This window comes from Bubalus bubalis, chromosome 13 (genome assembly GCF_019923935.1).
Source record: "Bubalus bubalis isolate 160015118507 breed Murrah chromosome 13, NDDB_SH_1, whole genome shotgun sequence".
In the NCBI taxonomy this organism is placed as follows: domain Eukaryota; kingdom Metazoa; phylum Chordata; class Mammalia; order Artiodactyla; family Bovidae; genus Bubalus; species Bubalus bubalis.
This window is the reverse complement of record NC_059169.1, coordinates 155,837-276,164: the sequence shown is the minus strand read 5'-3', so window position 1 is coordinate 276,164 and position 120,328 is coordinate 155,837. Positions and strand designations below refer to the sequence as shown.

Here is a 120,328-nt window from a genome sequence, read left to right as displayed (position 1 = left end):
GAATTACAGACGTGAGTTTTCACTCTGGCTCATTCATCTGTGGTCTGAGCTACACGTTTCCTCTTCTAAAAAATGGGATTATTGACTAGATGAAGTGAACGTTGGCTTTAACCTTGTAAGTCAATAAAAAAGATAATTTTATTTTATTATGAAAATATTGAAAGACACAGTGTCGCTTACTTTTTAAAACCAGCCTTACCTATTTTGGGTTCTCCTTGTTTCTCGCACACTTAGCCACATATGCACACACATCTACACAATTTCAGTCTTGCTCGCACACTAGTGCTCCGACTTTCTTCAGATTATTATATTTCTTCAGGTATTCTGGGCACATCTTCACAAATGTACATGTTACCAGTTGTCAGTGATGAAATAATGAGCTTTGAACTGCCTGTTGCTGGACGTTTTGGGCGGTTTTGTGTTTGCAAACGCATAGCTTTAGCATCTGTCCTCTTGTCACTTCTTTATGGGGTTGGATGTGTTGAGAGGCATGGAATTTTCACATCCCTCCTCACATCTTGCCAGCTTGCCTTCCCAGAGCGGGAAGGAGGCCCACAGTCCCAGCGTCTCCTGCCACACGCTGCACCTCAGGTCCTGGCCCCAAGTCCTCGCTTTAAACTGTTGACCGGAAGTAGAGCAGCGCCCGGTTTCCTGTGCATTTCCGGGGTCGCTGGCAGCAATCCCGAGCTCATCATGGGGTTCCTCTGTAGGACCTGGTCCTCCCTGCACAGGCTGCTGCGTGTCCCCGGAATTTTGCACGTCAGCCCTTCGTGGTCGGGATGACCCAGCAGCCTCCCCTCATGCAGGCTCGCCAGGCTGGGGTGAGACCTGCCTTCTGGGTGAGACACCACTGATGGGGAACCGGAAGTGTTACATTGTCTTTTGTGACCCAAGTATCTCATTAGTGCGCTAGTTATTCACTGGCGTCAGGCTCTGTGAGACCCCATGGACTAGCCCGCCAGGCTCCTCTGTCCATGGGATTCTCCAGGCAAGAACACTGGAGTGGGTAACCATTTTCTTCTCCAGGGGATCTTCCCAACCCAGGGATCAAACCTGGGTCTCCCACAGGACAGGCAGATTCTTCACTATTTGAGCCACCAGGAAAACACAATTATCTCACTACGTTTTTAGCTAAAATAGTCGTATACACATGCCACACCACAGTGCAAATACAACAGGACCAGGAAGCTCACTTGGAACTGCTCGCCTGTTTTCTTTCACTCATTCCTGGATGAGGTTTTGCGTCACTTCTCACGGCTGGTCCTGCTGGCCTCTGGTTGGGGGACGTCAGCCAGGGCAGGTGCCGGTCCCGCACCTGGGTGCTGTGCCCAGCCCTTGCGGAGATGGCTCTGGGCTCGTGTTTGAGCTGCTCTGTGTCACTTTCATACACAGAGCTGTGCCCAGCAAATCTCCTTCTAGAGGTCTTAAAATGGGCTTACAGACTTTTCTTAAGATTTGTCTGGAAACAAGTATGTAATTTCAGCCTATGTTATGCAGTCAGGTTCGGAACATCTTATCAAACTTGCTCTGAGGGTCGGTAGCTGGCTTCTCCGGAGGCGAGTCACTAGCCTGCAGGAACAGGTGGCTTCTTTCACGGCCCCATGTGGCCACCCCTGTGGGCAGCGAAGGGCTAATTCCCAGGTGGATGTGGCAGGATTAGGCCTCCTAATTCCCTCGGGACACTGGCCCTTTGTTCCTGTGGCTGCACGGCCGTCCTGAGCCACACACCCTGACCCACCATTTACCCTGGAGCGCACCTCCATCCGCTGGGCTGCCCGCCTGCTATGCAGGAGGCGCGGCCAGGCCGGGAGGCCAGGGCGCACTGCCCTCCCGCAGCTGGGCCGGGCTGGGGGCACCAAGGTGGGCCGGGGTCCACCCCGGCGCCACTGATTGGGAACCGAGGAGGCAGCAGCCGGCTGTCCAGGGAGAGGCGGGACGGGCTCCGTGTTGGTGGAGAGGACGCTGCCAGCAGTGACCGTCCTGACCACGGCCCTGGTGCCTCAAGACCCGAGCAAGCGGCAATGCTTCCGGTGAAGCCGCTGTCACCAGGGAGCCCGCGGTCATCAGGACGTGCTCCTTCTGCGTGTTCTCGTCCTCTCCTCCGGGAGATGTGACTAACCCAGGAACAGAGGGGAACAGCAGGCCTTAGCAAAGCTCCCTGTCCCCTGAGCTTCCCTTCAGCTGCACAGCTGCCCTCCATCCTCGACGTCAGCTCAGGGCCAGCTCTCAGCTGAATCTGCTCCCGACCATAAGGGATCCCTTCTTGGGTTTGAAAGATCCTTAAACTTGCAGTGCTGGTCACTGGTGCGTCTCACAACCCTTAGGACCTTGTGCCTTGTGGTACGGCTGCTGGCGGACAGGTCATCTCTACTGACTGGCCTGAGCCATAGGCCATCTGTTTTTGTATTTCCTGCACACTGTATTGTGGGCAACAGGCATTGTTCCATAGATGAATCGATAGTTGCTCTCTGAATGTTGCATTGACCATACATCTGACTCACTGTGAGTTCAGTTACTGAATTGATAACTGTTTGATGAACAAACATTTGTTAACTAGATGAAGAGTATTATTCACTTTCAATAATAGAAGGAACACTGGAAAGAGGATCAAGAAAGAAACAGAGGACTTTGACCGCACTTTCAACCAGCTGGACCAGACCACAGGAGCCCTCAGAGAACCAGCAGACACACAGGCCGCATGTGAGATAGTCCCCAGGACAGACACTTGTCAGGCCCCAAGACGATTCTCAGGACATTTAAAAAGATTGAACTCATACACACTATCTTCTCTGGTCACAATGGAATGAAACTGTAAATCAACAACAGAAGGAAAACAGGAATATTTGCAAACACATAGAAAGCAAATAACGTAAAGAGTCAATGGATCAAAGAAGAAATCATGAGGGAAACTGGAAAACTTCTCTGAGAAGACACTTGTTGTTCAGTCACTCAGTTGTGTCAGACCATTTGCAACCCCATGGACTGCAGCATGCCAAGCTTCCCTGTCCTTCATCATCTCCTGGAGTTTCTCAAACTCATGTCCACTGAGTCAGTGATGCTATTCAACCATCTCATCCTCTTTCGCCCCCTTCTCCTCCTGCCCTCAGCCTTTCCCAGCATCAGGGTCTTTTCCAAGGAGTCAGCTCTTTGCATCAGGTGGCCGAAGTATTGGAAAGGAAATACTTAGAGAAGATGGAAAAGGAGACGCAATACAGCAGAACTTAAGGGGCGCAGCGATAATAGTGCTCAGAGGGAAACGTATTAGCTGTAAACTCCTACATTGAAAAAGTAAAGTTAATTCAAAAGAAACCCCATGTTCATTGAAATGTATTTAAAATACCCAACACATGAAAACAATTTAAATGCTTTTCATTAGATGAATGGATAAAGGAATGCAGTGTATGTGTGTGTGTGTGTATTTAGATACACACAGCTGTTCCTTGACTTAGAGTGGGGATTGTGTCCCAGTAAATCTATCGTGAGTGAAAGTATTTAAGTCAAAAATACATTTAATACACCTAACCTACTTGGTGGCTTGGCCTGGCCTACCTCAAACATGCTCAGGACACTAAAGTCTATTTCATAATAAAGTGTTGAAGAGTTCATGTGATTTATTGAACACTGCACTGAAAGTGAAAATCAGAGTGGCCATCTGTACAGAGTGCCTGCAAGTGTGTGGGCCATTTGCCCTTGTGACCTTGGGGAAATGGGGCATCCACCCCTGCCCAGCCTCAAGAGCACGTCATCACCAGCCCAGAGAAGGTCAAAATTCAAAACTCAAAGTACAGTTTCCATTGAATATACAAACAGTGCAGCTGTATGAACCCCGAGAACATTATGCTCAGTGAGAGGATTTAGACATGAGCGTTTACAAGGTGTAAGCTTCCTTTTACATGAAATGTCCAGAGATGGAAAGACCTTAGAGACGGACACAGCCCGGTGGTGCCTGGGGCTGACAAGTGGGAGGGGCAGGGGTTACTTTATGGTTTGGGGGTATTTTTCTGGGGTGAACGTTTTGAAAAATTTTTAGAACTAGAGAGGAGTGGAGAGAAGTAGTGGTTATAGACATTGGAAATGCACTAAATGCCACCGGTGGACTGCAAGGACATTCAACCCGTCCACCCTAAAGGAGACCAGCCCTGGGTGTTCATTGGAAGGACTGAGGCTAAAGCTGAATCTCCAGTACTTTGGCCACCTCATGCAAAGAGCTGACTCATTGGAAAAGACCCTGATGCTGGGAGGCTTTGGGGGCAGGAGGAGAAGGGGACGACAGAGGATGAGATGGCTGAGTGGAAGCACTGACTCGATAGACATGAGTTTGAGTGAACTCTGGGAGTTGGTGATGGACAGGGAGGCCTGGCGTGCTGGGATTCATGGGGTCGCAAAGAGTCGGATACGGCTGAACGACTGAACTGAACTGAGCTGATACACTTTAAAGTAGTTAATTGTGTGCTCGGTACATTTTACATCAATAAAATACACGTAAAAGAAAGAGCTGTGTTTCTGGGTGAGCCCGTCCTCACACGGGCAGTTCCTGAGGTCTTCAGTTAGCAGATGGGATCTGGTTTGGCCCTCGCTCTTGTTTTGCTGCCATGTCAGGGTCTTTGGGGACCAGATCGGCCCAGAGGCTGAGGCTCTTGCAGACGCTGCCTGTGGAATCTGCTCCTCCAAGTCTGAAGACCACCTGGAGTCTCCCCAGGAGTTGCCTCTGAGCCTCCGGCCTCCTGGGACACGATCAGAGCAAGGTCAGAGCTCGCTCTGCTTCACCTGGCCATCCTGGCCGATGACTGCGGCACCCTGCACCTGTGAGGCGAGTGTCCCTGGGGCTTCACTCAAGAAGGGCCTTGAGTCCGTGAGTGGGCAGGCATCACGGGCACCTGCCATCCAGGCCCAAGGGTGGAGCGAGGGCTCTGGCTGACCAGAGGCTCGGCAGGAAGCCACCAAGCTCTCTCCAGACCCCAGTCCCTCCACCCCACCGGCCTACGCCCTTCCCTTCCTTTCCCTTCCCTTCCCGAGGTTGGGTTTCTTGAATCTGGACTTAAGCTCCAGGACAAGGGATGGGCATTCTCCCCAGACCCCCTCCTACTCCACCTCCAGGAGTCCAGCTTGGAGAAAGCCCTCCATCCTGCTACAGGTGGCCCTCCTGTGCAGGGTGGTCACCTGCTCGTTGGGGGCGCACTCAGCCGGGGAGCACTCATGGGGGGGGGAAGCACTCATTTGGGGAGCACTCATGCTGGGGAGCACTCATGCCGGGGAGCACTCATTGGGGGGAGCACTCATTGGGGCGCACTCATTGGGGGAGCACTCTTACTGGGCTGTACTCGTTGGGGAGCACTCGTGCTGGGGAGTACTCGTGCTTGGGAGCAGTCATGCTGGGGAGCACTTGTTGGGGGAGTACTCGTGCTGGGCTGCACTCATTGGCGGAGCACTCATGCTGGGCTGCACTCGGGGAGCACTCGGGGAGGACGCGTTGGGGGGAGCACTTATTGGGGGAGCACTCCTGCTTGGGAGCAGTTATGCTGGGAAGCACTTGTTGGGGGAGCACTAGTGCCCGGTGGCCGTCCCTGCTCCAGCGAGACAGCAGCAACCATGGGATGACTAAGGAGATTCAGTCACATCTGTGTTTGCCAGAGTTTCCAGTCCCTGAGGCCAAGCTCAGCACCACATGCAGACCCCAGCCAAGCAGACCTGGGCGCCAGCCCTCAGCCCTCTGTCCTCATTTCTGGTGGGCAGCGGCCTTCCACACCCAACACGCGGCCACTTCCAAGCCCAGCTCTGTCAGCATCCCAGGCCAGGTCCCCAGCGAGCATCCCTGAGCCCGAGCCCTGGCCTGGGCGGCCCCTGGCATGTCCACACAGACCCCCTCTTCCTGGTAAAAGGATGTCTGACTGCGGTAAAAGCCACAAGACCCTGGAGGTCCCGGAACAGGAGGCACTGCATTCCTCCAGCTGTTGTGAAACCCTTGCTCCAAATGTGGCCCATCAGCGAGAGCAAAAGTGGAATTTCTGTGTGCCCTCTTACTCGCTGACCACGTGTCTCATCTTCCCGGCCAGAAGGCCTCATGGAGCGGCATCCTGGCAGACCACAGGGAGGAAGAGCACATCCCTGAACTGTGTGTGGGGCTTCTATGGGCTTGCTCAGGGACTGAGCCGGGGAAAGGGGGTCTTCATGCAGGGGGAGTGGCCTGGGCCAGGGTGCCGTCCATTGGGGGGTGGCCTGGGGGGCATCCATCACGGGGTGGGGGTCCAGCTGAGTGAGAACAGAGGCTGGAGCTGAGGGTGGAGCCTGGAGCTGAGTCCCCAGGAGAAGGGGGACGGTGGGGGCCGAGGCCAGGGAGACCGGGCAGGCTCTGGGCCTCCTCACCTGTGATGGACACAGAGGGCATGTGCACCCCCATGGGTCGTGACCCCAGGATGCGATTATGAGCTTCCCTGCAGCCTTCCTCAGGAGCCCCAACGCCCAGCTGCCCCTCAAGGGTCCCAGGTCCACTTTGCTCTGGGACCTCTGGTGCTGGTGCTGACTGTCGCCCCCGGGTCACCATGCCCCACTGTTCTGTCCAGGAAGGAAAAGGGCCCGAGGCCAAGGGGACGGCTGTGTTTGATTAGGGAGACGTCCAGAGCCCTACCTTGGGAGGCTGGGGTTTGGGCCAAGGTCAGAAGAATCTAAGCCCTGGCCACACTAGTGGGGTGGAGGGGCTCCAGCAGGCAGGGCCAGCAGCAGCGTCTCAGCCAAGAGAGAAGTTCAGTCCTCCTCTGGGACCGCAGAGATGCTTGGGACCCTGGAATGCAGGCCCTGCTCCCCTAATCAGTGGTCAATCTAAAAAAGAAGTGGAAAATTTTATCTGAGCCACCCTGAGGACTGTAACTCAGCAGACAGTCTTTCAGAATCTCTGAGGACATTCTGCCCCTCAGAGGTCAGAGTACAGCTGGATAAGCGAGACAAAGGGTCTTGCCTCAAAGTCGCTATTGACGGTTCACATGGTCCAGCACAGCGAGTGGTGGGGATTGCGACTCCTTACGGGATTGGGAAAGGAGTGTCGTCTCCTAAAGAGTCACCTCGCGAGTGCCCGGAGGAGACCAGCTTTCTTTCCTGGGAGCAGGCAGGGAATCCTGCATCTCCACCTCGCTGTCCGCCTCCCTCATCCGCCTCTCCGTCCTCCTCCCCCGTCCGCCCCGCCGTCCTCCTCCCCGTCCGCCTCCCCCGTCCGCCTCGCTGTCCGCATCCCGTCCTCCTCCCTCGCCCGCCTCCCTCGTCCACCTCCCTCGTCTGCCTCTCCGTCCTCCTCCCCCGTCCGCCTCGCCGTCCGCCCGGCCGTCCGCCTCCCTCGTCCTCCTTCGCGTCCGCCTACCCCGTCCGCTTCTCCGTCCTCCTCCCCCGTCCGCCTCGCTGTCCGCATCCCGTCCGCCTCCCTCGTCCGCCTTCCCGTCCGCCTCCCCGTCCGCCGCCCCCGTCCGCCTCGCCATCCGCTACCCCGTCCGCCTCCTCGTCCTCCTCCCCCGTCCGCCTCCCGGTCCTCCTCCCCCGTCCTCCTCCCCCGTCCGCCTCCCCCGTCCGCCTCACCGTCCTCCTCCCTCGTCCGCCTCCTCGTCCTCCTCGCCTGTCCGCCTCCCCGTCCTTCTCCCCCGTCCGCCTCCCTCGTCCACCTCCCCCATCCACCTCGCCGTCCGCCTCCCCCGTCCACCTCGCCGTCCGCCTCCCTCGTCCGCCTCCGTCGTCCGCCTCCCCCGTCCGCCTCCGTCGTCCGCCTCCCCCGTCCGCCTCCCCCGTCCTCCTCGCCGTCCGCCTCCCCCGTCCGCCTCCCCGTCCTCCTTGCCGTCCGCCTCCTCGTCCTCCTCCCCCTTCCGCCTCCCTCGTCCTCCTCCCCCGTCCGCCTCTCTGTCCTCCTCCTCGTCCTCCTCCCCTGTCTGCCCCACCGTCCGCCTCCCCGTCCACCTCCCCCTTCTGCCTCCCCGTCCTCCTCCCCCTCCCGCCTCCCTCATCCACCTCCCTCCTCCGCCTCTTCGTCTTCCTCCCCGGTCCGCCTCGCCGTCCGCCCCGCCGTCCTCCTCCCCCGTCCACCTCGCCGTCCGCCCTGCTGTCCGCCTCTTCATCCTCCTCCCCGTCCTCCTCCCCTGTCTGCCCCGCCGTCCGCCTCCCCCGTCCGCTTCCCCCTCCCCCACCCCCACTCCATCCACCCCGCCATCCCCTCTAGGAGATTTATTGATTTCATGTGAATTTTTGTATTATATTTTTTTGGAATGAGGCAAGAGTTTTAAGGGATTTTCTTTGTTTTGTTGCAGATGAACATCCAGGTGACTCAGAGTCATTTCTGGAAAGATAATTTTTTTCCCCTTGAATTGCATCGGCACCTTTGTCAAGTCAGCTGACTGCATCTGAGCAGGTCCGTTTCTGGAATCTGCTCTATCCAGTTCATCTGTTGGTCTGTTATAACCATGATATATCACTCTTGATCAGCGTTCCTTAAAATAATCTTGAAATCATGCAATATAAATTCTCCATCCTTGTTCGTTTATCATGCTTGCTCTGGTCCTATACATTTCTATACAAATTTTAGAATTAGCTTGAATGTTAATTTCTACTAAAAACATGTTAGGGCTTTGATTGGGACTGTGCTGATTCTGCAGATTAATCTGGGGAGATTGGCCTCTTGATGATTCTGACAATATTGAATCTTCCACTCCATGACCTCAACGTTTCTTTATTTAGGTCTTATTTAATTTCTCTCAGCAATGTTTTTACATTCTAACCCTATGGGTCTTGTGTATAACTTTTGTCACATTTATTTCTAAGTGTTTATATTTCTAGTTTTGTCTTTTGAATGAATCACCACTTCATAAGAAGTTGCACAATGGTACATAGAGGTCCCACATACCCACTGCTGGGTTTCCACAGATGGTGGAAACTTACATGACAAGACTAAATGTTCAAAACCAGGAGCTTTATGTAGTAAACATGGTTAACTAGACTAGTTAGTACAGGTAACACCAGTAACTATACTAGTTAGCGCAATTAACCAGACTAGTTAGCACAGGTAGCACCATTAACTGGACTAGTTAGCACAGGCAACACCATTAAATAGACTAGTCAACACTGTTACTAGGCTATTTAGGACAGTTAACACCATTAACTAGACTAGCTAGCACAGTTAACATGGCTACTAGTCTAAGGAGCTCACAGGGTTGCCAGTCTTTGCAGGTTTGTGCGTTCCTTTGGGGTGTCTTGTGCAGGGGGCTCACGACGTGTAGACCCTGAAGCCGTGTTCAGGACGTGAAACTTCCATCCCCGCAGAGGACTCCTTCATGTTGTTCCTCCCCAGCCCTTGGCTTCTTCTCCATCACAATAATTTGTCATTTCAGGAGCATAATGTAATTGCAATACACTGCTTCCAGGATGGGCCAGGGCTTGTTTAACCATGGAAGGACACGTAGGTGTTTCTAGGCTTTAGCTGTCACAGGTAAGGCTGCTGTGAACATCTGAGTATAGACTTTTTTGTGAATGCAAATTTCTGTTACTCCAGGATAACCCCGGAGAGCAGTTGTGGGCTGTATGGTAGATATATATTTAACTTTTTAAGGGAAGTTTGAGACAAACAGGATGGATGGAGGTGAGTCAAATGTGGCGGGGGTGTGGGGGGTGGGGGGAGGATGTAGGACCAAATTTAGAAAAAAGAGTCTTGGAATTTTCCTTTCAAAAATCCATTTTAAAAAAGAAATAGACCTACTATATATGGTAAATCAATTTTCAACAAAGGTGCCAAGACAATGCAAAGGGAAAAGAAAGCTTTTTCAACAAATAGTGTTGGATCCACTGAATGTCCTTATAGGGAGAAAAACATGTCCTTTGTCTCATACAACACACACACACACAAAACTCAAATGGGTTATACATAAATGTAAGTTCTAAAACCATGAAACTTCTGCAAGGAAACACCGGAGACAGTCTTTCGCTTGGGGCAGGCAAAGATTTCTTAGAACACAGAAAACATGAAATAATCTTAAAAATTGATCAATTGGACTTCGTTGCAATTAAAAACTCCTCCTATTAAGAAAAAGACAAATGACAGAAACCTACACAGCTGCCACCCAACCATCTCACCCTTTGCTGTTTACTCAGGAAACAAAACATGTTTTCCACACCAAGGTGTGAACAAGAAGCTTCCTTTGGAATCACTGAAGCCATGAACAGACCACATGTCTGTCATCTGGTGACATGTCTGCCTCACGGAGCACAGGGCTGCTCAGAATTAAAAAGGGAAGAAACACGTGTAAGGACAGGAGAGTCTCAAAGTCACAAAGCCGAGTGAAAGAGGCCAGGCCAAAAAAAGCCCACCTGTGTGGTTCTGATCATACAAAATTTGTAGCCACAGGCAGACAGCTGGCTTCTGGGACGTCCTGGAGAGTGTGTGATGGACACAGTGAGGTTTCTGGGTTCAAACGCACACCCAAACCTAATTACACACTTCAGGTGCATTCAGTTTATTGCTCTTTAATTCAATAATCTTACACCAATGAAAAAAATACTTTAAAAATGTGAGTGCTACTGCTAAGTCGCTTCAGTCGTGTCCAACTCTGTGCAACCCCATAGATGGCAGCCCACCAGGCTCCCCCGTCCCTGGGATTCTCCAGGCAAGAACACTGGATTGGGTTGCCATTTCCTTCTCCAATGCATGAAAGTGAAAAGTGAAAGTGAAGTCGCTCGGTCGTGTCCGACTCCTAGCGACCCCATGGACTGCAGCCCACCAGGCTCCTCCATCCATGGGATTTTCCAGGCAAGAGTACTGGAGTGGGGTGCCATCGCCTTCTCCGAAAAAAATGTGAGTAGGTACCGACAAATGTCTGTACAGTCAAACTGGTTTTTCTAGTAGTTGTACGAATGTGAGAGTTGGACCATAAAGAAGGCCGCGTGCTGAAGAACTGATGCTTTCCAACTGTGGTGCTGGAGGAGACTCTTGAGAGTCGCTTGGACGGCAAGGAGATCAAAGTAGTCAACCCAAAAGGAAATCAACCCTGAATATTCGCTGGAAGGACTGATGCTGAAGCTGAAGCTCCAATACTTTGGCCACCTGATGCAAAGAGCCAAATCATTCTAAAAGACCTTGATGCTGTGAAAGAACCCAGGTAGAAAAGAGGGTGACAGAGGATGAGATGGTTGGATGGCATCACTGACTCAATGGACGTGAGTTTGAGCAAGCTCCGGGAATTGGTGAAGGACAGGGAAGCCTGGCGTGCTGCAGTCCACGGGGTCGCAAGGAGGTGGACACGACTGAGCGACTGGACAACAACAGATGGCTCAGGGCCAGACCCGCCTGCCCATCTTGTTCTGCGGGGTCTGCCTGGACAGGCAGTGTCCCCACAGGGCTGTGGGTGGCTGCCTGGACGTGTGCTGGGCTCCATCCTCAGACGTCCGCACGCCACCCACTCCACCCACCCACCCCCACGCAGTGTGGGGAGGCTCGCTCTTGCTTGTCTGGAACCTGGGGCCAACCTGGCCTTTCAGCCCAATCTTTTCAGCTCCCTGGGGTCTCGGCCCAGCCACGTCTGGCTGCAGTGCCCAGGCCTGGTGCCGGGGTCCAGCCCCGGTGGATCCAGGGAATTTGAAGCGGGGACGGCGTCGGCGAGGATCAGGAAACAACTGCTTAATTAAACGTTAATTAAGTGCCGGGAGCAGGAGCTCCGCCCATGGCAGCCTGGGTCCTCCCCCGTCACAACACCTGGGCAGCCCTCACAAGACCCTGGGGACCAGGGCCTGTGCCTCTGTGTGGCGCCCCTGCCTCAGACGGCCTGGTCAAGCTCACGTTCTGATAGGCCACTCGTGAAGTGCTGACTGCTTAGTGCCATGGTGCCCCTGGCCAGGCACCTTGGTGGAGGGTCTCCTGCAGCCATCCGGAGCGAAGGTATGAGAAGAGACCCACCCTCTGCTGCGGGATGGGGCCGCTGGGCCTGGGCAGGTGAGGGCCATGGAGGAGAATCCCAGGAGGGCCTGGCGCCCAGCTCCCCTCTCCACCTGCTCGCAGAAGTCAGCAGGCCTCCCTCTCCCCTAACCCCAACCCCCAGTCTTGCCCAGGGTCCTAGTACGGGAAGGCCTGTCCTTGCTTCCCTGGGGCCTCAACTCCAGGTCAGGACCCAGTCCTCAGGCATGATGCTGCCGGGAGCCTCCGCCCCAGGACCTCCAGCTGCTTGGAGGGAAAGTGGAAAACAGCTCCCAAAAGCCGCCTTTGGCCCCGGGCCACTGTTTTCTCTCCTAGCAAACTTGGCCCCCATGTGCTGTTTGACCAGTAAAGGTTTGGCCTCTGTCTGCCTGCTGCAAAGCGCAGCCTGGCCGAGGCCAGAACAAACAAAGCCTAGGGGGGCTGGCTTCTGGCCCAGCAGCCCGCCTCTTTCCGCAGCCCTTGCTTTTGTTGGATTTCAGACTGTCCTCTTAAATCTCTCCCAGAAGATCCAGCTTCTTCCCCTTTAGCGAGGGAAGGGTTGGTAGCCTGATCTCCCAGACATCTGTCTCTCAGCAGCCAAACTGGGGGTGCTGTTGGCCCCACCGCCTGCTTTCTGTTGCCGTGGCAACTGCTGTTTGCGGTAAACTGCACTCAGGAGGCTCGGGGCTCCTGTTGGCTGTGAGCTGCTGGAGGCCTGGACGCGCGTTTGTTTTCACATCTTCTCTTTGCTCCCCCGGAGAAGTACCTGGCACGGAGGGGCTACGCCTCGGCTGCACAAGCATGCACACAGCCGTGGAGCGCCCTCTCCACGCCAGGCCTGGCGCCAAAGGCCAGCTGAAACTCAGCAACTTTGCGAACTGTGATCACAATCGGAAAAGCCCCTTGCTGCATGGAATTTGCACAAATGACTAGCTTCCTAAAACCCAGCAGGGCTGTGCAGGAGGAGCTGGTGAAGGCAGGACTGCAACCCGCGTGAAGCTCCTTAGTGCTTGCGGAAAAGACATTCACCCGCAATAGGTTTACACCAGGTTCTGAGGGTTTTTCAAGAGCTCAGAGTTGGAAAACACAGACACAAGTGCCAGGAAGTGTGGGTCCGGCAGGGACAAGCCCTCAGCAGGGGGTGGGGAGTTGGGGCTGGGGGGTGGGGAGTGGGGGTGGGGTGGTGAGTGGGAAGGGAAGCAGGATTCATGGTAGGGACTCCCTGTCCTGCGCTCAGCCCCTGCTGCTTGCAGAGCCCATGTTTGTCCAGGCCAGAGTCCAGCATGTCTCAGCCCTGAGCCGCCAGGCAGGCTCCAGGGTCCTGGCTTGGACTGCGGCCCTGGACTCTGCATTCTCCTCGTAGCCGGCCAGGCCCCAGGGTGACGGCTCAGCCCCAAGGGAGCAGCTCTGGCTGATCACAGGCTTCACAGCTCAAGACTCTGTCGACTCAGTGCCTCCCCGTCAGTAGCTGGGGGTCAGTCGAGGCTGTGCTGGGCTCCAAGAGCTGCAAGGCCACCTTCGGGGATCCTCCCTTCCCAGCACGGGTGGCCTGACCTCAGGGGCCAAACCCAACAGCACAGCATCTCTGGCCCCGCCTGCCTCCGGGCCCAGCCTTCCCTTGTCTTCCTTTGACCCAGCTGGTGCAGTGGCCCACTTCTACAGACAGGAGCCCCGCCTTAATCCCACCACCAAGTCCTTGTCCCCGGTGAGGTGATGTCCCCCTCGGTCCAAGGGTTCAGATACAGGTGCCTCGGGGGAGGGGTCTCCACGCAGCCCACCTTGATGCTTGCTCCAGGAATGCAGTCTCCTCTCCTATCTCCACTCTGGCTCAGCCAGCCCCTTGGCCAGCACCTTCCTGGTGGCCCTCCCTGTGGCCAGCACCTTCCTGGTGGCCCTCACCTGCCACCCCATCCCTTCTGGATGCTCAGCTGCCCTACAGCGGAGCCTTCCTGAACACAGCACCAGCCTCAGCCTTGCGCCTGTGTGCTCAAGATGGGGCAACCTCCCAGAGTGGGGCAGGGACACCCCTGAGGGAGGTGGGACCAGGGTCTTTGCAGGCCCTGGTGAGAGGCCTGGAGGCTGCCTCAGTTTCCCGAGCTGTGAACGGCATGAGCACAGGAGGCAGGGTCAGGCCCCAACCGACCTCACAGCTGCTGGCCAGCTCGTGTGCTGCGTGGCCCTGGCCAGTGTGCTGACCTCTCCACGGCCCCAGCCATGGACAGCACAGAGCGAATGGCAGTGCCTGTTCCAGAAGTGTCACACAAGCACCGAATGGGTCATCCACTGAGTGCTGGTGAGTGTTGGGTGAGAGTCACTGTGGGGGAGGGGCCAGGGTCTCAAGGAGCAGGTGTCAGGTGGGGAGGCCAGGCAGGGGAGGCCAGGTGTGGGGGGCCAGGTGTGGGAGGCCAGACAGGGGAGGCCAGGTATAGGAGGCCAGGTGTGGGCGGCTAGGTGTGGGAGGTCAGGTGGGAGAGGCCAGGCGTGGGAGGCCAGGTATGGGAGGCTGGCCTGAGTTTCTCAGGAAGAACGTTTTCAGGCTCTGGGGGGAGGGCTGCCTTCCAGGCAAGTAGCTGTATGTTTTGGACTCTCCCAGGGCACCCATGAGCTGAGGATGCCGCAGACTTGGGGTACAGGGCCTGCTGCCCACCTGCTCCCTGTGTGAGGGGAAGACTGAGCTGGAGCCTCAGGCCCCTGGAAGCTTGCCTGCCCTTCCTTCCTTCCTTCCTTGGGGTCACAGTGGTGTCCCCAACCTGGACCCACAGCTGCCCTGCTGGCTGGCCTGGAGGCCCCACGTCCTCCCTGGGGAGAGGGAGCCCTTGCTCTCGCCATGAGGTCAGTGTCCCTGTGGAGCCTTTGCAGCTTTCTCAGCGATGCCTGGAATCTCCCCTGTGAGCTTTCAGTCTGAACGGGTGCCCCACCTGTCCCACTCCCCACTGGGTCAGGGAAAACACAAGCTGAGCCTGGAATATCTTGTGGGGCCAGAAAGCCAGGAAATCTTCCCCAATTTAATTAATTAGGAAAGTAAGAGCCCGTAGCAGACGCAGGGCACGCCCTGGGGGTGCTGCCAGCAGCCACAGACAGACGCCCTGAGCAGCAGACTCGGGCTGCGTATTGTCGCCTGGAGTGGCGCGTGTGTGCGAGCCGGGCCAGTGGAAACAGCTGCCTGTGTAAACAAGCAAACAGGGACGAGGACAGCGCCGCTTTCAGGAAACCTTCCCTAGACAAGTGACAGGGAAAGAGGGAAAGAGAAGGTCGTCTGGGTGAGCGCACTCCAGCTGCGGAGGCTCACAGAGCAAGAGGGCAGACGTCCGCAGGCACGCAGAGCCTTGCACGCCCCTCTGGAGTCACCTCATGGTGTCGGTGTGGCTCCCACGGCTGTCTTCATATCCACAATGCAGCCAGTTGTTCTCCACGGCGGTGGGTGGGTGGTGTCTGAGCGTGCTGGGGGCTGCCCAGGGACTCCCTGTGACAAGCAGAACCCTCACCCAGGGAGCCAGCCGCTGGTCTAGAGGGACTGGGCAGATGGTCAGCTGGGCAGGTGGCGAGCTGGATCGGTAGTCAGCTGGGTTAAGTAGTTAGAAGGGCTAGGTAGTCGGTATCGAACATGGTCAGCTGGGTAGGCGGTCAGCTGGATTGAGAAGTAAGGTGGGTTAGGTTATTAGCGGGGTCAGGTAGTCAGCTGAGTCAGCTCCAGGTTAAGTGAGCACCCCTGCAGGGGCTGCGGTGTCTGAGCTGCCCTGCTTCATCCTGTCCTGTCCTGTCGGGGCAGAGGTGTGACTGGGGCCAGGATCACGTGTGTCAGCAGCTGGGCTGCAGGCTGTCCTGGGACTTGTCAGACCCACACCCAGTGCCCCTCCCCGCCCGCCACTCAGTGGCCTGGGTGACGCTGGAGCCGCCCCGGCAGGACCCTCAACTATTCTGGTGAAAACAGAGGAGCCAGGGCTGGCGTTCCAGACCAGGGAAGTCCCTGGTTTGGGGGGCACAGACCAGGCTGGAGGTCCCCAGGCCGGTGGACACTGACTGGGGCACACATCCCCAGAAGCCCTGGGAAATGAGGTCAGAGCTCCACACTTGGAGGAGGGTCTGGGTGAGACCCTTTCGTTCCGGGAGAGCTGGGAGGCAGGCCTGCGTCTAGGGCTGGGGCCAGTGGTCGTGGACCCCGAGCAGGGCTCACACACGGGATGGGGTGGGGACCAGCGGAGCAGCGCTGGGATGGCGGGCAGTACTGGTCACTGAAGAAGCCGGAGTCTTACTCCTGGCCCACGTGGTCGCCTGGCTCCTCGGGAAGCAGGGGCCCAGGTCTGAAGGCCCTGTTCGCTCTCCGAAGGGCATGGAGTCGAGGACGAGCGAGTATGAGGACTGAGGCGAGGACAGCTGCCTGTAGCCAGGGAGGGCCTGGGAGGAGCCGGCAGGGGCCAGGCCCGGACAAGCTGGAGGCCGCAGCTCTCTGCCCCAGCGCCCCGCACCTGTGGGCCCAGGACGTACCACGTCTCCGGCTGCCCATGACCCTGGCCCATGAACGAGGCTCTGGCTCCCACATCTTGGGCCCGTGGAGGGTGTTTGTGGCTGAGAGGAGCAGCCCCTGACACACGGCCGGGCAGATGGGCAGGTGGGTGCTGCTGTTGCCCTGGGGGGGTCTCAGGTTTGTCTTCCCCTGCCCTGGACAGCCCCTTGGGGACCGCGCTTTTCCTGCTTTCTGCCTGAGGAGGGGCAGGCGGGGACACTTGGTGTTTTCCTGGCCCGCTCCCTGGACCGCGATTCTGGCTGTCAGCACTGACCGCTCTCCTGCCCTGTCCAGGAACCCACGTCAGGCCTTGGGACCCAGGACGCCCCAGAGAGCGGCACCAGCCCTGGGCTTGGGGTGCTCCATGGGAGGCCTCGGTGGAGTCCTCGGGCTGTGCTCAGGGAAGGACAACTCATGGGCAGAAGGAGCTCTTCCCCTCGCATGGCCTGGGCTGTTCCTCCCCACCACCTCTGAGGGTTGCTCCTGGGGGCTCGTTGGCCCTGGCAAGCCCCTCACCTCCCAAGGCCTCAGCAGCACCCACTGTGGCCAAGCTGGCCTTTCTCAGCTCCAAGCTCGTCCCAGATGGGCCCTCCAGCCTGGACAGCAGGGTGTCTGGAGCTATGGCCCCAGGCTCAGGGCACCTGGGGGCACCGCGGGGACACTGGGGACATGGGATATGGGGGCACCTGGGGGCACCTGGGGGCACGGGGGCACCTGGGGGCACGGGGGCACCTGGGGGCACCATGGGGACACTGGGGACATGGGATATGGGGGCACCTGGGGACACTGCGGGGACACTGGGGGGCACCTGGGGGCACAGGGCACCTGGGGGCACTGCGGGGGCATCTAGGGGCACCATGGGGACACTGGGGACATGGGATATGGGGGCACCTGGGGACATGGGGGCACCTGGGGGCACTGTGGGGACACTGGGGATGTGGGGGCACCTGGGGGCACGGGGGCACCTGGGGGCGCCGTGGGGACACTGGGCACGGGGCTCTAAGCGTGGCGCCCTGTGAGTCAGCTCTGCATTTTGTCGTGTCACGTGAAGTGTGTCAGAACATCACAGGGAGCCTCTCTTTGGGGCCTGGGTTCCACACGGGCCAAGTGTCGTCCACCCACCCCTGGAGGTGCGCAGGACTCTAGACAGAGGGCAGGTCTGTCTGTCCATCCTCCATAGCTCCCGGGACTGTGGGTCTCGAGGTCATGGCACAGGGAGGGCCGGGGTCCAGGACCCTTGACCTCTGCGCCCTGGATGCAAAAGCAGGGCAGCTCCGCACAGGTGGCCTGGGTCAGGCCCCTCAGTCTGCCCTCCGCTGGCCACCAACACAGCCTCCTTCCGGCTGCTTGTTAGTGAGTAAAGGAGAGTTCACGTCTGTAAGGTGAGGAGATGTCAGGCCACCGTCTCCTGGTGGAAGGTCTGGGAGCGTGACTTCGGCTGGACGTCAGCGGGAGGCCGGAGGGCCGGCTCGCCACCAGGGGGCGCTCCAGTCAAGCGCAGCCGCCGGTCCCGGCGGGAGCTCAGAGAACCGGCCGCGGACACGGCCCTTGCACATCCATTTCCTTGGAGCGGCAGGAAGAGCCAGCTGATGCTCGGGCACTGTGGCTCCCGAGGGCAGCTGCCTGGGTGCGGGGTGCCCTGCTAGTGACCCCTCACTTCCACCTGCCACCCGCCTTCCTGATGCAAAAGCAGGGGGAATAACAGGGCCCGCAGTGTGGACGTGAAAGATGCTAGTCCGTGCAGGGCAGGTCGCGGGGTGCAGAGCAAGCACCGCCCTTGAGGGTCCGCCGCCGTGGCCAGGAGCGCCACCCTCAGCTCTCCCTCCCCTGGCCCCTTCCCCGCCCAGCCCACCACCTGCGTTTCCTCCTAATCTGTCAGCCTGACGGCAGGTGCCTGCCCTGGTGGAGGAGCCATGGAGCACCACTTTCCAGGGGATGCAGCTGACCGTCTGTTAGGCAACGAGCAGTGGGCATCCACGCTTCTCTCCCCCCAGACTGGAGGCTTGGGAGGCCAGGGTTTGTTCAACCACCATGTGTCCCCTGAGTATCACCTGGCACAAGGCAGGTTTTCAGCAAACCCTCACCGGCGATAGTGGGAAAGGGTTTATGAGGATAAAAGGAAAAACTGTAAACAAAACAAAACAAAAAGTAAAACACGCCCCAAAACTAGTGCAATGTGGTGTCAATTTTGTAAAAAAGCTGTGTTTACCTATCTCCATAAACAGCTCGCTCTACGTATTTGAAGCAGAAACAGAAATCCTGCCAGCGGTGGTATGAAGGTCGCAAGGGGACAGGTTACACGCTTTCTGCCAGTTCCCACATTGCCCACAATGAAAGAGCATGTGCGATTTGGGAGAGACTAACAATGCTGGGAAGAACAGGCTGGCGGCAGGGACAGGCCTGGGGGGGTGCTGTGTCCACCAGAGCCATTGGGCTGGGCCCGCCCTGGGGGCCCTGCGGCCTCGAATTCACTGATCTGAGCAGCTGTGGGCCTGCAGGTGCTGGGGAGGGAGCCGGGTCAGGCCGGGGGGCAAGCCTCGCAGGCTAAGTTGGGGGCCCTGAGGACTGGGGCCCTCCCAGGGGTATATGCCCCCCTCCCGCCTGCAGTCCGTGAGGGCTGGGCTCCAAGCACCGAGATGGACAGACAGCTCCACGGCCCCCGGGGCGGCAAGGGTGGGGGCTCGGTCTCCCTCCTGCTTCGGGGCGAGCGATCTTGCCATCAGCGGTGACCTTAGGGCTCCACTCTCCTTAAGGCTGTCAGCTCTTCATACCCTGCAGGTCCAGCTCACAGTGTAATCTCCGCTGGCTGTGGCCCAGCTTCCCAGGTAGGGGTCTCTCTGTGGCCTCAGCAGGCCTGGGGACCAGATCGAAGGCTCCCAGGCTGATTCCGCCTGCCTTTCTAGAGCCTGGCCCGTGGGCTCCACCACTTCCACCACCGCACCGTCCTGCCGGTTCTCACGGGCCGCCCTGACTGGCTCCCTGCAGGCGCCCCAGCTGACCCAGGAGGTGAAGGTCACCCGCAGCCAGACATGCACGTATGTGGGGCTGCCCTGCACTGGACTCTTCCATGGGTCTGAACAAGGCCAGCTGTCCGTGGTGGCCAGGGATGGACAGGGAGAGTATTGGCTGAGGACCAGTCACACTCCTGGCCTGTGGCCTCCTCTGGCCAATTCTCTGGAAGCTTCTCTCAGTGGCCATCTAGGTGGCCAGGTGCCAGGGCTGGGAGCTGCCACCCAGGGGCAGGGAAGAGGGGGTGCTTGCTTGGGAGGCTGTGCCTACTGGTGGAGGCCGTGGATGCGTCCTCATGAGGCGCTGTGATGCTGCGTCCTCAGTCTTGGGCTGAGTCAGACACATGGCCGGAGGTGGGCTGCCAAGCCCCCAGCTGGTTGGACAAAGGAGCCACAGACCTCGCGGGGTCTCCCTGGTGAGGCTTCCCTCCTGGTCCTGCCTCCCTCCCCCTGCAGGCGGCATCTCCCTGTGGCTGCATTTCCTCCGTGTGGTCCTCAGGGCTCCCAGTCCAGCTGTAGGAACGCCTGCCCCTTGGCCTTTAGGGACCAATGCCCAGGTCCCTCAGTGCCCTGGTGGCAGCTGTGGTTGAGGCCAGGCCCCTGGGCGTCTGGGGCTAAGTGAGGTGCTGCATGACCTCATGACCTGGGAGGGGAGATGTGACCACGTGACCTGGGAGGGGAGGTGTGACCACATGCCCTGGGAGGTGTGACCACGTGACCTGGGAGGGGAGATGTGACCACGTGACCTGGGAGGGGAGGTATGACCACGTGACCTGGGAGGGGAGGTGTGACCACGTGACCTGGGAGGGGAGGTGTGACCACGTGACCTGGGAGGGGAGGTGTGACCACATGCCCTGGGAGGTGTGACCACGTGACCTGGGAGGGGAGATGTGACCACGTGACCTGGGAGGGGAGGTATGACCACATGACCTGGGAGGGGAGGTGTGACCACGTGACCTGGGAGGGGAGGTGTGACCACATGCCCTGGGAGGTGTGACCACATGACCTGGGAGGGGAGATGTGACCATGTGACCTGGGAGGGGAGGTATGACCACGTGACCTGGGAGGGGAGATGTGACCACGTGACCTGGGAGGGGAGGTGTGACCACGTGACCTGGGAGGGGAAGTGTGACCACGTGACCTGGGAGGGGAGATGTGACCACGTGACCTGGGAGGGGAGATGTGACCACATGACCTGGGAGGTGTGACCACGTGACCTGGGAGGGCAGATGTGACCACGTGACCTGGGAGGGGAAGTGTGACCACGTGACCTGGGAGGGGAAGTGTGACCACGTGATCTGGGAGGGGAGATGTGACCACGTGACCTGGGAGGGGAGGTGTGACCTCATGACCTGGGAGGGGAGGTGTGACCACGTGACCTGGGAGGGGAGGTGTGACCTCATGACCTGGGAGGGGAGGTGTGACCACGTGACCTGGGAGGGGAGGTGTGACCACGTGACCTGGGAGGGGAGATGTGACCACGTGACCTGGGAGGGGAGATGTGACCACGTGACCTGGGAGGGGAGATGTGACCACGTGACCTGGGAGGGGAGGTGTGACCACGTGACCTGGGAGGTGTGACCACGTGACCTGGGAGGTGTGACCAAGTGACCTGTGAGGTGTGACCACAAGACCTGGAGGTATTACCACATGACCTGGGAGATAAGTCCCTGAGCTGCTTCTCTTCCCTGATGTACATTTTGTGGGACAAGATTTGTGGCAAGAAGGGATGGGGCCCTTGAGAAGTACAACATCTTTCATTCACTTTTTATTGCGTGTTTAAAGGATGGTCTCATCGCTTCCCAGTGGTGGAGCATCATGTGTGGAGCAGCCATGGCGCCTCTGAAGCAGGCTCCTTTGGTGTCTCAGGACAGCTGTCTGCATCCTCGCTCCTCCCGGTCTGGCTGGTCCAGGAGCCATGTGGAGGCCCAGTTACTGGCCAGAGGGGCAGGTCTGGGGTAGGACCCGGGAGGCAGCCTGCCCTCCGCCCGCCCCACGCCATGCTCTGCCCCTCCCTCAGCTCGGCCCCTCCCCGAGCCTGAATTACCTTCTCCAGGCTACGCGCTTTGCTTCACCTTTTTTCTGGTGGAGTACGGGATGCAGCACACCCAGCTGGTCCTGGACCTGGAGGCCAAGGGAAGGGGGTGAGAGGCACCCTACCCCCTCCCACTAGTTCCGCGTGGATAAGCTCGCCAGCCAGAGACAGCTCCCAGGCCCCTCTGGGGCCCTCCCCTCTTCTGCCTCGACATCTCCATTCCAACAGGAGCCCCTTGAGCCCGAGAGGTCTTGAGGGCCCGCTGAGCCTGATGCCCCGTCCATCCACAGCCCAGCATGAAGAGGCGTCACAGGTGGACAGCCAGTGTTTCCAGAGCACTGCGGCCTGTGCCTAGTCCTGTTAGGGGGGACTCTGGGGGTTCCACTTCCAACCAAGGCTGTCTCTGGGGTCAGATGGCACTCCTTTTCATAGGGACCTCCATGGCTCTGGGCCAAAGTGCCCAATGGGCCCCTAACAGGCACCTGGGTGCCCAAGGGGGCTGACTGGACGGACTGAGGCTGCAAGTGAGCAGGCAGGTGACCCCGCCTCCCTGGTGTGTATCTAGGCACCCCCCATGAGCAGACCCTGTCCTGTCCGTCAAGCAGTTGCCAGCTGCCGAGGCCTGATTCCTAGGCATGGCCCATCCACAGGTTCTCTGGGGCAGCTGAGCAGAGTGTGGGAGCCAGACCCAGAGGCTGAGAGGTGGGCCTGGGCCAGCCTGGCCTGGGGCAGAAAAGGAGCTGCCAGGCTGTCCAGGGTGACCAAGTCCATCACCACGTCCAGTAAGAAATGAGAAAAGCAGACATTAGCTTACAGAAGACTTTCCTGGCAAGCCTAGATCTGAGGCTATGCCAGGCAGTCCTGACACCTTGGTAAAGCTGTGTGCCTGGCCATGTGAGCAGAGGTCAGCGCAGACTTGGGGGTGACAGTTCCTCACAGGACACTGTCCCCCTGGAGCCCAGCCCGGGGAGAGGCAGCAACAGCCACTGCCAAGTCGCAAAGGGCCTGGGTGCTGCGGCCAAGCACGTCTGGAAGCGCAGGAGCGTGGCCGGGGCCCCCTGCCCCCGCTCACCCGTGCTCCAGCCTCTGCTCTGGCCCCTCGGGGCCCAGGCGCCCACACGCCCCACTGTTTCTAGTTGGTGGCACATGGGTGTTTTAAACCTTTCCTCTCTGTTTTGCTACTTCATGTCGCTTCATTTATTTTAAATGACTATCAGTTTTACAAGGTGAATAGAGAAATTTTCCTTTTTAAAACTGTGCAAGCAAATCATCCAAGATATTAATACAGTTGATTCAGGTGAAAAGTGGATGAACTGCTATTTTCTTCTTTGCGCTTCTCTGTATCGTTTAAAATACCACCAACCCAAAGCCCTTGGGCAAGCGTTGCACATCGTCCTGGCTTCAGAGCCTCACGATCTCTACCCGGGAGGGTGGAGGCATTGGCACAAACACCCCCCTGCCCCCCAGGCCCCCCTGAGTGGACGCCTCACTCACTCGTCCTCTGACACATCCCCCATGTCCCTCTGGGACCGCTTCTCTTCTTTCATGATGCACGTGACCACCTGTGGGGTGGGAGGCATTAGGGACTGAGGCTGGACCTGCTGGGCCCGCCGAGAACAAGAGGGGGTATGGAGACGGCCCCGAGCGTCCTCCCACGCTGCGGGGCTCCGTCAGGCGGGGGTTTCTAACTAGGGGACCCAGACCAAGGAGCCGTGCCCTTGACCCTGGAATGCAAGTCAGAAGGCCTGGTCCCTCAGTCCCAGCTCTGCCCTGGCTGAACCTTCTTGAGTCCCTGAACCCTGTCCCCTCGGTAACCTTGGGGTGAGTCAGTAACCAACTCTCTTCACCATGCATCATGTTCTGAGGGCAAAGAGCTAGGAAGTACCATCTGGAAAGGAGCAGCCCCGAGGCAGGGGCTTACTTTTGCCAAGAGAGAATTAGAGAAAGCTTCCAAAGAGATGGCTACTCACAACAAGAGAAACAGAGACTATTTGTGTTGGAAAGGCCCAATCAGGCCACTGGGTCAACCACTTCCGTTTACAGAGAGTGGTGCTGAAACGGTGGTGTCGGAGGTGGTGACGGTGGCCGTGGTGCTGATGGCGATGCTGACGCTTATGGAGACAGTGAGTGGGGTGGTGGTTGATGATGGTGGAGACAGGGGTGATGGTGGTGGTGAAGATGGTACCTGATACTGGGGCTCCCTGGGCGCCAGGCAGTGTTCTGAGGGCACTGTAGAACAACGCTGGGCTGCGGCATTAAGATTCCCATTTTGCAGATGATAAAACTGAGGCATTGAAGGGCATGGTGACTTGTGTGAGCCTTCCCTGCATGTGGAGACTAAGTCTTCCTGCTCCTGGCTTGGACCCGCTCACCACCCCAGCACAATCCCACAAGAGGTTCTTGAGGCCCCTGGGCACCTTGAGGGTTGACCCAGGCCCTGGGGCCTCTGGTGGTGCAGGAATGCGTGTGGGTTGGTGTGAGGGACTGAGAAAGAGGCCAGGTGCCTTCTGGTCCCCAGGCCAGTCCTCCAACCCCGGGCCCCGTCTCTCCTCAGGGGCCAGCACACCCTGCTTGGGCATGGTCCCGGGACCGCTGCGGGCCCCGAGCAGGCTGCCTCCTGAGGGTGGCCGGGCTTTCTTGGCTCTGGCACTTTACCTCCTCGGCACGGTCTCCCAGGTCAATCTCCACAAACACAGATGGTTTCTGTGGAGGGAAATCAGAGACGCATGGATGACGGGCGTGGCTGAGCCGGGGGAGCGTAGCTTCCTGGGAGGGGCGTGGGCTCAAGCCCCGCGGTGCTCAGGTCTGGGCATTCGTCGCCCCGGGGTCTCCGTCCCTGGCTGTGGGTGGTGGGAGCTGCTGGCAGTGGGGCTGGTGAGGCCTCCACGGCAGCCCTGGCAGAGGGCGGGGAGGTCTGGCCCCCCCTCCCCGCAGCCTCAGACACCTTGTATCGGGCCCCTGAGGACCCAGAAGGGCCCCCACCTTTACCTGCTGAGAACCAGAGCCTGGGTGAGCAGGCGCACCTAGAGCTGGGCGGTCACTGCAGGCCCACACGCGCCCCCGGGCCCCGCTGAAGGCGCCCCTACACCCGGTGCACAGACGCACACCCAGGGGCTGTGTGGTGGCTGCCCCGTCTCTGCCCCTCAGGCACCTTGGCTCAGCCCTGAAAGTGCTTTCTCTGGTAGTGCCTTGGTTGACACTGGGAGTGGAGGGAACCCCAGAACCCCCGGACGCAGGCCCAGGGCCTCCGGCGTAAACCCTGGCATAACCGCCCAGCTCCTCTCCACCGCCATGAGCATGGGGGGGAAGGAAAGCCCCTCCTGGGGGGAGGGCGGTGTCCAGGGAGGGCTGTACCCCAGGCTGCGGGCCAGACTGGGTCTCCCCGACAAGGCTGAGCTGAGGGTGCCTCGGTCAGGACTCCCTGCTCCCTGAGCACAGCGCTGTTTTGCGAGCTGGGGTTAAGGCGCCCTAGGGCAGAGCACAGGCCCGGTGCCAAGGGAGCTCGGGGCCGGTCTAGACCGCAAGCCCGGCTCCACCTGGGGGACTGACCGGCATCCACAGCAGAACCGCGCCCCGCGGCCTCCCCGCCTGATTCCGCCACTGAAGCGAGACTCTCTTGCCTCTTTCTCCAGAAGGTCGTCTAGCTTGATGGACTCGGGCTCCAGTTCCTGTAAAGAGGAGGTGGGACAGGCTGGGCAAAAGGGGCAGGGCTGAGCTGGGGGCTGGCCGCAGGTGCGAGGGCCGCGGCCCACCTCGTCCTCCGGGGCGCACTCGTCCGCGCCCTCCCCTCCGGCCGGCTGCTCGCGGCAGGTGCTGGCCTCCTCCACCTTCGCATCCTCCGGCGCCTGCCCGCGGGCATCCTGGCCCCCGTCCTGCTTGTCCTCCAGGCTGGCCTGGCTGCAGGGGGTGGATAGAGTTGGGAGACGGCTTCGTCCTAACCCTAACCCTAACCCTAACCCTGGGAGCCCGTGCGGTGCCCCTGCGTTGGCAGAGGGGCGGGGACGGTGGGCAAGGCAGGCCCAGGGGAGGAGGAGGTGCAGAGGCATGAGGGATGCAGGGCTCCGAGGGGCCGTTCCGACCCAGACCCGCCCAGCGTGAGGGTCGCCCGAGGCCCCAGCAGCCTCCCGGGCGGCAAGCTTTCTGGAGATCCTGGGGAAGGACTGCAGAGACAGGTGCCAGTGCCGAGGTGCTGGGCTGAGCCAAGATGAGCTGCTGTTTGCTGGGTGACCCGCCCCTCTGAGCCTCCCTGGAGCCCGCTGCCCTCCTTCAGGGCCTCCAGGCCTCGCTCCCGCCCTGCCTCCCGTCTTCCTGCACGCGTCTGCACTGCTGCTTCCGCTGTGCCGAGGCTGCTCACCAGCTGGCATCTTCTGCTTCGCTCCTGACGTCCTTCCCCGGGTCTTCAGACTCTGAGGAGGGGCAGCAGGGCTGCAGTCAGCCTGCAAGGACGCTGATGGCCACCCGTGGGGAGCCCGGCTCTGCCACCCCTGTGTGCACCCAAGTCCCCCGGCATCCTCGCCCGGGAGGCCTCCAGCCCTGACGTCCCCATCAGTACTTTGCAGGCTAGTGAGGGGCCCTGAGGGATCGCAGCTGGGCTGAGGGGGTCCCCGCGGGGCCTCGCCCCTCAGTGGAACTTGAGGGGGCCTGTGGTGTTGCTGTGTTCTCCTGGAGGCAGCAGAGTGGGGGTGGGGGGCACTCGGCCTGCGGCCAGTGGGCCGCGCGACCCCCCGGTGGTGGCATCTGAGCCACAGTGGCCCTGGGGTGCTGCGGGGGCGGGTTCTTGACTGGGGGTGTCTGTCCGTGAGCAGAGCAGGGTGCCTCACACACGGGGAGCAGGGGGGCCGCGTCTCAGGGCCTTGTTGGGGCAGCGTGAGTCCTGAGTTCCGGGCAGGAGGCCGTGGCTTCCTGGTGAGATGCAGGCAACTCGCTCCGGAGCTCGGAGTTTGCAGTGGGGGTTCCCATAGGCCCTGGGGCCCCAGAGGACCCTCAGAAGGGCCCCAAGTTTGCCATGCTCCAGCCCCACGACTTTGCAGCCCCCTTGAGCCTGAGGTGCCCCGTGGCCACTCTGGAACCCCCCCAGTGGCCCGGTTCCCACCAACAGCCTGACGCACACCCTGGGCCCTGGCCCTGCAGCCAGCGCAGTCTCGGGAGGCTCCCAGCTTTAAAGAATGCTTTCGGCAGGACGCCCGGCAGGACGCCTCTGGTGGCCATGGTCCTGGAGGGTTTCCTACAGAATCTGGTGGCCAGATCAGCTACTCAGGGTCTTTTCAGCTCGCAGGCCTCGCGGCTGGGGGCACCGCCAGGGAGGGGGTCAGGGCCAGCCCCTCGTGGGAGCCCTGCCAGCTGTGCCGCTTCGTTTGCTGTCCCTCCCCTGGCCCCGAGCCCGTGTCCCTGGCTCCTGACATCCTCCAGCGCCATCCTTCACGGGGACCTGGGCCCCCTGCCCAGGGTTAAGTGACCTTCCGCGGAGGGAGTTTTCTGCCTGGCCTGGCCTCCCTGGTGCTCGGCACCCACACCAAGCCCACCGGTCTGGGTCATTCCCTCGCCTCTGGGCTGGGTTTCCTGCAGGTGAGAACTGGGTGCTGTGCGTCCTTCTCCATTTCCAGCACCTGTATGGGCTCCAGGGCACCTGCTGACCTGTGCTCTGCTGTCCCCCAGGCAGGCCCTGGCCACCCAGAGACAAAGTCCTGAAGGCCAAGGGTACAGCCTCAGCGGGCCTTCAGAGAATGTTTCAGAGCTCGGCTGCTCTCAGCAGGAAGGCCCGGAGGCTCAGGAGCCGCTGTTTGCAGGCAATGCTACATGTGACTTCTGGAAAATCTTCAGCAGCCCCTAGCCTGCACGCACACGTGTGAGCCTGCATGCTGGGGCACGTGTCTGTGTGTGCACAAGTTTGCACATGTGTGTGCTGCCACGTGTGTCAGTGTGTGAGCACGTGTGCTGGTGCACGTCTATGGGTGTGTGCACATGTGTATGTGTATGTGTATGTGCACGTCTATGGGTGTGTGCACATGTGTATGTCGGCACACATGTCCCTGTGTATATGTGTGCAGCGTGTGTGCTAGCGTCCTAGCCCTATGTGTGTGAGTGTGTGCACACGTGTGTGTGAAGGTGTGCACACGTGTCTGGGCACGGGCTGGCCCACATGCTCTCCACTGCCCCCTCCTCCTGCGTGGACTGACAGGGGAGGAAGCATCAGCAGGAAGAGCTGGTTCTTCTCTGCTCTGCCGCAGCCGTGGAATGAGCAACAGTCGCCTTTTCTTCCAGGGCACCATCGTCAGAAAGGGAGACTCTCATGTGTTGGTGGGTCTCCCGTCTGCCTTCTAAGGACAATCCTGCATTCACCCGGGTTCTGGGCATGTCTGCAGGGTCTGCAATGATCTCCGGGCAGATGGGAGGGCTGCTCCCCTGGGCCCCACAAGCAGCCTCAGGACGGGGTGCAGGGGGTCAGCAGTTGGCCCAGAGGGAGAGCACCCCCTTTGCTGCCTCCCTTCAGCTGGGCTCTAAGCGACCCTCACACCACTCACAGATCACTGTCCAAGACTGAGACGCCCCCGTAGGTCTGGGATGAGCGCAGAGGGTGGGCAGGCCAGGTGGCGAGGGGCTGACATCGCAGAACCCTCTGTACGACCTCACTGACCCTGCCTTGCAGCCAGGGTGCCCCTCACTCCCTTCACAGCAGGAAAGCCTCCTCCAGCCCGCGGATCTCAGCAGGTCCCACCACGTGGAGCAGCCCGAGGCCCAGAGCCCACCCTCGGAATGGCCCTCCTCCTCCTGGCCACGCCCTGCAAGAGGGCTGTCGGGGGCAGGGGCTGATCGGCGGCTTTGCGGCTTCCAGCGGCTCCTGCACCTTTGGACTGGTGTGTCCGCGGCCCCCCCATCTGTGACCTCGTGGTCTCTGCAGCCGCAGGTCAGACAGCATCAGCCTCCTCCCTTCTGATCCCTGCATGCTAGCGTGGAGGCCGGGAGGGTCTCTAGAGCTCCTTCAGGGGGGCCACGTCTTGTTCCATTTGACCACATGGACAGCGAGGCCGGCTCTGTGTTCCAGCTCCTCTGTGCTGCCCGGGACCTCCTGGGCCTGGGACCTTGGGACAGGTGGGCACAGGGCGGAACGAGGCTCAGCTTGGCACTCCTGGTTATCCAGCCTCGGGAAACTCCGCAGTGCTGGACGGGAAGGTCTGAGGCCAGTGTCACCGGAGAGACACCATAGCCACCTGAAGTGTTTCTGAGCAGGTTACGGGTTGGCTTCCTCTCGGAGACTCAGCCCTCCTGAGAGCCTGACACATGCTCGGATGTTAACGGTGGGATGTGGGGGAGATGGAGTGGCCTCTGTGCTGTGACCTCCTCCACCAACACAGCTTTGGATTTTTCAGCTGAGATAACAAGTATTTTTACACCACGACCTCTTAAAGGCATTCCTAGGGCTTGACAAGCAAATCACATTCCTGCTCACTGTTTCTTTTCCTTGGCCTGAATGACGGTCTTGGCAAAGGGTGCTTGCTGGCGTGGCCTTCTCAGGAGAACTACGACCTAGGGGCCCCGCCGATGAGTGGCAACCCGCCCATCTCTCCACCAGCTCTGGGCCAGCTGCCCCGGGGTAGCTGACCCTCGAGGGGCAGGTCCACATCAGCACCAGTGCGTTTCGAGCATTCATCCCCACCTTGGGCACACCACTGCCCACTTCCGGGGTTAGAAACACGCTGGAGTGGGAAACACACAACACAATACGCAAACGTGCAGCTTGCAACGTAAAAGCCTCATTCGTGCCGTGTGTGGGGGCGGCGCCAGCCCCATGGGTTCCCTGCTGCCCCGTGAGGCTCCTGCTTTCCACAGCGGAATCGAGGCTCGCCCTGGGGCCTCACTATGAATCCGAGACACTTTCCGCGCCACCTCAAGAGCCAGAGGTGTTCCCAAAGTACTCGATGCCTTCACAGGCCACAGGGCCAGGTCTCTGTCACCCCTTTCTCCTGCCCTCCGCAGAGCTTACAGCAGGCCCCCTGAAGCCCTGGGCCAGCCCCCAGTATGGGCCCCCGCAGCCCCCGGCCCCCAGGATGGGCCCCCACAGCCCCCTGGCCCTTAGGATGGGCCCCCGCAGCCCCCTGGCCCTTAGGATGGGCCCTCGCAGCCCCATGACCCTTAGGATGGGCCCTCGCAGCCCCATGACCCTTAGGATGGGCCCCTACAGCCCCCGGCTCCCAGGATGGCCCCCACAACCCCTGGCCCTTAGGATGGGCCCCCGCAGCCCCCTGGCCCTTAGGATGGGCCCCCACAGCCCCCGGCCCCAGGATGGGCCCGTGCAGCCCCTGGTCCCCAGGATGGGCCCCCGCAGCCCCCTGGCCCTTAGGATGGGCCCCCACAGCCCCCGGCCCCCAGGATGGGCCCCTGCAGCCTCCGACCCCCAGGATGGCCCCCCACAGACCCATGTGCAGGGATTGGGGGCCCGCGTTAGCTCGGGGTGAGCCGCCTGCCCCCACCTAGCTCCTTGCATAGCTTGATGCAGCTCGGTGGGTCCCCCTTCTGGAGCAGGCCGCCCACACTCCGGCTCCGCTGCAGCTCGGCCATCTCACTGGCTGCCTTGAGGTGTGCGGGGCCCACACCCATGGGAGGGGCGCCGGGGCCGGGCCGGTGCCTCCTGTGGGTGGCCGTGCCGTCCTTGTCCATCCTCCCCGCCTTCCGGTCACAGCAGAGTGGGGGGCGGTGCTCCTGAGGGGCCCTCAGCCGGAGCACATGGCTTCTGCCCTGCAGGGAGCTGCCCACGGGCACCGGCCCTGTTGCTAGGTGGCCCCTGTGACATCACCACAGGGGCAGAGGCCAGAGAGTGCCCGGCCCCAGGATGTGGCTCCGAGTGGCCTCCCCGGGCCCCCGGCCGCAGCAGAGGCACAGAGGGCCAGTGGTGGGGGCCGGCACACGGCTCCCAGGGCTCCTGGTCCCGTGTCTGCTGAGCCTTCAGTGAATCCTTTGACTCTTCCCAGGGACGAAGGACTTGGGGGGCGGTGGTGACACGACCTGGCTGGTGGTCTGGGCCCTGGTGGCGTCCGCATCCTCCCCACACCAGACAAGGGGAGAGTCGCTCAAATGTGACGTCAAGGGGGTGGGCGCCACCTGGGGACAGGCTCCTCAGAACTGTGCTGACGAAACGCTTCCCTGCCTTTTAAGTGGGGCCTTTTGCTGGCATGTCCTTAAACAGGGCTCGGGCAGTGTCCACAGCAGATGCTCTGGGTCTGGAGCCTGGAGTCAGAAGTCCAGGCACGGGGTGGGCTGCTCTCTGGAGGCCTCTCTCCTCGAGTGTAGATGCTGCTCCTCACGTCTTCACGGGGTCGTCCCTGTACGTGTCTCAGCCCTAATCGCCTCTTCTTAAAAGGACACCAGTCAGACTGGACCAGGGCCCCCGAGGGACCTCAGGTAGCCTTCGTCTCCCCTTTAAAGGCCCATCTCAAACGCAGTCACTCTATGAGGTCCTGGGGGTCAGGGTTTCACACTGTGTGGGGCACAGTCAGCCTATAACACAGCCTAACAGAAAGGTTCTGATGATCTATTCAGTAATGATTTTTCTTCTCCTCTGGGACCATGGGGACGAGTCACAGCAGAGGTTCCTTGAGCACCCGGCTGACAGCACTGTGTGTTGTCAATGTTCAGAATGAAGCCAAAGTGACTGATCCCCATTTCCCACATCCATCCCTGAAGTCTCATAGCACCGTGGCTCACAGGAGGCCTCGGACCTGCCAGCCAACCCCGCCTGTCACTGCGGGGCCTCACCTGTCATCAGAAAAACCTCACCTGTCATCAGGGGGACCGCCTCCGTCACCAGAGGCACCTCACCTGTCATGAGAAGGATCCCACCCGTCATCATGAGGACCCCATTGGTCATCAGGGGAACCTCACCTGCCATCACATGTCATCAAACTCCTTTCCTGCCCCACTCCACCACCCACCCCCATCTCCACAGGTGCATATTATCAGTCGGTGCTCCTGGGAAACCAAGTCAGTCTCAGAAAGAATAAAAGGTCTGTTTTAATTAGCCAGTAAAATACATCGCACATCATTAGTATCTTAGAAACATTAAGTTACAAATTCATGTTAAAAATTGCTGTTTGGAGCAGCCTAATAGTTGTGTGATGCAAGTTTCTTTTTTGCAACATTTTCTTTCACCATTTGTGACAACTGGTAACATTTCTATCTGCCATCTGGATCTCCAGGCACAGGGTACCGGGTGCTAGGGGTCCTAATGGGGCTTTCCAAATTCAGGCTCAGCCTGGCTGACCTCAGGGCATCAGAGGCAGCAGCTCTGCCCAGGCCAGGTGTCTGTTCCCGAGGCCACCCAGCGCTGGCCCAGTGGCTCCCCCTCCCTTTTCTCTTGGGGACTTGACTCGCTGACATGAGACACGCCCATTCCCTTTTTTGTCACCAAATCTCTGCAAAAGGACCCCTGCCCCCAAAGACCGAGGCTGTCTTCAAACTGGGATCTCCGTGTGGTTCTGACCCTCCGACCAGGGGTGATACCAATGTCAAGGCTGAAACTGGAGGCCTTGTGTTGAGGCTTTGTCCCCCATGAGACACCCCCATTCCCTTTTTGTCCTAAGGTGGCACCTCCCTTGAATGGTAGAGGCTTGGATGTTCCAAGTTATTAACACTTTATATCAAAAAGCTAATTTAAAATGGTTCTTTAAAAACATTAAGAAAAACAGCTTGAAAATAATGCACATTTCCATTTTTGCAAACTTCCCCAAACTCCCACCAGGGTGGCATTCTACTTTAAGCCCCACTGACAGCAAACGCAGCTTTCCTTGATGTGGCAGCGGGGTGGACGCATTTCAGCAGCACGGAGGGAATGAAGGCTGGGACCCCGAGGAAATCTCTGCAAGAGGACCCCTGCCCCCGAAGATCGAGGCCATCCTCCAGCCGGGATCTCCGTGTGGCTCTGACCCTCCGGCCAGGGGTAACACCAACGTCAAGGCTGAAACCGGAGGCCTTGTGCTGGTGGCCGCCCGGACAGCAGGCTCACAGGAGAGTAATGCTCAGGACGTCCCCGCTCAGGTGAAGCAGAGCCTTAGCCGTAGAGACAAACGTGCGTGTGACAAGGGCACGTGCCTTGCAGGCTGTGGTGTTGCCAGCACCGTGTTCCGGGAGGGCCAGCTCATCTGCCACCAACGTGACCAAGTGCACGGCCGCCCGGAGGTGGCCCGGGAGCCTCAGGAGTTCGTGAGCTGGAGGTCCGACGAGCTGCCCTCTGGTCTGGTTCTCTCCTCCCCCAGCACGGCTCTTCTGGTGCAGCTCAGGCCGCCATCCTGGGAGAGCTTGTGCAGAGGCTTCACATGGAATGGGCAGGGGTCTCAGACTGCTGCCTGATGTAGCTCTGGAAGCTCTTGTCTCCAATGGGGTGCTCCCTACAGAGTGTGGGGACAGGAGCGTGAGCATGGGCTGCCCTGTGCCTGGCACACTTCTGAACTCTCACTGCCTGCTCCTACCTTGGCTTGTGAAGCACAACCCTCGTAATATGCACGAAAAAGGCAGACCAGCAAGGGAAGAAGTCAGCCCGAAACCACCCAGGGAAGTGCCCACCGTGAGCCCAGCCCCAGGGGGTGGGGCTCGTCCTGCAGGTGTGTGCAGACCGTGAGCTCTGGGAGCGGGCACCGCGGTGCTGTGCCCCGTTGGCTATGGATGCTGGCACAGCTGTAAGTCATGGCTGTTTCCAACAAGGTGGGTCTGCCATGTTTAGGAAAAGGCAGCATCTTCACACGGCTGATGTGGGCTCTGACAGAGGGTGTTAGAGGGTCTGGAAGGTGATGTGAGTGTCTGTGGAGCCGGGAGCAGACACGGTTGGCATTCCTGGAGACGCTGGGCACCCTTGCAGCCTGGCCAGAGTTGGGGTCTCTTCCAGAGGCCCCCTTCCCTTCCCAAACCAAACCCACGTGCTCCCTGGAAGGAAGGGGGAGCAGGGAGGGGGACTGGGCCCATGCCAGGTGTGTGCTGGGTGAGCTCTGCATGGGTCTGTGGGCTCCAACTGCTCATGGATTCTCATCACCCCATACTCAGAGCAGGAGGAGAGGGACCCTTGGCTGAGCCGCCTGCAGCCAGTGGCGTGGAGCGCAGGTGGCTGGGTCAGTCTGCATCTCTGCCGTTCATCTCTCCCAGGATGTGGGGTGGGGTCCACGGCCAGCCTGGAGAGAGGCTGGGGTGCCTCCTGGAGGCAGGGAGCCTGGGGGCCTGAGGGTCTGGGTGTGGGGGTAGAAGGCACTGCTCCAGGACACAGTCCAGAGGGACGTGCTCTGGAGGAGGCAGGAAGGTGGTCCGAGGTGGTCCCTGTCCACAGGCAGGTGGTCCGAGGCATCCCCCCCGGCTCCCCGTGCCGCTGAGGCCCCACACTCACTGGCTTCCGTACTTGGTCCTCCTGAACTTGTCCCTTTTGTACTGGGCATGCTCCTGCTCCAGGGCCCCGACCCCGTCGAGGACCTGCTTCAGCGTCTTGTAGGTCTCCTGGGGGTCGTCGATGATGAATGTGGAGTACTCCTCCTGCTCTGGCCCGTCATACACGGATCTGCTTCCACAGGCCTCTGCAGTGCCAGGGAGGGCTGAGGTCAGTGTGGGGGGCCCAGACAGGCCGCCCAAGAGCACGCCAGGAAGGACCAACCGCTCGTGCAAATGCACACAAAACAGAAGCCACTAAGAGTCAGGCCCCTGAGCTGCAGAGATGCCCGTGAGGCTGGGGGCCACCAGGCACCTCCGCCTGAGGGTCCAAACCCTCCTAGAGCCTGGGCCAGGCAGGGTCAGTCAGCCTGGGCAGATGTGCTCAGGGAAACCCCACCTGAGAAGGGGCGCCGGGCTCCATCCACTTTCGTGAGGGTGCCCTGCCAGGGGTATGCACAGGGCACAGGGTGGTCATAAAGCCTTCTGTCGGCCAGTCTGCACTGGCAGCTTTCTAGGGCACACTGCCTCCCCTGCTCAACAGGTAGCTTCTCCTGAGACCACCTCGCTCTTGCTGGAGACCACACTATGGCCTCCAGGACCCCATCTGACCCCAGACACCTGAGCCAAGTCCTGTGCTCCTGGTGCCTGGCCCAGGTGGACCAGCATCAGGCCCCTCACCCTGGTCTGTGATGCAGAGCATCACCACCATCATCATCATCACCATTGATATCACCATCATAAACCTCATCGTCAACATCACCTCATCACCTCCATCACCAACATTACACCATCATCACCACCACCATTGATATCATCATCCCCTCCATCATCCCCTCCATCACCACCTCCATCATCGCCTCCATCATCCCCCTCATCACCACCACCATCTCATCACCTTCATCCCCTCCATCACCACCTCCATCACCACCTCCATCATCGCCTCCATCATCCCCCTCATCACCACCACCATCTCATCACCATCATCCCCTCCATCATCCCCTCCATCACCACCTTCATCCCCTCCATCACCACCTCCATTGGTATCACCATCATCCCCTCCATCATCCCCTCCATCACCACCTCCATCATCCCCCTCATCACCACCACCATCTCATCACCTTCATCCCCTCCATCATCCCCTTCATCCCCTCCATCACATCACCACCTCCATCATCCCCTCCATCATCCCCCTCATCACCACCACCATCTCATCACCTTCATCCCCTCCATCACCGCCTCCATCATCCCCTCCATCACCGCCTCCATCATCCCCTCCATCACCGCCTCCATCATCGCCTCCATCATCCCCTCATCACCACCACCATCTCATCACCTTCATCCCCTCCATCACCGCCTCCATCATCCCCTCCATCACCGCCTCCATCATCCCCTCCATCACCGCCTCCATCATCGCCTCCATCATCCCCTCCATCATCCCCTCCATCACCACCTCATCATCCCCTCCATCACCGCCTCCATCATCCCCTCCATCACTGCCTCCATCATCCCCTCCATCACCGCCTCCATCATCCCCTCCATCACCACCTCCATCATCGCCTCCATCATCCCCCTCATCACCACCACCATCTCATCACCTTCATCCCCTCCATCACCGCCTCCATCATCCCCTCCATCACCGCCTCCATCATCGCCTCCATCATCCCCCTCATCACCACCACCATCTCATCACCTTCATCCCCTCCATCACCGCCTCCATCATCCCCTCCATCATCCCCCTCATCACCACCACCATCTCATCACCTTCATCCCTCCATCATCCCCTTCATCCCCTCCATCACCACCTCCATCATCGCCTCCATCATCCCCCTCATCACCACCACCATCTCATCACCTTCATCCCCTCCATCACCGCCTCCATCATCGCCTCCATCATCCCCCTCATCACCACCACCATCTCATCACCTTCATCCCCTCCATCACCGCCTCCATCACCGCCTCCATCATCCCCTCCATCACCGCCTCCATCATCCCCTCCATCACCGCCTCCATCATCCCCTCCATCACCGCCTCCATCATCCCCTCCATCACCGCCTCCATCACCGCCTCCATCATCCCCCTCATCACCCACCACCATCTCATCACCATCATCCCCTCCATCATCCCCTTCATCCCCTCCATCACCGCCTCCATCATCCCCTTCTCCATCACCGCCTCCATCATCCCCCTCATCACCACCACCATCTCATCACCTTCATCCCCTCCATCATCCCCTTCATCCCCTCCATCACCGCCTCCATCACCGCCTCCATCATCCCCCTCATCACCACCATCTCATCACCATCATCCCCTCCATCATCCCCTTCATCCCCTCCATCACCACCTCCATCATCCCCTTCATCCCCTCCATCATCCCTCCATCATCGCCTCCATCACCGCCTCCATCACCGCCTCCATCATCGCCTCCATCACCGCCTCCATCACCGCCTCCATCACCGCCTCCATCACCGCCTCCATCATCACTACTGTCATCGCCACCGTCACAGAAAGCTTCACTGCCTTTACTAACTCAGAGGAATCTCCTAATTCTTACTGAAAAACCACGAGTCTGTGCAAAGAGAAACTGAGAAGATTTAAAATTTCAAGGGAAAAGGGAAAATGGTGTGAGGAAGATGAGGGTCCACACGTCAGGGGCAAAGAAGCAGAGGCCTGGGGGCACCAGTCGGGGGGACACAGCAGCTGCACGCCTGCGCCTGCTGGGCCTGCATCTCTTCCCCAAAGCCCTGCTGTGCCAGATGCTTGGCCTTGAGCAAGTCACTGAAGTGCTGAGCCTCAGTGAGCCCTGCTGGGAGATAGGGCTGCTGAGAGCAGGATGGGAATCACAGAAGGACCACACTGGGGAGATGGACGGGGCCGGGGGTGGGCACAGGCAGGGAGACCCCGAGGGTGGGGGGCAGGGGTGGGCACAGGGCACAGGCAGGGAGACCCAGGCCGCCTTAGGATGGGGGCTGCATGAACCACCCCACAGGGTGACTATGCAGCCCTTGGAGCAGCCTGGTCGGTGGGGCCGGTTCCTAGAGGAGGAAATCGGTGCTGCATGGTGGGTGATGTGCCAGCTGGTCTCACAGGGGACACCAACGTGGCTCTGAATTAAGGTCTGTGCATGGGGGCTCCCCTGGTGGCTCAGTGATAAAGAACCTGCCTGCAATGCAGAAGACCCAGGTTCGACACCTGGGTCAGGAAGATTCCCTGGAGGAGGGCATGGCAGCCTACTCCAGTATTCTTGCCTAGAGAATCCCACGGACAGAGGGTCCTGGCGGGCTGCAGTCCATAGGGCTGCCCAGATTCGGACCTGACTGAGCGCCTGAGCAGCAGCAGCACTGCGCCATCCCAGGGCGACGGGAACCGGCCGGGGACGGGAGCGCGGCCAGGGGACGGGAGCGCGGCCAGGGGACGGAGCGCGACCAGGGGACGGGAACCGGCCGGGGACGGGAGCGCGGCCAGGGGACGGGAGCGCGGCCAGGGGACGGGAGCGCGGCCAGGGGACGGGAGCGCGGCCAGGGGACGGAGCGCGACCAGGGGACGGGAACCGGCCGGGGACGGGAGCGCGGCCAGGGGACGGGAGGGCGCGAGGAGAGGCTGTGAGGAGGCCCCAAAGCTAGGCTGGGGGAGCAGGTCTTAATTCTTAGCCCAATGTCAGACACAAGACTTGTGACTGGACCGAAAACAGACCCTGAGCATCTGGAGGCCAGGGAGCTCACCCGCTCCGCTTTAACAGGCTCCCAAAACCGAGCCTGGCAGCGCTGGACTGTGTGCTGAGGCCCGCCGGCAGCGGGCATGGTTTTATGAAACAGCTCCAGGAATGACGAGGAGCACAGGGCAGACGCGGGACAGGCCAACAGGCGGACTTTCCGGTGGGCCAGCCACATCCTGAGGGCCAGAGGGCGGCGAGGTGGACTCTGCCAGGTGACAACGGGGATCAGAGACTCAAAGTCGGGAGGACACCCAACGGCCAGGTGACGCAGCACACAAAGACCCACAGGCCCAGCCACGGGGCAGTGTCTGCGTCCCGAGATGGAAGGTCAGGCCCACTCTGGTCTCTGGGCGGACGGGGGCCCTGGGCTTGCGGGCAGCGCTGCTTTGTGTCTGGAGTCACCCTGAGCCCTCCGCAGGCCCCAATGACTGGGTCTGTGCCTGGGGCACAGCAGGGGCGGCCGGTCACCATCACCAGGACCCCGGCCGCACAGCTCTGACCAGCAGCTGGGGCCCCACGCCCGCCCCTAAGCAGGGATCCTGCCAGCCCTGCGCTGGGCCTGCCCGCCCGAGGCTCCGGCTGCACCATCACCAAGCTCCAGGGGAGCACCGGTGGGGTCCCTGCTGTGAGGGGTGACGGGTGACAGTGACGCAGCCCCCTCCAAGCCCCGAGAGGCTGCTTCTCCAGGGCAGTGGCCTTGGTACATCACGAGCCACGGGCTGAGTGCTCAGGGCAGTGGCCTTGGTACATCACAAGCCACGGGCTGAGTGCTCAGGGCAGTCTGGTGAACACAGACAAGATCCCAAAAGGATGAGAGCCTCTGAAGGCAGACTATCGGCCTCAAGAAAGCGCTGAGGTTCCAGGCAGAGGCCTGAAGACCATGGAAAGTGACTCAGTGCTTCGGTGCCTTCATGAAGTGGGGGGCAGGGTCCCTGATCCTACTGACATCCTGTGAACCCTGCTTGTCAAGATCAGTGCTGCCCAGGAGGAGGTGGGGTGCTCAAGACCCCTTTCCATCTGACCGTCCGTCCATCCATCCATCCAGCAAACAGGTACCGAGCACCTCCTGTGTGCCGGGCATGGGGATGAGTCACACCAGCCTCTTTTCTCAAGGCTCACGTGCATCACAGGTGAAGCTCTCTGAGACAACTATCATCGAAGAGACAGAGATGAGCACAGGCTGTCGGGGGGAGGGGAACCCACAGGCCACGGGGGTGTTAGACCGGGGGTGTGTCAGGGGTAAGGGCGCAGGGGTCTGCAGCGTGGTGCTGGGCACAGAGGGAGGTGGGCATGAGAACAGTGGGCCGAGCTCACGGACAGGCAGCTGCGTGCCTGTCAAAGCAGGGTAAGGCGCCCTCCAGGCCTCAGGCCACACGGACACTTTCGGGCCGGATGAGGGGATGAGAAGGAAGAGTCTGACAGCCTTGTTTCCAGGCTCCTTCCGGGGGCTTCAGGGCCAACTGCAGGCTGTCTGACCCCAGCTCTGAGAGTGCCGGCCCCGGGGCATGGCTTGGGGATCCGTCCTGCATCTGCCTCTCGTGATGCAGCCCAACCAAGCCCCCGGGCCTCCTGACTTGTCCCACCTACACTGCTTAGTTCAGTAGGGCAAGAAGAGCAATGAACACCCATAAAGACGAAGCTGCATTGACACGCCTGGAGCTGCTGGGCAGGTACACACGCTCACGCACGGGTCCACACGCATGCACACACACTTACGTGGGTCCACACTCATGTACACTCACACACACAAGGTTCCACACTCACACACATAAAGTTCCACACTCACGCACACACGCTCACACACGGGCCCACACACATGTGCACACACTCACATGGGTCCACACTCATGTACACTCACACACACAAGGTTCCACACTCACACATAAGGTTCCACACTCATGCACACACGCTCACACACGGGCCCACACACATGTGCACACACTCACATGGGTCCACACTCATGTACACTCACACACACAAGGTTCCACACTCACACACATAAGGTTCCACACTCACGCACACACGCTCACACACGGGCCCACACACATGCGCACACACTCACATGGGTCCACACTCATGTACACATGCTCACACACAGGCCCACACTCATGCACACACATATACCAGTCCACAGTCATTCACATATGCTCACACAAGGGTCCACACTCACACACACAACATACAAGGTCCACACACATGCACACACACATATACAGGTACACACTCATGCACACACGCTCACACATGGGTCCATACTCATGCTCACACACTCACACGGGTCCACACACATGTACATATTCACTCACAAGTGTCCACACTCATGCAGACAACATACAAGGTCCACACTCATGCACACATACACTCACACAGGTCCACACTCACACACACAAGGTTTCACACTCATGCACACACACTCACATGGGTCCACACACACGTACACATGCTCACACACAGGTCCACACTCATGCACACACACTCACACGGGTCCACACACACGCTCGCGTCTCTCTGGGAAACACGGACGAATGAAGCCCTCTGGGGGCGCGGGAGCTACTAAGACAGGCTCTTCTCAAGAATTTGGCAGTTCAGAGGCTGCAGGCTAAACGCCAGCCTAAAATTAGCCACAGAAACTGTTACTAAAGTAACTCCCCCAGAACACCACCCAGCTTGCAGAAGCCTGCCACGCTGGCTCCCCCGGCCCCTCCTCACCTTGCATCTTCTCGAGTTTGCTCATGTATGAGCTGAAGAGGGAGTAGATGCGCTCGGTCTCACGGTCCCCATCGATGTCCAGCTGGATGTTTGCTGGGAGGCCGCTGCCGGGAGCCGGTGGAGAGGAGCAGGGTCAACTGTGATGCTGGTCATTTAGCAGCCCCTAAAGATGAAGGCCCTGGCCCCTCACTGACCCCTGCGGGGCTGGGGCACCGGCAGCCATGACCTACCCGGTGCAGGGGGAGCAGCCCGCGGCCGTGTCCGAGGAGGCCCTGCAGCACAGCCAGTGGCCGTTCAGGTAGGCGGACGGGTGGTAGACGGCCAGCCGCTTCTGGTTGCACTGGCTAACCTTGGTAAGGACGTCGATCCAGGCCTTGGCCTCCACGCAGTTGTTGGCCTGGATGTACAGCGCCCGCTCGGGCTGGATGACCTGGAACATCTGAGAGCGGGGAGGGCTCAGGGGAGCGCACGGCAGAGCCCCCGCCTGCACCGTGAGGGCCGCGGCCGGCCGTGCCACCCTGCCCAGGACGCGTGGGAGCGAGGTGAGCGGTGAGGCTTGGCTGGCTCAGCCCTGCTCAGCCGGGCCAGGCGCTGCCTTTCCTGGGCCCCAGGTGCACTGCTGGCCTGCCCCCAGGATGGCCGAAGTGGATGTGGCCGTTACACAAGAGTGCCAGCTTCCCTGGACCTCCTCCTTCCTTGAGTGAGACAGGCTTTGTGCAAGATATACCCCAGCAGACCTGTCCATCCTCCCATCTGCGACCCCAGACCGGCTCCAGGACCAGCGCACATGCTGTTGTCCACTTGGGAGGTGCCCCTCCCAGCCTGCCTCTTCAGGGGCCCCTCCTCCGCCCTCCAGGCAGATGTTATGTCCCCCCTGAGGCTTCTCAGAACTTCCACTGCCTTTCCTGTTTATTATTCACTCAACAAACAATCCTAAGCCCAGGGCATTGTCCAAAGTTCTGGGGACTCAGTGGCCCAAATGGAGTTTCTGCTCTTGTGAGCGTCTAGACAGCCAGAAAGACAAGAGTGAACTCAGAGCACTTGGGCTGTGTGAAGGAGGAGGCCTAGCGAGAGTCAGGAGAGAACCTCTAGGTAAACGGTCCTCCAGCTGCAATCGGATGGGTTGCCTGGAGCTAACTGAGCTGAGTGGGGACAGTGAGCAGCAGGGGCAAAGGCCCTGGGGCAGCAAGGGCTGGCACCTCCCAGCAGACACAGCCATGCCGCCCACAGAAGGGCAGGGAGGTCGGCAGGCTTGACCCTGGGAGGGCTGGCAGGCTGGACTTGTCAGAGGGCACAGGGGGCCAAGAGTCAGGATGTCAAAGCCCAGGGTGGCCTCTGCAAGGTGGGGAGGTGTGCCCAGTGAAGGAAGAGAACAGGGTGTGAAGGGCTCCCAGAGGACTTGGACTTCAGGTTCCTGAGTGGATAGCCAAGGCTCCTCTGGCCGGCCTACGCACACAAGCACCATTGCACAGGCCGCAGACTGCACAATCTGTATACAGCTCCATCCCCGACAGAGGCAACACCCGGAGGAAGGCACTCAGAGTCCTTTCCTCCTGCTGCCTCCACAGAGGTGGTTCCCATGGGCTAACTCTGAAGTTAGGAATTTCCTCTAATACTTCTCATAATAGTTCTAATTATTATCATTAAGGAATCACTCTACACCTGATGGAATGAGCGGCTCCGGTTGCTACAGGGCACGGCTCCACACTGCGTCCTTCCCTGGACGTTGGGAGCAGGCTGTCCCCAGCCCCACTCTGGGGGGACCTGTCACCAGCCTGGGAGGGGCCACGATGCTGTGCAGACACACACAGGCAGGACAAGGGCGCTGACATCCCTCAGGCCCACGGACACCCTCGCACCTGCCATGAGGCCACCTCCCAGCCCAAGAAATCACCTCAGATCGCCCTGGGGGCGGGGCAGGGAGCCAAGGGGAGGAGCCAGCGCAGGACGAGGGCAACTGCCTCTTACCATCGTCTAGCCAGCAACTAACCCTCTGCGGCCGCGGGTCGGCCTCAGACCAGACAGAGGCCAGGCAGACCCACCCTGTGCGGCTGGATGCAGCTACGCAAACCAGACCTCCTGCAGGGGCCCAGCGCCGGCGGCAGATGGATGTGGGTGGGCGGACCAGACTTGGCTGGGGTCTGCGAGCCGGGAGAGGGACTGGCAGACACCGGATGCTCAGCCTGGAGGGGCTTGCGGCAGCAGCTTGGGGCAGCGGCATGAAGATGGGAGGCGGGTCTGGGGCCCCACGGTCGGCCCAGGCCAGCGCTGCCCCCATGTGAGGGGGTGAGCTCCCGGCCAGCTCCAGGCCCTCCTCCTCGGGATAGTCATGGGGGAGTGGTCTCTAGACACGAGGGCGCTCAGTGACCTTGGAGGATGCAGACGCCTAAAGCCTAGAGAGCACCCCACTGAGCCCACCGAGGCTCCAGCAGTGCCCGAAGGGCACGGGAGGCAACTTGTCTGAACACTGAAGCAAAACCCCTCCTCACGGGAGTGTCCTTTGTGCAAAGAGCTCCAGATGACCATCCTCGGTCAGGTATCCTCAGGGTCCTGCTCAACCAGACCGTCCCCCGAACCATAAACCACGACGACTCACACATAAGAGGGAACCGGCTACACGGAGCCCCTTGCTGCACCTGCCGTTTGCTTGGCCTGTGACCACCCTGAGGATGACCATCGTCTGCAGAGGAGGGCGCAGGAGCTGACCGCCCGGCCAGGTGGTCCCTGCCTGCTCCATCCACCTGATGAAGGGGTGTCCTGGCCACCACCTTCCTCAGGGAGACCCCAGTGGGGCCGTCTCTCCATTTACCCAGCCCTCGGGACACGGAGACAAGCTTCAGAGAAGAGAGGCTCAGGCTGGGGCCCCCGAGCAGATGCCTACACTTCCGAGGGGCCTTTGCCCACTGACGGCTGGATGGCGGGGCCCACGCTGTCCGCCACCCCCCCGGTCACAGTCAGGGTCTCTTAGGAAGATCAGCGAATCGTGTGTAGGATTTCAAGTTTTATCTATTAGTATTTACATTCCATCTGCCTTCAAAAAAGACTGCACACAACTTACACAAAATGCATCTAATGAAACTGAAAAAATAGAAAAAATATTTTAAAAATTAGGAGCAGAATTAGAGCAGAGAACGGCAGCAGACAGGATAAACAGGACCTAATTAGAGCAGAGAACGGCAGCAGACAGGATAAACAGGACCTAAGCACGCAGATTTTCTGAGGAAAACAGACAACCCAGAAAAGCCCTCGGATCGGGCTCTGGGAAGACAGCTGAGGGAGGTGGGACGCAGGGCCAGGACCCCACGGTGCCCTCACGAGGCTGCAGGGACCTGCCCTCCGGAGGCCAGCCCCTCAGACAGCGGGTCGTCCTGGCACCCAGTGTGGACCCTGGCCCCCCTCGGAGCCTCGCAGGGGGACAGGAGGGACGCGGTGACCATGCGGTGGGGGTGGGCACGTGTTTCCTCCTCCCCAGCGTGTGGAGGTGCTCACCAGGCAGAACTCAGGCACTATCCCCCACCCCCATGGTCCCCACGGTGTTGGGGGAGTAAAGGCAAAGCAGGGGTCCCCAAGCTGTTTGCCAGTGTCCAGATGGCCAGCAGAGGCGGACCTGTGGGAGGTCCATTAGGATGGGGGGCCCCACGGCCTCCACCCAAAGCTGACTTTGAGAGAAACCCCACGGGTCCTGGCCGACCCGACAGGCAGGGTGGGCTCTCTGCTTCACGGGCCCAGGAACAGACCAGGACCAGGGGCGGGGGCGGGGCGGGGACTCACGTTCTTCATCTTGAAGGACTCCTCCTCCAGCGCCTCCACGGCCAGGATGTTCTCGAGGGGGATACTGCAGAGAGGCGGGTCCCCTGCGGCAGAGCGCGCCGTGAGCGCCAGGGGGGCCGGTCTCCCTGCAGGTCTCCCCGCGGGCTCCCACAGGCCTCGAGTCCCCTGGGGATGCCCACCATCCAGACCGGGCCACCCACATGGGACAAAAGTGTCTGCCCCGAGACCTTGACCCCCCCACGCTCAGCCATGGAGGGCCGACCGCTCCCCACGCCACCCAAGCCACCCTCTTGGAGCCCCCGCCTCCCGTGTGAGGAAGTGCTCACCCCAAAAGCAATCTGGACCCCACGGGGCCCAAGAGGAGGCTCTGGTCCCTTGGAATAAAATATGTGACCTAAAAAGTGACCTTTTCTTGTTACCTTTGCTTTTCTGGTAGGTAAATTCATGGTTTGTCAGGCGGAACCATCTTTTCTTAAAATTCTTCATCCCAAATCGTTTTCTCCCTTGTGCCCTCTTAATCATGAACCTGTCGTGAACAGGACAGTCTGGTGGTTGAGTGGCCAAGGGCTGGGCCAGGGCACCTGCCTGCCTGCCCCCGCAGGCCAAAGTCACAAAATCAGAACAGCTCACCAGTTTCACTCCTGTGACATTTGATGCAGACTATGGGGTTTCAGTATCTTATTTCCAAGGGACAGGATTTAAGAATCAGAAGATGAAGGCCTCTACTTTTGAGAATTTTAGCCCCTGTGCTGGTGTCAACGGTCAACCTCAGGTTGCGAGTTGCTGACAACTCTGGTCTACCAGAGCTCCAACAAGGAGCCCCCACCTCCTGCCCTGAAAACGTGGACTAAAGGTGCCCCCAGAGCCCGTGCGGCAGTAGGTCCCAGCCCCGCAAGCCTGTTCTGGAGGCAGAGACAGCAGAAAGCCAGCTGCTCTGGGCTGCGTCCTGTGCTCTGAGCCCCGGCGGGGGACGCTTCTGCCTGGGGGGCTGATGGAGGGCAGGGGGCCCTCAGACTCTGCTGCGTGGGGGGCTGATGGAGGGCAGGGGGCCCTCAGACTCTGCTGCGTGGGGGGCTGATGGAGGGCAGGGGGCCCTCAGACTCTGCTGCGTGGGGGGCTGATGGAGGGCAGGGGGCCCTCAGACTCTGCTGCCTGGGGGGCTGATGGAGGGCAGGGGGCCCTCAGACTCTGGTGAGGGACCCACCGGGCAGAAGCCTCTGACTACTCGGGGGCCGTTCAGTCTCCTCCCGCTCCCTGCCCACAGACGGGCATTCCTCCCCTCGCAGCCTCAGCGGAGAACAAGCACAGGGGAGCAGCCCTGAGGTGTCTCAGAGCCACAGACCAAGGCCCCAGGCAGTTCTGGACGCCCCTGGCCCTGCGGGCAGGCCCCCTGTCCCTGAGCCTCCCTCCCGCCACCTCACCCTTCCTTAAGCAGGATGGGCTGCTGCACGCTCTTGGGGTCTCTCCTCCCGGAGGATGAGATCAAATCCAGGAACTGAAGTGGGACAGAAAGCAGACAGTTAAGAGGAAGCTGTGAGAACTGCCCAGGCACCCTGTGTCTCCTCCTGCAGCCAGAGAAGAGGTGGGTCTGAGCGCGGGTGCAGGCAGAGCCCCTCAGGGAACCACGGAGGCCGGGCACCCCCCCGAGCCTGCCCCTCCTTGGAAGGCCTCCCGCACCCAGAGCTGCTGCTGCTCCTGAGAGCCGACAGGCCCCAGGTGACTCAGGGAGGTTCACCCTCCCCTCTCCCCGAGCTCGAAGCCGCTCCGGCTCCCTCCCACCTCTGGGTTTGGCCCCGCGGGGCCTCCCTGCTCAGCTGGGCCTCCCACAAATCACCCACCTCGGCCTCTGTGAGTCTGGGTAATTGATGCTGAGACTTACGTTTTTCACCGCGTCAGCGTACTTCTGCTCGTTGAAAAATTCGTAGAATGCAGCCATGTAGGACTCCTTAAAACTGGCCTAAGACAGAAAAAGTCACTTAAACGAAGCCTGAGGTCGCTTGGCCCAAACCTGAAAGACCTGGAGCGTGGATGCAACAAGCCTCAGCTCGGAGCTGACCACAGGAGGCTGGCATCTCTTTCCAGCAGCGTGAAGCGCAGGTACCCCCTGCTGCTGAGGCCTGCCGCACACCACAGGAGGGGCTCCACTCAAGCTGTGCTTCAAATGCCAACTACACGGGGTCCTGGTCCTGGGTGAGACCTGTTACGCATGACTCAACACCCTTTGCGGGCATGTGGCTCCCAGATGCATTGCTGGGATGGGGAGGTTCTCACTTTCAGGAGTCAGGTCAACAGCAGGAGGAACCTACGGGCCTCTGTCCACATGAGTCATTTTATTACAAGGGGGTCTGTGTGGACCTCAGCCCTGCAGGGGCCCGCTCATTGCTTCGGCTGACAGATGCTGGGCTGACGGACGGACAGAGTGTGGGGCTTTGGTCTGCTTCTGTGTATGTCACTTAGGTTCTGAGAAAGCTGACTGGCCTGCAGGGGCTGCTGTCTGCAGGGCCGGGGGCGGGGGGGCACGCAGGGCCGTGAACTCAGGAGAAGGGCTGGGGCTGCTGTCTGCGGGGCTGGGGGTGGGGGCTGGGGCCAGGGGCACGTGGGACCGTGAACTCAGTAGAAGGGCGGGGCTGCTGTCTGCAGGGCTGGGGGCGGGGGGGCACGCAGGGCCGTGAACTCAGGAGAAGGGCAGGGGCGGGGGCCCTGTGAGTCGCGGCTCAACCCTTTCCCAGCAGAGCCCGACGGGCCCGCCTCCGAGGAGAGGCTGCGCCACTGGCCCCCGCACAGCTGCCTCACGTGCAGACTCCCCGGCCCTGCACGCCAGTCTCGAGGGAGCCCGGTGAGGGGAAGACGGATGAGCGCGGGCCTGGGGAAGGAGCGGCTGCCTCTAGCTGTGTGTGGACAAGGCTTTGGTCACTGGGCGGCACCCCAACTTCCTTAAAACGCTCAGGCTGAGAACGCCCAGCTGTGCAGTGGGGCTGGGCAGTGTCTGTGCCAAGGGCACACGTCTGCAGATCCACATACAGCAGTGGAAGTGCCAGCCACTTACAGGGGACAGTCAGCACGCACAGGTGACATCACAGCCCACGGGGGCCGTCACCACCTGCAGGACAGTCAGCACGCACAGGTGACGTCACAGCCCAACGGGACGGTCACTGTGTATAGGTGACGTGACATCACCACCCATGGGGGACGTCACACCTTCAGGGGATGCCACCGCCACCTGCTGTTACCCTGTTCCTCCCAAAGGTGCTCTTACAGCCTCACATGGGGAGGCCAGGTTGCGACTCTCCTCACCCTATTACTCCACGTCCTCCTTCGTGTTGAAAAGAGAATTAAAGTCAGTGACTCACAGACTTGGACTTGGACAGACTGCCTAGAGTCTGAATGGTCTTCGAAACAAGGGTCAGCGTCCTCGACGTCTGTGGGTCCTGCCGGAGACGGGAGGTGACAGTCTCTCAGATGAGTTGTGACTGAGCCCAGAACTGCCACCAACAAAAGGAAGGACATCCCTAAAGGCTGTCCCGTCACGAGTGTCATCCGTGAGGGAGCAGCTAAGCCCAGAAGTGCTGGATTCACAGGTCCCTGTAGACCCTCCACCTGTCCAGTCTGGGAACTGCTGAAGAGGCGGGCCCTCGGGCCACCCACACCCCGTGCTGCCAGCCAAGGGGATCTCTGGCCATGTCTCCCAGGACCCTGCCCAGGGGCCCCTCGCCCCCGACACCGCTCACAGGCTGGACTCAAACCCAGGAATGGGCCAGCACCCTGGGCTTTCCACCAAGGGCGGGGGCCGCCTGGCACTTTGTCCATGAGGGCGTGGGCCTCACTCACGGTCATGGAGGGAGTTCAAAAGTCCATGCTGACCACCTGGCCTGAATATACCCAAGGTCAGGAACACTCTGTCTTCGCATGGAGGGTGGGGTGGCATCAGCCCTCAGCTGAAGCCCTGGTCACACCATCCGATGGTTTTAATGACATGACTTAGATCAGAATGTCTCAGCACCTCCCTGAGATAAGGACTTGAGGGCCTGTGGCTCATCCATAATCCAGTCATCACGTGGAGCTGTCTCTGCACCTTCCCCTACTCGGCTAGCAGCACCTTCCCTAACCCCTCCTGGTCTGAGGGGCGGGACGGGTCAGGGCGGCTGGACAGGTTAGGAGGGATGGGTGGGTCAGGAGGGCGGGGTGGGTCAGGGCGGCTGGGAGGGTCAGGGCAGCAGGACAGATCAGGAGGGCTGGGCGGGTCAGGATGCCTGGCCGGGTCAGGAGGGCCGGGTGGGTCAGGGTGGCCGGGCGGGTCAGGAGGGCCGGGTGGGTCAGGGTGGCCGGGCGGGTCAGGAGGGCCGGGTGGGTCAGGGCTGCTGGGCAGGTCATGAGAGCCAGGCGGGTCAGGGCGGCTGGGCGGGTCAGGAGGGCTGGGCAGGTCACGAGAGCCAGGCGGGTCAGGGCGGCTGGGTGGGTCAGGAGGGCTGCGCGGGTCAGGGTGGCTGGCCAGGTCTGGCTGACTAGTGCTCCGTGCTGTGTTTGAGGCTCACTCACCGTGTGGTGGGGCGTGAGCTGGAAGAGGTTGGGGGACAGGATGGCTGGAGCGAAGAACCGCAGGAAAATGAAGCTGCTCACAGCTGTGTACCGCACGTCCAAGTCATCTGTGGTGGAGACAGACTCGTCTGGGCTTCTGGAGCCATAGGGAGAAACCGGGCCAGGGAAGAAAACGGGAGCCACAGGGACAAAGCTCAGCTGCGAGCTACGATTCCCCAGGCAGCGCTGGGGCCTGGCTCCCCCAGGGGCGGGTGTAGACAGGGGAGTGTAGACGGGGGAGGTGCGAGCTGGGGGTGCAGACAGGGAGCCCTCCATGCTGGTGGCTGACCCCTCCCAGCAGCAACGGCTGGAGCCCTAACCCACGGGACCTGTGAGTCCTCTGCGGCCTGGAGGCCTCTCCACAAGAGGCCCACGAGCACTCACCCTGGAAGCGCTTGGCGGCCGCCTCCCGCAGGGAGAAGAAGATGTCACACATGACGGTGGGGCAGCTCACCCCCGATTTGGTGATGACGCTGAACACGCGGTCCACAAACTGCCGCAGGTTCTCCTGCAAAGGTGGAGGGCAGTGCCGGCTGCACCCAGCCCTCCCAGGGCTGCGGAGCCGGCCGCTCACCCAGGGCCCTCGGGCAACAGGCTTCCCACCATGGGTCAGGGCCAGCGTGCTGTGGAGTCCAGACCCCGCATCCAACCAGGGAGGGCGGAGAGGCGCATTGTGGCCCTCTCCCTGCTGATCAAGGGCCCATAGATGGCACCACGGGATGTGACCTCCGAAGGCCAGGACCCCTCTGGGCTCTTTAGAGGCACAGACAGTGTGATCCGCCTGAGCCGCGGGCCGGGCCTGGAGCAGAGTGTGGTGGCTGGTGCCTGGGTGGCCCCCACAGCGCTGCAGTTCAGGTGCCTGGAGTCCCACAGCCCCACCCATCCCAAGCACGTGGCAGGGCGCTTGGGTCTCACCATGTTGCTCTCCAGGCTCTCGCCGTCCTTCAGCCTCACGGGGTCGATCTCACAGGACTTATGACTCTGGCAAATCTACAAAGGGCATTCGGGACAAGCCACATGTGAACTGAGCTGGGGCCCAGGTGGGCAGAGATCCTGTGAGCTCCCACGGGTTCACTCACGGAATGCCTCACGGCGCCCTCAGGGCCTGGCTCACACCTCAGGGCGCCCTCAGGGCTCGGTTCACAGAGCAAACAGGAATCTAGCCTCCGTCCGCTCAATGCAAAGGACCCGTTTCTTGTTAAACTGTGCTGAGGAAATGCCCCTCCCAGAAAGGGGACCCGGAGGAACGGCCTCCAGGACTGGGGAGGGAGGTTCCTCCCTGGGTCCTCCTGTATGAGCGGAACAATGGACTTTCTGAAGTATTTTTTTAATTTGAAAAATGAGGGAGACTCTGGGATGCTTGGAGGCACCCTCGGGAGGCTGGGAGGCTGGCGTGGCGGCGACAGCTCTGGGTTCCGGGGGCACCCAGCCTCCCCTCCTGCGGGCCCTCACCTCCTCTATGGTGGGTTTCAGGGTGACGTGTAGGTACTGCATGCCTGCCAGCTTCATCGTCTCATCGATGCACTTGGATGTCAGCGAGTTCCCTCGGAAGATTGTATTGGGGTCCCTAGAAAACAGCATGGATAGGGAGGTGTCCAGGGAGTGGGGGGCTGCCCTGACCAACGAACGCCTTGCAGCAGCCAGGGGTCCAGGCCTGCCTGCTGCATAACTAACCCCCCACCACTATGGCCACCACGGGGCCCCCAGGGCTCTGCACTTCAAAAGCCACATCTGGTCTTCAGGGACTCATGACGGCCCCAGGGGCAAAGGGTGGCCTCGCCACATCTCCACAGACACGTATGGATCTTTCTGAGCTGTTGGTCCCAGCAGAGCCCACCTCCCAGAACAGTGGCAGGCCCCGGGGAGCAGGGACCTGGCCCCTGATGCAGGCTTCTTGCTGACCCCGCAGCCCAGACCTTGGAACTGAGCTTCCCCCAGGCACCCAGCTCCCGGCTCGCCCGCCCCCCACCTTGTTTCCAGGAGGAAAGGCACAGTTGTGAAAGAGCCAGCGCGTTGGTGAAGTCTGCGTGGCTCCCTCCAGCTCCCTGGGCCCCCGCCCTGCCCCTCGGCAGGCCAGGACCCCAGAGGGTCTCAGGCCCAGCTGGCACTCACTGGGTCCTGCGGACCTCGGCGCTGGCGATGGCACTGATGAAGGGCACCACCCGGCCGTAATGCAGGAAGAGCCGCACCAGCGGGATGGCCGCCTCCTGCTTCTCCCTGCAGACCTCGCCCAGGATGTGGGCCGCCGATGCGGAGACAGGCTGGGGCAGGGTGCGGGAAGTGAGCCCCTGCCTGCCGGCCCACTCCAGGAGCCACACCCACCACCCACACGCAGCACCAGCCGCTGCGCAGAGGGCCCGCCCGCGACTCTGGGGTCACAGTCAGAGAAACCGCAAGTCTCAGGCCTGATGGGTTCCCGTGGCTCTGTGTGGAGGGTGGGGGTCCCCGTGGCTCTCGTGTGGGGGTGTGGGGGTCCCCGTGGCTTTTGTGTGGGGATGTGGGTTCCTGTGGCTCTCGTGTGGGGTTCCCGTGGCTCTCGTGTAGGGGCGTGGGGTTCCCGTGGCTCTTGTGTGGAGGGTGGGGGTCCCCGTGGCTCTCGTGTGGGGGTGTGGGGGGGGTCCCCGTGGCTTTTGTGTGGGGGGTGGGGTTCCTGTGGCTCTCGTGTGGGGTATACGATTCCTGTGGCTCCCGTGGGGGATGTGGGGTTCCCGTGGCTCTCACATAGGTGTGGTGGTTCCCGTGGATCTCTTGTGGGGTGTGGGGGTTCCCGTGGCTCTCCTGTGGGGGTGTGGGGTTCCCATGGCTCTCGTGTGAGGTGTGAGGTTTCCCGTGGCTCACACGTGGGGGTGTGGGGTTCCTGAGGCTCTCACATAGGTGTGGGGGTTCCCGTGGCTCTCATGTGGTGGTGTGGGGGTTCCTGTGGCTCTTGTGTGGGGTGTACAATTCCTGGGGCTCCCATGGGGGATGTGGGGTTCCCATGGCTCTCACATAGGTGTGGTGGTTCCCATGGCTCTCCTGTGGGGTGCGGGGGTCCCCGTGCTCTCGTGTGGGGGTGTGGGGGTCCCCGTGGCTCTCGTGTGGAGGGTGGGGGTCCCCGTGGTTCTCGTGTGGGGGTGTGGGGGGTCCCTGTGGCTTTTGTGGGGGGTGTGGGGTTCCCATGGCTCTCACATAGGTGTGGGGGTCCCCATGGCTCTTGTGTGGGAGTGTGGGGGTTCCTGTGGCTCTCGTGTGGGGGTTTGGGGTTCCCGTGGCTCTCGTGTGAGGTGTGAGGTTTCCCATGGCTCACACGTGGGGGTGTGGGGTTCCCATGGCTCACATGTTGGGGTGTGGGGGTTCCCATGGCTCTCATGTGGAGGGTGAGGGTCCCCGTGGCTCTCGTGTTGGGGTGTGGGGGTTCCCATGGCTCTCATGTGGGGTGTGGGGTTCCCGAGGCTCTCGTGTGGGGGTGTGGGGGTCCCTGTGGCTCTCGTGTGGGGGTGTGGGGGGGTCCCCATGGCTTTTGTGTGTGGGGTGGGGGTTTCTGTGGCTCTTGTGTGGGGTGTACGATTCCTGGGGCTCCCATGGGGGATGTGGGGTTCCCATGGCTCCTGTGTGGGCTGTGGTGTTCCCCTGGCTCTCCTGTGGGCTGTGGGGTCCCCACCCCCAGTAAAGGGAGACACAGACAGTCCTGAGCACTAGGCAGGCTGGGAGGTCCAGGCTGAGGGGCGGGGGTGGGGGGAGGCTGCCAGGTGCCGGGTGGAGGCGGGCAGGGCCGTGGGGGGGCCATGCAGGTACCTCCACATCCGCCGACTTCAGCAGCAGTTCCCTCAGGGGGCTGTAGTAGTCGGAGGAGAAAACATGGTCTTCCGTGTAGACCACATTCAAGCGCAGGGAGCCCAGATCCCCTGGCTTCAAGCTCTTGCTGCCGTTGTCCCGAGGCTGAAGGAAGTACCTGGTGCGGGACCCACAGACGGGCGGCATGAGGCCGCCGCTGCCCAGGGACCCTGCTGCAGCAGGCCTCCTGACACGGGTTGGGTCAGCGTCTGAGGTGAGGGGACTCGTGGACACTCTGCAGGACACCCCCGCCGCATCCCCACCCTTCAGTGGCCGCCCCCTGACCCCTCCCACAGAGTCCCTGCACCTGGAGGGTCCCCCACCTGACGCCCCCCACAGAGTCTGCGTGGGGGGTAGCCCCCATGGTCGCTCACTTTGGGCTGATCACAGAGCCACAGACTCAGAAGGGGGTGTGGGAGTGGGAGGAACAGGCAGGGCCGTGAGCAGTGCAGGAGACTGCAGTAAAACCATTTACCCTGGAGACTGACCCTGGAAAATGGCCATCACTGAGCAGCCCTGGGTGGAGAGACCCTCAGGAATGGACGTTAGTGGGGAGGGAGGGCTTGTACTATGGGCTGGGTGGCCCCAGGCACAGGGGCACACAGCGGTGCTCCTGACGGATACCCTTGTCCTCCCGGCCCACCCGTGGCCTTGCAGCACCCAGCGGCCCTGAGCGCCCATGCCAGGCAGCCTGAGGTATGAAGCAGCTGAGGCACGGACCACCAGCAGGCCTCCCGCCCAGCCCTATCCCAAGGCCAGGCTGTTGGTCAAGCAGGGCCGCCTGGGAACCAAAACAGGAATTCCAGTTTCCTGGGACGGACGCTCCCTGGGGCACAGCACCGTCTGCCCACATGCTCACAGGTGAGTGGGCTCTGGGGTGAGGCGTGAGGCGAGTGATCTGTGCCTGCCCCCACCCCAGCGGTGGGGCAGGGCGGTGAGGCCACTGTCGAGCTGCCAGGCTGTGGGGGCCTCACCAGGCTTCGTGGGGGCTGGACTGCCGCAGCACCTTCAGCGGGACCCTCAGCTCCCCCAGGAACTCGTCCCCGAACTTCAGGTTGCTGGCGTTCCACAGGTCCACCCTGGAAGGCAGAAGGCATGGGGCCTCTTACCAGGTGGCCGGGCAACGGGAGCCCTGAAGCCCAGATCTGGGGCAGGACAGGCCCACAGGCCACTCTGAGCTGAAGCCTGAGGTCCAAGCGCTCAGGCCTTGGAGGGGGAGTGGCTCGCCCAAAGCCCCAGCCCATGGCCTGTTGCTACGTGGAGGCTGGGCTTGCAGGACAGACACCAGCCTGCCCCCAACTGAGTGTCAGAACCTCAGGCTTCAAGGGAAATCCTGATGCACAGGAAAACAAACTTAAACGGTGTCAAATCTAGAGAAGCCCTATGGTTCTCATGAGCATGGTGGTCAGACCCACTGTGGCCACCCCAGACTCAGGCTTATGATCTGTCCCCAGACACAGGGGGTGGAGCTGCAGCCACAGAGGCAAGAGGGCTGGCGAGGCCCAGAGGATGCCGGACCTTGAGCTAGAGGCCCCAGCGCGGGGTCCTGAAGCAGTGGAACCGTGTGCCAGGCCAGGCCTCACTCAGAGAGGGGCTTGGAACCTTTGCACTGCACCCGGGAAGACACTGCAAAGTGGACACAGACCATGTGTCCTCTACCACCTCCCAGCATCCTCGTGCTAAAATGATCCAGAAAACTGAGGCTCCTGTCTGTAGATGAGACAGTTACATCTTAGGTAGGTTGGCAAGGAGTCCGGGGCCCTCGAGGAGGAGAAAGGGACAAACATTTCTTTCTACATTGCTCTGTCTTAGTCACATAAGACGTTTTTTCTTAAACTCTGAGTTGTTATGACGACAATCTTTAAGGCTAACTTTTTACACAACCACACAGAACAATTCATCTTGCTCAAAGGCATGCTTTTCCTTAAGCGCTGTACTAATGATTACATAACAACGGTATCTTGCTCAAGGACACGTTTCTTCCTCCTAACAGGAACCTTCTGACTAACCTTGCTATCTTAAGAGTATGCTGTGCAAGTGGGTCTGGCTAAAGTACTTAAAGCCTTGATCAGACTTGCGAGGGGGGTACTCCCTGTCCCCCTTCTGATGTCTGTGTCAGAAGCTTTCTCTCTCCTTTTTCACTGTAATAGAATTCGTGCCACACAGAGCTCTGAGTGATCAAGCCTGGTCCCCGGTCCTGAAGCTGAATCTTTGGAGGTCGCGATCCAACACCGTTCACCATAAGCTTCATGGGTGTCGCCCAGTTTCCAAACACAGCACAAGGGCCCAGCAGGTGGCAGGAGCCCAAGCGCACTGCCTGGGAATCTTGACCCCAAATGCCCTCACACACCGGATTTCCAGTTTGTCCACATCCTCGTCCTCGAAGTCGAAGTGGGACTTGCGGCTGTAGCTGCAGGGCCTGGTCACCTGCGGGCACGGAGAGCGAGCGTCAGGCCTCCACTGCCCCTGGCTGCTGGCTCACTCCTGCACAGCCTTGCAGATGTACCCCGTGAGGGAGGGCTGGCCTCCTTTTCCTCCTGGCTACAACAAGCACATCCCAGAATGGCACAGGTTCTTCACCCAGGCTCTCAGGCTGTGCCTCCAGGCCTCCACAGCCACCCAATGAGGCCACCGTTGCCCATCCTTTTGAGGGCCCAGGTGGAAGAGGCCAGTGACCCCCGCACATCCTGACCCATCCCTCCAAGTTCATTTGCAAAGTCCCCTTACACCTTTCCACCCTAGCATTTCGTTTCCTACAGCTCCAGCGCTCCATGCACACCCTTTCCAACCCCACTCCAGAATCCCTGCCCACTGCCCCTTGGAGGGTGGCGCACCCACTCTGCTCTGGGAGCCCCAATGCCATGGTCGCCACATAAGGGCACGGCTGCTCCGCCCTCCCCGCGCTGGGCAGTGAACCATGGAGATGGGAGCGAGACCCTCATGCTCACCTATGGTGGCCTTTGGAGGGGGACAATGGCCTCTCGAGCATTACTGGGGCTGGCACCTCTGAGCCAGTGGTTGGCAGTTCTGTGCCAGCCTGGCCCTCACCCACCAGCCAACTGGTGGTTCTGGTTCTAAGGGGCAGCTGGGGGCTCTCGTTTGAATGCACTACTTCCACCCCCAAAACCCTCACTACTTGTGGTGAAACAAGCCTCTCTCTGCTGCTCAGGAGAGACTGGGTGGAGCAAAAAAAAAACCAAATCAAGCCAGCCAAAAAACCCCCAAATCTTGGTAATTTGGAAAGTATTGATTTGTCAGCATTCAACACAAAACCGGGTCAAACTGGAAGCAGCAAACAGCCTTTCTGCCCAGGGAAGAAAGGAGTTCCTGGGGGTTCACACTGCAGGGTGGGAGGGACTCCAGGTGAGGGACAGCACCCCAGAACTCTCCGTGGCAGTGACCAAGGGCCCTTTTGCCAAAGACCCTGGGGTGTGGGTATCGATTGTGTTTGCGCCACTGAAACACCGACCTCAAAATAAAACACTTCGTCAAACTGGGGGTTGTTGGTCTTCTTCTTCACCTTCGTCTTCTTCGCTTCTGACCTGCATTCGAGGGGAAGGATCGGATGGAAAACACTGTGATTCCACCAAGGCTGGGCCACTCGGCCCTCCAGGGCACAAACCACCCGGCCCCCCGGGGCACAGACCACCCGGCCCCCCGGGGCACAGACCACCCGGCCCCCCGGGGCACAGACCACCCGGCCTCAACCACCAGCACCAGATGGTATGCAAATTGGGACCCTTTACTGAGCCAGAAACACCCACTTGAAGAACAGGAAGGCTTTCTTCTTACAGACTTCAGGCCATGAAGGAAACAGAAGGAAGTGAGGCCTTCACAGCCTGCCTGGCCCACCCGCTTTCAGGAGGGAAGCCCCACCTCAGCGACCTCGCCCACCCTGCAGCTGAGGCTGTACTTGCCTGCACGGTCCCGCCAGGGTCACGGTGGCGTAGGGGTCACACTGCCCGTTCACAATGGGGAGGCCCTGGCACTCGAGGATGCTGAGGAGAGAAGTGGAGGTCAGGAGGGCATCTGAGGCCCAGGGGCCATCTCACAGCCGCCCTGAGGTCTGGCAGAGCAGCCGTCTCAACAGCTCAGGCCAAGAGCCACAAGTCCCTGCAAAGCACTCCCCAGGCTCCCATCTAGTAAACAGAGATGGACACCCTGGTCAGCGGGCAGCAAGCACCTGGGGGCAAGAGAAGTGTGTGTGCACCCAAGGGAAGGACAGACACGCTTCCAGTGTTGGCTGAAAACAAAGCACTGCATAGGAGTTGAGGGTCGTGTTTACGTGGTGGGCTTTCTGAGGACCTAGCCCAGGATGCAGTGTCTTAGACGTCTCTGAACAGGTGAGAGGCGCCAGGGTACACAGGAGCGCCTGTGACAAAGACCAGGTTGGTCGGAACATCAAAAGGCCACTGTTAACTAAACCCAGACACCCCGGGTTAAGGAGTTTAGTGCTTTTCCACACATGGGAAGATACGCGCGGGAGTCTGGGCTCACTGAGATCATTCCTCTGAGGGGCATCTCCGCTCTCTGAGGCCAGAGACCAGGACTGTCCACCCTGGGACCCTTGTGGGGAGGCGCTGCTGGGGGCGGCTGCAGTGGCTGCTGGCTTGGAGGTGCAAAGCCCTGTTTATGATACGGCAGGTGACGTCCTCTGTCCGCAGTGCAGAGTTTCCAGAGCGAATCTCCTGCCTTCCGACCCCAGGAGCTCGAGAGAGGTCTACACAGCCCTGTCAGGCAGGAAGCGGGACTTGGTCTGTGCTCTCGGGGGCCTGAGGGCCCAGCGCTGCAGGGGCTCCCAGCCCTGGCCTGTGTGCTGCCTCCAATGTGCTCCTCAGGCAGGGAAACCCCATCTCAGGCTTTGCTCCATCAACTGCTCTGGCTCCTGGCTCCCTTTGGGTCTGGACCGTGGTCCACCAGCTCTTGGACTGCCCTTGTCCATCACCTGTCGCCCTGGTCTGTTGCTGGACAGGCCTTGCTCCTGCTTGAACTCCTGGATGGATGCTGTGAGCCTCACATTTTCGATGCCCGGGCTCTGGGCCCCTCTGCTGTCAGAGGCTGTGGTCTCTTGTTTGAAGAGACTGCTCTGCAGCTCTGTCCGGGAGGTGCTGGTGGCCTCGTCTGGGGACAGTTTGGTCTGCTGAGTGTTCGAGTGAGAGCGTGCTCTCCACTGGGCTAGGGGAGACTCTAATGACCCCCAGCTCTGCAGCCCCTTTGCCCTCAGCCTTCTTGCCCACCTGGTCCTGAGGGGCTCCACCCTGTCCATTCATGCAGGTCCAGGGAGTGCCACCAAGTGCGCTGCCCCGCAGAAGACGCCCTGGCTCCGTGTCTCTTCTCACTCGCCCTGGGCTCTGCTGGGGGAGCTCGCTGGCTGTCACCAATGCATGTCTGGGACAAAAGTGGGCCTGCGGTGACCTCGTCTGCTTCCTCCTGTGGGGGCCGCCCCCATCTGCATGGCTGGTGCAGATGGCGTCAGCTCTTGGTTCTTTGAGGTGAGAGAAGGCAGGCGTTCCACTGTCCCATCCTTGCTGGAAGCAGAGCCCTAACCCCACTCAGACGCCGAGGGTCTGAGTGTCCTGCCTTCCTGCCTCGGGGAGACCGAGGTCCCGTTCATGCCTGCAGACGGGCACCTGGGTGGCTTCTGCCCCTCGAGGGGCCTGGCGGTCCTGGCCCTTCACGGGACCTCCTCTCTCCAGGCAGAGCTCTGCTGCTCCTGCTCTGCGAGTGGGCGACCCTCTCTCCATTTCTCTGCCCACTGGACAGGCTGGGCTTCAGGAACGTCAGCGAATGTCTTCAGGTCTTTCCCTTCCACCCTTCTTTCTGGAATGTCGCCCTTCTCTCCCTACTACAGACCTGGTCTGGGGTCATGCTCCTCCCTCTGTGAACTAACTTCTCACGAAACAAGAATCTTAGGCACATTTCCAGGGATGGGCATGTAGCCGTGAGCTAGCCAAGGGCTCCTGTGAGGGACCCAGGGAGGGGCAGACACCCTGAGAGGCCTGGGGAGGGGGCTTGTGTGAGGGGCTGACACCCCTAAAGGCCCGGGGGCTCAGTAGCCCAGCAGCCACAGTGGGACAGTGGGTGGAGCTCCCCAGGAGGAACACAGAGGGTGACCCGCCGGGTGGGAGGGTGGGAAGCCGCGGCCCTGGGGCTGGAAGCAGGAGGAGGGACTCACTTGCCCCACACTGTGCCAAAGGCCCAAGTTCAAGGCTAAAGGGTTTTTATCACATCCAGTTGTGAATCAGGAAGAAGGCAGGATGCTGGGCTCTCTCTGGAGCCTCAGGGACGAAGGTGTCCTGGCAGCAGCCTAGTCGGGGAGCAGCTCCTCCTGCACCTGGCATCTCGGAGGCGCACCTGGACGTGGGGCCAGCTGCCTGCCAGACAGCCACCTGCCGGCCAGCACCGCCCCTCCTCACCAACCAGCACTCGGAAGGCTCCGAGCGGCAAGGGGACGGCCTGACTGCAGCCACCCAAACATCTCAGAGAAAAGGAAACCCGACATGCTGCCTCCCAGGATGCGCAACGGGAGACGCGTCGTGGGCTCATCGGCCCTCCTCCCAGGGACGTCGCTGCACCAGCTGCACAGCCTGGCACGCAATCCTGTTCAGAGCCCGTCTGCCCAGAGCCCGTCTCAGTGGGAAAGGCACATTAACACCGGGGTGTGTGCCTAAGCTGACCCCACACACACAGGTGCACACTCACCCTGCAGACCTGCAGGCACACACCCACAGGTGCACACTCACCCCTGCACACTTGCACGCACACACATGTGTACACTCATCCCTCAGACCTGCAGGTACAGATCCAACAAGTGTACATGCATTCCTACACACTTGCAGGCACACACCCACAGGTGCAAACTCACTCCTGGACACTTGCACACACACTCACCCCTACAGGACTTCCGGCACACACTGAAAGGTGCACACTCACTCCTACACACTCGCACACACATACACATATGCACACTCACCCCTACAGACCTGCAGGCACACACCCACAGGTGCAAACGCACTCCTGCACACTTGCACGCACACACATGTGTACACTCATCCCTCAGACCTGCAGGTACAGATCCAACAAGTGCACATGCATTCCTACACACTTGCAGGCACACACCCACAGATGCACACTCGTTCCTGCACACTCGTACACACATGCACACTCACCCCTACAGACATGCAGGCACACACCCATAAGTACACACTCCTTCACACTTGTACACACACTCACACACCTGCAAGCACACACTGACAGGTGCACACTCACTCCTACACACTTGCATGCACACAATCACACTGGTGTGCACACTGATTCCTACACTCCTGCACACAAAGAGATGCACATCCACCAAGCATTATGGGTAGAAGCAACTGAGATTTGGGGGTTGCGGTCAGAGGTCAAACCCCAACTCTGCCCCCTACTCACCATTTCCTTGAGCATAAAGCCAGGGGTGTGACCCCAACCTCTGCTGTCACCCCGAGTGACTGGCTATTTGCAAAAACCAAACACGCCACCTCCAGGGTGAGCGTGAGCCTCACGAGGACATTCAGGACGTCTCTGGGGAAGCCCCGTTTCTGGGAATCCTGACTCATCTGTTTACAAATCATGACCTGCCCACTGCCTGGGGTCAGGTTCAGGGCCAAACAGACCGGCGGTGGGGCTGTCCCGGGTCTTACCGCGTGGCCAGTTTGTGGCAGACAACACCGGAATCGGTGATGACCTCACTCAGCCTCAGCTCCAGGTGGACCTTGCCCTGGAAGGCACAAGGACAGGGGGTCACAGGGGCCATGAGCAGCGGGGGCTCACGGGCTCCCACCAAGCACTGGTGAGACCCGACCCTGCATTGCATCCATGGCCCGTCTACCTGCCCAGCTCAGATCCCAGAGTTTACGTCTCCAGCCCTCCTGCTTTACGATGAGCAGGCTGTTAATGCAAGTGCTGCTTCAGAAGAAAGAAAAGGAAAAGGCCCTGAGGGCACAGTGTCTGCAGCATGTCCGGCTGCTGCTTGCGCTAAGCTCACCGCACGCTGGGGGCCTTGGGCAGCTCTGCTGCCATCTTGGTGTCTCTGTGTCTGTCGTGAGGCTGGTTGGAGGCCAGGAGCCTCAGCCCTGCTCTTCAGGAAGGAAGTCAGTGCTCACGGATGCTCTGGGAGAAGGGGGCAGGGCTGGAGGAACGCAACTGGGCTGGGGCTGTGTGTGCAAAGGGCCCCTGGCTGAGGACAGCAAGTGGGCAGGACGGACAGGTGGACACAGTCAGGGCATGATCAGGGCTGCAAACAGAGTGGAGAAGACCAGCCCCCAAAAGTCCAACAGGAAGAGCATGGTGCGGGTGCTTCTGTGAGCGAGTGTGACGTTAAACTAGAATGACTTTCCTTAGAACAGAGCAGCACTGTGTCAGTGTCTCCAAGTTCCTTTCCGAAACCTCCCATGGACACAAGGGCCACTGGCTGCTTGGCTGCACACATGTGTCCCCTGGGCTTGCTCTGACCCCAACGGGAGCCATGCCCTGACCTCTCCAGGGAGGTGGCTCCAGAACACCTGCCAAGCTGAGGGCTGGGGTGGTCCCCCTCCCACAGGAGGGTCAGCTGAACCTTGCTCATTAGCTGTGAGCCCAGGCAAGATGTAGTGAGACTTTGCCAAGGGTTCTTGCATTACGCTGGTCTGAGAGAAGAGAGACTTGGGGCAGAGCACTGAAAATGCTGACTTCATAGACTTCTCAGTCTTATTTAAGGGGAATAATGACTGAATAGCATCACAGACCCGGTCACATGAAACACCCACTGGGACAGACCAACCTGGCTTTAAATACATGTCAGCAAGTCTAGAAAGCATCGTAGCCACTCTCTGACCACACTGGAAACTGAACTAGAACTCAGTGATAGATAGAAAGCTAAAAATAACAAAATATATGGAGATTAAACAACACATTTCCAAATAACAAGAGGGCCAAAGCAGAAGTTTCAGGGAAAAAAAACTTTGAATTTGTTTCTTTTCATAAGTTGACATGAAATAAAGCATCAAGATTTATGAGACGCAGCCAAAGCAGCATTCAGAGGGACGTTCAAAGCAGTGAATCCAGATATTGGAAAAGATGGAAGGTCTAAAAATCAGTAATCTAAGCTTCCACCTTAGGAAACTAGGAAGAGAGAAATTAAATCTAAAGTGCCAGAAGAAAACAACTTGAATCAAAGCAGAAATCAGTGAAACCAAAAACAGGAAATCAATAGAGAAAATACATAAACCAAAGCTAATAAAAAAAAAAACAACAGTAAAATTGGTAAACTTCTAACCATGCTAAAAAAGCGAAAGAGGACACAAGTTACTAAAACCAGAAATGAAAGCAAGGCGTTGCTGCTGGCTCCAGGAAAGCACTGTGGTTCCGATAGTGTGGCTGAGAGCCACAGAGGGGGCCACGCGTGCTCACGTCAGCCCACGAGGGTGCACGCAGGCACACCTGGACTGGTGGGACCTGAGTGGTGTCGGGGGCCCTGCCCAGGTGCACGGCTGCCACAGGGCGGGGTCTGGGAGGGACAGGGCCCAGACCCGGTGCATCTGAGTGCAAACAGGCTAACCAGCACGCCCTGGGCAGCCTTTCCTGTGACTTCCTACGACTCGATAACAGCTTCAGAACTAAAAGCTAAGCTTTTTCAAAAAGGCAAGAACAAGGGAAACCTCCACTCGCCGGCAGGGCAGCGTTCACATCTGGGGACTAAGGGAACAAGGGAAACCTCCACTCGCCGGCAGGGCAGCATTCACAGCTGGGGACTGAGCAGTGGCTTTGTCGTTGCTGCAGGTGGGGTCTCTGCAGAACAGCAGTGATGGGAAGTGTGGACGGAGGCAGCGGGGACGGGAGTGAAGCACGCGCAGCACGCGTGTCTGACCGCCTCCGCGGAGGGGCCTCCCGGCCACCCGAGCAGCAGCGGCCGCTGTCGTCCTCCAGCATCGGCATCACAGTCAGGACCGCGCCCCTCGTCCTGAGTGATCACAGGCCCTCACGCCTCCCGCAGCACATGGGGCCTCAGTCAGAATCGACCAAGCGTGAGCACCCTCACCACATCCTGGGAGTCTCAACGCACCCATGTGCCATCTCCCTGTCACAGGCTGGGCGTGGCCCCAGTGGTCACGAGGCGTCCACAGCAGAAATCCTGAGCCCCGGCACACAGCTCCAAGCTCAGTGGAGGCCCTGGGCCCACGAGGAGGCATGTGGACACTGGGCCAGGAGCCCGGGAAGGCCTCGTGGGCTCCCCAGAGGATTCGGTCCATGACCCTGCTGTTTGACCCCCGGGAAGGGCTCAAGGGCCCCCCAGAGGATTCGGTCCGTGATCCTGCTGCTTATAAAACCCCACGTGATGGGGAGGAAGCCGAGGCCCAAAGCACCAGGGCCACGCTCTGCTGAGCTCAGTGCAGGCCCCAGGCTGCCATGCTGCTGGCAGAGGCTCTGGTCCTGGAACCAGGCATGGCCTGGGCTCGGGGACAGGCTGACCAGGAGCACAGGCAGGGTCACCAGGGAAGAGAAGATGCAAGCAGGCCCCCCGACGAGCATCTCCTGGACCCTGGACCCAGGCAGCAGCCCTGCTGGGGGGAAGCCCCGGGCCTCGTCAAGGTGGCACTCCCAGTTAACACATGGCTGGGGCACCGGGTGGGCCCTGTGGACGCTCAGGCCACAGGCCCTTCATCACCCCTTCGGTCCTTCTTGGGGCAGGGAGCCAGAACATGCGTGGGCGCCTCCAGTAGATAGAGGCCCACAGCCTTAGGTTTTCTCACCTTATTCTCTTTCTATATTCAATTATCTGTTACGTTCTTTTGCATTTTACATTTTTAAGCTGCACAACTAAGTCTGACAGCAACCGATGGAACAAACAAAACAAACCACCCAGGAGGACACACCCAGGGGACAGTCTGCTAACCCCTGTTTCCGCTGAAGGCCAGAATCCTGCATCTGTTTCTCCAGCCACATTCAGGTCTCCTTCACCCCGAGGTACCTGGACGCGTGGGCTCCGTGAGCCTCACCTGCACTTCGGAGTCAGCATCCACGTGCTGCAGCTGGAACCACGTGTCCCTGTTGTGGTACTTCTGCAGGTCTTCCTTCTGGATGGCCACCTTTCCTGGAAGACCAATGCAGAGGAGACCAGTCATGAGGGGCCGATCTGCCCGCCAGACCGGCCCGGCCAGCAGGATCTCCACTATCAGCGTCAGTCATCTCAGACCGAAACCCAGGATAGAGCACTGGGAGACGGACAATGCGGTAAGGTCACAGAGGCCACATTTGTCTTGGAAGTGCCACGTCCACCTGAACACAGCCTGGCCTGGACGGGCTCCTCCTCCCATGTCACCCAGACTGTGGCTCAGGGGCAGCTGGTGGAAATCTTGCAGATCGGGGGGCGGCTCTGCCAGGGGTGCTGCCCGGGCCCGGGGCAGGGTGTGGGATGGGGTGAGGGGATAGGAACCCAAGGCAGCCATGTCACAGCCCCTCCTGCCCCAACATCCATGCTGTGGCACGTGGTGGCTGGTGTCTGCTGAGGACTTTGCCGCAGATACCCTGGAAGTGTGTGCGCTTGCATGAGCCATGGCTGGGAACTCATACGTGTGCACATCTAGTGTGTGTGTGTGTGTTTGTATGAGCTGCCGCTTAGAACTCACGCGTGTGCACACCTAGCTCATGGGAGCACGCACAGTCGGTTCACACAGTGTGTGAATGTGTGTGTTTAGCTTATGTAGCATGTGTGCACACGTGTTCCTGTCAGGCCTGCGGAATGAGCCGGTTATCACCTGCCTGGGTCTACGAATCAGTGTCTCTCGACGTGTGATCATGGGCCCCCTACATCCAAACAGCCGCAGGGCTTCCTAATGCAAGTTCCCGGGCTTGTTTCAGATGAGAAAGCAGCCTCCGGGGTGGAGGAATCTCCAGAGGAGTTCCTCCTGGAATCTGCACTTCCACAAAGTCTGCAGGGAACTCCTAGGGTCCCAAAGTTTGAGGATGCCCACTCTCAACAGCTTTACGTTCCTGACACAGGCTTGGTACTGAGGAGTCAGAACGTCAGTGAAAACATACACATAAATACACATGTGTGATGTATATTACCTGGTACAGAATCGTAGTATTTAATATATATCTACAACCATCATGCATCGTTCATTCACCTTTTTCTTTCCAGGAAAGCGCATGGGCAGTTAGCAGACGCGTGCCCCCAGCTTGTAGTGACAGAGGGCACCAGGCTGCCCACCTCCCCACACTCCGTGGCCTTGAGCACGGGGACCACACTGTCCACCAGAGAAGGGGAGGGGGAGCCTGGCCACGTGAGCACCCTGTACACGCGTGTGTGCACACGATCCACATGTACACACATGTCCTAAATACACGGTAAATCACATATGGAAATAGGAGCAATAAAGGACAACATAAAATTAAACGTTTTTAAAATTCAGTTGCTTCCTTTTGGAGCTCAGGACACAGCCTAACTCAGGACCACAGTCTCGTCACCAAAGACGACACTATTGAAGAGCCCGGAGCTGGCGGGCCAGCCCTGCCCTCACCCAGGACACACAGTCCTCCTCTCCAAGGAGGAGGGCTCCATCTCGGGCTTCTGCAAAGATACGTGCCGGCTCCCACGAGACAGAAGCACTGGCAGCCTCACAGGGAGGCCTGCCTCGTGGGTCCCCAAAGCTTCTGTCCCCTTGCTTCATCCAGCAGCTGTCTGGGGGGCAGGCGGCAGGTCGCTGATGCGGCTCGGTCACTGAACAGGCAGCCTGTCCTGCGAGGCTCCGGGCCTCCTGCCTCGTCAGGCGCCTTGCCTTCCCGTCTTTCTGCCTCATGCTTCTCCCAGACACCGTCCCACCAGGCTCTCCCACGATGTGCCCTCCTCTCTGGCTCCCCTGGGAGCTGCCGGTGGCCTCGCTGGGGCCTGGTCCCATCCGCCAGGTAGGGGGAGGTTGGAGGAGAAGGACGCCTTGCTGCTGGGCTTGGGGGCTCAGGACATGCACCCACAATACAGGTGGTGGAGCCAGAGCAGTGAGGAGGCATCAGCCCCAGAGGGTCCCGCACTCTCCGCAGCCCCTCCTTCGTCTCGACCCTCCTCCAAAACCCGCCGTCCCTTCCCTAAGCTGTGCTGCTGGCCCACGTCACCAGCTCCTCCTCATCGCTGAGGTGTCTCCCCGCCACATGCGCTTTAAGAGGAATTGAAAATGCTTGTTTCTTCTTGTTAGTCTGTCTTCTGTCTAGTTTTGCAAGGGCAGTCAGAGTACCCAGGTAGGTGAGACAAGGTCTCTGCCCCACAGTTTTCACACTCTGGACTCCAGACATCGACAGATGCACCTGCCGGGCACAGCCAGGAAGTTAGAAATGAAACAGGGACATGCCATCCCGAGAGCCGGGGGCTGCGGCGCCATCCCCTGCCTGTTCCCCTGCCCGCTGTCCCCGCAGCATGTCAGCACGTCCACCACAGGCCTCCGCTCACCTCCCACCATCACATGCGGCGGCTCAAGGCCAGCCCTCTGTCCACGTGCACAGTGGACGCAGCACACCTGGCTCCAAGGGTCAGCACCGATCCCTGCTCACGTCGACCTCGCTGGCTCAGCTCTGGCCATGCAGAGCCGAATCCTGCCCACCACAGGCCTCACAGGGCACTGAGGCCATGGCACTCAGAGTCGGATAAGGAGCCCATGCCAGCAAGGAGGCAGAGGGCACAAGGCACACAGCAGCAGAGGCTGCCGCAGAGTGCAGGCCGCAGGAGAGCAGAGGACGCAAGTCATAGCCAGGAGGGCCTTCCTCAATCAGCATCAGCGACCCACCCCAGGCTCCTCCCCTACCACCTTGCCTGGTTTTGGGGGGCATCTCGCCAGGGCCTGACGTGGGCTCCCCCACCTCTGACACCTGTCAGCAGGCACAGCCCCCAGGAGAAGACTGCTGCTTCTCCGCTGGGCTCCTACAAAACTCTACCCTTCTCCCCGATGGGAATATGACTGAGTCTTGCGTGCATAAAGCCACAAGAAACAAATATTTCTTGGAATTGAATTGGGCAACACATTTCATTGAAAAGGGATAAAGAAATGTTCAGACTCCATAATTAGTTCAGCTGGGTAGGAGGGCTACATTTGAAGTTTGAGATTTTAAGTAACCACAGTGTTTTCATGGTTTTTTTTTTACTGGAGTAGGGAGCAGTCACATATTTAATACTCAAATGACTTCTATGACTTACACATCAGTACTACTCTTTATTTTTGGAAGTGCTTAATTCAGATTTAAGTGGGTAATACAGAAACACAGAATAAAATCTGAAACATCCAAAAGGATATAAAATACAGCCAAGAATAAGCTTGTCTCTCCCCTGCTACACAGGTTCCACCGTGGGGTCACCTCTGTCACCAGCTGCCAGCCTGTCCTTCTGGAGGCTGACCACGTCCAGAACATATGGACGTGCACTCTTTACACGGCAGAGGCAGTGCTTCCAAAGGCTGTCCTGGGAGAACTGACCTGCAAACCACGTAAATGTGCCCAACGTGTCATAATCCGTAGCTTCGCTGATTGATCTGGGTGACATCAGGTCACTGTATCCCCTGGGCCTCATCCACTCAGGAGGACAGACTCAGGACCCACTTAGGAGGAAAGGCGCAACAGCCTTTCCACCACTAAAACCCCCGTGTGTTACTTCCTCTGGTGGCACTATACCTGCTGGGGTCTATTCAGAAGAGAGAAGCACGTCAGGCAGTTCAAGAAGGGGCATGTGACGGGGGGACAGGGATGGTACAGAGGGCGCAGGAAGGTGGGCAGCCGAGGGTGGCACCTTCAGGACGGCAACTAAGGAGGGACAGCTGGATGCTTCCCCAAGACAGGCGGGGGCAGAGACGCTCTCGGCGCTGCTGCTCCCCTGGTGTCCCGCAGGCGCATGGAGGCAGAGAGAGGACGAGGGCCTGCAGACGTGAAGGGAAGAAAGAAGGCTTTGCTTACAGAATCTACAGGAAAAGCTAGTAGAGTAGCTGTGTTTAGCAAAACCACAGAATACAAAGTCAGTACGTAAAAATCAAGTCTATTTGTGCACAGAAGCAATGACAGTGGAAACCGGAATTGCAAAGACACTAACACACCCAAAAAATGGTGGTTTTACGGCTGAGCTTTTGGTGAACTACAGAGAAATCTTTGTCTACAGCACCAAAGACATGAACACAGGGGTATATGTATATAAATACACACACACACACACACACGCATGCACATATACACACACTCCCCACACATAAGCGTGTGTGCGTGCAAGATGTGTATGCTGAAAACACATCACAAAACCCTAATGAAAGAAATTAAAGACCCAAGGACGTGGAGAGACATGCCATGCTGGAGGGTCTGAGACTCAATTTTCTCAAAGTGTTAATTCTCCCCAAATTAATCTACAGATCAATGTAATCTCAATTATTTTAGAAACTGAGAAGTGGATCAAAAATGTAAATGACAATTCAAAGGACCTAAAATAGCAAAACAAGTTTGGAAAAGGACAGAGCTGATGAGCTCACAGGACCGATTTAAGACTTACTGTGAAGATGCAGGATTTGAGACAGTGTGATGTTGGTGTGAGGAAAGGAGTGCACACCAGGGGAAGAGAATACAGAAGCCACAGCTAGACCCATGCGTGTAAAGTCAATCGATTCTCAAAAGATGCTAAGGAAATTCAACTGGACATCTATAAGGAGAAAAACAAATCTTGCTACATGCAAAATATACTTGAAATAGATCTAAATATAAGAACTAAAACCAAAAACTTTCTAGAAGAAAAACAGAAGATCTTCGCAACCCTGGAGTAGGAAAAGAATTCTTAGATATGACACCAAAAATACAAACTATGAAAAAGTTTTTATAAACTGGAGTTTATAAAAATTAAAAACTTTTGCTCTTCAGAAGACACTAGTAAGAAAATAAGAAGACAAGTCAGAAGCTAGAAGGAAATATCTGCAAGTGCACATCTGATAAAGGGCTTGTATCCAGAACACAGTTTAAAAACTGAAAATCTCAACAAGAAAGCCCAACTAAAAGGGCAAAGATTTGAACAATTTACCAAAGGAGAGATATAGATGGTAAATAAGAACATGAAAAGATGCCCAAATAATTCTTCATTATGAAAAAGCAGTAAAAACTACAGTAAGATACGACACACATATTAGAATGGGAAAAATGAACTGAAAATAAAAGAAGACACGAGTGCTGGAGAGAATTCAAAACGGCGCATGAGGAAAGCAGTGTCAGTCTCTAACAGAGGCAAATACTGACGGGATGGAAATCTTTCTCCTTCTCTTTCAGGTTCTCTGGCCTCTGTAACGAAAGAAAAATTAACCAGGGAAAAACAGACAGGTTTGTTGACATGTATCTCAGATACATGAGGGGAAGCCTGGCGATGAGTAACTCCAGGAAGCGGCAGCAACTCGGAGCATCTCCACCTAAAACAATGGTCAGGGATTTTCAGAGGAGTGATGACACAAAGGAGGAGCTTCAGGGAGTCTGAGTTTCAGCGGGACGGAGAAGGCAATGGCACCCCACTCCAGTACTCTTGCTTGGAAAATCCCATGGACGGAGGAGCCTGGTAGGCTGCAGTCCATGGGGTCGCTAAGAGTCGGACACGACTGAGCAACTTCACTTTCACCTTTCACTTTCATGCATTGGAGAAGGAAATGGCAGCCCACTCCGGTGTTCTTGCCTGGAGAATCCCAGGGATGGCGGAGCCTGCGGGCTGTCGTCTATGGGGTTGCACCAGAGTCGGACATGACTGAAGCGACTTAGCAGCAGCAGCAGCAGAGGTTCAGAGGGCTTGCTACGTGGGCTCCTCGGGGGTCGCCTCCAGGCTGATCGGGGTCTAGAGTTGTCCCAGGTTGCAGGGCAGAGAGATTTCCATGTGTCTGCTTCTTCTCAACTGCCTTCAGCTCAAACAATTCCTAATGCCAAAGTGGCCTATTCGGGATGGCAAATTGTGCTGTCTTCTAAAGCCTACAGAATGCCCCAGCAATCTCACTCCTAGGTATTTTCTAAGAGAAATAAAACCATTTGTCAACACAAAGACCTAGACAAGAAAATTTAGGGCGGCTTTGTTCACAGTCACAAAAAACTGGACACAACCCCACCCCCATCTGGTGATGAGTGGGCAAAAGCCGACTGCCCTGCAACAGGCAGAGCGCACAGGCTACAGCTCAGGAAACGGGCCTATGGACCAGGGCTCACAGCAAACCCCGCCTTTCACAGAGAAGCTGCAGGACGCCCTCCCCGCGACAAAGGTGGGAGACGGTGGGAGGGGCCCCACCAGCCACCCTCCCAGAGCCGGTGGCCCTGACCCGGCATGACCTCCACCACTCACACGAGCATCTCCGCACCCGCCCTGGGGCGCCCGGGACCCGGCCCGCGGGGGCCACACGGGGGCTGCACAGGCAGAGCCGGGTGCTGCGCCATAGATCACAGGCAGACGTGAGAAGCCGGTGACACAGTGCTCGTTTCTGTGACACAAATTTATACCCTAGAATGTGGTTTCTCATCCTGGTAACAACATAATTGCTAGTCATAACTTTAAATTACCCCTGGAGATCAGACAGCCTCTTATTTTTATGGCTGTGAGAACGATTTTGAAAACTCTAAATCTGGTTGTACCCTGACACATCCCAATTTAAAGCCACCAGGAATTGCTAAACCATGCTTTTGCTAGTTATCTTTAAAAATAGCAGGTGCCTTAAACAGAATGATTAATAAACATCTTTGTTGTTCAACTCGCTCAGTCATGTCCGACTCTTTGCGACCACATGGACTACAGCACGCCAGGCTTCCCTGTCCTTCACCATGTCCCGGAGCTTGCTCAAGTTCATGTCCATCGAGTTGGTGATGCCATCCAACCATCTCATCCTCTGTCGTCCCCTTCTCCTCCTGCCTTCAATCTTTCCCAGCATCAGGGTCTTTCCCAATGAGTCAGTTCTTCACATCAGGTGACTAAAGTATTGGAGTTTCCACTTCAGCATCAGTCCTTCCAATGAATATTCTGGACTGATTTCCTTTAGGATGGACTGGTTGGATCTCCTTGCAGTCCAAGGGACACTCAAGAGTCTTCTCCAACACCACAGTTCAAAAGCATCAATTCTCTGGTGCTCAACCTTCTTTATGGTCCAACTCTCACACCCATACATGACTACAGGGAAATCTGTAGCTTTGACTAGATGGAACTTTGTTGGCAAAGTAATGTCTCTGCTTTTTAATATGCTGTCTAGATTGGTCATAGCTTTTCTTCCAAGGAGCAAGTGTCTTTTAATTTCCTGGCTGCAGGCACCCTCTGCAGTGATTTTGGAGCCAAAAATAAAGTCTGTCACTGTCAAAGTCTGCCCATCTATTTGCCATGAAGTGATGGAACGCGATGCCATGATCTTCGTTTTTTTAATTTGCTGAATTTTAAGCCAGCTTTTTCACTCTCCTCTTTCACTTTCATTAAGAGGCACTCTGGTTCCTCTTTGCTTTCTGAAATAAGGGTGGTGTTATCTGCATACCTGAGGTTATTGATGTTTCTCCCAGTAAACTTGATTCCAGCTTGTGCTTCATCCAGCCTGGCATTTTGCTCCATCAGGTAACACATCACATTCCAAACCCTCCGCTCTGTTCCCTTTCCTCCTTGAACAAACCCCGGTGTGTCCAGCAGCAGCTGGACAGAGACACCCCAGCACCGAGCAGGGAGCCCAAGGCCACGGGAAGTGAGGTCCGGTGGACACAAAAGAGCTGCTCCCACAGTGACGGTGGACGTAGCATGCACCGAGGGGCAGCCCCTTGCTGACCAGGGTCTTGGCCAACAGTGGTAGCCATGTGGGCACTGGGGAAGGGCCTGAGGGGGGCTCCAGGCCAGGAGGCACCAGACAGAGGCACCTCTCAGTAGGGGCTGGAGCCCATGTCTGGCCTCGAGGAGGAACCACCAGGGCTTGACAGCTGCTAAGGGTTCATTCGGGCACCATCCTTAGGGCAAAGGTAGCCAGGCATACAGGGTGAGTGTCATGAAAGTGTCCCCTGCCTACCCCACATGGAAAACCTTCCGGATCAAGAGTTAAAGGTCCTGCTGGCAGCCCAACCACAGCTCCATCTTAAACAAGTCAAGTTATGAATTGCCTGAGTTCCTGTGTGATCCAGGCCATGCACTTGTCAAACAAACCCTGGTGACCTCTACTTAAAACTCGGCAGTTTCCAAAAATGCGGCTTGTTGGCCAGACCCAGTAACCAGCATCTGCATCTTGACACGCGAGAGCAGCTCTGGTCCATGTGCTGGGAACTCCGCTAGACGCTTCCTTAAAGGGCCTCAGCGCCTGCGCTGCCTTCAGACCTTTTCTGAGGGCCACTGGCCTGGACACAAACACCCTTGGCTGGTCATATGTGGGTGGTGAGTGGAGCTAGCTGGGCGCCCCAGGAGCGGGCAGGAGACTGAAGGGTCAGGGGCTGTCAGAGTCCACTGCTCTGCCCCAGAGCAAGCACTGAGATTGCGCCCGCTAGGAGCAGCCAGGCCACCAATGATCAGCTGGATCCTGAGGCTACAGCTGAGCCCGTGTTGTGGGGGCTCGGGTCTAATTCTGGGGCCAAGGGAACTGATGGGGCTTTCCTGGGACAAAGGCGCACCCACCAAACGGGCAGCTCTGGGCTGCTCCCCATTTAAGGTGGGCCTCGCTATCTCCAGGATGCTGGTGCATCTGGGACCCTGACACCTCCGAGAGCCCCTGAACACCTCTGAGAGTCCTCAACATCCCTGAGAGCACCCAACAACTCTGAGAACACCCCAACACCCCTGAGAGCACCCCAACACCTCTGAGAGCACCCAAACACCCCTGAGAGCACCTCAACACCCCTGAGAGCACCCCAACACCTCTGAGAGCACCCAAACACCCCTGAGAGCACCTCAACACCCCTGAGAGTACCCCAACCCCTGGAGAGCACCCTAACGTCTCTGAGAGCACCCAACACCTCTGAGAGCACCCCAACACCCCTTAGAGCACCTCAACACCCTGAGAGCACCCCAACACCCCTGAAAGCACCTCAACACCCCTAAAAGCACCCAACACCCCTGAGAGCACCCCAACACCCCTGAGAGCATGCCAACACTCCTGAGAGCACCCTAACAACTCTGAGAGCACCTCAACACCCTGAGAGCACCTCAACACCTCTGAGAGCCACTGAACATATCTGAGAGCACCCCAACACCCTGAAGAGCAGCACCTCAATGCACCGGAGAGCACCCCAACACCCCTGAGAGCACCCCACACCCCTGAGAGCACCTCAACATCTCTGAGACCCGCTGAACATATCTGAGAGCACCCCAATACCTTGGAGAGCACCCCACACCCCTGAGAGCACCTCAACACCTCTGAGAGCTGCTGAACATATCTGAGAGCACCCCAACACCCCTGAGAGCACCCCAACACCTCTGAGAGCACTCCAACATCCTTTGCAGGACCCCAACACCCCTGAGAGCACCTCAACACCTCTGAGAGTACCTCAACCCTTCTGAGAGCACCCCAACACCTTGAAAACAGCCCCCCCATAGGTGGGTGCTGGGTGTTAGGGATAGGCAGGGGATGGGGTGGTTGGAGGAGCCCTTGGGAGTCATTTGGGGGCAGGGCCAGGGACCCCACTCTAGCCCTGATGGACGGCTCTGATGTGTTTCCATGAGCTCATGGGGCATTGCCCCGCACCTGCTGATGGCCAGACTGGGACAGCCAGCAAGGGCAGGCGAGATGCTGGCGCAGTTCACTGGCTCAGATGGGGTGTCCAGTAGATGTCCCAGTTCCTCCAGAACAAGTCCCCGTTCAGAAGAGGCAGAGAAAATGAAGAATACACCTGGTTGGTTGGTAGGGACCTACCTATGATGGAATCCCTCCGGAAAACATCTCGATCAAAAATGTAAAAGGACAGGTGACGGAAACTCCGCGGAATCTCGCAGTAGAAGTCCTCTCCATAGAAAGGGCTAGACAGAGACAGAGGGACAGCGTTAGACTCTGTGAGCCACGTCCCTAGTCCTGGGGGTGCCGGGGCCGGGGTGTCGTCAGTCCTGGGGTGTCATCCTAGGGGGATCAGTCCTCAGAGGTGAGCACAGGGTTGGGCCATCATGGTCCAGGCCACTCCCTCTTGGTCAAGGGGAAGCCCACAGTGTCTCTTCGTAGGGACAGAGTTGGAAGCATTTTTCCAAAATAGAGGAAGCTGTGGATGGTGGGGAGCAGGGTGAGACCTTCTCATGTGCCTGTAAGACTGTCTCTTCTTTCTGGGGGACCCAGAGGGCCACATAGCCCGAGCCCCCTGGCTGGCACCTTTGCCCAGGCATCTCTGCACACGGGTCGGAGAGGCACGGCTGCAGGCTTCTCCAGATAAAGGGAACATGCAGCCCAGGGACAGTTGGCCTGAACTACCACTGTATGAAGAGGGCTTAATACCGGCAGCCCTGAGGTCAGCCAGAGTGCCTTTCTTGCTAATTATAGGGAGAAGTTCAAAAGCAGATTCCCCTTTCCCTGAGCCCAGATGTGCAACCACCTCCCTCTGCCTGCAGAGTCATTTCCCACCCTCCACCCCACAACACTGTGCCAGGCTGGCACCGCCCCGCCCCCACCAGGGCCAGCCTCGAAAAAGAACCTGGTTTTCCCCTTTCATGCTGTTCTATGTCCAAACACGGGCATCCGCTTCCCAGGTCTGGGGGAGGGGAGGGCGGGAGCCACGGAATAGAGGGGAGTCTCTTGTGAGCCCCAGATGCGCCCCAGGGCAGCCCACACAGAGCCCAGGGGTCCAGAAGTGGGCTCGGGACCACCCTGCAGAGCAGCGAGAGCCGGAAGCCAGGCAGGTAGGGCCAGGTCTCCAAAAAGGGCACCAGCCAGATTAAACAGCTCAGCGTCTGGCCGATAATCACGCATTGGTTAAACCATTCCCTAAAATCTGGAGTGAAATTCATTAAGCCAAACACCGTATCCAAGCATCTACAGGAGAAGAGTCAAGAAGGGAGGTGACGGCATCCACAGGGACAGTGCTACGGGGCGGTGGTCTCACCCCACCCGCAGGCTGCCCCAGTGCTGGGAGGCCCGGCCACCCCGGGCATGATCTCGCTCAGCTCCCAGAAGCAGCAGAAACCCCTTCTAGCTTCTTTGGAGTCCCTCTTGTACTTCCTCTAAACGGTTTTAAACTCCTTTAAAATCGCCAGGCAGCATGGCCCTTGGTGTCTGCGAGTGTGCATTACGACGGCTTCTGTTTGAGGCTCCCAGACCCTCTCCAAAAGCTCAGGTTCCCCCAGTTGGGGGTCACAGCCAGAGCGCAGGGCGGGCCGGCTTCCGGAGAGAAAGCCGCTCCATACACACGAGGACGTGGACAGTCAGCAGCATCCCTCCGGCCGCTGCTCACATCTGCATGAGACTGTGGGCAGAGCCCGTGGCCAGGGCAGCTCCTCTCCCCTCCTGGACTGTCTTCCCGCCTGGAAAGCCCCTGCTCACGTGGGGTTCACTACCCGGCTCACACCCCACACAGGGCCCCCCACACCCCCCAGGGAAATCATGTGTTCTCACCAACAAGTCACATCTGGACAGTCCTTTTAGGCCACATTTCCTAAAGCAACTGAAGCCACCAGATCCCAGAAGCTTCAGAAAGGCCCTGAGGGAAGGAGGGTGTCGGTGAGACCCCTGGGGGTGAGGGGGCAGCAGCCTGGGAAGCCCTGGGGGAACCCAGGGGGGTCCCATTAACCCGACTTCCAGACTGCCCGGCCGGCAGGCCCACACGGAGGGACTGACTCCTCAGAGGGGTGCACGGGGTCCACCCATGGTCTCTCCTGCAGGGTCCCGGCCTGGCCAGGGCCTGGACACTGTGGTCAGCAGGGCATCTGGGAGCTCAGAGAGAAGCCCCCCATCCTGAGACTCAGGGGCTCAGGGAGGATGGAGACAGGTGCTGGGGGGATGCTCTGAGCTGCAGGCCCCCCTTGGACCAGACAGCCCCAGGACTATGGGGGGAGGGGTCCCCATCAGGGCCCCAGGACTGTGGGAAAAGGGTCCCCCTCAGAGCCCCTGGGACTGTGGGGGATCCTCTCAAAACCCCTAGGACTGTGGGGGGTCCCCCTCAGAGCCCCCAGGACTGTGGAGGGAGGGTCCCCTCAGAGCCCCCCAGGACTGTGGGTGGGTCCTCTCAGAGCCCCTAGGACTGTGGGGGGGTCCTCTCAGAGCCCCCCAGGACTGTGGGGGTACACCCACTCCAGGTGGTATGGAACGTGTGGACCTGAGACCTGCATTTATGTCAAAAATATTTTAAGCTTTAACTTGAGAAATTAGAGAGAAAAACGCAAGCAAAGAAGATGCTATTTGTACAGTCTCATAATGTCAGTTGGTGTTTTCTAGTCAACAACTTGGTTTTCATTAAAAACATCTGAGAAAATGACGTCTTTCCCCTCAAACCACAGACTTCCTCTCCCCCGTCACACCCTAACCCCAAACAGCTTCTCCCTCGGAAGACTGCGGAGGCCCTTCTGGGTCTAGTCACTCCCATCACACAAAGCTCTATTTTCCGAGCAATTTGCATCTCTCGGAAGGAACAGAAGGACCCTCTCAAGTCACTGACCCTCACGCTCCCTCTGACTGCAAACCGGAAGCTCGCGCCCACCGGCTAGGGAACAGCCTTTCATTCGGGAAAGATCTTGGCAAGAGCAGCAGACCGAGATTCTGTAATTACAGCCCAATCGATGCGCTGGCTCCTCCTCCCTGCGGTCCAGAAAGCGGTTATTTAAGTAACTTCTAATTACGTAAAAGGACAATACCTACAAACAAAAGAACAAACCGCCACTGCGATCCCACTGCTCAGAAATAACAGCCACACTGGCCTTCAGGTCCTCACACTCCAGGTCGTTTTTAGAGGATCCCAAGGTTTAAGCAAAAAGGCATCTTACTATGAACGCAACTTTGTAACCTGCCTTCCTTGCTTGACAGACACAACCCAGCAAGGGGGCAGGATGTGCCCGCCTTGCACGCGGCAGGCCCCGGGCCAGGTCTGCAGGGCCAAACAGTCATATGGCCGAGGCCTGGAGGGAGGGGCGTCCAGGCAGGAGGCACAGCACACCTGGCACAGCCGCCCCTGGGGGAGGCGAGGGTTGGAGCAGGAGCCCCTTCCGACCCGCCCCGGGGAGCAGCAGACAGCGTCACTCTCAACATGATCACTTATGTGGACCAATGGAAATGAAGAGCGGCCACTTCGTGCAATACTCCTGCAGAGGACTAGACAAACCCAGCACTGAAGTGAAAGTCAAAGTCGCTCAGTCGTGGCCGACTCTTTGCAACCCCAGGGACTACACAATTCATGGAGTTCTCCAGGCCAGAATACTGGAGTGGGTTGCCTTTCCTTCTCCAGGGGAGCTTCCCAGGGATCAAACCCAGGTCTCCTGCATTGCAGGCAGATTCTTTACCAACTGAGCTATGAGGGAAGCCCCTCAAGAGCTCTGTTTCACTTTGTGTGTGTGTGCCCGTGGCATCAACATGCTCCTTTTACTGGATGAGGTGATGGGTTCCTCCACGGGCAGCCTTCAGCCCCATCTGCCCCAGCCCGGGGACCCCAGGATGCCTTGCAGGCGCGCCACGGCCCTGAGCAGGGAGCCATCCAGCCCCAACCCTGACGACCAGGTTCATAGAGCCTTAACATTTAAATCAAAGGTAAAGAAGTGATGACTTGTCATTTAAATGATTAAAAAGTATGGCTGTAAGAAGTTAAATGTGAACCAGTCCACTTGCAACATCAGGAAGATGCTGCTTTTGGAAGAACGGAAACCATTCCCAAATCACCTGCTGGAGGTGGCCTGGGGTGGACAGAGGCTGGTTCTTCCTGAGGCATCTGACCCTGCGAGTCCCCCAGGACATGTGAGCACGGGTCCTGCACCAGACGTGCAGGAGGGAAGGCAGGAGCCGTGAGCCAGCGCGTGGGTGGGCAGCGTCCGGCAGCCCCAGGGCGTGGGGACTCCTGCACAGGCAGGCCCAGCCTGAAGCCGGGGAAAGGAGGGAAGGGGTGAGTGTCTTTGCTCCACTCCTCACGCTCCAGCTGCACGTCAGGTTGTGGAAGGACAGAGCACACTGGGTGGGCTGACCCACCCAGGCGGCCGAGCTCCCTCTGATACCTCCCCTGGATGGGGCGCCAGACCCTGCGGGCTGTCGGGTTAAGACCAGACCAGGGCTCTTTGATTCTACAGCAACTTTATCAAACAAACAACCAAACACCAAGGTGGTTACTGGAGGAGATTTGGGAGTTAGGGCCACGACACAGCAAGGCACGCAGCCACCTCGGGGGCAAGGCTGAGCCCCAGAGCCCGTCCGCATCAGAGGCCTGTCCTGGGGGCGACGCCCTCCTGGCCTCCCGGGCGCTCTCCCCTCCCTCGCAGCCGCCGTCTGAGTCTGGGCCTGTGCCTCTGGGTGCTGCCCCCAGGTGTGGCCCCTCGAGGGCTGAGCGGCATCGAGACGCCGCCTCCTTCCTGTGGCCTTTCAGTGGCTTCTGGCCTTAGGAATTTCCACGGGGTGTGTCCAGCAACCCCTCCACCTTCTGTGTCTCTAACCCTCTCTCACCCCTTTCATCCCTTTATGTCTCTGGGTATCTTTCAAATGTAATACCTTCAGTTTACCAATTTTCCCTTCGGCTATGTCTAATCAGCTATTTAACGCATTCACTGAGTTTTTCATATCAGTTTTTGGGATCTTCATTTCTGGGCATTCTATTTGAACTTTTCACATGGGTTCAGGTGCTCCTCATCGCTTCTTATCCTGCTGGTGTTTACAATCTTGTCTCTCACTACTCTGTGTTCACTAACCTTTGTTAGCTGACATTCTGCGAACTCTGCAAGTCTAATTCTGCTGTCTACTGTTTATCTTGGGAAATGCATGTGATGCTTTACTCCTGTGTTCTCTGTGCCTTTTCTCCTCTGAGCACAAGTTCCCTGGAATGCTATACTGGAGAATCCTGAGACCTAGATTGAAGAAGACTGGATTGCTTTCGACTGGCTCATCATTGCCTCGGCGGGTGTTACAAACCACTAACCCTGGACTGCATTAATACATGTGCGTGGACTGTGGTTTCTAGACCACAGAGTGTGGTATGGATTCAGGCTGCACACTCACAAGAGCCAGCTCTGCTTGCGAGTGTTCGGCGCCAGGTGGAGGCCGTCCGCCTCGCTGGCTTCCTTTACAGGCAGGTTCCTTGCTCTCGCCCTCACACTGTAGTCCAGGTCCAGGGAGCAGCGTGGCCCCCACCAGCGTGAATAAGGTTTTTGCCTCAATACTAAACATAGTCATATTATAAACCAGTTTTTAAACTGAAGTATACTTAGTTGACAACATGTTTCAGGTTCACAGCAAAGTGGTCCCCACACACACACACACACACATTCTTTTTCAGATTTTCTTCCGTTATAGGCTATTGCAAGATATTGAATACAGTTCTCTGTGCTTACAAGAGGTCTTTGCTGTTTATCTATTTTATATATAGTGGTGCGCATATGTTAACCCCTCTCCCCTCCCCCACTATACCCTTTGGTAACCATCGGTTTGTTTTCTATGTCTGTCTATTTCTGGTTTGTAAGTAAGTTCATTTGTATCTTTTTTTTTAGATTCCACATGTCAGCAGTACTGTATATTATTTTCTGTCTGACTCACTTTACTTAGTGTGACCATCTCTAGGTCCATCCATGTTTCTGCAAATGGCATTCCTGCATTCTTTTTTATGGCCAAGCAGTAGTTCATGGTGTGTGTGTATATGCACACACCTTGTTTATCTGTTGGCGCGCTTCAGGTTGTTTGCGTGTTCTGGCTACTGTAAACCCTGCTGCAGTGAACACAGCAGGCGTGCATCTTATCGAACGACGGCTTTCTCTGGATATACACTCAGGACGCGGACTACTGGATCCTACGGTAGTTCTGTTTTCAGTTTTTTAACTAAAAAAAACTTGTGTCTCGCATAGTTTAGTTTCGATCTGCTTTCCTCTAATGGTTAGCAATGCTGGACATCTTTTCATGTGCCTGCTGGCTCTCTGTATGTCTTTGGAGAAATGTCTAGGTCTTCGGCCCGTTTTCTGATGGGCTGTCTGGTTTCTGGCATGGCTGTCTTTTCACCTCGTGTATGGTTTCCTTAAAGAGGAAACAAAAACTATACAAAAGTGATTACATTTAGCTAGGTCCCATTTGCTTATTGTTTCATATTTTTGTAGGCTCTTGGAATTATTTTGTGCAAATTTGTCTATTTGCTGTCAGCTTTAACTTTCTGCTTTCAGCACTCCTGGCCTTATCTTGTATATTAGATAAGCACTCAATAAATATTAGTTGAGCTAATGAATACATTAACCTTAAAAGCTAGCATATTAACACTGCCTGTGTGGAAAGCATGAATGGGGAGTGAGGGTCAGAAGGAGCGTGTGCTCTGGGCCCTCCTGAGCTATCTGACCCTCCTGGAGTTACCTAGGCCCTCCTGTAGTTACCCGGCCCCCCTGGAATTACCTGGCTCCCCTGGAGCTACCCGGCCCCCCCTGGAGTTACCCAGCCCCCCTGGAGGTACCCGGCCCCCCTGGAGGTACCCGGCCCCCCTGGAGTTACCCGGCCCCCCTGGAGGTACCCGGCCCCCCTGGAGTTACCCGGCCCCTCTGGAGTTACCCTGCCCCCCTGGAGTTACCCAGGCCCTCCTGTAGTTACCCGGCCCCCCTGGAGTTACCCGGCCCCCCTGGAGGTACCCGGCCCCCCTGGAGTTACCCGGCCCCCCTGGAGCTACCCGGCCCCCCTGGAGGTACCCGGCCCCCCTGGAGTTACCCGGCCCCCCTGGAGTTACCCGGCCCCCCTGGAGGTACCCGGCCCCCCTGGAGTTACCCGGCCCCCCTGGAGTTACCCGGCCCCCCTGGAGGTACCCGGCCCCCCTGGAGTTACCCGGCCCCTCTGGAGTTACCCGGGCCCTCCTGGAGGGCCGGGGCTGCCCTGGTTCTGGCCGCCCGCCCCGCTCCCCCCACCCCCCGCTGACAACACCACTAACCCGGCTAACGTGCAGCCCACAGTCTCCCCTCTCTGCCCCCAGAGCACAGTGTCTTGTGCCACCAAAACCAGAAAGTATGGTTTCTATTTCTAAACTCATAAGAAATATTTTTAGGAATGGTCCTCACTTCTTGCCCTCACCTGAGGCAGAGGTTCCTCAACAGAGTCGCTTCCCAGAGACCCTCACCCAGCAGGTCTGCAGGGAGCCCAGTTTCACAGGGATCGATGCTAATTCTCCAGGTTTATGATCCTCTAACAGGGACTATTTAAACACAGAAGGACTCCTCTCCTGGGAAGCTCACAGAAATAACCCTTGCAGGTTATCCCAAAGCCACACTAGAGTCTTGACAAACTCCTCAGTCTTCTCGTTTTGCTTCAACAAATCACTTCAGAGGATGTGGAGTGTGGACTGAAATAACACAGGACCTCGGGAGCCGCCCTGCTAGTGTGGGCAGAGACAGGGCAGATGGTGAAGGGAAGTGTCTCCATGTTTCGGGGTCAGGAGATCTTAACGGTTTCTAAAACTTAAGTTCATTAAGTCATCAGAACGTGCTGTTTGTTCCCACTTAGAAGCAGCAATAAGCAAGTATATAATTCATCTGCTAAAAATGTTCTCAAGCCCAAAATAGCTCTGTGGATGGACCCAGACAACCCACAGTCCTAAGCTGAGGGCGGGGCCGCAGCCAGAGCCTCGCTTGTGCTGGTCGAGACCCCACCCGGCTCTGTATTTCTCCCAGACCCACATCCCGACCCCACCCACCTGCCAGGCAGCAAGGCACCGCCCCCAGCATGCTGTGACCACAGATGCTACAGTTCCGTCCCTAGGGTGGGGTCCCTAGGGTGGGGTCCCTAGGGTGGGGTCCCTAGGGTGGGGTCCCTAGGGTGGGGTCGGGGCCAGGGGGCCTGGAGCTGGTGGGAAATGCGAATCACAGCCCACTGGAACCAACTGGAACCAACCGGGCTTGAACAGGCTCTCGGGGGATTCCTACACAAGCTGACCTGTTTCTTTTGCTGCAAACTCCTCTGTCTCCAGGCCTGAACTCTCCTTTTCTCACCTGATCCCCACACCTTAAATTCCATCGGCAAATGTTCTCGAGGCCTCTGACCTCTGTGGGCAGTGACTTCTACACTCATCTTGAGCCTCCTTAGGAAAAGGAAGATGGTAAAAAAGCTTCCCAAATGTTTATGCTCTGAAATCCACGATCTACACTCCTGTTGCACCAGTTCATCTGGACTTAGGAAGTTCCTACCCACCTCCCAGCAGACAGACAGCCTCTGCTCTGTCCTCCCACCCAGTCCTGGACACTAGGAGCATTCAGGGACCATCAGCTCATAACTGCCCAGTGAGCCAAGAGACAAGGAGATGGAAGGTCAGGGATTATCAGCCTCAAACAGAGCAGCAGCAGACATACCAGAGTGATTTCTCCACGACTTTGGTCCTGAAAACCTCCTCCTGGTCGAGGTTCACTGTGCAGTAACAATCACGCATCTTGTTTGGCCCCGGGTATGTGGGAAGATTTTTGGCTTCACCTAAAAGCAAATGTAAATCATCCATTTAGCATGGAATTATTTAGTCTCCTAGTTACTCAGACATCTTTCCCAATAATGGGTTTATTCCACAGCAAGGCGCCTGCTCACTTCTGCATATTCTGTACATTTTCTTGTTGCCACCAAACTGCTGAAGAAAAAACCATTTGCACTGTTACATGAAGGTGACATGCATTAACCTCTAAAACAATGGATTCCTGTAAAAGTAGGAATCCATCAGCCTAGAAATTGTTTCCTTTTACCCACATTTAGTCAGTTCAGTTCAGTCACTCAGTCGTGTCCGACTCTGCAATGCCGTGGACTGCGGCACGCCAGGCCTCCCTGCCCATCACCAACTCTTGGAGTTCACGCAAACTCAGGTCCGTCGGGTCAGTGATCAGCCCCTTTAATATTTTTAATGTTTAAACCATGGTGTGTGTTAATCCCTCAGTCATGTCTGACTCTTTGTGACCACATAGACTGTAGCCCACCAGGCTCCTCTGTCCATGGAATTCTCCAGGCAAGAATATTGGAGTGGGTAGCCATTTACTTCTGCAGGGGATCTTCCCAACCCAGGGATTGAACCTGCATCTCCTGCACTGCAGGCAGATTCTTTACCATCTGAGCCACCAGGGAAGACCTTAAATTATAGTAAGATACACAGAAATTCAAAGTATCCTCTCACTCCCCTTTAAGCATACAGCTCAGCGGCACCCTCGTTAACTACAGCACGCTTGCACAATCGACCTCAAGAACCCTTTCATCTCAGAACACTGAAACCCTTCTCCCACGAGACAACAAGCCCCATTTCCGCTCTTGCAGCTCGCTCCTAGATTCGGTCTCTGTGGCCTTGGCGACCCTAGGGGCCTCACAGGAGTGGGGTCACCATGCTTGTCCTTCTGGGCCCGGCTTATGTCACTCAATGCCGTGTCCCCAAGGCTCACCCACGTCCTGGCCTGATGCAGCATCCCCTTCTTTCCCGAGGTTGACACTTGCTTATCTATTAATCCCCAGCTCTCTGTTTATTCTGATTAATTTGATAGTATTAGGTCAAAGCTGGGGCAATAACCAAGGTTCACAAAGAGTCGGAAACGACTGAAGTACCTCAGCACGCACGCACAAACAACAACGCCAGCGAGGAGACGTCCAGGGGACCAGCTGCGCCCGTGCCTCCCTCTGCGCGTTGGGAGAAAAGGCACAAGCTGCAGGCAGCCTGCGGCAACCAGCCCACGGTGCCTGTGACCCCAGGTCTGACTGGAGACCGCCGGCAAAGTCACAGCTGCCTGGCCCTCTGCCAGGAGCTGGGGCGAGCTCGCTGCGGGCCACCGCGGCCCCTCTGCTTGCGGACCAAGTGGGAGCAGAGGGGGCTTCTCCTCCCAGGTCAGAAGGAAGGAACCCCCTCAAAAAGCTCCTGCCCCCCAGGGGCCTCCTGTTCCCCAGCTGGGGGTCTGAGGGCCCCAGACGCAGGGGCAGGGAGGGGGCAGTCCCGGCGCGGCGACACCTGCCAGCACCACCCAGGGCCGCACCCCCGCCCCTGGTTAAAGCTGAAAAAAAAACAACAACAGAAACCAAACTGAAACCAGAGCAGAAGTTCCTCAGCGCTCACTCGGCACCTCCACCCCACGAACGTGCTTGACTCTGCTCTCAGGGAAACACGCAGTTTGCAGCTTCCTGCCACAGCCTCTGAAGGGCAGAGGCGAGTTTGCGAGTCCGAAGCCTCTCTTTCAAGCTTTTCATTAATGTCATCACTTGGGACGGAGCAAAGCAACACGTTAAAGAAGCCATGCAATAACCGAGTGGATGTTTTCTGTGCCAACAAATCGAGTGTTCTGAGGCTTCCTAGCAGCCCTGGCTGCAACCTGAACACACACACCTGCTGCACTCCGGGGACCTGCCACACCATGCCTGGGACCCCAGGCCTCCCCTTGGAGCCTCAGCTTCCCAACCATGAGGCGTGAGGACTCACACCCTAGGTTCCTCTAACTCAAAAGCTTCTGCAGGGGTTTTCCTGCGGGAATCGTCAGGGAATCATCAGTGACTCTCAGATGGTGAAGAAAAAGAAATAACCAGTGAATTGTTTTCCTACGATTACCCCCATGACACCTCAATGCTGCAAGGCCCTGGACACCAGGCCACTCCAAGGGAGCTGGGCATAGAAACACAGACAAGCTGAGAAGGGTACGTGATTCCATGCAGCTTCCAGCCCCGTCATGCAGTGTCTAGAGACAGATTTTCCATGCGCTCCTGGCAGAGGCAAGCACTCGCGTGTGCTCATGCAGGTGCATGCAGACCGTGACGAGCCGCATCCGAAGGGGCCCATCGACTTCCTGCCTGCTTCCCGGACTGATGCTCACAAGCCTTCCCCCGAAACCACTCCGACTTCCCTGCTGACACTGCTAGGGTGTGACTGCACTTCCTGTTGGAATTCTTTTTTTTTGCAAGAAATGAGGTATTTGGCTGCAAGTGCTTGTGTTTCTTAAAAGTAGAAATAAATCTTTTTTTTTAAGTCTTACTGGAGATGGCCTCTAGTGGAAAACACAGGACGGGGATTTTTCCTGTTTATTCTCCTAAGAGCCTCAAAACACAAGCAGCAGCAGCTGACACCACTCTTCAAGAACAGAGGAGATGGAAATGCCTTCTCTGAACAACCAGTTAAAACTGTGAGACGATGAACATGGCCTCCCACCCCCCGCCCCACCCCCACGGCTACAGAAACGTCCTGGTTGCTATGACGATGGCATCAGAGGCCAGAGACCAGCCAGGCGCCGGAGCCAGTGTTAACAAGTGACTCAGGCCAGGAGGGCAGGGAGGAGGCCCGCACCCCATCTGGCCACGTCGTCTGCCGGGCCCTGCATGTGGGGGCCCCGCCAGGGCCACGGGGGCAGGGGTGGGTCCCAGCCACACCAGAGCAGATGACGTCTGTTCCATCGGCGTCACTTATGCCAAAGGCTGGAGGTCGGTTTCTTCCTGACTACAGGTTATGGGGGCTTTTCGTCCCTCAAGTGAGAAGAGAGATGTGTTCTTTTTTCTCATGTGTGGAGCTGTTTACCTAAGAAGGCAAAGTCATGCCTGGTATTCAGTAGGTGGTGATTATTTGATAAATGAATGGATGGATAAATGCCTGCAAAGAAAAAGGAAAGTAAACTGGTTTCATTCTAAGAGCCAAATAAGTCACATTATCAAATGTGTCCCTCCTGTTAACCACGACTCCAAAATGTATCCTGTTCACCCAGAGTGACCGTCTGCTGGTGGATTGATCCAGACGGCAAATTTGTGCCAAGTATCATCTCTGAATGCTGAATTTACTGACAGACATAAAAGGCGGCACCTAAAAGCCCGTGATAAACCAGTGCTGAAGCAGCAAACCCGTCTCTAATTAAGGTGTCAGGCCGTGGTTCCTGGCCGCTGCTGGCCACACTCCACGCACACTCCAGGCGATCACAGCCAGAAAGACCCAGCCCCGCAGAGGGCTGGTCTCCAGCCTGACCCAGCAGAGGGGCGGGCCTCCTGAGGGCCGTGGGTGGTCTCCGCAGCTCCATCAGCTTCAGCCCAGACCAGGAAGCCCACTGCCCTGCAGGGCCAGCAGCGTGGTCTGCACCCCAAGAGGCCATCGCTGGTCCAGCCAGCCCGGCCCCCACATCCACGGGCTCACCTCCAAGGGGCTCTGACCTCGGCTGCTGCCCTCACTTGCCCCCGGGAAGACGCCCAGCAGTGAGCCGGGGCCTCAGATTTGCCGTGTCCACGAAGCACGGGACCTCTGCTCTGTCCTACTACATAGGCTGGTCCTCAGTTCAGCTACAGGCCAAACTCTGTAACCACATGTGACCAGCTGCAGGAGCCCCAGACCCTCGTCCTGCGGAGACAGCCCTCCTCAGCCCTCCCCGCGCACAGGGGCAGGACCTGGTGAGGGAGCCACAGCCCCCGGGCTCCCGTCTGCTCTCTCCAAGTGCCTACAGGGCTATGGAGTCTGGTGGCCAGCGTAGCTCCCTGTAAGTACGTAAAAGCCCATTTCCCACTGGAGATCAGTTTCATGATGAAAACATTCTCTTTCCTTGAATATGTTTTTGACTGCCTTGCTATTTTCTTTTAACACTTGATATTAAATAGAACAGCTTCTCAGATGGCTCAGGGGTAAAAAGACCCCACCTGCCAACGCAGCAGAGACACAGAACTGACGCAGGTTGGTCCCTGGGTCAGGAAGATGCCCTGGAGGAGGAAGCGGCCCCCACTCCAGTATTCCTGCCTGGGATATTCCATGGACAGAGGAGCCTGGTGGGCCACAGTCCATGGTGTCGCCAAGAGTTGGACAACTGAGCGACCGAGCACACACATTAAAAGAAAGAACATCCCCACAATCAGATGAGGCTAGACTCCTGAATCAAGTTACAGGCAGCCTCCTCTACCGCAGGGTGGTTTACAAGCCAGGAGGGCTCTGGGCTGAGCTGCCTGACACAGAGCAGCCGAGGTCTGCTCCAGGTACTGGGGTGGGGGGGATACCCAGGACGCAGGAAGACCCGCAAACGCGCATCTCAGGTCTCCCCCAATTTCCAAAAAGAACAGGTGACAACATGAAAGACAAGAATAAAATAAGTCTGCCAGAAGGCAATCAAAGTCTAACATACAGTAGGAGAGAGGAGAGCCGGACCTTCCAGCCCACCGTGAGTGGCTCAGTGACACACCCAGGTGCTGAGTCCCAGGAGCTAATGAACACGTGGAAATGGCAGAACACACAATTCTCGTGATTTACCTAAAAGTGAAACGCACTAGCTCTCCAGGAGAAAACACTATGAAAAGACAGTCAGGCATGTCTTCCGAGAAACGGTTACAGAAGATGCAGAAACGCCCTCTGGGGCTCTTCTCTGATGACCTGTGCCAAGCATGCAGCACGGGAGGGGCCGCTGATGGGCCGAGCCCCCCAGGCAGCCAGGAGCCCTGGGAAGAGCCCGACGGGGCCCTGCTCCCCACATGGACACCACAGGGTCGCCCCTCAGACTGGGGCTGCGAGGCAGAGGGACCCCAGAGCGTCCGGTCACCCCCTCCTCACCGTGACCCACAGTCACTCCTGCTCCCGCTTCCTCTCTGCATCCAGCAGTGCTGGGCAGTCGGTGAGGCACTCCTGAAACCTGTGTTCCAGCGAGTCAAGGAGCAAGCCTGTGACGACATGGTCTGCTGGGCACTGACCACGCGGCAGCCTCTCCCCAAACACACAGCACAGGGCGTCAGAGCTCCTGTGCTGCCCATCCTGGGGGGACTCCCACGTCCCTCCCTCTGGTCTGAGCTGGCCTCAGGGCCCTGAGTGACCAGGGGCAACTGCAGGGCTTCCTGGGGGAGGTCGCAGCCATGAGCCTCCACCCTGGCCGCTGGACACCGGTGCTCTGTGTGTGGAGCCACAGGCCAGGCCCCACTATCATGCATGTGACCCAGGAAGCCCTGGCCAGCCTGACTTTTCAGCGCCCCACACGGTGACAGAGGCCTCAAGTGCCCGCAGGGCAGCCTGCCCACCAGCTGCCCACCAGAGCTCCCTCCCAGCTGCACGTCCAGCCCGTATCACTGCCCCGACGTCCTGAGAGGTGACGGTGCAGCGCTCAGACGCTCAGGCGCTCGGGCCAAGCGGCACCTCCCCACCCCGCCCGCGGTGACGACACACAGGTGCGATGCACGCGGCTACAGAGCCCCCAGGAGGTCCTGGGCGCCCCCCGGGTGAGGAGACCCTGCCCTGCGCCCCTGGTGCCTCTGACTCTGACGCAAAGGCCCTCCGACTCGAGAATGATGACGTGGGATGACGTGCGGCGGGGACGCTGGGGCTCCGGCAGGACCATCGGCAGCTGGGGAGGGCACCGGGCGCACGGCAGTAGGGGACCCTTGGGTCGGCTGTCCCCATGCGGTGACTTTTCAATTCTGAATCACCTGACGCCGTTCAACACTGGTGGTTTCACACGTTCCTAATTCAGAACTCTCACGCCTTTTGCAAACTCAGAAGGTCAGTTGTGCTGGGCCACGTCTCCACCATGATGGTCACCAGCCAGGTCGGGGTGGCCCCGCCCAGGAGCCCTGCCTGCCCTCCTGCGCTGAGACTGTCAGAGTGTATCTCATCGCCACCCAGGCCTTGCGGAAGCATCACCCAAGTACAAACATGAGCCGGGCCACGTGGGGGGGCCCCTCCTGCCGGAGGCCTCCTCCCACCCCAGAAGCTTCTGTCTCCCCCAGGGCCCAGGCACGGGTCACCTTGAGTGCTGGGCATCTCCAGCTGAATGCACGGTCCTGTGGGGCTGAGGGAGGGAAATCTGGGGCACAGGTCCGTGGCACCTCTGCAAGTACAGGATGCAGGGTGGGCAGCACCCTCCAGGCTCCCGGGCCCGGTGCCCCCACACCCGCAGGAGGCCCCAGCTTCCGGGCCAGCGGGAAAGCAGGGCCTGCAGGGGCGGGTGAGGGCCTCCCACCCTGGCTGCCCCTCACTGCCCCTCACGCAGCCGCTCCCGGAAGAGCCTGCAGACCATCTGCCCACCCAGAGCACTCCTCTGTCTGTGGCGCCGGCAAGGGGGCTCGGGGTCAAGTGTCGCTGAGGCTCCCGGGGGAGACGAGCCACAGGCACAAAGCAGCTGGGTGGGGGTCATGCTCAGACCAGTTTTGTGGACAACACACCCCAGAATTACTTAGATCTTCTATCTGAACTGGATTCAACATATTCAGCACCTGAAACACAAAATGTTAGGTAACTTTGCTTTCACTCAGATGCCCATCTTTTCCCAACGGGAAAAAAGCATACGCTATCATTCCCTTGTGCTTTTCTAATTAAGCCAGAAATAAAAATAGTGCTCTTGGACAACAACTCAATCCTGAAATAAAAGCTGTGAAATTAAGTCAAGGGAAAAAGAAACCACGTGTCTCCTTCATTTTATAACGTTGTGAACAGGTATTTCTGATTCCTTGGAAACTGAAATTTTGTGCCTCTGTTTAGGAAATACTTTTTCACCTAATGCTGCACTTCTAAGGGCTGCTAAGACCAGAAAAGAGGAGGGTATTTACGGCTGTCTCCCCAGCCTGGGGACACACCTGAGCGGCGCCCTGACAAGCCTGCCCGGATGATGGGACCTGGAGCTGCACCTCCTGTTGGGCACCAGGCGCCCAGCAGGCATGTGGGGGGCGTGGGGCACGTGGGCCCCTCCCTTCAGGGTCCCTTGGAGGCAGGACACAGGGAGAGGGCTGACGCACACGCTCAGCCAGGCGACAGCGCCGTCACAGGCCCCCACATCCGGCCATCTGGCAGGCGTGGGGGCACACTGGGGCCTCCGCTCACACGCCGGCCTGGACCAGCCTCAGCGAGTGACACCCCTCACTGGCGTTCCCGGCACCCGTGCCTCGTCTGGGCCCCTCAAAGATGGAGCAGGGACTGCAATAGCTGGGCGTCCGCCCAGGAACCGCGTCCTGTGACCGCCTGCTTTGACGGGCCTGAACACATCTGTAAACTGCAAATCCCCCAATTAATTTTCACATACCAAGCTCAAAAAGAAGCTTCTGGAAAACAAACTACGGAAGCTACTTAAGAAGTCAGTAGGGCCGAGAATGCCCTTATGTGAGACACCGTGACAGCTAAAACAGGAGCTGAAGGCAGATTGTTGGAGTTTCACCCCCGCGTCAAGCCTCCCCAGCTCCGCTCCACAGACTCTCAACCCTCTAGTCCTTGTGCGTCACTAACTACGCGGGGATTTCCAGGAGGTTATCAGGAAAGGGCGTGGGGTAAGGAGTCAAGGTAGCTGAGAGGGAGAAGGGGATAAAAGAGAGGGCAGGGGTATCACAAGATGCTTCTTTAATGCAACAAACTAAGGTGAAGACAGCATGGAAGCCGCTGGAAGGATGAGGCCTCCTGGATTCGAGCTCCCCAAGGGCAGGGAGGCCACCCCCTGGGGTCCCTGAGCCCCTGGGCAGGATCAGGAGGCGCCGGGACGCAGGCGATGCAGAACAGAAAACAGTCCACAAGACATGCCTGCGGGACCTCAGGCAGGGGAGCGGACCCAGGAAGAGCCAGGAAAGGGGCACAGCTGGGCCGACGCCTGGCAGTGGACGCGGACGAGCCACCCCACAGCTGGCTGACCCACAGCCATCTCACAGGTGCGAGGGTCCACAGGTGTGTACGCGCATGTTTTGATTTTTGTTTTTCAACAGAAAAATTTACTGAGATAGGGTCAGCAGACCACAAAATTCACCCACTTAAAATGAACAATTTAATGTTTCCAGCACATTCGCAGGGTGTGTGCAACTATCGCCCCTCGCGGGCTTCCCTGGTGGCTCAGCTGGTGAAGAATCCCCCTGAAACGCAGGAGACCCTGGCTTGATACCTGGGTCAGGAAGCTCCCCTGGAGAAGGGATAGGCTACCCACTCCAGTGTTCTTGGGCTTCCCTGGTGGCTCAGACAGTAAAGAATCTGCCTGTGATGTAGGAGACCTGGGTTCGATCCCTGGGTTGGGAAGATCCCCTGGATTAGGGCATGCATCCCATTCCAGTATTCTTGCCTGCAGAATCCCATGGACAGAGAAGCCTGGTGGACAATAGTCCATGGGGTCGCAAAGAGTCAGACACGATTGAACAACTAAGCACGTCACCCCTCACACCCCCTTCCTCCCCCTACCCGGGTCCAGGCAACTTTGTTCTGCCCAGGGTGCCCGTGTGGTCTGACTGGGTGTCAGTTCAGGGTTCAAGTCCCCCCCTCACATCTGCAGGTCCCGTCCCATCTTCACTGCTCAAGTGTGTTCACTGGTCCACACTTTGTAACTTTCACACACATCTATTGAACTGCCAAGCCGAGCACAGCATTTGAAACGCTCCTTCCCAGATCCTTGCTAGAACCGAGTCATCAAAACCGTGCACCTTTCCAGTCTGAGAGGCAAACATGCTGTGCGCTCTGCTGTCCATTTGCTACAAAGGCTCTTATTGCTGGACCTGATTCCATTCCATTTATTCGGGACTTAAAGCCACTCCCAGCCTCTCTCCTGTCCCTCTTCCCCGTCCTGGGCAGGACAAGGTCCCCCACACCTGCCCTGCCGAGGCTGGCACCCCCACTCTGACGGAACCCTGAAGACGAGGTGCAGGGAGCTGAGATCTTGGCCGTCAAGTTCTGACCTTTCCAAGTATGTGTGCACCTACGCTCCTGACTAGCTCCTCTCCAACACCCTGTGGGGTGCGGCCCAGAGGGGCTGAGGCCCCCCATGGCCAGCAGCTGCCGGTGGCCCGCCGGCCGGGGTGAGGGCTGCCGCAGTGCAGGGGCCTGGGTTCTGACGGCAGAACATTCCTACAAGTTAGCATTAGTGTTATTTAGGATTCCAGGAGGGAAGACAATCTGGAAAATATGATTTTGGGGAAAGTCGCCAAGGGCACTGCGGCCATGGGCCCCTCCAGGCTCAGCGAGCAGGGGCGGGCACCTGGCCTCCATCCGCAGAGGGAGGATCCAGGTTCGTTTTCCAGAAACGAACCAAAGACGGCCCCACCGCGTCTACTCTGGGGCCACTTTTGCTTTTCTTTCTTTTTCCCCCCACCTTTCTCTGAAATAGTCGTGGCTTGAAGTTGAGAAAGAAAAGTTCTTAGATGTTAACAAAAGATTAGAAAAATCATTTTCTTATAAATTCAGAACTTGCACTAGTACATCTGGTCCAAACACCGAGTTTTGGAAATAATTTTAAGTGCACGGTGTCCCTTCACCCTTTGAGCCTGGCCTGGAGGGGCCACTGCCCAGACCCTTTCAGACGGGGGGGCCCTGAGGTCCGAGACAACGACCAGGCCTCACCCGGCTCAGCTGTCTCCGTGCTGACCTCCGGAGTGTGGGGGCTGTGGGGGGCCTGAACCTGCACACTCTCTGCACTCAGCACACCCCACCCCCCGCAACCTCAGCAGCTCCGGTTCCGAGTCGGGGCGTCCCCTGGAGGGAGGGCAGCCACGACACAGCTGGTCTGTTCACTCGTGTGACTTCCAGCGGGCACGCACGTGTGACCTGTGCGAGCGGGCTGCAGCAGCCCTGTAGGAGCAGCACCGACTGGAACCCTGGCAAGCGCCTCACTCTCCCAGCAAACCTGCCGCGACGAGGCACGGCCCTCAGCTGGGCCCCTGAAGCCCCCTGATGCCCACAGCCCTGGTCCTCAAGCCTCTGCCATTTTGTGGAGGTCAGCTGTGCCCGTGGTGCCAGCTCCCCCTGCCCCCCTGTTCAAGACGCCAGGCGACTCTCAGCAAGCAGGCGAGCAAGGAATGTGCTTGGCACTAATGGGCCCACTCAGAGGTCAGGGGGCCTGGGCCTGCAGGGGGACCTTGGGCTCATCAACCGTCTTTTCTCAGATGAGCAGAAACCCTGCGGCCAGCCACACGCACTACCTTGCAGAGGATATCAGGAGGCGGAAGGGGGCACCCTGAGAGCGGGAAGAGGCTGCTGGACTGCAGCTGGGGCTTCGCACCCAGAGACCAGGGGGCAGCTTCTCGGAGACACAGAAGAGGGGCAGGCTGGGAGGCAGAGGGTGCCAGGAGGTGGCGGCCAGGGGACCCGCTGCAGGCGGTGAGGGGTGCAGCAGGGGCAGGTCAGGAGAGGCTGGAGGCTGGCTGGAGCCAGAGGAGGCGGGACACCCCAGGGAACATTCCAGAACACAGGCTTCACTGTGCCTGAGGCCGCAAGAAGATAAGCAGCTGGAAGATACACAGGTCGGGGTGGGGGAGGTGGGACCTCGCCAGGGGTTCACAGAATGAAGTAATGAAAGCTTCAGAACTACTTCTAAAGGGCTGCAGGCTGTGTGCTCAGCTGTGATTCATCTATACGACCGTCTCCTGGGCAGGAAGTGTCTCCTGGGCAGGAGGGCGCAGCAGGGTCCCAGACCCACCAGTTGGCCAGGACCATGTATCCCCTGGGGGGAGGGGAGGGGGTGAGTGTGTGTATGCCCCCAGGGTGGGAAGGGGGCCCGTGTGCCTCGGGGGATGGAGGGCCCATCACTGACCAGCAGAGTCAAATGACCTGATCACCACTGCCCGCCTCACGACCTCTCCGGGCGCAGCCTCCCAATACCCACTTCCTGGGGAACCAAGGCCCAGAGGCACCAGGCAGATTTGAACCAAGGGGCGTCTGGGCCACTGACCACGTTGCAGGGGCCTCTTGGTCAGAAGGCCGAGTGTCTGAGACGCAGGCCGAGTCCACCTCCTCTGGAGCTGGAGGGGTGGGTACTCAGTGTCCTCTGGGTAGTGGCCGACAAGCTGGGGCTTTCTGACATGACTCCATTCCTCTGACAATGGCTGCTTGCCGGCTGGTGGAGGCTCCCTGAGAAAGAGCGCAGCATGCGCCCCTGGGCATAGGAGGCCACAGAAGCGAGATCCAGGACGGTTCTGATCGCGGCGGCATTCCCGGCCAGTAGGGCAGGCCTCCAGGCCAGGATGCTGAGCTCCGTGCCGGGACAAGCCTCCTCGGTGGGGCTCCCAAGCCCAGTCACTCCTGCTGCAGGTTTGCCAGTCACTGGGGACGGACGGGCGTTGGCCGGACCAGGGACAGGGCCTGCCGGGGACTCACCCTCATTCTTGCCCTTAGGGCTCCACACAGCGCCCTGGAGGCCTGACACAGCTGCCCCCTCGAGAAGCCCCGTCGTCGTCCCTTTTGGTTCGGGAAGCAGGGTCTCTCTGAATGATTAGTGGTGCCAAGAAACACACAAATAGCAGAGGGCAAGGCTGTGGACTGGCTGCCCGGAAGGCGTGTCCGGCTCCGGGTCCTCAAGGGTCAACGGCCCTGCCCAGAGCAGCGACCGGGTGGGGGCCCCTTGGAGCTCACCAATCAGCGTGTCCACAGCTGCGGGGGCCAGCACGTGCAGAGCAGGCTGACCAACGCACGTGCAGCAGGCGGTTGCGGCCCCTGTGCTGTCGCTGGGCACCAGCAGGGCCGCAGACTGAGTGCTGGGTGAGGGCGTGTCCAGAACCAAGGCCTCCTCCAGGTGGTTCTCGTCCCATCAGAGCGTGATGGTCTGAGAGGCCTGCAGTCGCCAACAGGCATGGAGAATCCCAGGATCCAGGCCCGGTAGGTCTGTCCCAAAGACCTCGCTTCTCCGATGTGGAAGCGTGTCATCCCCTGGGAGGGGATGGGAGCTGGGCTCACGGGCCCAGCCCTAGGGATGAGCTCCTGCCACGTGCAGCCAAGACGGGCCTGGAGCCCCTGCAGTGCAGCCTCAGAGCACCACGGCCCACCTGCTGCCCCCACCCAGCACAGGCTGCGAGCCCCGCAGAAGTGCCTCCCTGGACCCTGGCCGTCGGGGATGCCGTCAACCTCCAGGAGTGCCGAGCCCACTCCAGCGACCCACCCGCAGAGAGAGACAGCCTGTAATCTGCTTCCTGCAGAGAACCGCAAGCCAAGCCCACACCAGCCACTGGGTCTGAGTCTTCGTGGCAGTTTTAGGACAGGAGGAAACAGTAAAATTAAGACTTTGGTTTTTCCTTCCTCATTCGTTCCCGGAAAGAGCAGCCAAGGGCGAGAGCATGTTCCATGCCAGAGAGGGCGGTGTGGCTGCGCCTCCGGCAGCGAGCACACGGCTGCTGTCACTCAGACATCTGTGCTCTCACATAATCAGATCCGCCGTTTGTTTAGTTCACTGACAGCTTAGAAGTCCTCCCGCATTCCGCAGGTTATTCACAACAGTTTCCAAAATGTTCCTCACACCTGGCAGCTGGGAGGCAGGGGCGGGCTGTGGGGTGAGTCCTTGGCCCTGCGCCCACGTGGAGCAGGCGCACGCTCCGTGGAGGACGGCCGTGTCGTGCCTGGACCCACAGCAGCCTTACGATCCATCCGGAATTTGTCTATTAGGGTTAGAGTTAGGATGTAACTTGTTTCAAGCCAGACGGCCAAAGAAGGCAACGTCACATTCTCCAGGGAACCACAGTGTGTCTCTGTTGTGACATAGGTGCTTATATGTGTTCTGGTCTGCTCCATATCCTCTGCGACACTGTCTATCTGTTAGGAACCTAGGAATATCTACCCAACATTTTAAAGAGTCGACCACGTCTGTCTACTAAAGGCGACACATATGCAAGCTTACACTCCCATCCCTTGCCCACCAAGGGGGCAACACAGTGTGACGACACGCCTCCACACACAGCTCGCCCTCCCACGGGACGACACGCCTCCACACACAGCTCGCCCTCCCACGGGACGACACGCCTCCACACACAGCTCGCCCTCCCGGGGGACGACACGCCTCCACACACAGCTCGCCCTCCCACGGGACGACACGCCTCCACACACAGCTCGCCCTCCCACGGGACGACACGCCTCCACACACAGCTCGCCCTCCCACGGGACGACACGCCTCCACACACAGCTCGCCCTCCCACGGGACGACACGCTTCCACACACAGCTCGCCCTCCCAGGGGATGACACGCCTCCACACGGACAGCAGGCACACAGCCCTTCACCTCCTACAGAATCTTTCCTGGTTTAAATCTCACGACACCTAATAAACTGAACGCTCCACATTTACTCTTTAATTTATTCTTATCTGAATTAAACCACCCACTGCCCACTCACAGTGTACTGCTCCTGAGCAAAACGGCGTTTTGCTCTATAAACGGGGTTTTCTATAAACGGGGGTTTATAGAAACTCCTCCGGCCATGTGCCATCCGGGCCCGAGCACCGCGCCCCGCCCTGCCCCACTCCGGGACACGCGGCCTCCCCGGAGTCGCTCCTCCTCTTAGCACTCGTATTTTTAGCTCCAGAATCTGAGCCCTTGGCTGGCCTAGCCTGCCTGCTTGTTAATCAACCACGGCCCAATTCACCACTTTTCATGAATTGAAATGACCTGCATTCACAGAAGAGCCCTGCCTAACGCCCACCACCACTTCTGAGAAAGGTGGGGTGCTTCCAGCCACAGGGCTGGGGATGGAGGAGGGGCCCTGAGGTCTGGGGACTGGGCAAGAATATCAGAGAGGGTGGAGGTCAGGCCAGGCAGGGAAATGGGGATGAAGGCCGGGAAGCCAGAGGGCAGAGAGCAGAGGGGTCGGGGAGGAGGAGGCAAAGGGCAGAGGGACCGTCCCTGAATTAACAACACAGGAAGCAGCTAGCATGGTGCGTGTTGCCAAAACAGCAGAACGGCCACCCAGAACTCCTGAAACAGAAAAAGGGGGCGAGAGAAGCAGAAGCCTATGGCCGCGCACATCCCGAGTGCCTCAGCAGGGCCCGGCCCGCGCGCATCCCGGGTGCCTCAGCGGGCCCGGCAGACCTGGCAGTTTGTCCCGTGCCCTCTCCCCACGCGGCTGTGGTGCCGCCTCCCAGCCCGTCGCTGCCCGTGGAAGGGTCCCTACTCCTGTTCCTAGAGGCCCCACCCTCACCCTCCTGGGAAGCCCAAGCACCAGGTTAGAGCTCGGGCAGCTGCTCTGTCCAGGCTGGGGCCAGCGATCTCCCTGCCACCCTGTGTCCCCGTCGGGAAGGCCAGCACACGCTGCTCGCAAGATGCTGGCTCATGGCACCCTCAGGCACCTGAGCCTCTTGCTCCTGCTCAGCCCTCCCAACGTGTGGTCTGACAGGGTCACCACGCCATGGCTCTCCTGGGGCTGGAACCTTGGGGAGAGGCGCCTGCTGAGCGTCCACTCCCACGGGGTCCACAGCCTCACGCGGGGGCTGGGTCCCCAGTGGGTGTCATGACCCCCATGACAATGAAGGCCCTTCAGCGCGTGCATTCCTGAGCCACCCCAAAGGTCCCGTGTAAGTCAGAGTCCTTCCACAAAACTCTGGTTCCACAGTTATCACAGGGAAGGTCCGCTCCCTCACAGGGAAGCACCCAGCACACCGAACCAGTAGCCAGTGGGCAGGTCACCACTCCCTTCAGAGCCGCAGGAAGGAGCCTCCAGCTGCGTGTACAGTCAGGGAAGACCCGGATCCAGATGTGGAGCACGGTGCCCACAGCCTGACAGGGTCAGAATCCCAGGGCTCTCCCAGGGACACACCTCTGTGGAGCCCACGGCCGGCCAGACTCATGACTCTGCGAGTGGCCGCAGGACATCTGGCAGCTTCTCTTTGGTCCAAACCTCCAGCGCTGAGGTCTCGGCAGGCAGCGGGCGCTCTGCAGTGCCGCCACCTTGCTCTCAGTCCGCTGCCCCACTCTGCTCCTCATGGGCTCCTCCCATTAGCCCAGACACTGGGCCAGGCCCTTGCGGCCCATTCGCGGCCACCTTTGTCTCAACAACCCTCTCAGAGCTCAGCCCGTCTGCACGGGGCTCCTCACTGACTCTCAACCTCAAGGCGTGTGGGGCCAAGGACACGGGGCTGACATTGTCCCCACTTACTGCTCCAGGTGCAACAGCTAGAACTACAGAACACTGTGGATGCCACCGATGTGCTTGGGGAAAAGTCCAGGGCGCTGGTGTCTCCAGGAAAGATGCGGCTGTACGGCCCGCCCCCACGCCCGCACGCAGGACCGGCCTCCCAGCAGCACCATAAAAAGACTCGGCACTTCAAGTACATTGGTGACACGCTCCTTCCAAAGTGGCCACTAACCACCCAAGCTGGTCAAAGCCCCTCAGAACTAACAGCAGAGTGGGCTGAGCCTCCGTGCCTGGCTCGTCATCAGGGCCTCCCTGATGCAGTGTGGGGGCTGGCGACCCCGAGGAGCTGGCGACCCCGGGGGGCTGCGGCCAGGTCCCCTAGCACCGCAGTGGTGACTCAACACAGAACACACCCGGCCTCACTCCTGCTGAGACACCCCCTCCCTCCAATTCCAAAGTGTGGGGTGGCAGTGTGGAAGCTGCAGAAGCCAAAAGAGACCAGCTCCTGGGGTTCCGCTTCTCCTGCAAATGGGGTACCTCTGCAGGACAAGACTAACTGGTGCAAATACGGGGGGACCCCGTGTCTCCCAGGCGTCAGCTCCATCCTATGATGGGGGACCCCATGTCTCCCGGGTGTCAGCTCCATCCTATGATGGGGGGACCCCGTGTCTCCCGGGCGTCAGCTCCATGCTGTGACGGGGGGACCCTGTGTCTCCTGGGCGTTAGCTCCATGCTGGGATGGGGGGATCCCATGTCTCCTGGGCATCAGCTCCATGCTGTGACGGGGTTATCCCATGTCTCTTGGGCGTCAGCTCCATGCTGTGACGGGGGGATCCCGTGTCTCCCGGGCGTCAGCTCCATGCTGTGACGGGGGGACCCCATGTCTCCCGGGCGTCAGCTCCATGCTGTGACGGGGGGTACCCCGTGTCTTCTGGGCATCAGCTCCGTGCTGTGGGATGCAGCAGGGCGGGGGGACTCCGTCTGGAGAGCAACAGCCTCTGGCCCCCAGGAGCCTGGCTGCAGGGAGGACAGCTGCCCCCCGAGCGCTGAGCGCAGCGGGCCTGCAGATGACTGCGGGGCGCACCATGGGGGCTGGCTCAGCTCTGACCAAGCAAGTGAGCAGATCTCAGGCCCTGGGACCCTCGAAACACGACCACTAGACCCCATCCCAGAGCTACTGCCCTGCGAGCATCCACACAGGTAGAGGGGCAGAAACTGGAGGAGCGGGTGAAGGTCCCCATGTTCTCCCACCTCCAGGGGGGCCCGCAGCCTTTTCACCCTCGAGGGCAGCAGAGGCTGAGGGTCTCAGAGCAAAGGGTTTCAGAAAGGAGGTCCTGCCCCTCGGGGAGGCAGAGGCTTGCCTCGGGGCAGGGCGTGCAAGGGGTAGGGCAGGCGGATGGACGGGGTGGCAGAGAGCAGGGGCAGCAGAGCCAGAGGCTGACAGAAGCTGGGGCCAAGAAGCCTCTCCTGACCGTGGTCCTGGGCAGCTGGCTGAGCAGCACTGGCCTGGATGGCACCACCACAGGACCCAGAGGCTGTGCGTCCCATGCACTGCAGCGCACAGGTGGGGCTTATTCAGCGTCAGGTCTCCTAAGGGGGTCTCCCCCTCAACAGCCCCGCCTCACACCCCACGCTCTACCCGGCAGCTGTGGCGGTGTCCCCTCAAAGCCCCAGCACCTTCCCTCCACCTGCTGAGAGGTGACGAACAAAAGGAACATCAAACAGGCTTGAAAGACACCCAAATCCCTGCCACCTATTGGGAAAAACCACGTTGCTTTTAACAAACTTCTAAGAGAGAAATAGACGCGTGAGAAAGCCAGGTTGCAGCCTTTGTCGCCCACATTTCAGGACCACGACTGTCTATCAGAGACTTGCTGGCTAGCACGCTCTTCTGAATTTACCCACGATGCCCAGCAGACACCGAGGCCTGGGGACTCTGCACAGCTTGCCACTTGCTGTGGTGTGAGGAGGCCGAGCCGCAGTTTATCTGCAGAGCTTAAAATCAATTTCCTCTGATCACGTGCTGATGTCTGTTCTGGATTTCCTGGGGTTTCCTTCATTAAACTTGAGCCCACGTCTATCTTGGAAAGCACTCTGGGTCACCTTGGCCTTTTTCGTATAAAGGAGGACAGTTAAAGACAGAGGGACCATGGAAGTGGGTGTGTCCCACTCTGGGGCCCTCGGAGAAGGATGACAAAACTGCCATGGGCCAGGGCCTCATCCTACCTTTAAAAATGCCTTACTCTTGGTTGGTCTTCAAACTTCATGGGCCAAATGAGTGGAACCTTATCATATATTTGATTGTATTTATCAAAGCAACTTGTTTTTCTTCACTCTTCACTCGCCTTTGTTTTCTCTTATCCATCAATAAAGCTGGGGCAAGTTTCTAGAATGAGCCTGGGAGTGGATTGGACACGTCCTCCAGCCCTGTCTGGTGTTGATTCTGCAGTAGCCCCATCTCCATGTGCAAGAGACACAGACCCCCTGAAGTCACCTGTGAGTGATCCCCACTCCCCGAGGGTCGGAGACTGAAGGTGGATGCCCCCTCAGCCGGTGTCCACATGCACAGAGCAGCCCGGCCTGTGGAGAGGCCGTGGTCGCAGGGGCTCAGCTACAGCAAAACGCCCCAGCCCGCCGAGGGCTCCCCTCACTGGTGGGCGACATTCACACCTCGTCCCCGCGCGAGACAAGAGACCAGGCGGCGCCCCAGCATCTCCAGGCAAAGTCAGCACAGGGGCCACAGTCCCCACCCCGTGGGGGCTGCAGAGACCGCAGACAGCACCCCAGGTTTACAAAATATCTACCTGAGTCATTAACGCCCACTTCTCGTCATGAAGACATCGAGCCACAGAGATAAAACCACAGAATGATCCAGAAAAAAGTCACAGAATTCAACACATGGTAAATAACGTCAACTGTCACCTAAAGTCCCTAACGGGGGCTATTCTTCCTGTTTCTCCCCAAACACACGCAGCCTCGTGTGAACCTTCCGACCACGCCAAGTGCCCCGGGACACACTCAGAAGTCAGAAGCCGATCCCGCTTCCTCTGACCGCTGCCGCCTCGGGAAACCGCCTCCTGGCAACGCCGCGGCACCTGCTCCCGCAGGTCTGCACCGACTGAGCTGTGCTTCTCGGCGGGAACTTCGCCTTGAAGTCAGTCGGCCACCCACAGAAGCACCCGCGCTCCAAAGAGAACACGCAGGCCCAGGAGCTGACGGCACCCTGGGGTTCCCTTGCGGTGGTAGTGATGCTGCTTAGGCCGCGTGGCCAGGGAGGTATGGCCAGATCCCTGTGCGGACACGAGCCCAGCCCCTCCAGCCTGGCCCTCCCAACACGGCCACATCTGCCCCCAGAATCCGCAGCCCAGTCCTGGATTTACTGCTCACAAAAACACCTTTGGCTCAAGGACCCAACGCTGTGATTCCAGCAGGTCTGAACTCTTCTGAGCCCTCTCTCCTCCCAGTGAGGGAGGGAAGGGAGAGACATGGCAGTCACACTCCACCCTGTAACGACCCTACGAAATGGCTTTGAGTGCCCTCATTTTAGACACCAAAGCCAAGGCACACAGAGGTCGTGACTTGCCATAGGATACAGGGTAGAAGTGTCCCCAGCTGCCTGGCCACAGGGTCCCTGTCCTGGGGTCCTGCCCTCCTCGCCCACACCCCGAGCCATCAGGCAATACCTGCTAGTCCAACCACGGGCGTCTCTCCATCAGGCAAGCACGGGACCTAGCTGCTCCTTGCCTCCAGACTCCTGAGGTGAGGCAGAGAGAGTGAAGGACCCACCAGGTGTCCATGGGGGTCCACTGCAGCCCCCTCTCCTGGACACGCCCGTGCACGGTCAGGTGCTGAGCTGCAGGGGAGGGTCTCCACCCACCGGGTCCACCAGTGTGACAAACAAAAAGTCCCTGAGCATAGCCACCTGCACCCACGGGGTGGTTCCCTGGCTAGAATTGGGCTCTGAAGGAAAGCAGAAGGTCTGGACACACTGGCCCAGGCACCGGTGGGGACTGTGAGCCTGCAGTGGTCCCTCGGAGCACCGTGGGGAGGCCATCACCCACCCCAGATGTCTGCTCTCGAGGCAGGAACAAGCGGGCCTCCTGCTGGTTCCGCCCGGCTCCTGGGGTGTCGTCTGAGTCATTCAGCTCCCAGAGCCAGGAGACGCCCCAGGCAGGGGACCTCCCAGAAGATGCTCCCTCACGTCGCCCCCGTCGAGAGCCTCACCTGCGACTCGTATTCTCCACGGCCGCTCCAGTTCTGTCCCCCACCTTGCGCCCTCGCTACGAGGACCCCACAGGTGACGAGGGACCCCGAGGAGGAAGAGACCAAAGTGCGGGACCACAGCCGGGTCCCGAGCAGGCTCCCCGTCCAGGGCCCTACTTTACCTCAGGAGGTTCGCACCTTGGAAACACTAAAGGGACCTACAAGCAGTGTCCTGCCCCGCCGCCCTCCCGCCTCTGCTCTGCAAGGAGCCTCAGACGCCTTTGGACGAAACAGCGCTGTCGTCTGCTGAGAGCAGAAGCAGTGTCCAACGAGCAGCCGTGGTGAGCGCCCCCCACCCCACTGGGGCTGTAGGCCGAGGGCAGGGCACCTTCAGACAAGCCACACCTTAGAACAGAAAAGATGTGCTGACACCTAGCATATCCTTGATGACAAAAGTGGGCACTACTCCTGTTCCACGGGGATCAGCGTCTTTAGAAGTCTTTGTGCACACAGTTTCTATCATCCCTGAGAATTCTCCAGGTTTGGAAAGCATACTGTGTGCAGAGCGTGCCGTGCACACGTCTGCACAGGTCTGTGTATGCGCTCATGCACGTGTGTGCACACCTAGGTGCCCGTTCCTGGGGGAACAGGAGGAGCAGGCAGATCCCTCCAGTCTTCCTCAGCGCCCCCCAAGGCCTGAAAACTCCATTTACTGTTACTCCCATAACGCATGAGTGTGCAGATGGGTTTGTCTCATTTACCATTCAGTCTGTAAACCCTTGGAAGGCAAGGCCTGAGAAATGCCTGGTTTATGACTCCACAGGCCTATGTGAAGGTGGCGTCCAGCTGCCATGGGACAACCAGGGAGGCAAATGGCACGCCACCCTTGGGCCAACTTCACCTAAAGGTCAGTCCAGGGGATTTGGAATCACCCCTGAGATGACCTCTGAGCACCATGTGCAGGGAAAAGAGATCCTGAAAACTAATTTTCCACAACCAGTCCTTGTGATTACATCAGGCCAACCTGAAAGTGCCCACTGCTGCCTGGGAATGACCCTGAAAAGCCAGCTCCCTTACACTGACCTCCACACGCTGCCCAACAAGCCACCCCAACCCTGACTCAGAACCAGCACGTGTATACAGGACTCTAACACATCCCAGATCAGACACGCAGAAACTTCCCAGCTGTTCTGATATCTTCTGTTCAAAAGGGCGCCTTGACCACTTTCAGGGCCCGTGATACTAAATCTGGACTAAATCCAGATGGCCTCCAGCACGAGCGGGCTGAAGAAATCCATGTGCTCGGGCCAACACCCACGGCCATCAGCCCCTTCTGGCCACAGAAACTCTACTTCAGGAAACCGACATTCTTACATTCACCAAACTGGGGGTCCTAACCCAGTTAGCGGTAGCAAAGCCAGTTTGGCCGGCAGGAGCGGTTTCGGAACAGACAGACCTAAATTGTTACCAATCACACTGAATCGGGTGCAGGTGAAAAAGACTAGAAGCCTCTATCTGGGTGGCTCGGCCTGCCCCTCCTCTTCACTCCTGCCGGGAAGGCCTGCCTGTGGGGAAAGACGCCGGCCAAGAGGGAAAGGCCCTGCGGAGAAGGCCGGAACACCCGCCATGAAACGAGCAAACAGAAAGTCAGGAGCCTGAACAAAACCGTGGACACAGGGGTTTTCTGCCTCCGAGACCCTTTCCTTCCGGTCAGGACACGCACAAACACACGCCTGGGTCCAAACGCTGAGAAACTCCTTCTCCAGATATGGAGGCGGAGCTGAGCGGAGCAGGAAATGATGAACAGAGAAAGGAACGCCATGGATTCCAGACGGATGGGGCCAGCTGGGCTCAGGAGGCGCAGGGTCCTCTGGCCGCCCCTCCCGACGCCTGGGAGGCATCACCGAGGAGTCGCCAGGTCTCAGGGCACAGCCAGGAGAGCCGGGGTGGTCAGGCAGCTGCAGCCCACCCAGCTCGGGGCTCAGGTCCCACCAGGGAGGGTGCCCGCTTCCAGGGAGCTGGGCTCCGCACCAGGGCAGGCGGGCAGGAAACAGCCTCACACTCGGGGGCCCCAGCGCCCCTCATGCACCCTGCTCACAGCGCTTCCCTCGCCTGAACCAACGTCCTCTCACTTGATCCTGTGGTCTCCTGGCAGTCCGGGCCCGCCCAGGGTCCTAGGAGCTCACCAAAAGCTAGGGGCTCCCACCTGAGCACAGCCAGGAGAGAGAGCAGCCGGACACAGGCAGGAAAAGAAGCTACAGGAAGAGCCTGGCTTGTGGACCAAAAATGCCAATGGTTTCTGATACAAATACAAAACATGAAATCAAAAACAACTGCAGAAAAAATGCTCAAGTCACAGAAACTGCAAAGGCAGGTGTCCCAGCAGCGAGGCCCCAGCAGGTTGGGACCTGGCCAAGCTACCCTCAGGGCTCTCAGATGGCAGGTGCCCCCAAACACACCCCCACAGACCCCCGGGTTCGGCCCACATGAGCCCTGTGACTCTGCAGTGTGTCTGCAGCCTCCACCGCGCCCAGCAGAAGAAATAAGAGTGACAGTTGCTTGAGGAAGTGGAACCTTTTCTAAACTTCGCACACCTGCTGCACAGACAAGGCTGGTTCCCTGGTGCCCCGGGTCCTGCCAATGGGCCTCCCTTCCATCACTGCACAGCGCTCCGCTGCCCCGAGACAGCCCCCAGGCGTGTGTGCACGCACAGTCATGGTCTGACAAGAGGAGCCCCCGTGAGGTGCCAAAGGCAAATGATTCCTGCTCCCAGCCAAGCCCTTGGCCTCAGGGGTGCAGCCCTTTCTTGGGGAGCCTGGGGACCCTGCATGCTGCCAGAAGGCCTGGACATACCACACCCAGGTGGGGTGTGTCCTCTATGTGAACATCATATACGAAGAGTTCTCTGCCCTTGAAAGTCACCCCTACAAAGCAGATAAAACACACAATTGTCTGATCCTAACTTAAAAACTGTTTATGGCGGTCAGCCCCAGGACAGGCCAGCAGGGCCGCCGGAGAAGGCTGAGCTTGCCAGCCACAGGCCTGAACAATCTGGAAATCCCCAGCCCGCCCTCACCCCAGAGGCCATGGGAAAACCCGCCCATCACAGCAGCCCGCGGCAGCCCTCTACAAGGAGCCTGTGCGGCAGCATCCCCTGGGGTCTGCACACTGACGGGATTCCTGGAACCGGTTCATGCTCCTGCATTTCTGCTGACAGCTCTGTGCCCCATCCGAGCTCGCCCTGGAAAGCCCCCAGTGAGCTGGGCCCAACCAGAGGCCCAGTGGCTTGGGACTAGGACCGAATCTCCTCCCCCAGCCCCACCCCCAAGTTCAACAGCTCCACTCCACACCACACTTGTTGCCCAGGCTGGGAGCTTTTCCTGCATAAGGCAATCCCTGGGCCAGCAGGAAGAAGGGATGGTCAGAAGCCAGAGGGCAGGCGTCAGGAAGAAACAGTGCTGCTCTTACTGCACAGCAGCCTGCAGGTTGTCCAAGCAGAGCCCAGCCCCCAGCTCTGTCCACGGGGAGCCCAGCCTCCCACTCTGTGCATGCGGAGCCCAGCCCCCGGCTCTGTCCACGGGCAGCCCAGCCCCTCGGCTCTGTCCAACGGGGAGCCCAGCCCCCCGGCTCTGTCAAGCCCCTCACTCTGTCCATGCGGAGCCCAGCCCCCCAGCTCTGTCCACGGGGAGCCCAGTCTCCCACTCTGTCCATGCGGAGCCCAGCCCCCGGCTCTGTCCACGGGCAGCCCAACCCCTCGGCTCTGTCCACGGGGAGCCCAGCCCCCCGGCTCTGTCAAGCCCCCCACTCTGTCCATGCGGAGCCCAGCCCCCCAGCTCTGTCCACGGGGAGCCAAGCCCCCAGTTCTGTCGAATCAGAGCCCAGCCCCCAGTTATGTCCCCGCGGCGCCCAGCCCCCGGCTCTGTCCCCACCAAGCCCAGCCCCCCACTCTGTCCATGCGGAGCCCAGCCTCCAGCTCTGTCCACGGGGAGCCCAGCCCCCAGCTCTGTCCCCGCAGAGCCCAGCCCCCAGCTCTGTCCACGGGGAGCCCAGCCCCCCCGGCTCTGTCCACGCGGAGCCCAGCCCCCCGGCTCTGTCCCCGTGGTGGAGCCCAGCCCCCCGGCTCTGTCCACGGGGAGCCCAGCCCCCCACTCTGTCCATGCGGAGCCCAGCCCCCCGGCTGTCCACGGGGATCCCAGCCCCCCGGCTCTGTCCACGCGGAGCCCAGCCCCCCGGCTCTGTCCACGCGGAGCCCAGCCCCCCGGCTCTGTCCATGGGGAGCCCAGCCTCCAGCTCTGTCCACGTGGAGCCCAGCCCCCTGGCTCTGTCCACGCCGAGCCCAGCCCCCCGGCTCTGTCCACACGGACCCTAGTCCCGCAACTGAAGTGTGATCTCAGGTGAAGTTGCTCAGTTGTCCAGCAGCTCAAGAACCTTGGCTGGGAGGTGGTCAGCAGTCCCTGACCTCACTGACCTGACCTCACAGGTGTCGCTTGGCTGAGAATGTCCCCAAATGCTCTTTCCAAGATTCTCAGGGAAGGGGAGGCCCTGGAGGGAAGTCAGCTGTCTGCTGAGGAAGTGACTTGACAACACACCCTAGAGGCTGTTCCTCACTGACCTGGGCAATTACAAGTTCATCACCAGACAACTGAGGCAGTCACTTCTCTCACTGTGTGACTTTGGGAAAGTGGCCTGGCCTCTCTGAGCCTCAGGGGGAGGGGCCAGTGAAAACGCATGCCTGCACACGGTACAGAGTCGTGACGAGACTCAGATACTACCGCGTCCGCAGGGATACCTTCTGTTCCCCGGCGTGTCTGGGGCCCTGCAGGCAGGTCCAGCAGTGTGAAAAAGGGCAGAGCACAAACTCAGGTCAACTGGCCGTTCAAGTCCCTCCAACAGAGTGAAAAAGGAAAATGACATCTTTTCCTTAAAAGAAAAATACACGAGACAAAGCTACAGAGAAGATCCAGGGGCACAAGCAGCTGTCCTCGGCCAACAGTGTGAGGAGGGGCTTGGAGTGGGAGGTCCTGGGGGACCACTCTGTGTGGCCTCTGGAAAGGAGAGTCACACAGAAAGAAATAAAGGCCCTGACTATGCTGTGAAAGTGCTGCACTCAATATTCCAGCAAATTTGGAAAACTCAGCAGTGGCCACAGGACTGGAAAAGGTCAGTTTTCATTCCAATCCCAAAGAAAGACAATGCCAAAGAATGTTCAAACTACAGCACAATTGCACTCATCTTACACGCTAGCAAAGTAAAGCTCAAAATTCTCCAAGCCAGGCTTCAACAGTATGTGAACTGTGAACTTCCTGATGTTCAAGTTGGATTTAGAAAAGGCAGAGGAACCACAGATCAAATTGCCAACATCCGCTGGATCATCGAAAAAGGAAGAGTTCCAAAAAAACATCTACTTCTGCTTTATTGACTACGCCAAAGCCTTTGACTGTGTGGATCACAACAAACTGTGGAAAATTCTGAAAGAGATGGGAACACCAGAACACCTGACCTGCCTCCTGAGAAATCTGTATGCAGGTCAAGAAGCAACAGTTAGAACTGGACATGGAACAACGGACTGGTTCTAAATTGGGAAAGGAGTACATCAAGGCTGTGTATTGTCACCCTGCTTGTTTAACTTATATGCAGAGTACATCATGCGAAATGCTGGGCTGGATGAAGCACAAGCTGGAGTCAAGATTGCTGGGAGAAATATCAATAACCTCAGATATGCAGATGACACCACCCTTATGGCAGAAAGTGAAGAGGAACTAAAGAGCCTCTTGATGAAAGTGAAAGAGGATAGTGAAAAAGTTGGCTTAAAACTCAACCTTCAAAAAACAAAGATAATGGCATCTGGTCCCATCACTTTATGGGAAATAGATGGGGAAACAATAGAAACACTGAGAGACTTTATTTTTGGGGCTTCAAAATCACCGCAGATGGTGACTGCAGCCATGAAATTAAAAGACACTTGCTCCTTGGAAGAAAAGTTATGACCAACCTAGACAGCATATTAAAAAGCAGAGACATTACCCTGCCAACAAAGGTCCATCTAGTCAAGGCTATGGTTTTTCAATAGTCATGTGAAAGTTGGACCATAAAGAAAACTGAGCACCAAAGAATTGATGCTTTTGAACTGTGGAGTGGAGAAGACTCTTGAGAGTCCCTTGGACTGCAAGGAGATCAAACCAGTCCATCCTAAAGGAAATTAGTCCTGAATATTCACTGGAAGGACTGATGCTGAATCTCAAACTCCAATACTTTGGCCACCTGATGTGAAGAACTGAGTCATTGGAAAAGACACCGATGCTGGAAAAGATTGAAGGTTGGGGGAGAAGGGGACGACAGAGGATGAGATGGTTGAATGGCATCATTGACTCGATGGAAATGAGTTTGAGCAAGCTCCGGTAGTTGGTGATGGACAGAAAGGCCTGGGGTGCTGCAGTCCATGGGGTCGCAAAGAGTCGGACACAACTGAGCGACTGAGCTGAACTGAACTGACTCTGCAAACAGATCATACTCGACTGGATCCACTGTCAAGTTCAAAACAAAGCTCCAGACAAGGTTAATTGTCAGCATCGCTCCCTTAAATGTCCCCAAAATCCAGAAGCCCAGGCCCCTTCCTGGGATCCCACCAGCTCTGAAGAGCGGCCGAGGGGGAACCAGTCCCAGGAGAGGCTGGCATCCAGGCCCTGGTCCTGGTCCTGGTCCTGTGGAGGCACCAGTGGGCACCAAGCGAGAGGGACTGTCTTTGGAGCAGCGACGGGGCAGCAAGGCTAGTGGAGCGCAGCCCGACTGACCGCGGCTCCGGACGCCAAGTCACCCTGAGTCCTCTGAGGCTCCCTTCGGGTTCCATCCTGCTGGCAATGGGGTTAAGACAGCCACTTCTTATGCTTCGGAAACCATTCAGATAACAGGAGCAGAAACTATGCAAAGAGGAAAACACAGGCCCCAGAGACACTCCTGGTCTGACTTAGGGGTGAGGGGTACAGTGCAGATCGAACCTGAGGGGGGTCCAGCCCCCCACAGCGGGCGGGCCTCGGGGTGGACACGTGGCCTCACCGAAGGGGTCCTTGTAGGATACTGACCACCCCCACTACGGGCTGCAAGCTTGCTCTAAAACCACAACGGACAAGGCCATATCCTAGGACAGCCCGGGCCAGCCGGGACCCACCTGTGTACAGAAACACAGGCGTGCTTGCAGACACTCGGAGGACTAGGGCCACCACCCGGTCCCCATGCTCCTGTTGACCCATCACATCCCACAGACAAGCGTCCTGGGCACTGATGATGAGCGGCTCTGAGCCCCCCAGCAGCGCCGTGTGGGAACACACATGGGTCCAGCCCCTGGCGCACCCTGCACGTGGAGTTGGGAGACTTGATCACCGAGCGTGCGATTACCCTGCAATCTGAATGTGTAACCTGTTGAAGTCTGGAATCCCTCACACTTAAAGAAAAGCACAGGGTCCTCTGTGTGGATGGCGGGACTCTAAGTTCCCCGTCATCTGGGCTAGACCTTCCTGACCACAGGGCTGCAGCCCAGGACGCCCACGTGTCCGCGTCCATTCGGGGCCCCCACCTCACGCACCCTGTGCTGGGTGGCCGCCCCCACTTGTCATGCGTGAGCCTCTGCGGTCCAGGAAATTGTCTTCCTGGGCCCTAGTATCCTCCGCAGAGCACTGTTCCCTTCACATTTTAAGTGGCTGTGATTTTTAACTCTTCATTTAGCCATCTATATACACAACAGTAATGATCTTGCTTCTTCCCACAGATCTATTTTCTCTTCCTACAGAAGTGTCTCCACACTCCCCAGCTGGGGTCCAGCGGACAGACGTGCATGGGGTTGTTTTCACGCGTGTCTGTCCCCTGCTCTTCTTGGGGACCGTCGGAGGCGAGCGGGCTCTTCAAGCCGCTGTCGTTTCAGTCACACCTTTGGCTTCCTGCAGGTCACACGGCCTGGCTGGGCTCCAGCTCATTTCTCTGAAAGCTGCAGAACCCTCCTGGCTGTAGGGGTGCCACCGTGTAATCACCCCCTTCAACTGGCATTTCCCATTCCTCTGAGCTTTCCTGAGTACCACCAGCGACCGACAGCAGCAGGAACATGGACCCCCATCCTGCCAGTGACCGACTGCAGCAGGAACACGGACCCCCATCCTGACAGTGGGGTGCAGAGGACAGGCATCGGCCAGGACCCCACCTCCCCTCCTCACCTCCCTCTCCTGACTCAGCTGGAGCCCTAACCTGTTAAGAGGACTAACTGAACAAGCAGCTTCCAGGTGCACCAGCTAACACCTCACCCTCAAGACTGGAGCACCTCAGGCGCCTTTGCTCACACCGGCTCACTGAGCCGCACACAAAGGGCCTCGGGCAGCTCTGCCGTGCTTGGGGCCGCTCCTCCTCTCTCTGCAACAGAGCAGGCTGAGGCTGAGCCCGCCTGGCCGTGCCTGAAGCTGCAGTCAGCCAGCAATTGCCCAGGACTCTGTGTCAGGCCGCCCGCCTTTCCTGAGCGACCAGAACCCAGTGGACCCTCCTCCCTTGGAAGCAGGAGGGGCGCCTGCAGCCTCCACTTTCAGGTGTGATTTCCAAGCATCGCTTCTCAGCTTCGCTCCTCCCACTTGGGTTGTTTCCACAGTGTGATGTGTGATGCGCTGACTCTCAAATGCCCTCAGGAGGGTGTGACTTGAGCACACGCCTCGTAAGCTTGAGAGAAGTCCGGACATTTCCTGCCAAGTGCCGACCCCGTCCCCCAGACCCTGCCCCTGAGGCCCTGCTCCTTGCGAGCCGGGCTCCGTGGGGGCAGCTGACTCGGTCCCTGCTCCTGTCCAATCCCACCTGCATGAGCTCTGTGCCCCCACCTGTGTCCCAGCGCCTGTGCACAGGGACCTCGCACCCCGTCCTCACACAGGCCTGTCCTCTCCAGGGGGACGGGTGGCCGCTGCTGCCCAGGCTCGCTGCACGGCGAGGGGGCAGCACGGGACCCTACTCGCTGGCAGGTGGGGCTGGGGCGGGCGCCATCACCGCCCTCCCTTGATGGTGACAGCAGACTGTGGGCGGAAAAGGTGAAGCCAGAGAAGGTGCAGCCCAGACCCTGAGGTGCGCAGCCGGCCCCAGCCCACACGCCAGCACGCGCCCCTCCCAGGGCAGCCCGCCCCAGCCCACACGCCAGCACGCGCCCCTCCCAGGGCAGCCCAGAGCCACAGGCTGGGTCAGGACCGACCTCACTGCCCCAGGCAGAGCCAGCCTGCACACTGGTCCTCAGGGGCCAAAAATAGCTTGCGAGCCTAGCTCGGTTAATAGAATATCCAGGTTAATTTTAGAATCGGAGCACTCCGGAAAATATAAAACCCCCCGATGCCAAGAACCGTGTGTGGCCAGCATAGCCCCTCCTCCCACTGTCTCTCTCTCTCTCTCTCTCTCACACACACACACACACACACGCCCACGTGGGCGCACACACACACGCCCGCGCGTGCACACGTGCACACACACACGCCCGCCCGCGCACACACGCCCGCCTGCGCGCGCACACACGCACACACACGCCCACCCCCGCGCGCGCGCACACACACACACACACACCCGCGCGCACGCACACACACACACACACTGTGACATCACCCGTCATGTTCACAGACTGTGTCCTCCGACTGAGCCCTACAAAGCCCTTCTATTAAAAACGATTTCAATTTACAAGCCGTCATCTGAGCCTCGCAGACCCTGTGTTGGGCACACCACCGCTTCCCAAGGTGGAAATCTGATTAAAAGTCATTCTCAGAACTGGAATCCTAAACTCTCAACCCCTGAGGTCTAGGGCTTCTTCACTAGGCCACCCAGGGTCCCTCCCCACCAGAAGGGCTTCTGGGAGGATGCATTTGCCAGCGGGCAGGCCCACAGCCGGCCAAGGAGGCCCGGAGGTTCCCTGCTACTGTGCGTGCTGCACCCAGGCCGCACTCGCCCTTGGCCGTGGCAGGGTCTCGGCTGATGGAGAAGGAACAGGGGCAGGTGCTCTGACCGCCGGGGAGAAGGGGGCCACTTCTGGACCCAAGAAAGAAGGCCTCCCCGTGGCCTCACTCAGGACTCAGCACAGATCCCAGATGCCCTCAAACCTGACACTCACCACCAATCCCAGATGCCCTCAAACCCGACAGCAGTCCAACCACAGGCTGGGCTAAGGGGTCTTTTCTTATCCTCAACTGCATGGCCAGGATTTTCTGCTTTTTAGTTTGAGAGAAACCCCTCTGTATTGCTCTTAACTGAACACATTTATTGAGACGACACTTTTAAAAACAAGGAGCAACTGTCATGGAAATGGGAAACATCACTGGAAAGTAACGCCGTGTCGCAAGTCCTAGAGGAGCGCCAGGTCCAAACGACAGCACGGGGCAGGGGGCTCCCACTGGGGGTCTGCACCCATCCCGCCTGCAGTCGCTCCCCTCCCAGGGCTAAAGCCCTGACTCACGGAAAGTCAGAGGAGCACACTTCCTCAAAGTGGCCTCATAGGAAGTGTGCTCAGTCTCACTTGACATGAGACACTGCTGTTACCAAAGATAGACCACGGGTAAGATAGCCAAGTGTGCAGAAGAACCATCCAAAATAACTGCGAAACTTAAGTGGGGAAAGACACAGGTTCTTGAAGACAAGGACTCGAGAGAGTTACAATAAAAATACCTTACTTTTCCCCAGCACTTTCTTATGTATTATCTCATTCGCAAAAGGTGGAAGGAAAAAGAAAGGGGAAGAGGAAAAAAAGGAAGAGATTCTTCCCATTTTCCCCAGCGTTAGTCTCTCAATGACCAAGTACCACCACACGTTCCAGACTGAGGACTACAGCCCCACCCCAAAAGACTCTCAGCTCCCCAAAACATTCTGCCTTTCCTCTCAGCACTAGGGACAGTGATGCTGCTGACGGCATAACTGGAGGGAGAATTCCTCTGTCTCTTTTGGGGGGGGTGGGGGTAGGGAAGCTCCCACAGGATGCTGTAGACAATGACTGCTGGCATTTTGCAAATGGAAAAACGAGGCCCTGAAGGGGGGGGGGGGGGGGCTTACTCTGTGTCTTCCAGCCGGCAGGCCACCGGCAGACACGGGCATGCTGCGAGCCAGCCCCAAGACAGGGCTCAGTATGAATGGACGATTGGCCAGGGTCTACCGGGGCCAGGAGGTGGGTGTGACGCCTGCGTAGCCGCCCCTCCCCCACGTCAGTGCTGGTGCCCCTCCTCACTGGCCTGCCTCCATGGCCCGGCACTGAGGCAAGTCAGGGTCAAGCCTGGCCACAGCAGGGGACGGAGGAAAGAAGTGGAACGCTTGGGGCACCACCCACCAGGCCCTCCTACTCACAGTGGAACAAGACTAAGCCCCTTGATGGGCTCCTGCATTCCCCCTCTGGGGCCATTCCCCCTCTGGGGCCGGGCCCAGGTTCGAAGTCAGCAGCAAGGCCCAGACCGCCTCTTTGCTCCAGCACAGGAGGAGGCCCTACCTGTGCTTTGCGGAGGCCCTTGCTCCCTCCAAGCCCCAGCGACAAAGATGGGACAACCCCGCACGGCGGGTGAAGACCCTCAAAGACGGAAGAAGACAGGGTCTTCTGAGAGCTGGAACCATGCCCAGGGAGCTGGACCACTGTGGACAGGCGTTTCTGCTCATCCTCTCTGCTGCAGTCCCCAAACATCAGGGTGGGGGTCTCCAACGGCTCTAATAATACCCGTCCCCACGCGGGGCTGGAGCAGCAGATGTTCAGTGGCTGCACTAATCCCCCACTGAGCCGGGCGCTCCTCTCACTTGTTTAAAGCGATACACACAAAAGAGAGAAAGCCTAACCAAGCAGCATCTCCAAGCCCTTTTCCTCCAGGCCCGGCCCATCTGTGTGGGTCCAGAGCCTCCCCGAGGGCGTCCTGCCAGGCCAGCAGAGTTCCTCTCCTGGACCTGTGGGGACCTCCTCGCCCTCTGCTTCTCGGACTGGGCCACTCTGGAAAGAAATCAATTTTCTCAGCTTCCTGACACAAGTCCAAGCTGGCTGTGCGGGGCTCGAACTCCAAAGTCCCCAGACCCCCTCATGCCTGCTGCACCCAGAAGCTTGGCACACCCCCGCGGCCATGCCCCACCCCTTCCTGTCCCCTGATTAAGGAAGCAGCTCAAGGCCTCTGGTGTGAATCCCCTTCATGCTCACTGGCCCTGGGGCTGAGAGGCACTTTCCCTGCCTCACTTCAGGTGGAGGGCCATGCTGAACCTCTCTGTAGAAAGTGACAGCAGATACCAACCAAGTAAACAAGAGAAACCCTCTGCAGGCAAGCTCCTCAGGGCTGAGGTGCGGCCCCATCCTATCTGCAGTGCTTCTGAGCCAAATATCAACAGCGTCTCAGCGATGATCCATAAACCAAAATAAAGCAGACAGGAAACAACACGCTGATTTGGGGTGGCTGGAATTCCTAAGCAGCATCAGATGTCATCAACAACTGACGCTCCAGAAGTCACTGGGGGCCTGGCATGGTTCCCAGAGGCCCTTTTTCACATGGGAACGTGGAGGACCCAGGGATTCAGTGAGCAAGAAGGACCCTGAGAGGGCAACTCTCGCAGGCCTTAGAAGCCCTCTCCAGTGGGACCTGTCCTCTCAGCCGGCACACCAATGGCAGTGATGGGTAACGGTCACTCCAGGCCCCAGTCTTGTTTTTGGAGAACTTGTACATCACCCTTCCCAGTCGGAAGTGGGAAAAAGCAAGTCTCTCCACATAAACCCAGGAAGTCCAGACACAGCCTCCCAGCCCCTCCCCCAGCTCCTGGGTCCAGTGAGAGCGGCAGGAGGCTCTGGGGACACGACCTGAATGGCAGGCCCTGGTGGCCAAGAGCTCCCTCCGCCAGTTCTCAATGGAAGGGGGAGGGGGTGGCTGTCCTGGCGCCCTGCCCTGAGACAGCCCTGGGCCAGAGCGCCGGCACACAGTCACAGGCAGACACACAGACACATCCACTTACACAGCCACCCGCTCGGCCCCTCGCCCCGGAGGGAAGGTGCAAGAGCTCCCACGTCCCCAGCAAAGGAAGTGTCTGGGTGCCGCACTCAGCGAGGCGCGGAACCCCAAGCTGGGTGTTTCTGGCACCTAAAATTCTCGCATCCGGAGAGCCCCCGTGCGCGCGCTCGTGCACACGCAGATACGCAGTCCCTGGGGACCAGACCCAAGTCCGGCGGAGCACCTCCCCCTGCTGCAGTCGACCCTGCCTCCGGGGACTAGGGGACGCCAGCGGCGGGGAGCTGCGTCCCCCAGGGCCACCGGCCCCCTCGGCCCAGCCCGCCCTCGGGGCAGGCGGGGAGAGGGCCGCCGCTGGGCGTTTCTGGTGCTGGGGAGGGGGGCGCGGCTAAGCTCTCCCGGGGTGAGGAGGGGGCCGCAACCGGGGAGCGCGCATCGCTGGGAGGCGCCAGGGCCGTGAACCCCAGCGAAGGGGTTGGGGACCGGGGGCGCCGCCGCGAGCCCCCCGAAGACTCCGCCGCCCCGCCTGCTCCTGGGAGCTCACCGATCTTGATCTTCACGCTCTGGAAGACCCGGAGCCCCTCTTCCTCCACCGCCATGCTGGGTCCGCCGGGATCCGCGAGCCGAGTCCCGCGGAGCAGCCGGAGCCCGAGCGGCGGCGCAGTCCCCGCGCTCCGGGCTAGACCCCGCGCCCGCGCGCCCGCTGAGCTCCGCCTCCGACCCCGCCCACACGCCGCCCATTGGCCGGGGGCGCAGGCGGGGGCGGAGAGGCCACGCCCCCTGCCCCGGTCGCCCAAAGCCGGCCGCGGGGCGGAGGCGTCACCGTTCGGCCAACGGAGAGATCCCAGCCGCTCATTGGTTGAGGACGAGGAGGCGGGGCGGGGAGGCTCCGCCCACATCCCAGGCCCGAGGGGCCGGTTCTGTATCCGCGAAGCATCCCAGAAACAGCACCGGACTCCTGGCGGGGCAGAGAGGAACCGGCGGGGACTGCGGGGTCCAGGCCGGCGGCGAGAGCAGGACGGGGGTGCAGTGGGAAGCAGCCGGAGGGGCGACCGGGCTGGTTGCTGCAGGGGAAACAGGCCGAGCAGCCGGGTGTGCGGGGGGCGGCGAGTGTTGCTGGGTGTGGGGACCAGTCGGGGGCGTGGGAGGGAAGACACATGCACAGGGATTTAAGAAACGCAAACCTAAAGATGGAAAAGGAAAAGAATTCCGCGGCCCAACTCAGCCCTCTCAGAGTAGGCGCTGCAGGCGACCTGGGATCTGGAGGAGTGGGCAGTCTGGTGAGAACCAATCCCTCCAGTTGCCAACCTGCTCGTCCCGGGCCTCGGGCCACCCTGGCTCCTAGCTTCTCACAAGGTCAAGTGCACTCCTGTCTGTCCTCCCTGCCCCCAGGCTACCATCCTCAGAGCATTTTCTGTGTCTACTGACTTCACATCCTCTTCCCCTCCTCTGGCTTCAGAGCGCGCAGCACCGCACAAGCACACACACACACACACACACACACACACACACACATCAGAATACAAGCATAATAAAGAGAGAGGCCTGTTCTCTTCGTTACTTTTCCTCACTTCCTTAAAGAAATGTTGACGTATGTGTTGAGAAAAGTTAATGATCCTCTTTACCCAGACTACTTGAGCCTCCTTCCAGGTCCTCAGTCATCTGCTGGAGTTTATCTGCTCAAGACCTTCACAGAAGGTGTTTACTGGGGTTTAACAGGAAGGTTAGGGCAGCAGCCCCTCCCTGGTCCAAGCCCCAGTGAGAGCTGCTGCACCCTACTCCAGACCTCGGGGGCTCCTGCAGTAAGCCAGCCTTCCTTTGATCTGAACTGGGAGGGATTTGCCTCCATCTGGGGAACTGGAAAGTACCCCCAGCTCCCAAGTTTCTCAGAGGATCTGCTTGAGCCCTGGGAGCAGATGCCTTGTTGACCAGCTGCTCCCCAATGCCGTCTTCCTTCCCTCACTCCCTCTCAGGACTCCCCTTCTGAGAACACTTCCAAAAAAGGCCTTCACACTCCGATCTCTGCTTCAGAGTCTGTTTCCAGAGAAACCAGCATAAGACAGTTGGGGCCAGGAGTGTTCTAGGAGTGGCCTCTGTGATGGAGTTTGAGAGCTGGGAGCCCCCTACCTGCCAGTGACTGCATCCGAGCTGAGCATGGGGGGCACAGTGCAGTGCAGCTTTCCAGGCACTAGGGAGGTTGGGAAAAGCAGGATTCACCTGGCTTTGGAACCAGAGGGTTCTTGCTGAGGGCAAGGCAATGAGAAGATCACCCATTTAAGGAAAATGTGACAAAAAGGTTTCTTTGTCACCATATAACTCTCCTACAACCAGAGAACCAAAAAAGCTGTGGATCAGAGTGAGGACTTAATAACAAAAGACAGAGTGCTCCAGGGCTGCCTGCAGGCCCAGCCCAAGGGAGGTTGCTGTGACCCAGAGGTTTGGGGGAGTGTCATCTGGATTAATGCACTCAGAACCTTGAATCCCAGCCTCCCTAAATCTTTTACACTTGAAGAGGTGTGCCCCTTCCCCTGTCACAGGCAAATACGCCCTCCGTGCTTACAGATGATTGTGGGAGGGTGCCTGTGCTCTGCGTCCATCTCCACTCCCCAGCACAGCAGCATCTCCCAGCTGGGGAAGTGCTGGATGTGCAAACATGGAAAATGTGCTGGAGGGACCGGGGGAGCAAAATCAGGAGCAGAGCCAAAGAACGCTGGACCCAGGAGAGGACTGCCATCACGGGGGACCAGGTTAGAGTCCCCTGACACAGCATCATTGAACCATGATACAGGATTCAGCACCCTGGCTGGAACTCCAGACCCCTTGTAGGGCCTTTGGAAGCTTGTAAAAAGCAGCACCCCACATGAATTGAAGTGGAAATGCCCAGTGGTTGTGGCAGACAGCTGAGGACAGCATCCCAGTGCTCAGAGCCATGGAACAGGAGAGGAAATAAGCTCCAGGAACCCAGGAAACCTAGTCAGTGCCTAGAAAGCCCAGGAGACGCTCCATTTCCAAACGTGCTGGCTGTGCAGGACTGAGGAGGGCGGAGACGTCGTTACAGGGAGCGCTGGGCTCCCTAATAGCAGTGAGCATGGCGAGGCGGTGACATGATAGAGGCCAGATGGTGACGTTTAACTTCAGAAGTAACTGGGAGCAGTTACTGTGCAGCAAGACTGCAGTGGAAGCCCTGATGTGCTGAGCTGGAAAAGCTACAGTGATGGGCAGTCGAACATGGCATCAAGGGCAGGACAGAAGCCAGCCAGCAGGAGAACTACTCAGTTTATGCAACCAAAGAAAGTTGAAGACAGGGCTCAAGGGCCCAAGAAAGTTGCTTCAATAGAATGTCACAGCCCCTTACCCAGTTTCCAGGCGTGAGCCAGTTCTCATCCCAGGGACTGCTGACTGTAGGAGAGGACTACATCCCCCGGGACCTCCCCCAGAGGGACCTGTGGCCATTTACGCAGGTAATTCCACTTGGAGAGGGAAACACCTAGACGTTTGAAGAGCTGCTGAGCTGGGTTCTGAGTTGAAGGATCGTCATGCCCCTGTTAGAGTGAAACCTGTGAGGCCCAGGAGAACACGGAGCTTGGGGCCAGGAGCAGCTCACAGCGAGACCCCCAGGTGATCACTTCCCCACACTACAGGTGAGGGGCTTGCAGGCACGTTTGTGACGGTTGTCAGAGCGCCCACCTTGGTTCCTTGTTGTGCGGGTTAAGAGCCATCCCAGCAAGGAAGGCCAAGATGGGAGATCAAAAATGGTGACACGTGCTAGAGGGAACACGGAGATCAAGACATGGAGAAAAGACCTGATGGATCGTTTAGTTCACGGTCCCATGTCTGAAGTCAGACAGGTTCCAGAGAATGACACTGAACCACCAAAGCCTCTAGCATACGGTCACCCCACATGGTTGCAGCTGCTGGGCCAGAGGCGGTGCACAGCCAGGCCTCTGAACTGTGTGCGTGGCCACGGGGCTGGGGATGCCCTCTTCTGACCCCAAACAAGGGGGAGGATCAGAAGCAGGTTGTATCACATGGCACAGACTCTAGCGCACCCTGGAATGTCTCTGTATCCTCAGGCTTTCCTGCTCTCTGTTGTAACACAGCCCAAAGAGGTCTGGACGGGCTGCAGAGCGACAGTGTGGTCTGCCATATCGATGACAGCACTTTAATCAGATCAGAGGAGCAAGAAGGTGGCCGTTCATCAGAGGGCCTGAGAAGATATGTGTGCTCTGAGACACGTGTGCTCAGAGAGTCAGAAAGAAGTTTACGGAGACGCAGGGGTTCCCACATCAGTGGGGCCGGATATTGTTGAGCACCTCACTTTCCATCCAAGAAGCACAGAGATGCATACAGCATCCTTTCTTGACTCCTTCTCTGAGAAGACTCACCCCCACAGACCATGCAAGTACCATGCCTCCTCAGATCTGTGTTCTGCTCAAAGGGATTGATCCTTCTCTCCTAAACTAGAATCTGTCCCCTTATACCTGTGATTGTAAGAGACAAGAAGACAAAGAGGGATCAAAGGGAAAAGTGATGACTCGCAGAAAACACCTGTACTCTCTTTTGTTTATAACTCACTGTTACCATGTTCCCTCTTCCATAGAATCCTCTATTGCGCCTGGCCAAAATATTTATTGAGGCACCAATCTATCAACAAATGGATATTTGTGTATGGCTAAAATAGCATTGTGGATCTTCCTTATAGCTCAGACAGTGAAGAATCTGCCTGCAAGGCGGGAGACCTGGGTTTGATCCCTGGGTCAGGAAGATCCTCTGGAGAAGGGAATGGCTACTCACTCCAGTATTCTTGCCTGGAGAATCCCATGGACAGATGAGGCTGGCGGGCCACAGTCCATGGGGTCATGAAGAGTCAGACATGACTGAGTGACTAACACACACACAACAAAATAGCATAATTAATTTATTTTCATATCTGCTCAATCTACTTTCAAAGGATTTGAAGTGACATAAAATAAATGACCAACATACAATGCATAATTAAAAGGGTATCAAAAATGTATTGAAGGAAGAAATTGTTGTTTCTAACTTGTGTAGTGAAAGCAGCTACTTCAATGAACTTAGAGCTCAGCTCTGAGTTTCCTGACAGTCAAGGTGAAAAGGGAAAGATGGAACACACGGTCTCATATATGTTGTTGCCTAATGAAAGGAAGTGTGTTCATGTTTCAGAAAAGACAATATTTTGGAGGAATTTTTAAGATAATTTTTTTCCATAAGGGATATTTAGTAAGTCAGGGAGTGACTTTCCATCTTTAACAATGGGGTTTGCTGCTCTGCTCATAACGGTGTCTGGAACATAGTAAAAGCTCAGCTGGTGCTTGCTGAATGACTGTAATAGTTCCTTCCACTGTCACATGAAAAAAATTGGGGACATAAATTGTTGTTCAGTTGCTCAGTCATGTCCAACTCTTTGCAACCCCATGGACTGCAGCACACCAGGCTTCTCTGTTCTTCACCATCTCCCAGAACTTGCTGAAACTCTTGTCCATTAAGTTGCTGATGCCATCCAACCATCTAATCCTCTGTCGTCCCCTTCTCCTTCCGCCTTCAATCTTTCCCAGCATCAGGGTCTTTTCTAATGAGTCAGCTCTTCACATCAGGTGGCCAACATCTTGGAGCTTCAACTTCAGCATCAGTCCTTCCAATGAATATTCAGGATTGATTTCCTTTAGGATGGACTGGTTTGATCTCCTTGCAGTCCAAGGGATTCTCAAGAGTCTTCTCTAACACCACAGTTCAAAAGCATCAATTCTTTGGCACTCAGCCTTCTTTATGGTCCAACTCTCACATCCATACATGACTATTGGAAAAACCATAGCTTTGACTAGACGGACCTTTGTTGGTGAAGTAATGTCTCTGCTTTGTAATATGCTATCTACATTGGTCATAGCTTTTCTTCCGAGGAGCAGTTCAGTTCAGTCACTCAGTCATGTCTGACTCTTTGTAATCC

General features: G+C 58.5%; 2 protein-coding genes across 19 annotated transcripts; both read right to left on the bottom strand.

Moving 5' to 3' along the window:
* Positions 1–21,127: 21,127 nt before the first annotated feature.
* Positions 21,128–31,358, bottom strand: C13H13orf46 (chromosome 13 C13orf46 homolog). Of its 12 annotated transcripts, none has more exons than XM_044927018.2 (9): positions 29,924–31,358; positions 25,810–25,861; positions 25,208–25,352; positions 25,005–25,123; positions 24,111–24,158; positions 23,641–23,684; positions 22,950–23,017; positions 21,468–21,544; positions 21,128–21,324 (listed from the first exon to the last, which is right to left on the bottom strand). In XM_044927018.2, exons 1-9 carry the CDS (start codon positions 30,108–30,110, stop codon positions 21,237–21,239), a joined length of 828 nt encoding a protein of 275 aa, XP_044782953.2. In that variant the 5' UTR covers positions 30,111–31,358; the 3' UTR covers positions 21,128–21,236. The 12 variants fall into 12 exon arrangements, 8 of the variants coding, with proteins under 8 accessions (XP_044782953.2, XP_044782951.2, XP_044782954.2 ...); XM_044927016.2 differs by having other exon boundaries at positions 21,135–21,324; positions 23,426–23,684; XM_044927019.2 differs by having other exon boundaries at positions 21,140–21,355.
* Positions 31,359–31,442: 84 nt separating this feature from the next.
* Positions 31,443–115,059, bottom strand: RASA3 (RAS p21 protein activator 3). Of its 7 annotated transcripts, none has more exons than XM_045162487.1 (24): positions 114,908–115,059; positions 81,836–81,953; positions 73,281–73,384; positions 63,447–63,541; positions 60,114–60,190; positions 56,352–56,432; positions 55,904–55,976; positions 54,785–54,861; positions 53,409–53,513; positions 52,396–52,552; positions 50,734–50,882; positions 50,074–50,188; positions 49,537–49,611; positions 49,006–49,129; positions 48,583–48,689; positions 47,397–47,474; positions 45,926–46,003; positions 45,468–45,541; positions 44,466–44,572; positions 44,047–44,129; positions 40,506–40,714; positions 40,276–40,379; positions 33,817–34,000; positions 31,443–32,833 (listed from the first exon to the last, which is right to left on the bottom strand). In XM_045162487.1, the coding sequence occupies exons 1-24, from the start codon at positions 114,960–114,962 to the stop codon at positions 32,758–32,760; spliced, it is 2,505 nt and encodes an 834-aa protein (XP_045018422.1). In that variant the 5' UTR covers positions 114,963–115,059; the 3' UTR covers positions 31,443–32,757. The 7 variants fall into 7 exon arrangements, 5 of the variants coding, with proteins under 5 accessions (XP_045018422.1, XP_045018423.1, XP_006076671.1 ...); XM_045162488.1 differs by having other exon boundaries at positions 33,829–34,000; XM_006076609.4 differs by lacking the exon at positions 114,908–115,059 and adding an exon at positions 83,055–83,185.
* Positions 115,060–120,328: the final 5,269 nt, after the last annotated feature.

Excerpts from the sequence above, each read along its gene's own strand:
- C13H13orf46 (XM_044927016.2), bottom strand. The coding sequence starts at position 30,110 with ATGGACAAGGACGGCACGGCCACCCACAGGAGGCACCGGCCCGGCCCC. Across the intron at positions 24,159-25,004 it reads CGGTTCTGCTGTGGATGCCG|AAACCATCTGTGTTTGTGGA; the intron begins GTCAGTCCCCCA and ends TTCCCTCCACAG. Across the intron at positions 23,018-23,425 it reads TAGTCTCTGTTTCTCTTGTT|GTGGTCACGTGCATCATGAA; the intron begins GTGAGTAGCCAT and ends CCCACCCCACAG.
- RASA3 (XM_045162487.1), bottom strand. The coding sequence starts at position 114,962 with ATGGCGGTGGAGGAAGAGGGGCTCCGGGTCTTCCAGAGCGTGAAGATC. Across the intron at positions 63,542-73,280 it reads CCGGAGGGATTCCATCATAG|GAAAGGTGGCCATCCAGAAG; the intron begins GTAGGTCCCTAC and ends TTGGTCTTCCAG. Across the intron at positions 46,004-47,396 it reads GTCTGTCCAAGTCCAAGTCT|GCCAGTTTTAAGGAGTCCTA; the intron begins GTGAGTCACTGA and ends TTTCTGTCTTAG.